This window comes from Tauraco erythrolophus, chromosome 4, assembly GCF_009769465.1.
Source record: "Tauraco erythrolophus isolate bTauEry1 chromosome 4, bTauEry1.pri, whole genome shotgun sequence".
Classification (NCBI taxonomy): domain Eukaryota; kingdom Metazoa; phylum Chordata; class Aves; order Musophagiformes; family Musophagidae; genus Tauraco; species Tauraco erythrolophus.
In genome coordinates this window covers 59,960,086-60,071,292 of record NC_141468.1, presented here as the reverse complement: position 1 = coordinate 60,071,292, position 111,207 = coordinate 59,960,086, and the positions used below count along the sequence as shown (strand labels likewise).

At 46.8% G+C, this 111,207-nt stretch overlaps 9 protein-coding genes across 12 annotated transcripts; 4 read left to right on the top strand and 5 right to left on the bottom strand.

The window, feature by feature from the left end:
• Window positions 1-10,190: 10,190 nt before the first annotated feature.
• On the bottom strand, window positions 10,191-12,811 carry KCNJ4 (potassium inwardly rectifying channel subfamily J member 4). Its single transcript, XM_009989432.2, is given in 3 exon segments — window positions 10,191-11,431; window positions 11,434-11,519; window positions 12,774-12,811. Coding segments are annotated over 3 exon segments (1,365 nt in total).
• A 2,642-nt stretch (window positions 12,812-15,453) lies between these two features.
• Window positions 15,454-16,548, bottom strand: LOC104381666 (endosome-associated-trafficking regulator 1). Its single transcript, XM_009989438.2, has 2 exons — window positions 16,431-16,548; window positions 15,454-16,028 (listed from the first exon to the last, which is right to left on the bottom strand). Exons 1-2 carry the CDS (start codon window positions 16,546-16,548, stop codon window positions 15,454-15,456), a joined length of 693 nt encoding a protein of 230 aa, XP_009987740.2.
• Window positions 16,549-31,262: 14,714 nt separating this feature from the next.
• On the top strand, window positions 31,263-37,771 carry KDELR3 (KDEL endoplasmic reticulum protein retention receptor 3). The gene is made up of 5 exons (XM_086611072.1): window positions 31,263-31,673; window positions 32,635-32,735; window positions 33,338-33,496; window positions 33,825-34,077; window positions 37,731-37,771. The coding sequence occupies exons 1-5, from the start codon at window positions 31,583-31,585 to the stop codon at window positions 37,769-37,771; spliced, it is 645 nt and encodes a 214-aa protein (XP_086467198.1). The 5' UTR covers window positions 31,263-31,582.
• A 2,384-nt stretch (window positions 37,772-40,155) lies between these two features.
• DDX17 (DEAD-box helicase 17) lies at window positions 40,156-59,212 on the bottom strand. 2 transcript variants are annotated; one of them, XM_086611070.1, is made up of 13 exons: window positions 59,168-59,212; window positions 54,441-54,591; window positions 52,295-52,394; window positions 52,031-52,164; window positions 51,242-51,307; window positions 50,810-50,951; window positions 48,542-48,702; window positions 48,281-48,453; window positions 47,853-47,963; window positions 47,334-47,395; window positions 46,870-46,929; window positions 42,421-42,660; window positions 40,156-41,750 (listed from the first exon to the last, which is right to left on the bottom strand). In XM_086611070.1, exons 1-13 carry the CDS (start codon window positions 59,209-59,211, stop codon window positions 41,227-41,229), a joined length of 1,968 nt encoding a protein of 655 aa, XP_086467196.1. In that variant the 5' UTR covers window position 59,212; the 3' UTR covers window positions 40,156-41,226. The 2 variants fall into 2 exon arrangements, with proteins under 2 accessions (XP_086467196.1, XP_086467197.1); XM_086611071.1 differs by having other exon boundaries at window positions 40,156-41,747.
• Window positions 59,213-59,476: 264 nt separating this feature from the next.
• Window positions 59,477-77,209, top strand: LOC147528890 (uncharacterized). Its single transcript, XM_086610742.1, is given in 8 exon segments — window positions 59,477-59,522; window positions 59,525-59,563; window positions 59,566-59,653; window positions 76,693-76,771; window positions 76,774-76,866; window positions 76,868-76,951; window positions 76,953-77,043; window positions 77,088-77,209. Coding segments are annotated over 8 exon segments (627 nt in total). The 5' UTR covers window positions 59,477-59,491.
• Window positions 62,540-73,795, bottom strand: DMC1 (DNA meiotic recombinase 1). Its single transcript, XM_009989832.1, has 13 exons — window positions 73,739-73,795; window positions 73,065-73,109; window positions 70,016-70,162; window positions 69,630-69,712; window positions 69,016-69,068; window positions 68,073-68,114; window positions 66,770-66,842; window positions 66,029-66,120; window positions 65,105-65,178; window positions 64,893-65,007; window positions 63,977-64,037; window positions 63,313-63,429; window positions 62,540-62,609 (listed from the first exon to the last, which is right to left on the bottom strand). The coding sequence occupies exons 1-13, from the start codon at window positions 73,793-73,795 to the stop codon at window positions 62,540-62,542; spliced, it is 1,029 nt and encodes a 342-aa protein (XP_009988134.1).
• Window positions 77,210-95,808: 18,599 nt separating the features above from the next.
• On the top strand, window positions 95,809-97,804 carry CBY1 (chibby 1, beta catenin antagonist). The gene is made up of 4 exons (XM_009985765.2): window positions 95,809-95,888; window positions 96,358-96,463; window positions 96,548-96,663; window positions 97,719-97,804. The coding sequence occupies exons 1-4, from the start codon at window positions 95,811-95,813 to the stop codon at window positions 97,797-97,799; spliced, it is 381 nt and encodes a 126-aa protein (XP_009984067.1). The 5' UTR covers window positions 95,809-95,810; the 3' UTR covers window positions 97,800-97,804.
• A 781-nt stretch (window positions 97,805-98,585) lies between these two features.
• On the top strand, window positions 98,586-100,627 carry TOMM22 (translocase of outer mitochondrial membrane 22). 2 transcript variants are annotated; one of them, XM_086610384.1, is made up of 4 exons: window positions 98,586-98,696; window positions 98,811-98,929; window positions 99,298-99,415; window positions 99,881-100,627. In XM_086610384.1, exons 1-4 carry the CDS (start codon window positions 98,589-98,591, stop codon window positions 99,953-99,955), a joined length of 420 nt encoding a protein of 139 aa, XP_086466510.1. In that variant the 5' UTR covers window positions 98,586-98,588; the 3' UTR covers window positions 99,956-100,627. The 2 variants fall into 2 exon arrangements, with proteins under 2 accessions (XP_086466510.1, XP_086466511.1); XM_086610385.1 differs by having other exon boundaries at window positions 98,586-98,699.
• A 262-nt stretch (window positions 100,628-100,889) lies between these two features.
• Window positions 100,890-109,909, bottom strand: JOSD1 (Josephin domain containing 1). Of its 2 annotated transcripts, XR_015222129.1 has the most exons (5): window positions 109,468-109,909; window positions 105,042-105,170; window positions 104,742-104,936; window positions 103,159-103,334; window positions 100,890-102,302 (listed from the first exon to the last, which is right to left on the bottom strand). XR_015222129.1 is itself a non-coding variant. In XM_009991118.2 (4 exons), exons 1-4 carry the CDS (start codon window positions 109,650-109,652, stop codon window positions 103,235-103,237), a joined length of 609 nt encoding a protein of 202 aa, XP_009989420.1. In that variant the 5' UTR covers window positions 109,653-109,909; the 3' UTR covers window positions 100,890-103,234. The 2 variants fall into 2 exon arrangements, 1 of the variants encoding a protein (XP_009989420.1); XM_009991118.2 differs by having other exon boundaries at window positions 100,890-103,334.
• Between the last annotated feature and the right edge of the window lie 1,298 nt (window positions 109,910-111,207).

The window sequence follows — 111,207 nt, the reverse complement described above, 5'->3', positions numbered from 1 at the left end:
TTCTGCACAGCACCGGGGATGGCTTTTGGCAGCAGTGTGAACTTCTCAAAGCCTCTGGCAAGAGGATGTGCAGCCTGAGGAGAAAAGAAACAACCCTGGGGCTCAGAGACACAGCCCTCTCTTTGTCTCTCTTTGGAACAGTGAGAGCAAAGCAACGGAGAACTGAGAAGCCGCATGTGCTCCTGTAGGAAGATTTGCAGGTCAGACCAAGTGAAGCATAGGACTGGTCAGGTGGGAGGCAATTCAGACTTGTGTTTGGGAGGCAGGTTGGAGGAGACGCTGGATGCAGTAGTACAGATCAGAGGAAGTCCCCCATGACTGGAGAAAGGCAAATACTGCTCTCTTCTTCGAAAAAGGTCAGAAGGTTGATCCTGGGAACTACAGGCTGGTCAGACTCATTTGAGCTCTGGAGCAAATCCTCTTGGAACACACTTCTGGGCACATGAAGGAGAAGAAGGTGACTGGCAACTGTCAGTACTAAGGGTAAATCATGTCTTAAACAGCCTGATTGCCTTCTTCAATAAAATGACTGGATTTGTGTCTGAGGGGAGAGGAGTGGAAGTCGTTTATCTCTAGTTCAACCAGGCATTCAACATCACCCTCTGCAATGTTCCTGTGTCTGAGTAAGGGTGTTGCAGTCTCGATAGGTGGACAAGCAGATGGGTAAAAAACTGTTTGTCTGGTCAGGCTCAGGGGGATAGTGGTTAATAGATCGTGCTCTGCCAAGAGGCTGGTAGCAAGTGGGATGCCTGTCCTGGGACCAGTCCTGTTTAACATGGTTATCGATGACCTGGAGGAGGTGTTGGGAGTGCGCTCCCACCGGGCTTGCAGATGACACCCAGTTGGAGAGGAAAGCAGTCGAAATTCCCCAGGGCAAGGCTGCATCAGAGGGACAGAAGCAGGCTGAAGGCCTGCAGGAACATTGTGAGTTCAGCAAGGGCAAATGTGCAGCCCTGCATCTGGGAAGGAAGATGCCCTGGCCATGATAGGAGCTGGGAACCTGCCAGATGGAGAACTGGGAAAAACTCTGTGGGAAAGAACCTGGGAGTCTTGGTAAAAGACAGCCGAGCTCTTCACAGTGGTGCATGGTGGGAGGATGAGAGACACTGAGCTTAAGTTGAAACAAGAGAGGTCCATCTTGGATACAAGGAAAATCTTTCTGTCCCCAAAGACAGTCAAGCATGGGGAGAAGTTGTCTGGAAAGGCTATATAGTCTCCATCCTTAGAGGTTTACAAGACCAGATAAAGCTCTGAGCAACCTCATTTAACCTCTTTGCTGACTCTGCTTTGAGCAGAAGGCTGGACTAGAGCTGTCCTAAGGTCTCTTTCAACATGAATTATCCTACGATCCTACAATGCGCAGTGCTCCGTTTGTGTATGGCATGTATTTGGCATGTGCCAGGTATGTATGTGCCACACATATGTGTCCGTGGCAAGGGTGAGCTGCAAGCCTGTGACACGAGCCCCGTGTGGAGGGTGCAGCTGAAGGAGGACAAGGTACCACACACACATGATGGGCGATGGGTGAGGAGCACGCCATGGCAGGGGAGCAGCTGGGGCAGTAGCTCTGAACATGTGTGGCAAGGGTGCCAGTTCTGCGTGTACCGGTGAGCTCGCCAAGCGTCACATGCACGCGAGGTGCGCTTGGCAAGACACTGGCGATGCCAGCGTGCAGCGGGAGCGTGCACGTGTGTGCCAAGGGAACGAACGCATCCACAGCCGCGAAATGCATGTGCGGCGTGCAGATACTGCGTGCGTGGTGGGGAGGAGAGTGGCGTCTGTGTGGGCTTGTTATTCACAGTGGCGCAAACCAGTGGTAGCTAAAAAGCCTCCCATGTACAAGCATCTCCCATGTGGGCTCGGGGGGGGTGTGGGGAGGGGAACGTAGCACAGGCGGTTATGAAACCAGCTTGCCCAGTCAGGATAATTCACGTACTTCTGTGGGAGGGACGGGAGAGATAAACAACGCACGCACGGGGAGACGGGAGGGCAGGGAGAATGGCTTAAAATGCAGCTTCCCAGCATGCCCTGGTGGATTAGTTCAGCATCTCAGCCCAGCTCCTCTTTAATTCTTATGCAAGGGGTTTCTCTGGAAGGGACAGCCTGTCCTCGCCAGCTGAACGCCAGGCACAGGGCACTGATTAACAAAAGGCCATCTCACCACCCGTCCCACGCAGCGAAGGGCGAGAGGCAGCTGGGGACTCGTTCCCTGTGAGGACTGAGGTTGTGGATTTTCGTTTTCTGCCTCGCATTGTGCTATTGCTCATCAGGGACCGCAGGACGTGCTCATCTGAGCCTGCCATGGCCTCCTATTCACTTCTGGGTGTGATTTTAAAAGTGCTGGTTTGTATCTCTAAGGCCCCGTGTAGGCTATTTTGGGGGAATCACTGTGGCCTGATGGCTCCTGTTCCTACATCTGGATGTTTGGAGGCCAGAGATATCCGAGTTTGGGATATGCACTGCACTTGGTCTGTCAGAGCTGCGGGCAGTGGAGTCGCAGGCACTAGTGCAAAGGTGATGGGCGTAGTGTCCACACCTAGAGAAGTGCAGCATCCCAGCCACAACTTCACTGCAGCTGCAATGCAGGATGGGCAGAGAGCTATCCTAGGAACCACTCCGAGTTCCTTTATCGCTTGCAATGTCCCCAGCTGTGCAGAGAGGTGACAGGTTAAACCCACAGTGTCAGGTTAAAATCCTCCTCCTCCCACTGGTTGCTCTATGATCCTAGGCAAGTTGCTTTGCCTTGCTGTCAGCCACTTCTGTCCCCCTTTGCTTTCTTTCTGGCTGAGAACGAAAGCTGCCCCCTCTCTTGTGACTGCAGCAGCAAGCACAACAGGACCATGGAAGACCTGAGAGCTCTGGAGGCTTCTCCATGGGAGAAATCATCAAATAATTACAAGGACTCAGAAAATCCTATGTTTTTCACAAATTCCTCTTGCATTTTAACAGCTGACAATGCCTTTTGAGCTCATGAAACCATCTGACCGCTGGAGGAGAGCTGTGTCTCAAACAGAGCAACAAGGAACATGCAGCTTCATCCAGCCAGTGCAACTCCACCAACATACCTTGTAGCTCTTCCGCAGCAACCACTGCCAGCTGCTCTCACCTTGACTTTCCTCCTCCACTGACATCTGATTGCTCTGTCCCATTGGCACCTACCAGCTCACCGAGCACTGGGCATTCCAGGGCTCCCAGTTGGCACCCTGGATGCAGCCACTCACCCCATGTCTGCAACTCTCCGCTCCAGAGCTGTTTTTCATCACAGCTCTTCCCCGCCTCCTCCACAGCCTAGTGGGATGCAGGATAGGTCACAGAAGTTTCTCTATTCAAGGCAGCCTAGTTGCTAGCAAGCACAACACTGTGTCCTGGAGAGCAAAAGGCGCATGATGTAACCCAGTAGCCTGGAGCTAAATGATGGCTCCGCTTCGCTTACCTTTAATCAGCTCCTTCTGTGTCGTACCAAGTGTTCTGCTATAGGTCTGCATCACTTGTCATGTGCTCGCACCCACTCTCCAACTGATTTAGTATTTTACCCTGAGAGCAGCACGTGCAGGCTGCAGGTCGTGCTATATATATCTTCAAAGTCTTCCTCTGGAGTTCCTGCGTCAGCTCGTCCTCCTCTGTTGGACACCCCAGGAGTGGTGCACAGGCCTGTGTCAGGTCCCTGATAGACACACAGAGTCTGTTTCTGGGTGAGCACCTAATCACCTGTCAGGAGCAATTTCAAGCTCCTTATTCTCTTGGTTGCACAGCTTCTGTTACGAGGCTCTGTATCGTTCAGGCCTTCAGCTGACTCTTCCAGTGACTGTAGTGCTGGAACATTCCAACAACTCCATCAATGCACTAGAGCCAGGGACCCAAATATTACCAGGTCCAGGTTTCAAGTCATGCTATTTCAAATCTGGGGCCAGCACCAAAATAATCCTGCTAATTTCAGAGGAAAAAAAAAACCTTTTAAAGCTCAAATATCCAGTGCCTCACAGACTATTTCAGGACAGCGTTTGCGTCCATCCTGAATTTCTTCGCAGGCATCAGGGTGGTGAAATCACATCGCTCCACTTTTCCTCATTCCACGCTGACCTGTCTTTGACAGTGAGTCACTTGAGGTCTGTGTGCCCAGGCTGCCCAGAGGGCAGAGGCATTGCCCTCACTAAATGCTTCCTTCTGGAGGGGATGTGATCAAAGGTAAGGAATATTCTGATGGCCCACTGACTGCTCTGCTGGTGTTGCTCTGCATGGGAACTGGAAGAAGCCTACAAGTTGAGGCTCCTTACAGTTTGCAAGCCAGGCTGTCATTATCTAATGTCCCAAAGGGGTATGAGAAGATTGGTTGTCAGAAGAGCTCTTGGGGCATTGCAAACCCTCTACCTGAGAGCTGTCATGCTGGTGAGGACACATTCAAGTGGGGCATTTCTCCACTTCCATGCAGTTTCGCTGTCCCTCTCCTGCTGGGGAAGCGTGCTGGCTGGGCACCTGTGGCAGGGGACAGGCAGCAGCACCCTGCTACAGCCATAAGTAGTGTGTGTCATGTCAGGAGACCAAATAATAAGAAAAGGGGAGCAAATCTCCTACGTTGAGCACATGCAACCAGGCAGTTTGTGAGGCTCGGCCAAAGGGCAGGCAGGCAGCAAAGCGACAACCGCAAGGACCTGACTCCCAACCCAGATCATCTCTGCCTAACTTCCCAGTGCTGGAGCAGCTTTGCAGGCTTCTCTCCAAGAAGAAATCAAAGTGGTAGTGGATAACCAAACTGCTTCCAGAGTCAGTGGCAGTTCTGTGAAAACCATGGCCTGGTTGGCAGTTGAGCTGACCTCTATTGCAGGTCATGGGTGCAGTGGTGGTGGTGGGTGCCGGTCCTCTCGGAGCGTGCCTTCCCTCAGGATCAAACGTTTCCACTCCCGACCCCCAGCTCTGACCCATGGCACTGCCCGGGGAGCCAGCCCCAGCCCCAGCCCTAGCCCAGCCCTGCGCTGTCCCGCCAGCGCCGGGGCCGGTGGTAGCCCTGGGCCAGCCCGAGTAGCTGGGACCTGCGGGGATACTGGGACCTACGGGGATACTGGGACCTACGGAGATACTGGGACCTGCGGGGATGCCAGGACCTGCGGAGGTGCCGAGACCTGAGGAGGTGCCGGGACGTGCGGGGATGCCAGACTTGCTTTCATCTCTAGATGGTGCTCTGAGTCCGGGCAATGGTCGGGCTCCTCCCGTTTGCGCCGTGCCACGCAGCCTCCCTGTGCTGAGTCGTGCCAGTGGGAACACACTGGGGCTGGGGAGGGCAGGACCCCCACCCTGCTGACCATGGCAGGAGAAGAAACCTGGGTAGCCCCTCTAAGAACTGGCTACCATCTCAGCTCCTCCTGATGTGGCAAACCCTGGTCATGGGATATCGTGCCACGGGTGACAGGCTGCCACCCTTGCCTCCCCATCCCTCTGCTGTCCCCCTTTACCTGCCCCAGCAGGGCTGCTCCGGCTGGCCCTACGCTGGCCCATGCTTTCAAGCATCCCACCAGGCTGCCTTTCCTCCTCTGCCCCTTCTGTGCAGCCAGTGATAGCCCGTCCCAGCTCTGCGGCTTTAGCAGAATGCCGGTGCCTGCAGGGTTTTCCAATAGTGGTGATCCATTAGGGCCCGGCTCTGCTCTTAACCACGGGCAATGGCAAAAGTTCCATTGACTTCGCAGGGGCAAGAGCAAGCCCTTAATGGCCTGGGAAGGTAAGGGTTTTTTTTCTGTTGTGGTTTTTTTTTGGTGACATGTAAAACCATGGCCACTTATTATTGCCTGTGTGAAAGCTGAGAGAGACCTCAGGCCCTCCTGCAAAGGCAAAGATGGGCTGCTAAAGCTTGGAGTGAGCAGAAGAGGCATTTGCCATGCAGAGGTCATGAGCCTGCATCCAGCTGCTGGGGCAGCGGTGTGCCCTGCTCTGCTCCTGGGCAAAACCTGGACAAAACTGAGCTGGGTTGGAAAGGAATGCATTCAGGCAGCAGCAGAGACATTTTCAACACTATGTCCTGATCACAGAAATCCAAACCCATTTTCTCCCCATTTGAGATTATTGTTGTGTTTCTTGAAAATATTTTTAGTTGCAATGTTTATCATCAAAACGTTTTGCTGAGCAAGTTTTGGGTGACTTGAAAGGTGCCAATGAAGTTTTTTTTGGGTGACTTGAAAGGTGCCAATGACAGTTTCTTTTCAAAAGGCTTGTCCAAAAGTGTCACCAAAAATAAAACATGAAACAAGTTTCTCAAATGTCATTTAAAACAACAACAACATTCATCTGAAAGCTGGGAATAGTGACAGCAGCGTAGTTAGTTGTCATGGGGCAGAGGATCTGAACAAATGCCTGGATATTATTCATAGGGAAAAAGCCCTTCCTCTTCCCATTATCTTTCTGGTGTTTGAATAGTTTTCAATAACGAGCCAAGGAAATCGTTCAGAGTAAGACAGGAAAAAGATATAGGTGGTGGGCAGAAAAACAAAGCAGCAGTGTCTTCCTCCTGAAAAGCAAGTTGCCAGCTCCTCGGGATTAAGGGCAGGTTTTGGCGAAGCAGTTCCTCTATCAGATCCTGGAGGAGGGAGAGAGCCTGGGGACGTCGTGCCCTGGTGTGCGATAGAGATGTCTTCTCTGGAGAGCACAGGACAAGAAAGTGTCATCTACCTGAAAGATGATGCTCCACATATCATATGCAAAAGCCAAAATATCAGGTGTGTTTACAGTTGTGAACCACTTAGATTTGCAGATTCCTTGAACATGTCCAGTCTTCTATATAGCAAACAGCCTCCCAAGATGGATTTTCCTGGTGCCATTTCATGGGCTGCGTAAAGGAATCCCCAGCCAAAGCTGGACGGGTGCTTGTTGAGATGGATGTTGCTGTTGCATGGCGTTTGTGGGCATGTTGTTGGGTGTTTATGGAATGAAGTTGTGGCATAGGATGGGTTATGCTAGCACGTGTGGCATATGCATGTGGGTACGTGCAGTGTGTATTTGGGCACAAGTACTTTGTGATTCAAGCATGCAGGTGCAGAAGTACCTGTGCAGAAGGATGTGTGCACCACTGCGTATAAGCAAAGCCTGTGGGCATGTCTGCAGCTTGCAGAGGCAGAAGAGCACTTTTTACTGGGAGGAGTGACCACATTGTGCCACTGGATGGGCTATGTGTGCCCAAGGAGCGTGCCATTTTGGCAACATAAGCACAGCTGCAGGAGGAGCGCCTGATGGACAGAGGTTTACCCATCACCTCAGTTCTCCCGTGCTCTGGCTGTTCCTCTCCTTCCCTCTGCCCCCTCCCCTCCACCCCCTTCTCACCCTTGCATCCTCCTCAGCTCTGTCCCCTCTCTAACTATGTGACAGTGTTGCCAGCTTTCTCCCAGTTTTATTGTGAACAGCAGGGGTTTAGCTGAGTTTTCCTCAACACCTCAGTGTCTTCTCCACTGTGATGCCAAATATGACATGAAAAGGGACAGCAGGTTCAAACATACAGAGGGAGGTGGGATCCCAATGTGGCTGAGTGATGCTTGTTCCCTTAACATCATTGCAACCTTTTCTCATTTTTCTCCCAAGTGTCACATCATCTGAAGCAAGGGGTGGCAATGCTGGCCTGTGTGCCACCTCCATTGCCTCGTCTGTGCATGCCCATGCCCCCAGCGCATCTCAGCTGCCCCATCCTTGCCTGGGCTCCCTGGGCCCGCACTCCTTGGAGATGAGCCTCCCAAGAGCTAACAATCTGTGGGCACTTCATCCCCACCAAGCGCTGCCAGTGCCTTCAAAGGATGCTGTACCTCGGCAGGGGTTCCCCTTCTGGAGGCTGCCACCCCAGTCTGTGTCCTGGATGCCTGTGTCCTCGCACACAGAGTCCTTCTTTCTCGGTCCATTAGTTTGTTTCCACTGCCATGGCCAGTGGCAGGCACGTGGCTCTGAAAGCTGTGTTAAAGCCAGGTCAATACCAGCCCTTGCTTTCCCTCTGGGGAAAATAAATAAATAATCAAAGGAGGGAGGGAGGGACTTCATTAATTAGCAACGGAGAGGAGAGGTGGGACAGGGACCCACGTGGTAAAATAAGGCTGTGTATCAAGTCATACATGGAAAAAGCCAGGAGGCATTAGGATCTGTGAGCTCCTGTCCCCACTCTGTGCCTGATGGAGGAGAGGGAGGCATCAGGAGTGATGCCTTCCCTCTCCCCAGACCTCCTGATGCTCTGCTCTTCAGTTGTCACTGTCTGCTCTTCTCTAATCCTCCCACCAACTGCTTGTCCCTTGCCAAAGGCGTCAGATCACTTCTTGAGTGCTGAGCAGATCCATGTAGGGCAGCTGTCCCCCCACCAGACCTGTGTGCCAGGACGAGAAATGGCCACGTCTGGGTCTAGACTTGTCTTGTTAGCCTATCTCCACTCTTTCTCAAATATACTCCATATGACCTCACTTTCTCTTCTTTTTCCCTTTCTCCTCCTCCGCCTGCCTGCTGTGCCTGCTACTTCCTCTCACTCCTGCTATTTCCTCCCTTCCCCTTCTGCTTCCTCTTGCTTCCTGAACCAATTCCAAATTGATATCGAGATGCTGTTTCTCTGCTTTGTAGATCAGAAGTTGGGTGGGACATCACGTCTTCAGCCACTCCCCCACCATAGCACAACTGTTGGGTGCCCAGAGCAGCCTCCTGTGCTACCTGTTTGACCTTCTGTCCTCATATCATCTACAATTTTGAAGGGGTGATTCTGTTGCTCCTAAACGAAAAGGCTCATCAGGTTTTGGCGTCTTTTGTGAAATGACAGCAGAGTGATGTTGCAGGTCTAGCTCTGGCTGATGTCCTCCCTCGATTCCCCTAGTTCTTACTTGCCTCTAGCAAAATAGAGGTTTGGGAATTTTTTTATAGCCTTACATCTAGAGCAGCATCTTGCATATCTCTGCTTCTTCATCAAGCACATCTATAACCTTTCCCTGGACAAAACTCATTACCTCCAAAGCAAGCAGGATTGTTTAACCCATCCTACTGGTAATTTTAATGCAAATGCTCCCCTCCATACATACATTTTGTATGACGTCCTCCCCGAGCAAATTCTCTGAGCCTCTTACTGTAGTTTTCACCAAGGAGGCCCAGAATAAGGGAACCCTTGCGGTGGAGCTTCCAGGCAACAACGCCACACCAACAGCAAACCACCAGCACTGATAACGCTCATCAGTCTTTATATCAGGCTGCAGCCTTGGGTCTGTCTTTGCTTCCAAATCTCCCCCTGGGATATTAGACTTTATTAAAAATAAATAGTTACAATTTCAATTTTACAGCTGATGGCAGCAGGGAGAAGAACGGAGGAGGTGAAAGGAACAAGTCGAGGGTCTGCTGTCCAGTCAGGTCACTTGTCTGTCACCCCAGCCACACTGTGCCAGGGAGCAGTCTGAGTGCGCAAGCACAGGGCCCTGCCTCCTCTGCCAGCCATCTTGGGAGAGGAGCAGTACGTGTTTTTCAAGAAGACTGGGAGAACTGGGTCTGAGTCTGTGGAGCCGAGCTGCTTCTGGAGGTGACAGATGCCAAAAGTCAAGGAGAGTGCAGAGTAGGCTACGCAGAGCGTCCTTGTCTCCTAGCTTGGCATTTGCAGTGGAAGAATATGGATTTCAGTTCTCGTTCCGGTTTATATACACAGAAAGAGTCATGTGCAACAAGCAATAAACATGCAAGTAAACCCCTCCCTTGAGAATCCTTCCCCGCTCCCTCCAGGAGTCCTAAACTTTCCCATCCATCCTCATCTGGTCAGTGGTTAGATACCGCTCCTCCCCTAGTAATAGTCATGACTCTTGACAGCCATGGGGCTTACCCACATCGAGATGAAACAGAAAGTCTGCTGTTTCCTCAGCAGCAGAAACACTTGCTGCAGGTCCTGGTCTGTCCTTGAGGGCACAGACTCCTGTCACCTCTCCAGAGATGAGAAAACGGGTGTGCTGCTGTCCTGTCTCTGGGCGGGAAAGGGATCCTAGCACAAGCTGCACGCACTGGAAGAGTAGTGTATCCTCACTCCTCTTCCAGGCATTATGACTCCATGGGAAAGGGAATATATCAGAGCAGCTCCAGGGCTTGATGTACTAAAGGTCTGAGAGGCAGTCACGGGAGGCATTTTTTGGTGGACAAGGGACTTATCCAGCTACGTACGGGTGCAGAATGGAGGAGGAGATGGTGGGTGACGGGTGTGGATGGGGAGGCTGGAGGAGTTAGATGGCAGATTCCCTGCGGTATGACATTGTATCTAGGGGCAGAGTTGCCTGGAGCCGCTCCAGGTCCAGGTGGCTTCCAAAATCCATCATCTGGATGACACCTCCCTCTTCTTTAGTACTGCCTCCTAACACCACACCCACTTCGTCATCGTCTTCATCTTCGTCTTGACTGACAAGAGCCAGCTCGTTCTCGTAGCAGAAGGCACTGGGAGGTGGGGGAGAAGGTAGGATAGTCATCTTGCTTTCTTGCAGCTCCCGGGCTGAGCAGCAAGGCGTGCCAGCTACCTCGTAGGTCTTGTGAAAGCGCGAATAATCCACTTTGTAGTGGTTCTTCTCCTCAAACACAACTGGTTCAAAACGGTGACCCCAAAGGATTTCACTAGCGAGGTAAGAGCTTCGTGCCTGTGTGGTCATGGCTGTGGCTTCCACCATCCCCTCCAGGATAACAACAATCTCAAAGTTCTCTGTCTCCAGCTCTTCCTTGCCAATCCCATAGAGCGGGCTCTCCTCATCAATCTCATGAACGATGATAATGGGTGAGACCAAAAATATACGATCGAGGCCCACATCATAGCCCACATTGAGGTCCCGCTGGTCCAGGGGGAGGTATTCCCCTTCCTCTGTCATGTAGGGTTTGATGAGCTGGGCTCGGACATGGGCCTCCACAATGTGGCTCCTCCTCAGGTTACCCACTCGCCACATAAGGCACAGTTTGCCATCTCGCACAGAGATGACCGCATGGTGACTGAAGAGGAGTGTTTGGGCCCGCTTCTTGGGCCTCGCCATCTTGGCCATAATGGTGCCAATCATGAAGGAGTCAATAACGCAGCCCACGATGGACTGGACCACAACTGCCATAATGGCCAGTGGGCACTCCTCAGTCACGCAGCGGAAGCCATACCCAATGGTTGTCTGTGTCTCCACTGAGAAAAGAAAAGCCCCTAGGAAGCTGTTCACATGCATGATGCAAGGCTTGAAGAGAGAGGGACCGCCTCCCACTGCCGGTGCATTGAGGTCGCCGTGGAAGAAAGCGATGCACCAGAAGAGGAAGCCGAAGAAGAGCCAGGAGACCAGGAAGGCGGCGGAGAAGATCATAAGCATGTACCGCCAGCGCGTGTCCACACAGGTGGTGAAGATGTCGGCCATGTAGCGCTGAGACTTGTTGCTCAGGTTGGCAAAGTAGACGTTGCACTGGCCGTTCTTCTTCACAAAGCGGTTGCGGTGCTTCCGCCGGGGGCATGGCCCTTCCCATTCCGGCTGTGTCCGTTCATGCTGCCCAGTGCAGAGACTTTGTGTCCATCCTCTTCGGTCGAGACGATGCTGTACCTGGAAGAGAAGAAACAAGCATTTCCAGCAGAAATATATGAAGAACAACAGCAACCACCAAGACAGCGAGGTGGGAGACACGTGGGTGGCTCACAGGACGACGATACCGCAGTGTTGAATATTGAAACAGCACATTTCTCTGGTTATTGCACCACGGTGCCACCGGTGCCACCCTGAACAAATTGGTGGAGCTCAGCTGCAATATTTGCCGAGTCTTGCTGCCAAGAGGTTGTATCTAGCAAAGTCCTGACAGGGCAGCAAAGCAGGAGAAGCTTGGATTGCTACGCTTCCTTCCAGCCTTCGTGGAGAGGAGGGACCTAAGGCTTTGAAACCTGATGGCAGCTGGGACAGCTGGGAAGCCTGGGAGCAAGCACCTGCGGTCTGGCCAGATTTTGGCCCTGGCGTTATATAAGTTTCTATTTTCTCCTCTGCTCTCCGCACTGATTTCGTGGTGCATCGGTGACAATGTTTATAAGCTTCCTGTGTTCAGGACAATTCTGTTGCCACAGCAACATGTGTGGCTCCCAGCATCTCGCATCCGAAGCCAAAGGTGTAATTTGGAGATCAACAGTCGAAGTGCTGGCAGATTTCCCTGGGAGAAGCTTCACACACACTTTCTCAGAGACGTTTGCCCCTCCGGCTCTCCTCCCTCACAGGTGACACTGCTGCTGACCCTCATGTGCTGCTGGGGCTACAGTTGCAGGTACTCCTTAAGGACATGATGGCGGAAGATGCTCTGACCGTTGAGGAAATCAAATGAGTGCACAGACCCATCAAGACCACTTTGCCCTCATGACCACTGAACCTTGACTTCCTAGGACCTGTTGGGCTGGCAGTGCCTCCTTCCTACCCCATAGTGTTGACATCTCAGCTGGAGCCCTCCAGCAAGGGCTCCTCATCCTCCTCTCATGGGAAGAGGGAGCAGGGGAAGCACATGTGGCTGGAGTTGTGACTCCTGGGGACTCCTGGCGACAGGGGACTTATGCAGCACTGTTTGAATCTGTCATTTCTGGTCCAGCACCATGCAGTGCTTTGCTTCTCATCTGTAGCACTCCTCCTCTAAGCACTGCCCCATGTATGGTGCGTGTTGGATTGGAGAAGGAGAGAGAAGTCATACCTTGGAGCAGTAAAGCCCCTGGGAGATAATTTGGGAAGAATATAACAAAACGCAAGCTGAAGGTAAGGCCAGATGAGTAGGACCAGGCCACCCTGGGCAGCAGCAGTCCTTGAGAAGAGGGGAAGGAAGTTACTCACCGGTTGACTCGGATGCTGCCCATGGCTCTCTGTATCATCAGGTGTCAGGGGGCCGTGGGAGCTGGGAGGGCGCAGGATCTCATGCAGCAGCACTCACATGGGACCGGGTGGCTCTGGGTTTCACCTCCGGTGAGCTGGGGCCCATGCTGCCATTGTGATTGCTCCTGGGCATGTGCCTTACAGAGAAGGATGAAGCAAAACCCAGTCAGAGCCTCCCTTGACAGCACCTGTCCCAGTCCCAGAGCAGGGGACACAGGGCTCCCAGCCTTTTGCTCAGGAGGAGTCTGGAGATGTCCGCAGGGAACCATGCCGCAGCTTGGCTCGCGCAGGTGGGGAGCTGATGGACGCAGCCCAGGGTTGTCTGGCTCTCAGCCCCTGCACTCCCTGGTATCTACTGCCAGGAAAGGTGCAGGGCTGGCTGGTCACCGCTCTCCAGATCAAGGGCACAACAGTTGAGCAGCTTGCAGGGCCCCTGCCCTGAGCCACTATATTAATATCATAGCTTACACTAGGACGAGAGCTCAGCCAGGCTAAATACCCCGCACACAAGGACTAACAAAGCACGGATGTGCACGGCAGCCCCCAGCAGCCCAGTCTGACCGAGTGGGGATTTATTTCCAGGGGATACAGAACATCCACCCTGTTTCAAAGAGGAGAAGAAAAGCAATGGGTAGAGCCAAAAAGGAGAATTGATGGAAAGGAAGGGCTGAGGGGTAGCTGAGGAGAAGCCAGTTAGAGCAAACAGACCTTGCGACGTGCCCTGTGTACAGCATCCAAGGAGCGGCTCAGCAGCAGAGCCCTGGGGAGGATGTCCTGGAGATGTTATGTCCCGACCTGGTCCTCCCTGAACTGAAAAATGTGGAAATTGAAGACTCAAGAGCCGACCTATCCGCCTGCCCAGAGCTGCTGGGAAGTGAAATGCAGTGAGGGGGTAATGACTCACAGATTAGGAAGGGCTTTGTACACCCATGCTAATCCCGCACTGCAACCTTTGGATTACAGCAGCCAGCGCGGAGCACAGGACACAGACATAGCCAGCAAGTTCGCTTCCTCCCAGCCTCACCGGTGAGCAACAAGTGGTTGCCATATCTGGGAAAAGTCCAAGGATTTCTGGGCCAAATTGAAGGTTCAGAGCTGTTCTTGCAAGTGCTCATGCACAGACAGAAGAGAGGAACAGCAAGTGATATTGTCAGGGACAGAAAAACTGGTGAGAACCATTCTTGTCTCATCATCAGTGCTGCAGAACAGGGCTTCATGTGACTAAGGGTGACCACTAGCTTTCTCCAGTTAGGAGCATAGACTAGAAAGTACCAAGTAAGGATGTCCAGGCACCACCTCTGATGTGCAAGGCTGCCATTGTCATGTCTGGGATGAAGATTAACCAGCAGTCTTTCCTCCAGAGACCGAGGTTTCTGAGGTAGTTTAAGCCCTGTGGCAACACAAACATGTTGTTCAGGCCAGGGGTATTATGAGACCAGGAGAAGACAGCAACCTCGTGGTCCACGTCTCACGGTATGGAGGTAGAGGCAGAAGTGCTGCCCCAAAAGTCCCATCCGGAATAAGCACTTTGGCAGTGAACTCTGTCAGCACTCACCCCCTCACCACTCTACAGCACCCAAGCCTTTAAGGAAGGTTGGTTTGGCCAGATATGGGAAATTTTATTGTGCAGCTGGACAAACCTACAACAGAAACTGGGGTCAGTAACTCAAATTCACCAGAAATGTTGAGGGATGACCAGGTGGTGAAGAAACGTCATTTCATGTCCACAGATGGTCTGACTAGGATAAAACTAAGATGTATCTTCAGTGATTACATGGTGAGTTTGGACTGCAGAGTGCCACAAGTCTTTAGGAGGTGACAAGGGTGGGCAATTTAGGTATACCTCTCTATGTCAGCTCCAGCCAGGAGGGGAAGGACATCCTCTCCAACCAGTGTGTTCCTTAGCCAGCCTGGATAAGCCAAGCTCATCCTTAGCCAGCACTGACACTGATACTGAAGGAAAGGCACTGCCACAGCTCACCTATGGAGACTTCACAACTTCCTAAAGGTTTCTGACCACTACCACCACTCCCCCTTTCCCCACAGGTGCACAATTTCTAGAGACTTCGGATTTCTGGCACAGGGGGTGGTCAACTCCAAAAGAAGAGGAAGGAAGACCTAAGGAGCTTCTGCCCACTGGAACCATATCTAGCAGCACCCAGATCTCTGCTCTCACCTTCCCCAGCTCACTGAAAAGGGGCACAGGAAGCAGATGACATGCAAGTACCGCAAGGGCTGTGTTCATCTCTGATTCTGGCTGGAACAGCTAAGGGAAAGGATGGGCATCTCATGCTGCTGTGCTTCCTCCTGGCTCCTGCACACAGGAGGCTCAAGTCAGCCAGAGCTGTGGCACAGTCTCTTGGGCAGAGCTCACCACGGCTGGACCTTGCAGCTCAGAGCCTGGGAAGCGTTTGCTGCTGGCTCCACGGTGCCAAGAACAGAGCAGCAGCAGCTAAAATTACATCACTACCTGCAATTGTACTTAATCGCAAGGAAAGTGTTTCTGTGAAGAATAAAGGCTAACAATTCAAACACACACACACACACGTGATGTGAGAGCAAATGGTTTTAGTATGGGTTGTAGTGGGAGACCAGTGGTCTCAGTCCATATGCTTACCCGTAGGACCCACAGAGAATTAGTTCATAGCTCTTTTTCTGCTTCAACTTCAGAAATTTTGCCGGTAGATTTAAGGATCTCAGCAACAAAATGCAGGGACTCTGCTCCAGAGGCCAGTTGTCTGATGGACCAGTTTGCACCCGTGATTATCTCGTGGAGGTTCTGCAAAGCGAAGTCTATGTTGTGCTTCACAGCTCCCAGTTCCATCGTTTGGCCTGCTCTGAGATTTTCGTTCTCTGCCTTGGAGCTCTCCAGCTCTCTCTGGAGAATAAGGATCTCGTGCTTCAGCTTCTCCACGTTGCTTTCTGCCTCCAGAGCCCGCTGGGTCATTTCCTGGATACTCCACTCCGTCAGCTGGACAAAGGACTGTAGCTCCCAGGCTTCCCTCTGCTCTTTGGCCAGACTGGCCTTCAGCTGCCTCTCCAGGCTCTGCAGCGTGTACATCCGGCTCTCCAAGGAGCTCTGCATGCTCCTGATCAGCCTCTTGAGCATGGTGTTCTCCTCCCTGAGCTCGTCGTAGGTCAGCTGCAGGGATGGCAGCTTCCTGTCCCCAATGGCCTCCTCGTGCAGCATGTGGGGCTCTGTTCCCCTGGTGCCCTCTGGGTACCCCAAATAAGGGTCACTGGCATGAGCCCATGAGGCAAAAGCATCCATCCCCAAGTGCTTGCCCACGCTACACTGGAAAGGGACATAGGAGTCACACGGTGCCATACTGGCAGTTTGGAGAACACGTGACCTTTGATGTACAGGAGGGTGACAAGTCCAGCTGTGGTCCTCATCTTCAGATAAGCTGTCAGACACTTCTGTGTCTTTGTAAAGTGGTCCCTGAAACCCTTGAGCTTCTTCCTCAAGCTCCAGTGCATGCTATGACAAATATTGCATGCTCAGGCACCTCTTGGCATATATTCTATTTTTCACTCTTTTGTCTTTGACCATGTAAGAGTGCGTAGGATTTAGGGAAAACGGGATGGGTTCCTCCAGATCCTTCATCTGACTCTCACCTGAGCTGTCATGGGTCTTGCACTGGGGTGGAGGATGTGCAGACTGGCAGGGGTAGCTGAATTTGTCACCATCGTCATAATCTTCCAAGTCTTGAGATACTGGGCAGACGGTCTCCATTGTCCCAGAAATGCCAAGCAGCCATGACATTTCTCAGGACCCTTTGGGCTGCGGCAAGTGGGAGGATCCAAATCACCTTCCTGGAGCTCAGGTCATGCAGGCAAGTGACACTGACAAGCAGCGTGCCAACTTCTACAGCCTCAGCAATGCTCGTGGGGGAAGATCACCAGGGTGTGTGGGAGGGAGTGGAGGGGAGAATGGGGCATCTCTGTGTCTTTGCTGTGGGTAGAACAGGAATCACTAAGGTCTATGATGTCATCGTGTGACTTCACTGCCTGCTGCGAGATCATGACCAGGGAGAGAGGAACCAATCAACTGCAAAAGTGCTTTTTGAGCAGTAAGATGATGATCTGAGCCTCCCATGGCCGCAGAGCTGACCCCAGCTGAGGGATGCTGCCAGCGGGCATTGAGACACTCATGAAGCTACCTGAGATCTCCGGTGTGCATTAGGGACAAAGACCAGCTGGCCCCAAGAAGGCAGCATGGGGCAGAGGGGACAACTGTGCCCCACGGGCTACCTCAGGTTAGCTGTGGGAGGGTGAGATGAGACCGAGAGATCTCCGGCAGCCAGATTTTTGGTATTTTGGTTGCCAGGGCTTATCCTGGGCAGAGGCAGACATCAACAGCGCTTTGGCCAGAGGCATCGCCCCAAGCTGGCCAGCCGGCCAGCGATGGGCCCCCGCCGTGGTGCTGCCAATCTGATTCATCCCCTGCTGCCAGCTGGCGCAGGGAAGCGTTAGTAATACCGGGCGCCACAAACTCAGAGCGGCACGAGCCAGGAGACGAACAAAAATAAACCCACTTACCACTTCCACCCCAACACACCCCCACAGCGCACGGTGCCGCCATAGGAAAGACAGCGGGCAGGCAAGAAGCCCCGGGCTGAGTCCTGTCATCACATCGCGCCAGCATTCACATTAGCCCCCCGGAGACGCCACGCCAGGAGGTGATGCAGCCACAGTCCTTCCTCATCAGCTGGTGGCCCAGGGCCATCAGCGGAGTGTCTGCCTGCAAAACAGGTGTCAGCAGCTCAGCAAGGCCAGGGGCTGAACCAGGAGCCTGAACCCTATGCAAACAGTTCAAATGGCCATGAAAGGGTCCCGTTGCTCCTTGGAAACCTGAAACACAAATGATATGAAGTTCAACAAGGCCAAGTGCAAGGTCCTGCACGTGGGTCGGGGCAATCCCGAGCACAAGTACAGGTTGGGTGGAGAATGGATTGAGAGCAGCCTTGAGGAAAAGGACTTGGGAGTGCTGGTGGATGAGAAGCTCAACATGAGCCGGCAATGTGCGCTGGCAGCCCAGAAAGCGAGCCGTATCCTGGGCTGCATCCAAAGAAGCGTGGCCAGCAGGTCGAGGGAGGTGATTCTGCCCCTCTACTCTGCTCTCGTGAGACAACACCTGGAATACTGTGTTCAGCTCTGGAGTCCCCAGCATGAGAAGGACATGGAGCTACTGGAGCGAGTCCAGAGGAGGGCCACGAAGATGATCTGAGGGCTGGAACACCTCTGCTATGAAGACAGGCTGAGAGAGTTGGGGCTGTTCAGCCTGGAGAAGAGAAGGCTCTGGGGTGATCTTATTGCAGCCTTCCAGTATTTGAAGGGGGCCTACAGGAAAGCTGGAGAGGGACTTTTTACAAGGGCGTGTAGTGATAGGACAAGGGGAAATGGCTTTAAACTGAAAGAGGGGAGATTTAGATTAGATATAAGGAAGATATTTTTCGCTCAGAGGGTGGTGAGGCAGTGGAACAGGTTGCCCGGAGAAGTTGTGGATGCCCCATCCCTGGAAGTGTTCAAGGCCAGGCTGGATGAGGCTTTGAGCAACCTGGTGTAGTGGAGGGTTTCCCTGCCCATGGCAGGGGGGTTGGAACTAGATGATCTTTGAGGTCCTTTCCAACTCTAACCATTCTATGATTCTATGAAGGGGCGATGCCTCCAGCAAAAGGGGATGCCATTCCTGTCCTGAACAGGCAGCTGCCTATTGTACAGACCAGGGGGAGGGAAGCCTGGCTGAGCACAGGGGTTGCGTGAGAGAACTCCAGAGCATGCCCAAGGATCTTTCTTGGAGCTTGCTCTGCCTCCTGGGAGCCAATGTGCACAGAGGAAGCTGGGGAGTCAGCAGCCACTCCTGGGGAGTGGGATGAAACACCACCAGTGGGTGCAGCGTGGGCCATACTGGGAGATGCTAGGCAGGAGACTTGCGGTCCTGAGAGATGCCTCTCCATCCCTCCTGTCCCCAGCATACATGAACACCCACACATTTCATGGCCTGAGGAGGCCCCCTGGCACTTTAGGAAGCCATTGCAGCATGGGCATCACAGTCCCTGTTTTGCAGTGTTGAAGCTGTCGGCCAGGTGAGTCTCCAGGGACCAACAGCTGCCTCCAGCCCTGCAGCCTGGGCTGCCCTTCCCTCCTTCCCAAACTCCTGCGCCCTAGTTTGAGTGATGTTGGGGACACCAACACTGTGCTGCAGTCATCCCCACCTTCCCGGGTGACACCATGCTCCAGTGGCACAAGCCACTGCACCAGACAAGCAGACACGTGGGGCCAGGCTGCTACCATCACTTTCCAAGGGATCTGCGAGCTAATAGTAACATCAGGGAGTGTGGTGCTAATGTAATGCCTCCATCACTTCATCCCAGTACACGGTATAGCTTGAACATCTCAGGCTTTCTCCAGCCCCTGCCAGAACGGATCATATTTGACAATCTTTCTTTAAATTTGTGGTGGAAGAGTCTCATGAAACAGAACAGAAAAGTCCACGCCGAAGCACTCCCCCACTTCTCTTTTTATAACAACCGTATCTGGTGCTCTGGGACATACACCGTGAGCAACGATGATGGAAAAATCCCAGGGTATTTTTACACCCTTAGTCTTTGCTTTATCTGGAGCCGTCTGGCAAATGCTTCCCTCCTGTCTGTGGTCAATGCCGCAGCCGCTGGTTGTGCCGCACTTCGTGCCTTTATTCCTCTTACCGACTGGGTGGCACCGCCTGGTTTTGAGATCAGCATCCACAGATCCATCCTGCCGCTCGGGTGCAGTGACAACACGGCTGACGTCTTCTCACCTCTTGGGTATTCAGGGTGGAAACATCCGCAGCAGAGAGGGGACCCCTTTGGCTTTTTGCAGAGCCTCGCAGACCCACAGCATTCGGTTTGTCCTCTCCATCCTCTTTGTAACTCCGTCTCGTATCCTCTTCCTCACAAATACTCCCCGGTGTTCATGCCAGGGCTTGTAGGGTTGATCGGAGCTGTGGGACCATCTCGCTGCAAGAGGCAGTGGCCAAGCTCTCGCTCCTCTGTGCCCAGCGGGGCTGGGTGCTAGGAGCTGTACGAACAGGCGCGAAGGCACAAGTCACCGTGCGGGAGAGTTTTTACCATATTAAAAAGGCAAGTGACATATGGAAGGTGAGGGGAGGAAGCTGTAATCAACTCCATACCATTTTTATATACACACTTCTGCCTTTTCGTTCAATAATTATAAATAGATCGAGTGAGTGCCAACAGTCCCCATCTGCCCCGCAAGGCACGAGCCGCTGACCAGCTTCTCTCTCCAAAAGAGGATTTTATTAACGTGCCTCTGCCCAGTTTATATTTTGGGGTGAAGTGAGAGGGGAGCATTTTTTTTTTTCCCTCCCATGAAGCCCTGGAGCCTGGGATGGATAATATGAAAACAAAACAAATGATTTGAAGTTAAACCATCTCAGTGTGTGACTCAGAGCTATTCATAGCTCTCTGAAGCCAGCTGCAGCAACGGAGCCAGAAGGATTCTGCCCGTATTATTATTCCAATTACCATCTGAATTAAAAGTTTGAGCAGTGATCAGCCCACATACTGACGGGAGGGGGAGAGAAGAAAGCAAGAGAGAAGGAGAGAAAGAGAGAGAGGGAGAAAACACAGATAAAAATGGGATCTGCACAAAGGTCCCCGGGATGACAAAGTCGGGAAGAGGCACGGAAAGGTGACAACATCACCTCCTGCTTGCTCCCACACCGCCCCGGCAATCCCTGTTCGGCCGCACCGGCTGGGCAACGGCACTGCAAGAGCGGCAGCCCGCTCCACGGGATCCCAGCTGAGAGCAGGAGATCCCACAGCCGGGCTGGTGGGATTGTCATGGGCACTCACCCACTCTCCTCCAGTTGAAACGGGGCTGGGGGGACAAGAGGCAGGGGCTGGGGGGTAGCCAAGTAGGAGAGTAAGGAGGGGATGCTGCTGGGAATAAGTCCCCACTTTTTCTTGTCAAGTGAGGTAGGTAGCTGTTATTCTCTGTGGCTGGCAATACAGGGAAAATTAAATGCTCAGAAGCCCCCTGGCCTTCCCTGGATGTTGTTCTTGGCCAAAAAGGAGCTGGGCTTTGTGGCAGCCAGGGCACAGACCGCGTCCCACCTGTTCCCGAGGAAGCACTGAGGCTGACGTATGCCCCGGCATACATCCTGCCAAAATCATGGACTAGACCCTGAAGAATTGGTGCAAAACCCACAAGAGCTGAAAAATCAAAGGTGTTGGGATGTTCCCAAGGTCCCCACGTCCTGGGTGGCTGAGGTGGGCTCAGGGCACTTCCTCCAGCTTCCCAGCATGACTGCATCAGCGAAAGGCACATCTCCCTCATCCTCCCATGCCAGGAGCTCCCATCACTGAGCATCCTGCCCTGCGGCAGCCTTGCCAAAAGACTGTCCCCAGAAGCGTCTCTGCGCCCCAGTGTCTTTCCAGCACCGAGCCCCTCCTGAGCCCATGCCAGCCTGGCCAGGAGGGCTGCCCACGCACAGCCTCTCAATGGCTTTTGGCTAGCTGGGGATGAGGATCGTTACTGATGCATGGGAAAAGGGGGGTAAGGGTGGCCAACATCATCTGCCTGACTCCTGCGGTTGCACCCCTAACAGGGCAGAGGCTGTCTGCTGGCGCATCTGCAAAGCGCCCGGCAAGGCAGGTGCCTGAAAATGGGTTATGAACGATGATAACAACAGCGACAGTGACAAAGGGCGAGCAATAACCAGGGCAAAGCCTGCTCTGCACCGAGCCCCCAACCGAGAGAGGCTGCAGCCGCAGCTCCGCACCCGGCTGCTGCGTGAGGTCTTGGTTCCCAGCCTGGCCTGGCTGCTCAGCACTAACCCATCAGTGACAGGAAAAAAAATATTGCCCCTCAAAACCCTTGTCGCTACTCTAACAAGGAGCCCCGCAGAGCCACCAGCCTCCTGAGGTGGTCCTGTCTTCTCCCCTTTCAGCTGTGCCTGCTAAGCTTCTGAAACAGAGCTGGGGCAGCGTCCCAGGTAAGCTGTGAAACTGTGCTCCCATGGGGAGCAGATCGACCATCTCGCTACCAGCCTGCTGACTGCAGCTTGCTCAGACCTGTTTAAACAAACGCACCTGAAAGACATCAAGCCTGACCACTGCCCGACACCCACGGTACGAAGAATCGTCCCCCCCTTCCTTCTCCTGCCCCGGGCTCCCTGAGGCAGCAGGGGCTGCCGGCGCAGACAGGCTCGGGCATGGGGGGAGAGCGGTGCAAAGCAGGATGCAGCAGCCACGTTTGCGCGCTGCTACGCCTGCCTATGATATCCCTCCTCCCCACCGTCGTTACAAGTTGCCGTCGTACCCCTGCTCCTCCGGGCTGCGACACTCGCTCCCACTGGAGCCCTGCCTGCTCACCTGCCCCTCGCCCGCTGTCCCTTGGTGCTGCCCAAAGCTTCTGCCTGGTCGCCTCCGGCCGGACGTGAGGCTCTTTCTAGGTGGTGGAAATGACGGGGACAGAAGAGGAGAGGACTTCTGGGGACGCTGGGTCTAGTCTTGTGGCAGGCACCGCCTCTTCGTAATGCCATCGAGCTTTTCAGAGGGACAAAGCGCCTGCCTGTCCAGCCTCTGGGATCCCTGGTGCCCTTCAGCCCCTGTGCTCACCGTGCTGCTGGTGAGGCCAATCTATACAGCTCTCATGGGGCTACAGGGCTGCTTTACCCTCCTCTATAGCGGAGACACTTCTGATGTCCTCTTTCTATAAGTCTCTTTTTGGCTGGCCCCGCTGCGTGGGTGCCAGCAAATGCCGTGCCCAGCACAGAAAGGGAGCGGGTGAGAGGAGAGGGGAGAGCAAAGATCAAGGGAGGGGAAGGGAGAACAGGCAGCGGGATGAGGCTGGCTGATCGTTGCACCAGTGCTGACACCGCTTGCCGGGAAGGGAGGAAGGGAAGGAGGTGGAGGATGGAGGCAGGAGAGGTTGTCAGGGTCTTTTCTCCGAGCCTTTCGCAGGGGACAGAGTGGGGGACGCTGCCTCCCTCGTTTTACAGAGCACCAGGCTCCCTCTGAAGCGTTTCGGGAGAAATGTTGCCATAGAAATAAAACAGCCGTCCAGATTGCGAGGGGCAGGCCTGCCGCCACGGTGGTGGGGGCTGGCGCGGGCAGGGTGGTGGCAGGAGTCTCTGGTCAGTAGCCTGAGGCCGTGCCGGGCCAGAGAATACCTTGTCCTCTATCCTCTGCTCCCTCATCTCTGGTGAGAGCAGCCATGGTGCTGCCATGCCACAGCGTGGCCAGTGCCGGCCCCAGGTGACATCTCCTCCCTAAATGCACCAGCAGGTCCATGCTGAAACTACTCCTGCAGGCAAGGTGTCTCCCACCAGGCTCTCCAGAGGACGGGTATGGACGTGCATGGATCTCTCAGGCACTTGGGACGGGGTTGTGCTGCAGCTGGCTCCTATCCCGTGTCTGCCCAGGCCACGACACTGCCCTCGCTGCTGGAGAACGAGCCTGAGAGGTCCAGGGATGAGAACTGGCTCAAAAACAGCCCCTGCCTCTCCTGAGCCCCCACTGCTGGGGAATAAGCATCTCTCCTGAGACGGGGCTTCAAGATCAATCATCTCTTGTAAAGCCACCTTGTTTGAGGAGGAAAACCAGTGCCAGTTTCTCCAGGGGCTCCATGTGAGGCCCCTCCAGGAGCAGCGCCGTCGGGGAACGCAAACTTAGCCCAACGCGGTTCCGCAGCACTGTGAGGCAAGCGCAGACGGCTTCACTCGGTCCTCACCATTCACAGAAAAACAAGCGCCAGCAGGAGGCTGGGGAGCCACACGCATGAGTAAGGGATCGATCGCTAAGACACGAGCATCCATCTATTGATCCCCGGCCACGCTGTCGGGTTAAGCCAACACAGTGCAATAAAGAGACAGGACAGTGGGAACTTGCTGAGGGCAGATTGCCATTAACCGCTCTGCTCTGCGTTTGCACTGATGTCAGCGTGCGGCGGGCGCAGGTATCCACCACCATGTCCTCCTCTCCCTTGCTGGCACCCTCTCGCCGGTGATACCATGCCAGGATCACAGCTGCTCCCAGGGGGGGCTGGTGGCCACGCTTGGGGTGGCTGAGCAGCTGGAGGGGCCAGCAAGGACAAGCCCTGCCAGGTAATTCTGTCCTTCCCATGCCACGTCCTCACTTCCTGGCTTTCCTTGCAAACCACGGCAGGGGCCACAGGGGGCAAGGACCGCTGCCAGCCCCCTGCCAGCACCACACATCATGGCACTTGGTCTTGGCACCCGAGGAGGGGGAGAGATGGAAGAGGAGAAAGGTGGAGGAGAAGGAGCCCCAGTTCCCTGCAGATCAGCCCCCTCCAGCTCATCCTTTCTGTGGCCACCCTCACCATCCCTCCTCTTCCCCACCATCCCCTGTCCCCGCTGGGCTCACCTTTCCCTCCCAAGACACACATTCCCCCTGTGCTTATTAGTATTGTCAGTGGCTACAAACAAGGGTGGCCACATGTGGTGGTGACTCAGGCATCAGTGGGCACCACTTCTGATGGTGAACGGAGAGGGGACACGTCCCCGTGTCTTTGGTAAAACGTGCTAGCTGTGCACCCACCCATCCCCATCCGGGCTCCAGGTGACCCCAAGCCCTGGGTCCCTCTCCACACCTCCCACCTCCTCCAGATGCCTCCTCTCAAGAAGGTGAGGAGGGCACAGAGCAAGGGTTGAGGGTAGTCTTGGAGTCATGTCACCTCCGTCATGCATCCCCCACCTGTGCTGCCCTTCACAGCACACCCCCCTAAAGGGAGGATGGGGGAAGGGAGAGGCTCCTGAGCCGCCATCCACTTTGCCCTGGATGGAGCTGGGGCTGGGCGGTGAGAACGGGAAACTCTAGGCTCTTGGCAGAGGGATTTGGTTGTCTCCAGGTGATTTGCCAGGAGAGAGGGCATCTGAGGCTGAAGGTGGCACCAGGGATGTCCGAGGTGACCTGCCTGCACCATGCAAACCTGCCTGCCTGCTCCCACGCTGGCAGGGATGCTGGCCTTGCCAACAGGGAGCAAAGGCAGAGTTTCTCTGGCATTTTGCTCATGGCTTCCTCCTGAGCTCCTTCACCCAAACCCAGTATCCAGAAGACCCTTTGCACTGTGCCTATTGGGGGAATGTTGGACCACCACTGGCAGGATCAGCCATGCTGGGACTAGAAGAGCTGGAAGGCAAGGGAGAGGGGGGCAGGTCTGGAGCCCAAAAAGCTCCACGGGCAGTGGGAGATCCAACACAGCCGCTTCAGCCCCGGCTGCACCCAAGTGCTTGGAGAATGGTCTCTGTCTCCGTTCTTCTCTGGGAATTGGCCAGGAATGTCACCCGCGTGGAGCACGAGGAACGAAAGGTGAGCGAGACTCAGCCCCAGACGAGAAGGTGCTAAGGAAACACAGGGAGCCGAAAAAAAGAAGTTACCTGCAAAGTGACTGAAGTGACGGTGGCGAGGGGCAGGGAGGGAAGTTGAGGAGGTTTATGGGCAGGTACCCACCCCTGCCCCTCGGCCCGCAGCCATCCCGGGAGCCATATGTGCATACGCCGTGCACACAGGCAACTTTATTATTCACTGGCACGCTCACATGAAGCCACGCATCTCTCCCTAAGTTATATTTATAGCTGCTCCTCAGAGCGAGCGCAGATGAAACAATACATTATTTTCCTAAGGAAAAAACCCCTTCCCGATCTCATGCCGGTGAGGGGAGCAGCACACCCCGGCACCGCCTCTTACCCGCGTCCTGCCGAGGGCTGCCGCCTGCTCCAGCCGTGCCGAGCCAACATCAGAGGAAGGGGAAAGCGGCCGGTTTCTCCATCTCACCATTAAATGTCTCAGCCGGACTGGAGGAATCTGGGAGGTCTCTCTGCAGCCTTCTCTCGCCTCTGGCTTGGGTTTTTTACCCCCCTTAATTCTCCGCCGAGACCTGCTCCTCTCCTAACTCTGCCCTGCCCACGCCAGCGTTCTCCTCCTGCCTCTGCCTCAGAATTTTTCGCTCCCGGGAGCATCCATCCCACAGAGCGCTGATGTGCCTTCGGTGACGGGTTCAGGTGTCCCCCTCCTGCCTGGCTCCCTCCTTCTCTGGCATTATTCACCCATGCTCCTCGCTGCTCCCCTGCTCTAGTCCCCAAATCCCCCCTCTCCCTTCCACTCTTCCTCCCTTCCCGCTCCGCTCCCTTTCCCTGGCTGCCTCTCCCCCTCGCTGATTGCTATGCAGTCTGTAGCTGAGAAGTCAGTAACTCTGTGGAAGGATCCAACAGCTTTCCGCTACTTTAGCCCATCCTCGCGTGTGAGCTCAGAGCCGCGGAGGCACTGCTGCGGAGCCACCATGGGGGAGACCAGAACACAACTGTCAGCAGCGGGAAGGGGACGGTGAAGCCGCCGGGTGCCACCGGGGAGGCGAATCCTCCCGCCGGGCTGGTGCAAGGGGCTGAAATATCCACTGTCGGGTTTTTTTTTCCCACCTGGATTTGGGGTGCTGGGCTGACACCCCGCCCTGAGGAAGGACCAGGCTCTCCCAGCTGGTGCAGAGCGTTTGCCGCAGGGCATCCGCAACTCAGCCTCCCAGCCCTGCAGTGCTGGGGCTGTCCTGCTGGGACAGGCGATGGCAGGGATGGGAGCAGGAGGGACCAGCCCTCGTGTCTCCAGGATGGTGCACGGCCACCCTGCCAGGAAACCTGTCCCAGAAACCTCCCCTGGGTCTCCATGGCCAGCAGCATCACAGTGACTTGGAAGAGGTCACTTTGTGGTAGCAAGGCGAGGGGTTGGCAAAGCTGAAGGCTGAAGAGAGCCCTGACCCTGAGGCAATGGCTGTAGGGACGGGCTCCTGGGGACAGCCTCATGCCAGATTGGCAGGGTCCGTGACAATGGTTTCCATCTCGCTGTCTCATCTGCTGTCCTCAGTGTTAAGGCCTGTGCTGGAAAGTAAAAAAGATAAGAAAAACATTTTTTGAGTGTCCTGTGGGTCTCAGTCCTGCGACAATCATGACCCTCCCTCTCAAAATCATCCCAAGATCCCCTGGCACATGGATGCCTCCTCACACAACACGCTGCAGGGACTGCCATCCCTGGCCAGCATCAGCAAGCACTGCTGTGGCCAGCGCATCCTGCCCTCCCCTGGCCGAGCCACCCCAGGGGGAGCAGAGGGTATTGTTAGCAGCCCTCCATGCAGATAAGCAGCTGCAAATGGGGAGCATGGCAGCCTCCTGCACTGGCCATCTCACCCTTGCTCAGCCACCGCTGGTCCCCGACACTCGAACCGGGGTCCTGGGCAGCCATGGTGCCCGGATGGAGCGGGGCCAGCCTGCTCCCTCTGTCTCCTCTGCAGCCATCCCTACAGCGACCTTGTTGAGGATCAGAGAGGAGACTTACTTTCACAAAAGCCCTGTCCCCAGGCCCCGTGGGTCCGCATCCCAAGAACCACCGCCTGTGAGCCACGCGGGTCCCCCGTGGCAAAGCATAGCTGCCCTTTGGCACCAAGATGGGGCCTTTCTCCTTCGCGTGGTAAAGGGATGAAGATGCTGCTGAGACATCTTGCTCCTTCCCCGGGTGGGCGAAGGTGCCAGGCACCCGTGCAGCCCTGCAGCTCCTTCAGCTCCAGGTTGGGTTCCACCATCTCTGCTTTTGCTCCTCATCGCTGGCTCCTCCCAAGACTTCACCATGTTCCCTACCTCTGGGCAGCAAAAGGATGAATAGCTGCACCTCATGAACAGTGAAGCACCCTGGCACAGCCAACAGGCAGCTGGCACAGCTGAGGACATTGAGAAGAACATGGGAATGTTGCATCCAGGATGTCACCAGTCCCTCAGTGTCCTTGTGCCCCGAGGGTGTCATGCCCTGGCCGCCCCAAGCCCATCGGCCCCTGCAGTGAGGTGGCTCACACTCACCACCCCCGCCCGTCTCCACCAGCACCGTCTTTAATAAGAAGCGTGAAATATTTTAGCACCTATGGAAAAGCCACCACAGACGGTGGTGGCAGCCGTTGCCAGGGAGACGCTCCCAAAAATAGCCCCACTCCGCCAACCTTTCCCGATGCTGCTGTGGGGATGAAGGAGGCAGAGGGATAGAGGGATGGAAGGAGGGATGGATGGAGGAATGTTTGGAGGGATGGATGGAGGGATAGTGGAGTGGATGGAAGGATGGAGGACGGAGGGATGGAGGGATGGATGGAAAGCGATGGAGGGGTGGATGCAGGAGAAAGCAGGAACTCTTGGGAAGGTGAGCAAGCACTGCCTGGCCACTCTCCTGCTCAGGGCTGAAGATAAGCACGTCTTCATCTTCACTGTGCCAGCAGCCCCTGCTTGGGCACCTATGGTCCTGCTTTTCTGTGACACCAGCTAAGCCGTCATGAACCCTTGAGCAGTCTCTGCCCTGGGCAGGTCTGACTTTGAATATGTAAACCAGACATCCCAGTTTTGGTTTCCTTAGCACCTGCCAGGCTCCCTCTGCCATCCTCTTTCAGCCATCCCGTCTGCGTCCCCAGTGCCTCACAACTGCCCTGTCTGAGCTGCCCCCGTCACAGGGGCAGAGATGGTGAGTGACCGAGGTAGCCCGTGAAGCTCACCCGCTCTGGGGATGCTGAATCGCTTCCCTCTCTGGGACTGCTCTGGAGTGAATCCTGGGGGCTGCCCACGCTCTTAGAAGGACTGGATGCGGACTGAGACTCAGCCTGTGACAGAAATGGAGGGAGACTCCAAGCAGCAGCCCAGGAGGAAAAGTGAAGAAGCCTTCCTGGTGGCTGGAAACAAATGCTTTAGTGAGAAGGAAACCTCCTTCTCCCATTTTCTTGTGCCATTGCCATTGCTTTGCGTCATTGCCGTCACCTCACACCATTGCCACCACCTCACAGGACAGGCAGAGGAGGGGAAGGGCCCTCAACAGAGCTGCTGCCACCTGACCTAGGGGCTCTGCAGGAGAAGGAGCCTCCCAGAGCAGCAAAGGCAGAGAGAGAAACCTAAAAATAGAATTAAAGGGGAGAAAAAAAAGGAAAAAAAAAAGAAAAAAAATCCCAACCCCAAATTCCCATTTTTAATGCCAAATCCCAGCTCACTCGCCTCCCTGTCACCCTGGCGACATTCCTTGCGGTCACCATGGAAACGGGATGCATGGAGAGAGCATCACCATGCGGGGAGGTGGCAGTGCCCAGCATTATTTCGGGAGGCAGGGAGACACTCGGTGCAAGGCTCTTCATGTTGTGGCAGAGAGGGAGGAGGGAAGGTTTATTTTTACTTGCTCCGACTTCATGTGCCAGTTTTTCCTTCTCCAAGTGCCCGGGTGCCCCTCACCCTCCTGGCAGCTTTCCCACAGCCCTCCCACATGCCGCACAGGGACGTCCCATGGGGAGACCCCAGCCCCACCACTGCATCACAGCTGGATGAGCTCGGCTGGGCTGCTCCCGTGAAGTCCCTCTGATGGTCACCTCACACGGCAGTTCCTGGTGCCACAGCAGGAAATACCAGCGTGGCTTGGAGCTGACCAGCTCTTCTTGGGAAAATGCAAGGTGAAGGAAATAAACTTTTGCCACCCAAAACAGTCTTACCCATATGCAGGAGGCTTCACTCTGAGCGAAACAAGAAGCTACAAAGAGGAGGGGAGAGACAAGAGGATGACAAGGCCTCTCAGATGTTCATAGATTCATAGATTCATAGATTTCTAGGTTGGAAAAGACCTTAGAGATCATCGAGTCCAACCATCCCTAATCCCCATTAAACCATATCCTCAAGTAGCTCATCCACCCTATTCTTAAACACATCCAGGGATGGGGACTCAACCACCTCCCTGGGCAGATGTTGTGTCCCAGGGGCTTGGGAGGGGATCTGTTTCAAAAGCGGCACCTAAATCTGTTTCTTCCCCTAAAACCTCCCATCCCCGCTCCACAACTCAAACTCTCTCTGCCCACCTGTGAAAGGTCCTGGGATTACACGGACCTGCTGGGGCTTGGCATTCACCAGCACCTGCATGGCCTTGCAGAGATCTGCTGAAACCCTGGGCAGCTCCGCTCTGGCAGCTGGAAACCCAGTTTCAGCCAGTCCCTATCCTGTCACTCCTTTGCTAATGCTCTCTTCTCCCACCTCACCGACCTCTGCCTCGGTGCCCTGGCAGGGGCAGGCAGGGCCCTCCCCAGTTTCACAGAGCCAAGTGAGTGTTTTCCAGTCTGGCCTGGGAACACGGCTGGAAAAGCCCAGTGCGGCAGGTGCTGGAGCAGCAGAGAGGGAAAACACAGCAGCCAGACTAATGGGCAGGGAGGAAATGTATGCAAATGTATTCAGAAAGGAATCCGGTGATGCTAATAGACTTGTTAGTCCTCTCAGTAAGCACCAGGAATAATATTTTTACACTTTAATCATTAAGGATTTTACTCCAAGCGAGCACGTAAGGACGTGCCAACAGAGGGAGACATGGAGGAGATGGCCACCGGCGATGGCTGGGGACAGGGAGGGCAGCAGCCAGAGCCGGCCACAGGGCAAGAGCAGGCAGTCATGCAAGCCCTGAGTAACCACATTAGACCCGTGGCCAGATGCAATTTGCTCAGGGATGAGGTGACAAATTAAAACATCCATTTGGTTGTATTAAAGCAGCTCTATATTGGTGATTAGATAAAGAATACCTAATGGCTCCGTCTCGATACGGAGGTTCCTTCGCTGCTGCCATGAGACCTTCCTGCGCTTACTGCGGCTGCAAGGACAAGATTTACCCAGCCAAGCTGGTCATCCAGGGCTGGTTTTGAATATATTAAAACTTTATGACCATCGCTACTAAGTTCCTTTCTGTTAAATCTGTAAAAATGGCAGTATCTGCATGCTGCTTTCACTCAAGGCATGTATTATGTTGTTTGTCATCCATCCACTCGCAGGAATTCAGGATTAATATTTTCAGTGAAGTTCATTTCACACCAGCTCTTGGGATGATCTTTTTTTTTCCCCTCCAAGGTTGGGCTCTCAGATCAGCACTGCTCCAGACAGGACACCCGAAGGTGAGGGCGGCTGGCAGAGGTCCACCAGGGAATGGCTGTGACATACAGCTGCAGCAGCCCAATAATTCAGATCTCTCCTTGCTTCTTCATTTGCTCCAGGAGACAAGGTAGAGTGCCAGGGAGAAGGTGCTGGAGGTGGGACGGTGCCAGGGAGGGCAGAGGGCAGGAGGCTGCCAGCTGGGAGCTGGGCAGAGATTAATGCACCCATGGGCACCGTCCCTGGAAAGCCTGGCCCTCGCCGGAGGGTACGTCCCCAAGGTCAGAAGATGAGAATCCCTTTCCCTCTGCCTTTTCCCCTTTAACGACACTTCCGCGTGTAACTTGAGACAAGTTGAGGAAGAAAAAAGAGGAAAGGAAAAAAAAGAAAAAGGGGAAAACAGCGCAGTTATTCCCGCCTCTGCCTCCTCCTCCCTCCCCTCCCGGACAGCCAAGAGCCACGTCACCGTCACCCAGCGCCGGCTTTGGGGCTGCTCGGCAGGCTCAGCCTGGGGCTCTCCAGGGGACAAACCCCAACTTTCGGCCTGGAGCAGAGAGAGGAAGGCCCTGGGAGGGGAGAGAGAAAAATCCACCTTGAGGAAAAAGTGAGCAAGGGAGACGTCCAGCTTGAGTGCCTTGCAGGGAAAAGGCATTTGCGACCAGCGGAGAGGGGAGCCTGAACTTTTCTCTGCCAGAAGAGAGGGCTCCGCTCTTGAGAAAAAAGAAAAGTTGAGCTGGAGGAGAGTGTCCACTCGGTCAAGGCTCGGGGGTGAAAAACTCCCTGCTCCCGCCCCCCTCAGCCACAGAAAGCCCCTCACTCCAGAGGAGCCCCCCGCAGAACCATGAACGTCTTCCGCATCCTGGGGGACATCTCCCACTTGCTGGCCATCATCATCCTCCTGCTGAAGATCCAGAAGTCCAAGTCCTGTGCTGGTGAGTGTTCCATGTCCCGGGGAAGGAGGGAGACCCTTTTTGAAGGCTTGGCAAGGGATGCAAGAAAAGTGGGTGCCAAAAAGGCTAGCGATAGCCCATGCATGCTTACAGCCCTGCCCGGTGGGCTCTTGGAGGGAAGTCATCCTCCTGCTCCAGGAGTTCTCCCTGCCAGGAGGAGAAGGCTGCACTGGAAGGATGTGATGTGGCAAGGCGCATGGCCTCATGTAGGTGTTGGACTCGGGGTGGTGAAGCACAGGGGAGGGCAGCAAGGCCGGAGGGAGGTGGAAAACGAGCGCAAGACATTGTGGTGGCACCAAAACCGATGACCTCGAGAGAACGCTGATTTAGATCGGAGGTCCTACCAGCCGATGGGCAGGTACCAGAGGCTGCCCCATCCCTGGACCAGGAAATCAGGGCAGCGGCTTCCCGCAGGAGGATTTTGCTCAGAGCTCATGGTTTCCTCCCCAGGAGACTTCGAGGCTGGGATACAGCACCACGGCCGTTGTCACAGGTAGAGAAACAGGTGGGCCTGTCTGCCTCTCTCTGCCAGTGCTGACTAAGCTCCATCAGCGTACTTGTGCTGGTCCATGATCCCAAAGCTCTTCCCTGGTGAGGCAGATGTCACGTCACACAACCCCCCGGCAGGTGAAGGGGGGAAGGGAGGGAAGAGAAAAGCATTTTGTTGGCTGAATTGGCCAAAGCAGTGAACATGCCCACTGAGTGCTGGTACCCACGACCCAAGGCAGGACTCAAGGGTGTCAGCAGGAGCCTGCCCTGTTACTTGGGAGACTCCGGACAGTCCTGGGGTAGGTCTAGAGCTACCACAGCACCTACACACCAGACAAGGCTCACAAAGCAACGTGTGTATATAACTGCTTCCAAAGAAGGGATTAAGGGGAAACCACCATCCTAAGGGTCTTTCCTCTCATCTGCCTTACCTTCCTTTCTTCCTGCCACACAGGAATCTCTGGGAAGAGTCAGATTCTTTTTGCTCTCGTCTTCACAACCCGCTATCTGGACCTGTTCACCGTCTTCATCTCCATCTACAACACCGTGATGAAGGTAAGGAAAGGGCAGTGCGGAAACAGAGGCTCCCCTCAGCTCACTGTGGCTTCTTGGGGAGGTGAGGGTACATAGTCATGAAGTTTTTCAGCCAGAGGGAAGAAGGAGCAATTCCATCTTCCTCACCTTTGCCAACACTACAGGGAGTTATACACAGGAAGGGTGGATAAAGATGCTTCCTTTGGTGTCACTGGCCCTCCGTTGACCAAAAAAGCTCCTCCCCACAGTCAGTGAGCAAGTTGAGCCTATCACATTTAGTACCACCAAACCAGAATAAGCTGCCATGAATCGAACCTGGTTAGCTCTTGCACTGCAGGAGCATTAACAGATGGCTACCACTAAGTCAACCTATTCACATAGAGCCCTAGAGGGCTCAAGCAAGTGTGATCTCATGGTTGGGCAATCTTTTCCCGGCCACTGGAGTATCTCCAGCAGAAGTCAATCCACAAGCCAGCACAGAAAAATCATTCACCACTATCTCACCCTGGCATGGCCTCACCAGTACTGGGTTAGAAGATCTTGACTTTGGCAAAACCATCCTCTCTTCAAGCACAGAAGGTGTAATCACAGTATGGTCTTGCCATCTCCCTTCCCTCCCCCAGGTCATTTTTTTGATATGTGCTTACATCACTGTTTACATGATCTACGTGAAATTCCGGAAAACGTTTGACAGCGAGAATGACTCCTTTCGCCTTGAGTTCCTGCTGGTCCCTGTCGCAGGCCTGTCATTTCTGGAGAACTACAGCTTCACCCCCTTGGAGGTAAGGAAAACCTGAGGCAGGAAAGGGGAGAGGAAACAGCAGCCTGACACCAGACAGCAGAGTTAGCAGCATATTGAATAGTTGAGATTTTTAACAGCAAAAGCAGGCAGGAAAGGCAAGGTTGGCAAGCCTTCAAGACCATGCCATCTATAGAGCAGCTCAGTGCTGTCTCCTCTCAGTCCCAGCACAGCAGGCTCATTTTCCCCAACTCCAGAAGCACTACTCATCCCGCTCGCACATTGGTGCTCTGCCAAATGAAAAGCTTTAGGGCTTAACGCGTATTAACCATCACCAAGACTCTCCAGTGCCTTCATTTTGTATCTCACAGATACTCTGGACCTTCTCCATCTACCTGGAGTCCGTGGCTATCCTTCCTCAGCTCTTCATGATCAGCAAGACAGGAGAAGCAGAGACCATCACGACACACTACCTTTTCTTCCTGGGCCTCTACCGCGCTCTCTACATTGCCAACTGGGTCTGGCGCTACTACACGGAGAATTTCTATGACCAGATCGCTGTAGTTTCTGGGGTGGTACAAACCATCTTCTACTGTGACTTCTTCTATCTCTACGTTACCAAAGGTAGGTAAATAGGAAATAGGTTGGTATAAATCTGAAATGTTCATTCAGCACTCTGGCAACACATGGTGGAGCTGCAGCTTGCCATGCGTTAACCCTTACATGACTTTATTCTCTGCTGTATTTAGGACATACTGTCCACCTAAAATCCAGTTTAAAACCATGTATCTGTTGAATGCAAGTGGGCATCTCTGCTCATAAGGCTCTGGATGCGCATGTGAAACAAAGCAGAACTTAAACCAGAGCTAAGGCTGGTTTAACCCCACCTTGGGAAGTTAACAACTGAAGTCTATTCAATTCTACGTACATTTTGAAAGATTCTGAATCGTGCAAAAAAACTTTGAGGGGGGGAAAAAAATAGCTGTAGTTCAACAATGTACCTCAGAAAGCAACTGCAGACATATGGAGATATTATTTAGCCTACTTTTTCTTTTGATGGAAAGGTGTAACATTCTCAAGAACTGATTCTGTAGGAAGACAGGCATCTGCATGGACAAGAGGCCCCTTTCTGCTTCCTAAAATCAGATGCCCCTTCCACTTCGGCGCCATGCTTTGGTAAACAGCTACGTACCAGAGCTAACAAGTGCATCAAGGGCATAAAATCTGGTGGAACGTGCTATGGTTTGCTGAGGCCGAAGTACACTTTAAAACACTCTTCTGTTGAGGAGGGTGGAATTTGATGAAATCTAGCCGAGCGGACAAATGTTTTCTTCCCTCTTCACATTCCCGAACTTGTCTGCCAAAAGCAGTAGTGATCGCCCGTGTTTGATGTTTCGAGGGACGGATCTTTGGTAGCTTCACGCAATATACCTGCTGACAGAGAGGTGACAGGAGCACTGAGCAGGTGGCCGGCTTTGGCAGACTAAGACTTCCTTCTGTCATTAAAACATTTTTGTAGCCAGAAAAGTACTTAGTAAAACTGCCATCAAGGTGCTCCACGTCAATTCCCTTTTTTTTTTCTAACTAATTCCCATTTTAGCTTTGCTCAATTCATGTGTCCTGTGTCCTTCTGTATTTTGTCAGAAACCCATACCCTTTGTAGTTGTGGATAGTGGAACAAAAGTGGGAAAAAAACAACTGCTGGCTTTCAGTCTCACATCACTAGGGATAGAGCTGCAAAATTTAGATGATACAGGAGGCAGAAGAAAAAAAACATTTGTCCCTGGGACATCACAGCAGGAAGAGAATTGCTTTTCTTTTTTTCTTTTACACAAATGTTCTGGATCATGGGAGAGAAAAGGTGACTGAAGATATGCAAATGCTTTGCAGTCATTTACGAAAACCAGAAATATCATAGCAGGTTGCATCTCTCACACTTGCAAAAAAACCCATCTTTTCAAAACATTTCTAACACTGAAGAGCTCAGACAAAAGGGCAGTGACGCTGGAAAAAAAAGCAAAGGTGTGTTATATAAAGACGTGTATTTAATAAGGCTTCAGAGCCTATACCAAAGTATTGTAAAGGGATTTTTATAGAATGCAACTTCTCTTTGTTTTCAAAACTAGATGAGCTCCTTTCTGTTTAACACAAGGATCTGAAAGGTATTCCGAGGGAGCTCTTAGCTCTCAAAAGCTTGTATTTCACAGAACAGATGAAGTTGGGAGCAACTGGGAGGGATCATCTAATCCCCCTTCCTGCTCACAGCAAGGTCACCTAGAGCAGGTTGTTCAAGGTCTCGTCCAGTCTCTCCAGGATGGAGGTACCACAGCCTCTCTGGGCAACCTGTGCTGGTGTCTGACCACCCTCACTGCAAAATACTTTTTTCTTATGTTTAAGTAGAATTTCCAATCATCCTTTCCCCTGTCAGTGGGCACCACTGAGCAGAGTCTGGCTCTGTCTCCTTTACTTCCCCCATCAGGCATTTAGACACATGGAGAAGATCCCCCTCAGCCTTCTCCAGGCTGAGTAGTCTCAGCTCTCAGCCTGTGCTCTTACATCAGATGCTCCAGTCCCTTAATCGTGCTTGTGGCCTTTCTGGACTTGCTCCAGTACATCCCTTTATTTTGGACTGAGGAGCTCAGAACTGGATCCGTCACTCCCAGTGTGGCGTCACCAGGGCTGAGCAGAGAGGAAGGACCACCTCCCTCAGCCTGCCAGCGATGCAGCTCTGGAGGCTGTTTTCATTCTTTGCCACGTGGGCACAGTGGTGGCTCATGTTCAACTTGATGTTCACCAAGCTGCCTTTCCTGCCAAGCTGCTTTCCACCTGGGCAGCCCCCAGCACATACTGGTGTATGAGATTGTTCCGCTCCAGGAGCAGGAAGTGGCATTTCCTTTTGCTGACCTTCATGAGGGCCCCATCACTCCATTTCTCCAGCGCAGCACAGTCCTTCTGACCCCATCTGGTGTATCAGCCACTCTCCTTTGTTGTGCATCATCAGCAAATCACTGAGGGTGTACTCAGCCCTTTCCTCTGGCACCAAACAAAGAAGTTGAGCAGTACTGGCCCCAGTTCCCACCCCCAGGATAAAGCACGAGCACCAGGTCACCAGCTGGACTTCACACTGCTGATCACCACACGGCCAGGACAGACACTTCTCCATCCACCTTACCTAAGCTTATGGGCCTCTGGTAATTCCAAGAGGCCTCTCATCCCAGCTTCCAGCACAGATGAGGTGGGGCAGGTTCTGAGGAGTCTTGTCACACACCATTTAATCAGGTCAAGTTCTCTATTAAAAGGAGGGGGAGCTAGAAAGCACTGGGGGTAGAACAGCAGACTCCATATTGCATGATGAAGAAAAATGAGGAAACTAAGAGGGTCCACACATGCGAAAGAGTAACCATGGAAGAGGAAACAAGAACTTTTTCCTTTAGCAAAAAGGACAGTAAATAGATTTATAAATATTTATTTGTTGTATAAATTTATAAATTTAAAATTTAAATTTATTTAAATAATTTAAATATAATTTTAAATAATTTAAAACCCCCCAGTACCTAAAAGGGGGCCTACAGGAAAGCCGGAGAGGGACTTTTTACAAGGGTGTGTAGTGATAGGACAAGGGGCAATGGATTTAAACTGAAAGAGGGCAGATTTAGGTTAGATATAAGGAAGAAATTTTTCACTCTGAGAGTGGTGAGGCAGTGGAACAGGTTGCCCAGAGAAGTTGTGGATGCCCCATCCCTGGCAATGTTCAAGACCAGGTTGGACGAGGCTTTGGGCAACCTGGTGTAGTGGAGGGTTTCCCTGCCCATGGCAGGGGGGTTGGAACTAGATGATCTTTAAGGTCCTTCCAACCCTAACCATTCTATGATTCTATGATTTTGGGAGCTTTCCCCCTTAGAAGCAATTTTGTTGTGGTTGTCTCCCATCAAATACACATAAATCCTTCCCTTTTCTCTGGATTCCTTAATTTTACCCTTCTCACTGAATTCTCCTAGATGCTCCTTCCACAATGAACAGGATCCTCCAGAGCTATTAGCATACACTTGTAACCGAGGACAAGCAGTTGCGTTACCTGGCACTATTCCTACTGGCCTACAGTAGCACATGGAGGATGCCCAAGAAGGTCCATTCCATAGCCGTAATTTCAATGCCATTTGCAAACCTGGCAATGTGCTATCTAGTGCTCTACACAGCCAGTTCAGAAATGTGTTTGTTGGAACAATGAAACAGTTTTCCCAAAGTTCCTTCATCATCTTCTCTTTCTCTTTGCACAGTCCTAAAAGGAAAGAAGCTAAGCCTTCCCATGCCTGTTTGAAGAAGTTTCCACAGACAACGCAAAATCCCAAAGATGAAGCTCTTAAGATCACAGCTTTGCTTTCCTGGCCCTTTTTGACTCAGCTGAGTTTCACTCTAGTGCCAGCATAACAGTGAGGCCTGGAAAGCTGGTGTGCTTTTCATCTGTGTGACTTCCCCTCTTTATTGGAAAAAAAAAAAAAAAAAAAATTTTTACTTGAATTTGGTATTAGTAAGTAATGCTGGTCAATACTGAAGTAGTGCAAATTATTCTCTCCCGGCTTTTCCCAGCATCTACCTCCAACAAATGCCTCCACCTTGACCTTGAGGCAGCACAAGGAGTACAAGGGAAACTGTCACTGCCTTTAGTCCTTCAGCCCTTTAACCAGTGCCTGTGGTAAAGCGAACATGGCACTGTGAAGTCTGATGCCATAAAAAAAGGCCACTGACCCATTTCACATGTGGCCACATCTGACAAAGCAGATGCTACAAACTATTACTTAAACTCTGCATGAACTAACATCCTCCTGAAAATTAACTCTAACTGACCCCCTCGTTCTCTTCAAGTCCCGTAACATTCAGGAAAACTAACTCCCTTTGAATGACATGAATGTCCCAATTTCACAGGTATCCAGACATCCTCCCCCATCATTTTCAGTGACAGCAGTTCCTCATATTCTACAAATGGGTATCATTTCAATTAAAATTCAGTGGGTTATTTCCAACTCCTTGAATTTGACTTTTTTTCAAGAACTGGGAAGAACGGGGCAAAGACTGTTTTACACTCCAGAAATAAAGACAAAGTTCACAATTTATTGACAACAGTGTTTTTATTTATACCTACAAAAGAAAACAAGATGGTATCAAAAGGACAATTTACAAACTAAGAATAGTAACATAGCTCTTAGTATCCTGTGTCTGAACATCACAGATCTATGAATCTCTCAATTCAAGTCTTCGTTAATACAACAGGAATGTGTTCAGAGACCAGCAGGTGTGTGAAACAAGATGCTGATCCCACACAAAGCCACTAACCCTTTCATTGTTCAGAGAAGTCCAAACAGTAAATTGTTTCAGGAAGTGGGAGGGGAGGAGACACCCAACTCATTTGACACTCCCACAAACTTTTACAGATTGAAAACAATGCAAACAATACTAGATGCTTATGCTTTATCAACAAGGGCCCTTCAGCTGGTATATGGAACAGAGCAGCGAGCACCAGGTGGGACAGGGGCAGCACATGCCACGGTGCATTTATGCATTCAACAGTCTGGTTAACACTCTGAACTGAAACAAGACCCTGGACTTCAGCTGACCTCAATGGCAATAAAGCACTGAAGACTTGGCATGGACGTTTACATGTGCACAAGTCCCCCCTCAAAAGAAGTGAAAGCTATAGCAGACCGTAAGGCAGCTTTGGCGGTCCAGAGACCCTTTTTAAAGCCAGTCAGTGAGATGTCCTACTCCTACACCCCTCAAACACATTTCTGCATTGAACTCACAAATTTAGGAAAGGAAAAAAAAGAAAAAAAAATAAGGCGCTCTAAATTTGCTTGTGACAGAGGCCAAAGACAAATCAGTGAAGTGCCTGGATAAACAAAATGTTTCTGCCTTTCAATTAACACAAGCAAAGGAACTTCCTGTCCAAGCACTGAAATTAGAAGATGGGACGGGAACCAAAGTTCTGGAAGATCTCTCCCTTTTCCCTCTGTGTCAGCAACCTACCTGTGTACTGCACACAAAAAAATGTGCATTCATGCCCCAAAATTTTACTCTGGAAAGAAATTAAATTTAAAAAGAAATCACTTCTGTATAAGCAAGCTCTTTTCCTGGGCTATAAGAAGTTCCACTCTGCTACAGAAGGAGTGGGCTGCCTTGTTCATCCATATGCAAGAACACCAACAGGAAAAAAAAACACAAACCCAAAACCCTGCACTCTCATAATGCAAAGATTATGCCTCACAAATCAGGAGATGTATCCGTTCTTTCGTCATATTATCAGATCAAGAGCAGCCAACTCCTGTTATCATCTACTGTCTCTGAACCGTCTGGTATTAGAAAGAACAAGTCAACAACATGCTTTACTAAAGGGGAAACCCCCACACACCCACCTTAGCCTGTAAAATAAACAAGTTTTATTTATGTATTTACTAAAATTTCACTCTTCTAACATTTTCTAAAATGCTACCTACCTGCAAGAGCTCAGCTCAAAGGGACCAATGGAGCAGGGAAATGTACTCAAAAGCCAGGAAAAGCAATAGTCAGAGCAAGGTACAAAAGAAATAAAGCTTCAGAATCAAGACGCACTAACCAGCTCACGGCTTACCTCATGAAAAGGAGATTCCAGGTAATCTCCTCTTCCTCCCTTCCTCCCCTTGCCCTCCCCCCCCACTCCCCAGCCCACCCTATTCAAACCTCTTAGATTTAAGCATGGAAAACTCTGTCACATTTTACTCAGCATAGTGGTATTCAGAACATTCCCCATGGCAAGAGGCAGTTTGTGCGTGAAGAAAAAACTATCTAGATATGCTGTTCATCATCTCAGTTCTGTTTAGTTTCTCGGCTCTCAAATAAGACTTCTCTCAATAAACCCAACAATAGGAATTTGAGAGCAGAAACTAATTTAAGGATAACCAGGCTCCACGTGCTTGTGATGCTGCAATTTAACAACTGTAGGGAAAGAACTTACTTGGCTAAGTATTACAACAGCGGTACCAATAGCGACTATCTGGTTTTCCGGTATCAAATCCAAGACAGGTTTGGTCTCTGACACTGGGGTTTTAATCCCAACTTCCCTACTGCAGACTGCTACAGGTATCAGAAGGTTGGGTCCACTGCTTCCAGAGCTGCAGGAAACGCCAACAACGTACCTGGGGCATTACTCTAAACACCGCTCAGCTCAGACAAATGAGCAGAGTTTTCCTATAGAAAGCCACCTACGACAGATTACAAGCAATAATAGTGAGCTATTTAAAAAAAAATAAAATTAAGATTAGGAGAAGTGAGCATTGCTCCCTTGCATTTATCATTTTAAATGAAGTGCTTTTTGGCTCCCCAAAGTTTCCCACCTCTCTTGATACTTCCTGAAATTAAGTTAACATGTTACAGAATAGAAACTTCCTCCCCTCAAAAGCAAGTTTTCACACAAACCTTAGACACCCAAGATGACTGAGCTGGGACCTATCTGCCTTATATCCATTTATTTTAGAGAAAATAAAATTTCCAATTTCCTCAACATGCAAGACAAAAATAATAAATTTTCCAGTCAACTATATATATCTGTTAAAAAAAAAAAAAGAAAAGAAAAGAGGACAGGGTCAGTAATGTGGACCGGGGGCCATTTTAATGGGCTCGAGGGATTTAAATGGTGAATTCTAAGTCTAACCTGCATGAGAGACATCACAATGGGAAATAAGAGAAAGAAAAGGTTCTTTTAAATGCAAGAGGTCTACACTGGTCACCAGCAGGTGAGTGGTCTCATTTGCGTGAGGGGGGAGGGGGTGGGGGAGGGGGTGGATACTGGTAGGTGGCAGTCTGTCCCATATAGCCCATCACGTTAGTGGCAGGGGGCTGCGGAAACTGTTGTGACATGAGCGGCTGTGGCTGCTGGCCCGAGCGCCCCACCATCCCTGCATACTGCTGTTGGGTGGTGCTCTGTGAGGTTCTCCCAGCGGTGGCAGCTGTGGTGCTGGCACCATAGCCACTAGCACTGTACTCTGCAGTGCCATAGCCACTCGTGCCATAGGCAGCTGCTCCATAGCTCCCTTGAGTGTAACCATACTGGCTCTGTGCTGCCCCAAAAGCAGAATTTGGGCTTCCGTAGGCACTGCCATAGGTCTTGTTGGCTCCGTTGGCATAACTGTCACCACGCTCACGGTCTCTGAAGCCACCTGAGTCTCTCCGGCCCTCTTTCACTCCCCGGAGCCTCCTGTCACACTCCTCCTGGTACATCAGGTTAGGGTTGTTTACTGAACTGCTCGTTCGGTAACGAGAACGACCTCCTGGCGATGGATATATTAAGATTTAGTACCGTGAACAAGTCTTAAACAATGAACTCTGGTACAATGATGCCACCCTTTCTCCCCTTCTACCTCCACAATTCTGCCCACAAGGAGTTCTCTTGACTGTCTACAACTTCCCTGCACAGCTGTGCATATGTCTCTTCATTTTGTTCAAGGTGTAAATACTAAGTTCAAAAGGGGTTCTTCTAAATGCATGCGGTCAGAGACAAAGAAAGTGAAGAAATTCAGGACTAACTTGGAAATATAATGAAACTTACTATTCCTTCAGGGAAATGGGAGGAAAAATAGTCTCAGTCCCTGAAGGTAAAGTCCATGTATCCCTTCCTAAGTGCATGCACACACATTCTGTTGCCTGTGCTTAGGTTGGAACTGCAAGGAATTAATTAATTTAAGCAAAATTAGCTCTGTGAGGAAATTATCAGGAAAAAAAAAATTGTACAGCTGAGGTACAACAATGGACTAACTCTTTTGGACAGAAATACTACCTCTACATAACGTGTCAAGATCTCAAGTACAAAACAGCTTTATTGCTAATCTACTGTTTGTTATCTTAGACTTGCACTTACTACTTCCCTACCCTCTTTTAATCTTCCCTCCCTCAAAATAGGGAACCTATTCCCTGTGTAGCCCTTTTCCCATGTGCTTTTACCTCCACCACCACCTCCTCCTCCTCTGTGGTCCACAAGCTGCATCAGCTTTGGGTTGATGGCTTGATTGGCTTCTTCCAACACTTTGATAAGCTCCCTGGCTTGTTTCAGGTTTCCTGGCGTGAAGAAGGTGTAGGCAGTACCTTTGTTGGTACTACGTGCGGTACGGCCAATACGATGCACATAATCTTCAGAGCTGTTCGGATAGTCGTAGTTTATCACAAATTTAACATCTTCCACGTCTTGTGAAGTGCCCAGGTGCGAAGCACAGTGAAGGGGTGGGGTTGAGGAAAGGGGAGAAGAAGAGAGGACGTGCCAACGAAAGGTGGGGAGCACGAATGCAGGTGACAGTAATAAGAAAAAAAAATACAAAGTTAGTAATTGCATGGAATAAATACAAGACAGACTCATCCCAAAAGAGTACAAGACTCCAATTTAAGATTATCAGGAACAAAGACGAGTGCCCTGAAAAACAGTGTTAATTTTAAAGCAGTTTTGCCCTGCACTCAAATTCATCCTCCCCGGAATGCATTTCTCTGTCTTCATGTGTCAAAGACACTGATGTTTGTGAATGAGCTAACTGAATTTCATACTTTAAAAAAAAAAAACAAACAAAACACAATCTGGAAAGTGAAAATGCCACCATCAGACAGAGCAAACTGGGGTGGAGGAAGGGCAGAACTGCCACAGTAAAGCTTTTACTCTGTTGGGAGAAGTCTAACAAATAGTAACGGTAATGAGATCACTTACCTTACACTTGGTAACATGAAATAAAAGGCAATCTTAAAAATATTTACTTTTACAGTCCTAATAAATACAGTGCACTACTTTCCCTAGCCTAAAGCTTAAGACACTCCAATTATATTAGTATTATTCAGCCAACTCATTACAAATTATCCAGACCTAGAATATCTTAACTCAGCTTTGTAGTTACCACCAGAATGCATTGCACTAACATTTCACCATGCCGTTCTGTCCAGTTCTGGCAAGTTTTTGTAATTTGGACAATCCTGAATTCCATTAACAATTCCCTACTTCCAGTGTCAGATGGAAGCAGGAAATGAAACAATCAAAATTGCTTTGTATACAAAATAACATTAATATTTAGGAGATCAGAACTGCATGCCTTTTGGGAAGTCAGACTTTGTAAACTTATGGGACAGAAACAAAGTAAATGTCAGTGTAACACTTCCATGAAAGCACCTCAACACCAAAAGCACCTGTTTGCTACATTATACAATACTTTAAAAATGGTATTAACAGTAAGTGCCCTAACAGCTCATAAAAAAAAAATAAAAATCTGCATTTTAAGAAGGATATTCTGAAAATATCCAAGATAAACACAGATTTTTGTTTTCCTTTCCTTTTGTTTTTTGTTGTTTTAAAGAGAGAAACATTCTCTGTTTGTTACCAGACCGATGCACACTCCCTCCTCCTGTGGGAAACCGCTGCAGCCGATCCCGTCTCTTTGCCTTTTATTTTTGGCGGCCTCCTTTCGAAAACTCCGCCCTCTGACACGGGACCACTGGAGCGCCGGGAGCATGCATCAAGGGTCCATGGCAGCGAGAAGTCCCCACACACGCTCGCTCTGTGAACTGGCTTAGACGCTTCTCTGTAGCCCCATTTGGTTGTGAAGCGCCGGAGAACCTGGCTTCAGGTAAAAGTTTCAGGTCCTCCAACGCTTTTTGTCCCCTATTCGGGGTTCTTAGGGGCAATTGTCAAAAAAATGAAGATACAAAAATTACATCCAAAGGGTCGGACTGCATCTATTGCCCAGACTGCATCAATTTCAAAGGGGTTGTAGGAAAAATAAAAACAAGAGGGTTGTAGTGACAAGAGGGGGACTTTATGTCTGTTTCTTATTACAGCAAAGGCAGGGGCTCCTCAGTCTTTGCTGACTCCAAAGTCCTGAATCACACCAAAAAAAGGGAGTGAGAAGGCAGGTTTCACAGGGGGCCTGCGCGAGTCTCCAGCTAGGGTCCTTGATGCAACAGAGTTTTTTAAAGAAGTAAAGAGAGGAGTACGTATGACAGATGCATCTTCACAGCCAGGGTGTAACTAGTCTGACAAGCTGCAGGCTACGTGATCCTCAGTCAGTCCCGTTTTGCACATCCATCAGCAGCAAAGCGACATGAATTACCAGAGAAGATACAAGGACATGCTTTCCTGGCAGAAAGCACAGGGAATTGTAGCTACCGATGCAGACGGAACTGACTGACTGGGAGGAGCGGGAAGAATGGGAAGGCAGGAAGAGGAAAACGCAAGGGTGTTCTCCAGACTAGGAAGTGGTCCTGGTAGAGCACACAGCTCGCTGAAGAAAAGACCAGAGCAAGTACAAGACTCGGCTTCTCCAGTCTAGCATGCTCCGAAGCGTTTGCACACACTCACAATCTTCCTGCGCTTTTAGAAGATAATGTAGCAGGATCAAGAATTGAAACTGTACATCGTTTTTGACAGCTACCTGGGAAATGTTCCCCTTGTCAGACCATCAGAACACCCTACGGCACAGACAGTCTCCGATTATTAATCAGGAGAGAGAGAAACTAGCAAACATGCTAGTCTAGAGAGCTGTTTAGACCATCAATGTAGATGTGCCCCCACCCCTGCACTGAGAATGATCTGCAGCTGATATCAAAGCTTCTGTTAAAGAAAACAAAACAAAACAAATTCAATGTTTTTAGTTTAATAGACTGAACAAAAACTAAAGTAAAAAAAAAAAAAAAAAATCAGTGCAGAGAGAGGACCTCACTCCAGGGAATTATCACAAAGAAGTCATTACGGGACTCAGAACTTACCTGGAAGAAGCTTTTTTGAAACCAATGTTCCATTAGGAAGAGGGAAAGCCCTGGTGACTCAGCCAAAAGGCGCGCGCCCCTGTTTTATGTTATTTAGGTAGAAGCCTTCACTTTCCAGGATCTTGGAGGAAGTCGTCCAGAAGTTTGCCAGTTAAGTGACTTATTTTAAGAAGCAGCAAACTCAGGGCCCCAAAACAAGCAGAGATGTTGTTCAGTAACAAGAAACAGACTCTGGTACCTTTCCCCCTTAGCTCAGGTGAAGTGGAGGAAGGGAAGTGGGGAGACTGTTTCTGAAGTGTTATCCAATTGAGTAGTTTTGGGGGGAGTGTTTTTTTTGAGGGGGGTGAGGCTGTTTTTAAATGTCTAGGCAAGATGCACAAAGAAGCTACCAGCACATAGCAAGCCTGTTTAAAAATGCTGCTAGAGAAAGCAGCTCTCTTTCATATAAAGTGGTTTCAGGCCTCAGTCCCTTCTCCCAACAGGCCCAAGTTCTAACTGCACAGGTCCAGACATGACCCTAGAGGGCAGAGACTGAAGTCCATATAATCACCTCTCTGAGGAAGTGTTGGACGTTTTTTGAGGGGGGAGGGGAAGGAGGGGTGAAGGTTGTGTGAACAAAGGCTGCCAAGTCTAGTAATGGTCTGCCTGTATTGAAGTGACTGTTATGATGCACAGCACAGCCACCCTTTCAGCATAGAAAAAAGAGAGAGCTCAGAGAACTGAGATTTTTAACAGCTAGAGATTCTTCTGAGCTTATTTGCCATGACTTGCAATAATTTTGTCTAAAATTTACTACTACAAGATATCAACTCCCAAGTAGCTTATCTTCTACCAAACTCAGGGAAGGGACGATATTCAATGTCCATTATTAAACTCAGGGCACTTCAGAAGTCATCCTCCTCTTCTAGAGTGGGCAGACGTGCAAGGACTGTGTTTAGCACACAGTGTTTCACAATTCAGATGCTTATTAAAAAAGGGGGCACAACTGATGCATCCAGACAGATCATTTTCATATCACCAGAACAGAACTGTGCAATTCTGATTCAATTACACATTTGGGTAACATGATGCTAAAGGCCATATATAATCTCGGTGGCCCTGCCTAGAAGGAACACAGAGGAGGGAAGGTTATATGTCAAGACCAAAGATCTGGAGCAGTGCTTTCTCAGATGTGAACACATCTGCGGGGTAAACATGCGTGTACACTGGGGTTGGTATGTTCAAATCTGTGGTGTGGCATACAGGGAGAATATTAGCTATTTGCTGTTGAAATGTTCTCCCACAACTTCCTACTTGAACTTTATCTGACACGCTCTGAACTGAGAGCAATCCATCCCTATCATCCAGCAACAAAAGCTGGATTTGGGGAAGAAGTGAGTGTGGTGGAAGGGTTGGGTTGCATAATTGGACGTCTCTTCTCCCTCTTGGCGATCGATTGGTCATGCCTAGGCCTTGCTGCAGACCAAAGCCTGTTCATTAGGAGCAGGAAGAGACTTTGAATATGAAAGAAAAAAAAAAGATTAATGTTAAAAAACGTATTTCACATGTGGGGGAAAATCACGCTTTGAATTTTTTTTTTTTTAAAAAACAAAACATATTTCAGTCCAAAGAAGAAAAATAGGCAGCAGTAGGCAAGAGTGGTCTATGTGTACAAACCTAGCCCACGAGATGCAACGTCGGTAGCAATGAGGATAGGAGCCTTTCCAGAACGAAACTCTGTAAAACAAAGCATGCTATGAAGTAAGATTTTTTCCAAAAAGATAAAATTACCTGAACTTGATTTACACTAAATGCTCGTTTTCCACAATCTAGGTAAGATGGGTCAACGCCATGGTTTAATCAGTCAATTTCAGAAACCCCAGCAAGTCAGGATATAATACGTTAACTTTTTTCAATATCCAGCTCTCTGAGTCAAAGCAATTTTCCCACTCTGTTTTTGTCAAATAAGAACAAAAAAAGGGCAAATATAAGCACCAAAATTAACAGTAAAAGGGCAAAGGAAGTTCTTTTGAATGTATCTACTGGGTATAGAGACAAAAAAAAAGACGACCAGAGAAACGCACATCTCAGTAAATTGCGTACAGCAGCCCAAGTTACTCTCCCCTCAGTGATGGACTCACCATTAAGCACCCAATCTCTTTCTGGCTGACTCTTGTCTCCATGGATACACATAGCGGGCCAACTGCCAAACAGACATGCACATTAGTATAGACAGAAAGTACATACACTAAAGACAATAGGAAACTTTATTGGCATTTCAGTGAAAAAAAAGACTTGAGAAATATTTTATTCTCTGGCCTGTACCTACCTAGCATGTATACTGGTTTGCTTCTTGCATGTTAAACCCACTACGTACACAACCAACCATCTAAGCCAACTCACATTCGCTAAACTGATACAGTTCCGATAAGCGTATCGGTATTCTGATACACCAAAAGCTGCCCAGCTTACAAATACTCTCTCTTGCACTAACGCTTCGATGGACTGGAACCTTCTGGGAAACTAAGACTGAATTCATCGAAGAAAAGAATAGAGAAGTTGTTCCCAACAACAGCATCACGAACACTTAAACCTTACTGCTTCTGATTACAATTTGTTTCCCACTAGAAACAAGAGGAGGGAGGGGGGAAGCTAATCACCCATCTCTGCGCATCCTTCGAGTGAGATCATCACATCGTCTCTTTGTCTCCACAAAGATGATAGTCTTGTTTTCCTTCTCTGCCATGATTTCTTCCATCAGTTGTATCAGCCTAAAACAGACACGAGAGCTAAGATGTATATCCACGTACATGAGAAAACAGGAGCGCTCTCTCAGCTACACTGAGAACACACACAACACGCATCCACACAAGTCAGTCAGTACCACACAGAATTTAGGTCTGTTGTACAAGGGCATGGTGAGAACATATGCAATGGAATAGTTAATTACAGGACTCATTTTGTAACACTCAAAGGTTAAATAACACTATGAGTAATTTCACTATTTGGAATTCATATTTGGCTTTCAAAGCAATGTAGATTTTTAAGTACTACCGAAAAAAACGAAATGGGAGGAAAATCAGCTTACTTATGGTCTTTCTCGCTTTCCATGCATACATCCACTATCTGCAGGATATTGTGGTTGGCACTCAGCTCCAAGTTTCCCACGTTGATCTGAACATAGTCCTGCAGGAAGTCCTCAGCAAGCTGGCGCACTTCTTTTGGCCAGGTGGCACTCCACATCAGAGTCTGTCTGTCGGGCTAAGAAAAAGGGAAAACAGATTTATTTAAGGTATTGGACTTTGAATGGGAAACTAAAGGAGGCTGTCCTTTTACAAGGTTCACGCACCCTTATCTGGTCAACAATTTTACGAATTTGGGGTTCAAATCCCATGTCCAACATCCTGTCTGCTTCATCCAGCACCAGGTACGTACACCGACGAAGGTTGGTCTTTCCCGCCTCAAGGAAGTCAATCAAGCGACCTGGTGTAGCAATGCAGATCTCCACACCTTCAAAACAGAATGAGGAGAAAGAGTAAGGCTCTTCATTTGAATGTCAATTGGTATTTTTAGTCATAATGAATCACCTTCCAGAGCAAAATTGTTAAAAAAAAAAAAAAAACACCACCCTCATTCGTATCAAAGATTGAGTCATTTCAGTAGAAGCCCTAGTTTCTTTTAATAATTTTTTTCCATTCTGAAATTACTGTTACAGTGCCATTAGAAAAATAAATGCAGTACAGAAGCTAAAAGCTTACTGTCAGAAAACACCAGTGAAGAGCTGTCCAAAAATCAGAGGTAAAATAAGTTTCTATTCAAGCCTGACCCACCTTCATCCCAAATTATGCAGCCTAGAGAGCTCTCTAGAAAATAAGAGCAAACTACAGCTAAACTCCCCATGTTAATCAAACATGAAGTGCCCCTCTTGCTATACAGGTCAAATTACTTCCACTTTTCTTTTTTCTAATATGTAAAGCCAAAGCATGGGCTAATATTAACAGTGACAGACAACCATCCTGCCTGCATTTGTTAGTGTAAAAACAGAATTCAAATACTCAACCTAATATCAAGTATGGCAATTTATACATTCCTTAAAAAAAGGACTGTTTTCCATCGATTCCCAGATCTTACAGATGAGTCCTTCAGTGTCACTAAAATGTCCACAGAAGGTAAGTTTAGGGAAGCAGGGGGCTGAAAAAGAGCAAAACCCCAACAGCTTTCTTGATACTGCACTTACAGATGCAGAGTATTTTGTGGCAACCCAAATCTTTTTGTCTGTGTCAACCTGGACTCCTCAGAGCTGACAAAGCTGGGCATACTTCTGGTTTCTACAAAGCTCATACAAGAATTAATTAAGACTTCTAATGGAGCCACTGCTCTGCCAGGGAGACTGAATAAACTGCAATCTCTGTTGTCAATGATGTACTCCTCTGAAGTAAATTCACTAAATACCTCAAAGATCACAACTGTGAAAATAAAAAAGTTTTCTGACTCTATCTGTTCAATAATCTTTGCTACAGAAAATACTAAGCAATCATCCAAAGACAGTAACATCTTGAAAGGACTGAGAGCACTGAACATGCCCACATCCTCTAACCAAAGGGTTTGCTTCGTCCGCAGAACACGTTTTACAGCAGTCCACAAAGATGTGCAAAAACCCACCAAGCTGATGCTCCAAAGGTCTCTTCATGTAACCTTTGACTCTTCCCTTGAAGATGTTACTCTACAATTGGAATGCACTACCATTTTCTTGAAGAGAGCTATCCCACAGCCTTCTACCATGCGTGCCTTTATCCCATTACTGCAGTTGTCAACAATGACTCTGCAAACTGCAGTGGTAAGCAAAATTTTCTGATTTCTTGAGTAGATCTGTATATATAAGCTTACCTTGTTAATACTTCTTACATCTTTTCACATAATTCTACTATTTTTTTTTAATCTAGTGAAGATGAAAGCCATCAGCACACCCCTGCATTTGAAATTATATGTAACTAGCCCTTGAAACGAAGGTTAGGTCACTTGAGCACTACCGTGTGACAGTGGGTGCTGCAGAACCATGGTTTCTCATCACTTCCAACTCCAGCCCCCTGCTATGTACGGAAACGCAGTTACAGAATGTCATGGCGTACATGAACAGAAATAGAGCTCAGTGCTAAAGAACAACCTAAAAACCCAAATCATACTGTGTAAAGAACCTTCTATACATTCAGAAATTAAGTTTGATTATTTGAACAAGCCTGGGCAGAAAACTTGAAATCTGGCTTAAGAAAAATCATTCCTTATGCTCGCTGCCACTGTGTTTCTTCAAAATAACCTGTTCTCTTTCTGGTAAGTTTCCTTCCCTTTCCCCTTCCTTTTCCTTTTCCCTAAGATCCTGATGATCTTAGCAAGTGGAAAGTTCAAAGAGAAAACAGAAAGGAAATCTAATATCCAAATAAGTCACTACACAACAAAGAAGAGAACTACCTCATGAACTATCATTGTAACTGGAGAAAGAGGTGGTCACTCTTTCATGCACTCCCTTTTCCAAACAGGTTTTAAGAAGATAATTTTCTTTTTGCAGAGATTTTACAATATCACCTCCTCCACAAACTGCAAACAGCCATTTTAAAATTACCTCTTTCTAGATCTCTGATTTGGGGACCTTTGGGTGCTCCTCCATATATGCAGGTACTCTTGAGTCTTGAGCACTTGCCATAATCATCAGCGACCTGCTGCACTTGCTGGGCCAGCTCTCTAGTAGGTGCTAGAACCAGACACTGCAAAAGGAATAGATTCAGGGTAGGCAAGCTGCATACACATCCCTAGCTTAAGGGCTACGCATAGATACCGTAAGCAAAGTTGGACCATCTGCTCTTTATTAGCTAAAACATTTAAACATCTTTAGGCTACGTCAGCAATTGCACAAAATTTCAGCTAACGAGTGGGACGTTCACATTGTGATAGTAAACATTTCTCTACTTACTATTCCCATATTCCAATGAAATAAAGTACACATCTCATTAATGATGCCATGCCATACACACAAAGAGAACTGACAAGCACTTACAATTGGGCCGTCCCCTCTCTCCAAATATGGCTGGTGGTTGATGTGAACAATTGCAGGCAACAAGTACTAAAACAGAAGAATTTTAAGTCAAGATACAGGACTTCAACATTCAATGCCAATGACGTCCTGCCATGACAATGGACCATGGCAAGATCCCATTTAGCTTAACATCCCTTCAAGAAGCCAACATCTGATGTGAGAGACGGCAAGAAACCTTGGCTATATAAAAATCAGGATTCTACAAAAAGAGATACTAGCATTTATCCAACAGAACCAAACATTTTCAGAGCTGCTGACCAACACACCTGCTTTGACGTAAGTACAAAATATAGTTGCTCAGCACTTCTGAAATGAAGGCTCATTTAAATTTGGAGCCTAAGGTAGTAGAATTGAGCATCCTTGGCTCTCATCAATGCTTTTCATAAAATGCCTTCTTAACCACTGCAGATAAAATTAATGTATACCTTGGAAACTCAACCTTTTTTAACTTGCATAGTTAAGAAAACAAATACTTTAAAAAGCACATGCTATTTCCTAAAACACGACATAGGCACAGAGCAAAGAGAAGCCACTAAGCATCCAAGCAGAAAGAGATACAAAATACTTGCCTGTGAATAAGACAGGCTAGTTGAGTCTCACCCCTGATGCAACAAAGCAAGCTTTAAAAAACACATTATCTCACTTTATGCTTGCAGTACTGACAAGCTCAAAACCTACTAGCAAGTAGCCAAGGGTAATTTCTGCAAAGCGACCAGGAGAACTAACTAAATAAAAGGGAAGAATACATACTGCTAGTGTCTTCCCAGAGCCAGTCTGCGCAATGCCCACCATATCACGACCACTGAGGGCTAGTGGAAAGCCTTGGCACTGAATTGGAGTGGGTTCTGTGAAGTTCTGGTCCATCAAGGCATCCATCACATACTCTAAGAATTTAAGAAAAAATTTCTTAAGGATAACTGAGGCTTCAGAAAACCTTTTAGAAAACAGAACAGGGCTAAACAGTTATTGTTTTTGAGTAATCCTCATTTTCTTAAAGAATGGCAAAGTACTTACGTGGAAAGCTACACTGGTGGAAGGCAAACACAGGCTTGGGACAGCCCTCCATTCCTCGAATCGTTATCTCCTTCTTTCTTCTCAATTCTTCTACTTCATACTATTTATGTGGAAATAAAAAAAAACAAAAAAAACAAGACAAATGCTGAATCTCAGCAGGGACTTAAAGTGCGTGTTTCTAACTATAAACTCACTTCACACCTCTGGGTAACTGCTTCATTAGAGAGTCGAATTGAAATGGAGATCTAAAAAGGACTGCTTCCTAAAGATTTTATCTTGAGATTGAGCTACTACATAGCTTCTCCAATATTCAGAGGTATGAGCTCTCTATGCAGTCTAGGACTAATGTTTCTCTCTTCTTTTAACCAGCCCTTTTTAATGAAAAGTGTATTAATATGGTATTTTTAAGAATTTTACTCGTCTTCCAGAAGCCAGAAATGACCCATATTTTCAAAAGTTATTAGAAACAGAGGATCAGATAAGAAACATGATTCATATGACAGTCCTAAGAACTAAACAAAATAAATAGGCCCTAATATACTATGAACAAGCAGAAGGCAGGACAGTTCCCCTCCTTCAATGAACACATTCCAGAGACGGTTAAACACAAAGCTCTTGCTGGACAACTTGCAACTCAGAAACGTTGCTCAGAATCTTTTCAGAACCAGCACTTCTTTTCTACATGAAAGAAGCCCAGACAATGTCATAGTGATACTCTAAGACCTTGCAATTTTTTAAATAATGGAAACTCTTCAAATATTTCTGAAATGTGTATCCACATAAGCATAATTTTAGGATTAGAAGTGTTTTATCTTTGTCTAGGTTATCTTGCCAGTCCAACTGTGCTTTGCAACGTGTCTCCACAATTCATGACCTTATTCTAATGCTCATTAAAAATCAACAGAAAGATACACATCAATACCAAACATGCACTTTATCCAAAGCAATAAATTTACTATTTGTGAGAATCTCTTGAGCTTGAATGAACAGGTAAAAAAAGAAAACAACTTCTGGGGAAAACACAAAAACTCTTTTAGTTGGCTAAGGCAAAGACAGCTACCACAGCTAACGCAAACTGTGATTCAGTAGTTCAAGCTGTTGTCTCTCTTTTAAAAAGCCAATGCCTCCTTCAATTCCTTTATGCCATATAAATACCTCATGAATATTTTGCATAAGAATTTGTAAGTCTATGTAATTAGATAAGAACATTTTGTTTGTTTCATCATATTAAGAATGAAATCTCTTAACTTCTAAATATAAAAAGGCATTAAAGAGGGAAAAAAAGACTTCTAGACTCCAGTTGGGTAGGAAAGGGAGATTACTGTATCTACAGCGTAAACAAAAAGTACGGCATCCAGTTTTGAGCCCTCAGTTTAAGAAGTGCACTGTTTTAACAGGGCACGTCCAGTTATGGGGGAAAGCTAGAGGCTGGAGTACAGGCAGTACAAAGATCGGGAGCACTAGATTTACTTAGCTTGGGAAACAGAGGACTAATGGGGGAATTTAACATTTAACTGCTATTTTCAACTACCTGATGGGTCACTATAGAGAAGATGTTGCAAATAATTATTGGGGGGGGGGGCATCAGAAACATTGAGCCCTGGCACAGCCACCCAGAGAGGATATCCAAACTCAAAAAGATAAGGCACTAAGCAACCTGCTCCAGTTCTGTAGTTAGCCCTGCTCTGAGCAGAGGATTAGACTACAAATCTCCCATGGCCTCTTTCAGCCTGAATTATTATTACAATAAAATGCTCTTTCAAATGTTTCTCATATCTTTCTGCCACTCTTAGTTCACTATTTTCGGTTCTTTCAGGGCCTCCCCAGTACTGCAACTCTCAAGCCCTCTAAGTCTCATCTATACTGATGAATAGCTGCATCAGACAAGTGTTATGATGATGAATTACAAAGGACCAAACGTAAAATACCTTGCATAAGAACAGCTAAGAGCAGAAGCATCACCTTTGCTAACGTTAAATATTGAAGGCAACTAGATGCAGCATCCTGCAGAGTAGACACATACCAAACAAGCTTAACGAAAAGACAGTTCTATGACACACTGTCTCAGACTTCCTAGGACAAGTTTTTCCACTTGTGACATTTTCTGTTGTAGGCAAAATGGAACAGACAGGATCTGAACACTTACCGGAGTAAGCCTGGCCACTTCTGGATGTTCCACGTAAAAATTCTTCTCAAACTTGGGTAGTTCATTTAAATCCCATTTTTTCTTACGTAAACGTTCTCCCGGATTACCAAATTTCTTTGGAGGAAGAGGACCTCCACGACTTGCTCCGAACCTGGGAACATCAATGTTAGTTATAAATAAGAGTATTTAATCACTCCGGAATTTGTAGGTTTCTTACACATTTTCCACTCTTTTTTCCTCCTCCCCCAATTGCTATGAAGGCATACAACTTCTTGCAGTAACATAAACCTGCTTTAAGTCAGTTCTAAACCCAAAACCATCTTGAAGTTTCCTTCCAGTACAGCCATTTGTAAGTCACCACCTTAAAGCCCCTGTCTCTAGGTTTCTACCTCAAGGTTCCCTCCCTCAGGACAATGCTGTGAGCACAGCTATAGCATTTATCTTTTCTTGAAACTACCAGTACACTTAAAACATGGTCAGACTGAAGGGATGAGAAAAATATCTAAACAGAAGTTCCTTGAATCTCTCTCAAGGTTAGTTTTACACAAAAATAGGTACTTCATTGCCTTCCTCTCTATGTATTTTCTCCTTTCTTATCAAGCAGTATGCCTCAAATGAAAAACAAAACAGAGCAAAGAGCAGAAAGTAAACAAGTCCAGTCAAACCTCTAATTCTGAGACCAAAGCAAGTGAAAAAAAAAAAAAAATTTAAACCAGAGTCTAACAAGGGGGAAAAAAAAAAAAAAAAGTACCCCGGAAAAATCATATCCTCTCTCAAATGTTTTTGATGAAGACTCAAGAGAAGCTACTGTTTATTCTGCTAAAAAATTCCAAACTAGCAGAACTACTCAGAAGCTACTGCTCTTTCTCCACAAGTTTTCTTCATTCAGTTAAATTAATACATTTAAGAAGGTTAAGAACTAACTGTAATGACTAATTGATGCATTAGATAAAACACAAGCTTCTGGCAGTAATCTGTAGCAGTAACTGAAATCTGAGTGGCATAAAATGATTATTTACTGTAAATATTATAAATTATGTATTTTAAAATTCCACCAAAAAAAATACAGCTCTTTTATTAGTAGCATACAAACACAGCAGAAGGTCAAATTTTGTCGTAATTCAGATTTTGGTTGATAAATCTACAGCTTTTTGCAAAATACGAATTTAAGAGCCACGCCGGTTTAGAACAAGACTCTTATTTAGATAGTAAATTCAAAGCGTCTGCATCTTACCCAGGCAGTCTGCTAGTCAATAAAAAGCTGTTAACGAAACAAACCAAAAGCAACAAAAATCCCAAAGTAATCTTCTTAGACTAGTAACCGGGGGTCGGGAGTTGCTAAAAAATGAAGATCTTAAATAAATTTCTGAATTATCTTAAGTACAAGACTATCTGTTCAGACATTAACGACATTTTCTCTTTAAATCACTTCCAATGGAAACTACAAATTATACTGATTGAGAGACCAAAAAACCAGAACTCAAACCAACATAATAACAATAAAAAGCAGTTACATTGTTGGAAAAGCTAAGTATGGTAGATATAACTTAACCTGAAACCTGCTAAGTAAGTTTTAAAATGTTTGCTTTGCTGTAACTATTTCATTAAGTCTCTTCCCTCTCCTATAAAAATCCCTTATTTTCCCATCAGTATGTCTATCATATTCCCCAGATGGCCTGCAGAATCAGCAATTTTTGTCATATGTAAAGACTGTGAAACACAACTTCAAAAATTAATTTAAACATTATATTTTCTTTAATGACCAAGTTAAAAGAAATAGTATAGATTTTCATAGTATAGATTTTCAATAGTATAGATTTTTGAAAAGAGAAGACTTCGGGGGGACCTAATAGCTGCCTTCCAATATCTGAAGGGAACTTACAGGAAGGCTGGGGAGGGACTTTTTACAAGAGTGTCCACTGATAGGACAAGGGGAAATGGGTTTAAGTTGAAGGAGAACAGATTTAGATTAGATTTTAGGAAGAAATTCTTCAGTACGAGGGTGGTAAGACTTTGGAATAAATTGCCCAAAGAAGTTGTGGCTGCCCCCGCTCTGGAGTTTTCAAGGCCATGTTGGACGGAGCCTTGAGTAGCCTGGTCTAGTTGAGAGGCGTCTCTGCCCATGACAGGGAGGCTGGATTAGATGATCTCTGAGGTCCCTTCCAGCCTATGCCATTCTATGATTCTATGATTCATTTACAGGGACATTCAGCTTTACTGAAGATGTCTGCTATTGATCATGCTAACTTGATGTCAAAATGACAATTATTTCTGTATCCAAATAGTTCTAACAAACCCCATAATCTCTCTGAAGTCAGTGGGAGGTTCAAAAGGCCAATTAGTTTCCTTATGAAAGGAAACGTATGGAAGAACTGATTGCAAGGTTGGACACTGAAATGGCTGAGTACTACGAGTATTTGCTCCACAGCTATCCAGAGGGAAGAACGGCTGTATTTTACATAAGTCACATAGTTTCAGTTCTCCATTCTTATACGCAATATGGCTGTATGCTGACCTGAAAGAAGCGAGCCCTGCAGCAGTCCTCAAACACTGCCTCTGCTGAAGTTTATCCACTAAACTGGCAGTAACTGCCACTTCACATTCTGATTACATGTAAAATGAGATTCCAAATCCAGTTAAACTGATTTAAAATCTAACATTATTCCACTGATTTGCCAACAGTTCTCTTTTCAAGCATAAATTCAGACCGAGCCGAAACATTCTCTAATACTACTGGTGCCACCAATTCTGGGCCAGAACCAAGTGAACTGGTTAAATTCCCGAGCAAAACAGCACAACTTTCCATTCTAAGAAGTCACCTACAACTGGTTCCTGACAGGAGGAAAACAGAAAGTGCATACTTGATTAGCTTATGAAAGAATCAGTACTGAGATGGTGATAAACTTTCAAATGGCACTTAACCAGCATGCTGGGTGGCCCAAAATTTTGTAGAGGTTATTTATGAAGTATGATGGGTGTTAGTGGTTACAAATATTTTCACACCTCAAACAGATGTATATAACACACTGAATCCTGATGCATTAAAGCTTCCAGGCTTATATGCCAAGAAAACTATTTTCCATGCAAATGTCCAAAAACTTCTCAAAGAAGCATGTAAGCACTCCTTTCACTTATGAAAAAGAAAACAAAAATCATCTATAATCAAAGTCTTTACACAAAATGAGATTACACAAATTTTAAGGCATGCCAAGTGTTGTGACAGGGCTTTGGACAGTGTTAAGTAACTATATAAATCTGCATACTCGAACGCACTCACTGAACTCCAAAAACAGCTGGGGCCTGAACTATCTCAGACTTGTCAAACCATTTACTCCCATGTCCTTGCATTAAACTGAGCTGGAAATCTCATAGTGGAAAAACACTAGAACCGTCCTCCCTGTGAAAAAAAGTCAAAGTATCTTTTAATTTCAGAGCGTGAAACGTGGGTGTAAGATAAAGCAAGGATACAACTATCTCTCTCCACAGATGACAAGAAACTAAATGTTAAAATGCACTGCAATATGTAAACAAAATATTCCTGAATCTCCGAGTGGGGAGGAAAAACAAGAACAAAGGAAAGGAAGGGGGAGGAAAAAAAGAAAAAAAAAAAGATTGAAAAAAAAAGAGGAAAAAAAGAGACTCATTAACTAAGATCTAGCCTGTCATATTAACAGAACCCACACGATATGTTTATTGTTAATCCTTGAGAACAGAGGCCTAACTACTTGTGATCTGAAGGACAGAAAATGCCACTCTCCTAAATTAGTTCTAACTTCTCTTTAAAAAGTCCTGGGATGAACGTCTTATTACTTTCACCCCTTAAAAAAACCCTCAATTCTCAAACTAGTTATATACTATAATGACATTGTATTTATTGCTGCCATCCTCGGAAGGGAAAAAAAAAAATCAAACCCGCAAAAACCCTTTCCCAAGCCAAGCTTTCTTTTAACAGTAGAATCCAGAGTATCAAGCAGCAGGCCTCTGCAGTGCCACACGGACAACTCCTGTTTGACTGCTACGTAAGCCTGGTCACGCTGGTTAAGTGCAGTGTAGGGCCATGTTTACCGCGATCACCCTCCCGAGTATGCACGTCCCCTGCACGGCAGCAGTTTTCAATCTCATTTCCTCTCACGATAAGCCTGGGAGTGCGACTGAGAAAGATCCTTCCCCAACTGCCATCTTTCTAGAAGTCCGGAAGGAGCAATGACAATCAGAAGGGCAGATCGTCCAACCACCTTTGCCAGGGCCACCAAGACCTCCGTGGTTTAGGGGTGAGGGGGGGGGGAAGCAGGGTAAAAAAGAGGAGGGCTGACAGAATATAAATTAAAGATAGAAGAGAAAGGAAAAGGCAGCCCTTAAAAGTGCAAGCGAGGCACACACGGTTACACACGAACGACGGACACGCCAAATAAAAAAACAATCCGAACCCAAACAACCCACCACCCCCCTTGCTGGCAGAATCGTACTAATACAGTCTCCGGCTCCCCCTCACCCCCACACGAGAATTTCGGAGGGAAAAGCTCCCCTCAATAACGCCGGCTTAACGCGCCCTCCTCGTCCTCACTCCTCTCCCCGGCCTTCCTCCCACCAGGCCCCCAACGCGGGGCAGCCGCTCCCTCCACCGCCCCCGTTCCATGTCGACCCGCGCCGCGACACGTCCCCATCCTCCGCCAGGCCCGGCCTGCCCGCCGCCCCCCCCTCCCCCCCCTCTCCCGCCCGCCCCTTACCCGCCGCGGTCTCGGTCGCGGCCCCGGTCCCCGAAGCCTCTCATCGCACCCGGAGGGGTGGGAGAGAGGCAACGGAACGCCGGCCGTGGGGACGGCGAGGGACTGGGGGTACGGGGAGACGGTCCAGCCAGGGGCGGCTGTGTCTCGGAGGAATCGCTTTGCGCCACCTCGCTTCTTTGGTGGGATACAAAAGGAGAAGAGGTGGTCAGTGGGTCAGAGACCCGCTGAACGTCGGCGGAGGGAACGGCGGGGCTCTCGGTCGGCTCCAGGGCCCGTGCAGTGTGGACACACCAGCGTCTTCTTCCTCCGGTCTCCCGGCACAAAATGGCTGCCGCCGCCCCAACCCGCTTCAGTTACGTACGGGCGGCCTGGCGCTGCGCAAACTGCGGCCCTCGAAATGCCTACGCCTATTCCCGGAAGCCAACTACGCCCTAAACTCGCTTGGCGAAACAGTGTTCCGCGCAGCAGGCAGGCTACGAAAGACGCGTAGCGTTCTTTACTTGAGCCCAACCCCCACGTGAGGGGGGAAGGGAGGAGAGTAACGCTCTCCCTATTCCTCAAAGTCTGCTACGCAAGAAGTCAATCGCGTAACCCCTTCTGGACGGTAAGGAAAACCTCGGCCGAGGCGTACGTTACGTCAGTACACGGCGTACGCAAATTGTGTAATTCAGGCTGGCGTAGTGTAAGATGAGTCCGTGCGTTTTGCGTAAAATTCTTCCGCGGATTGTGCAGGCAGGTTTGGCAGAGGGTCGGAGGATTACGTTAATTTTGCAGCGTAGTCAGGTTTGGAGAATACGGCCTTTCGCCTACGCGCCCGCTGGCCCCGTGGAGGGTGGCAGCGGGGCTGAGGAGACAATAACGGGAGCGCGGGGCGGCGGCGGGGGCACGGCTCGGCCCGGTCCGGTGGGAGCGGCTCCTCGGGCCTCCGCAGCGGCGCCGGAGAGGACGTACGGGTCCTGTGGATTTGAGTTTTCCTCCGCTTTTTTCCCTGGCAGATGACTAGGAGGATCTTGGTGCGGCGCCGGGGCAGGAGCGGGAGTGACAGCAGCCATGATGTTTGTGTCCGCCAGAGTGGCAGGAGGCCCGGAGAAAATGGCACAACGGGCCCCAGACACGGGTCGTGCCAGCAGCCCCCGGTCACACACCCCCTCTGCAGCTGCAAGGGGTTCATGTCAGCCTCTCCAGAAAGGGAACTGTAACGCTGTCACCGCTTGGGCCACTAACGTGTTACTGCAAGGGATGAGAGAAATGTTTTGAAGTACTCGAAGGACATGGGGCATGGCACGGACATCGTGTTCATGGCCTGCTGGCATTTGACTTCCCATATCAACCAGGCACTCTTAGCTAAGACATCAAATAAGCCACGAGGCAATTATGTGGCATAGGCCGTTAAGTTCTTTTGTGCTGTTCTTACATTTCCAGCACCTACCGACAAGCAGCCAGTCAGTCCATCCTGGCACAAGAAGCCATGGCTGGTAGGTGATCCATGTACACCAAATAAAGCCTTGGCCTAAACCACAGTCGAGCTATCAGCAGCGCTTTCTGGGCTATCAGATTATAAAAAATGAAGGTAACATTGGAAGAAAAGAGAGTGAGTGCCCTTTTCTTTCAGACCCTTGGAGCAAATAACAGCCAGGAATGAGACACAAATTGGTTACCACTTCAGTTTTCCTTGCTGTATGTATGTATGGCATATGTGAGAAAGCAAAAAGCAATGTTGGTGCTTAAAATAAAATATTGGAAGAAACCTGGGCTTTTCGAAGTGAGTAGGAGGGAGTCAAGTAACACTGTAAGCTCTCACTGACACTTGGTACTTGGCCATTAGATATGAATGCTTCGTGTGGGAAAGACTGGTGGGAAAGACTGGTACGTGGAAGGAACTAGATGTTACATTAAATGACAATAGCTGATCCGTTCCTGGCTCTCGGATCAGCCAGCCTCCCTGCCTTTGTCTCTCTAGACTTCTCTCCACTGTGAAAAATAGTGCTTTACCTCAGGAAAAACATGGAATATAAGATATGTTAAGAAACCACTCAAGGAAAGTGAACTCTGTAGCTGGCTACAGTGTCAGCCTTTTCTTGGATGAAATTCTGGTCATCGCTGCCTTTTTACTTCGTGTTATCTAACATGCTTTGGTTAATCAAAATGAAAAAAATTCTCCTGTCAGTGAGGACAAGCTCTCAAACCAGCCACCAAAGTTAGACCCATTCTAATGAGCAGTTACACAAGTGAGGCCTTCCCTTAAAGCGTCTAATACATAAATCATTGAGTTTATTTTAAAACAAGCAATTCCGTGAGCATGGGAGGTAATGCAAAGTGAACTGGTATTTTGTCCCCTAGTCCCTCATTTCTCTACTCCTAGCTTCTTCGTTTACCTCCCACGACGTGCATCTCTGGCTAGTTTGGAGCCATGCCTGTGCGGCTGGCCCGCGGGCACACTCTCTGCAAGCCAAGTCACGAGTGCCTTTCTCTTGGTATAAGTGCTGGTGTCAGCCCTCTCCCCTATCTATAGCCACTGCTTTTGTTTCTTCTGCTTTTTAATAATAATATTTAATAATAATCTTTAATATTCTTACTTATATTAGGAGACTGACAAGGCAATTATATAAAGTTTGTTTCTTTAGAGAACTAGACAAAAGGTTTTAAAATGTTGGGTTGCATCCCATTTATTTCTCTCATGAAAGATCAGTGAGATTACTGAGAGCAGGGTTTGATTCAAAGCACCCAAACAAGCAGAGTGCTGTTCCAATTTATAATATTTATTTTTAACTTTAATAAGAACCATTTAAAATGTTCTCTCAAAAAGTAGAAAATGCTAAATAAAAATACAAAAATTATCTATTCAAGATAAAAATGCCTAAAACCCTATACTTAAAGTAACTTGTTCCTCTACAGTACATGAGAGTCTATCAAATTATTGGGCTGTTGCTCTTGCACACGGCCTTTTCCATCTATTTATGTCAATTTTATGACTGAGTTTATGCCAATTCTGTTCCATTTTGCACTATTAAATTCTGTCACATAGACACTCTCTTTGAAAGAAACTAAAAAAGAGTGTATTAATCTCATGTGAAAGGACAGCTTTGATTTTCACAAAATATAGGAACAGGATTCTGAATTCTTTCAGTTCACAAGCTTATTTCTTAAATCTTTGTCGGCTGAAAGTTCAATTGGAAAATGAAGACCCTAAATGAACCAAATTCTATTAAGATCAATAAAACTAACCTGTACAGATTTCATTCCAATTCTCCCAAAATATCCCAAATGGTTCCCAAAAGATAAAAATGCAGCCAGGCAGTCGGTGACCCTGCCCAAATCTTCATCCCAACTGCCCAGGTGGTTTTCAGCCGTACATTTACATTGATTTTTTGCCTATTCTTTGGCATCCCCGATCCCTCCAGCAGTTATGGCAAATGTGGCTTCATTTTCAGGCATCTCAGGGCTGGGGGGAATAAAAAGAAACAAGGAACTTGTGGGTTTCCCCATGTTAAATACAGCTGTGAAACAGTCTCCAAAATGTTGTAAGTGTAAGCAACCTGGAATACTTCAACATCTTTATTCCTATGTGCAAGCTGTAGAATGTGATCAATATTATCAAGATCAGAAAATGTGAAATCCATCTCTTGGAAGAAGACAAACACAAGGGAGGGGAATGGAGAAGGTTCAGGAGAAGGAAAGATTCTGTCTGTGCAACCTCTCATTTCATTTTCTTAGTTCCTGACCAGAAACACTGGTCTCTCCATGCAGTTCAACTAGTATGATTTTTAATGATTTGCATCTGCCACAGCTTACCAGGTAAACTGATACTAATTCCATCAGCAAAACTTAATACTTTAACAGCTCTGGCATTTTCCTGCCAAGGGACCACCAGTCTTACCAAACTATTTGATGGTTGTCTTTAAGAGATAAGCATCTAGTAGGACTGCTGATTAAAGATTAATTTAATGTCTGTAATATGCAAGGCAACTTTTAAGTCTGTTCATTAGTTGGTCTTTTCAGATCTTCTCTCAATTTACCATCCAGAAATGCTGTCAGTTTGGAATTATGAATTGTCTGTCAGGTTATTAAGTTTCAGTACCATGAACTTTGTTACCACATGGTTGCTCGTAACACAGCTTCCTTCCTGTGAAGGAAAGGTGAATTACCTGTCGTATATCTTTGCAATACGCAGCTCCCCTCTACCTTTCCTCAAACTAATCCTGGTAGTCGAAGCATGAGCAAGGATGTGGCCCCCAATGGGCTTTTTTGGGTCCGCCTGAAAGCTAAATTAGCAAGAAAATTGTCACAATTCACTGTGCAAATTCCATAGGTTAATACTGCAGTTAACTGCCAGATGAGGCATATTGAACTCAGTAGTGAATAATAAATAGGTAAACTTAACAAAAAAGGACTTTAACACACTTGCCTCAAGATAGGATGTTCAAATGCTCAATGCTGGCATAATTTTCCTCTCATTAAATTCAAGAGGCTCAAGAAATACACACCTTAAACTTCATATATAAGCTGCTCCAAAAGAAAACGGGGTGCTTTTTCAATACTTTTTACGGCTTGTTCTCTTCGTTCAAGTCACAGTGAAAGAAGCCATCATGCCAGGCAGCAGGTAAACATAACTTTGAACTTTCATTTCAAAAACTGAAAGAAACCTATAGGTGTTGTCCATGAATGATTCATCATACCAGAGGGACCAATGACCAATCTGAACCTTCATTTCGGTCCCTCTTGCTCTGTACAATCTCAGTTCTCATCTGTTACATATGTAATACAAAAGAGAAGAAAATTTTAAAAAGAGGGAGAGAAAAGGTATCTTACGTCATAGTTGCTCCTGGATCAGCAGTCATCTGGTTGGTCACAAACACAGCCACGTTATATTCTGCAATAGAAAACAATGGAAAGAAGGTGGACTATATGCAATTAGAATTCCAAAATATTCTAAATATTCTCCCGCCTGTGGTAAAGCAAGGCTGCTGCTGAAGCACTTCAAATTTCAAATGAAAAAGAAGCAAATATTCATTATGTCTGATGGCTGGAGTTAATCAGGAGACAGCCTAAATTTGCTCCTGTGTGACTTCAGCTGTAATACTTATGCCAAAAATGAGCACTTTTCAGAATTCCACTGAACAAGTCTTTCTCAGTTTCGCATCTCTGTTGGCTTCCTGCCCTCAGCCCCCTCTCCCTCCCTGTGTCCGTACTTTTTAAAAAATTTTATTTACTGCATAAAAAAACATTTACTTATTCCTCATCAACATTTCTGAGACATTTCAAAGAGGAGGAACCTTATTCATCCTGTCATCATCCCTCAGAGCACTGCAAAGTACTGGGAACACGGCAATGGGCACAGCATTTTATCTCACTGTGCCTTCATCGGTTTTTCTGTTCTTCATGTTTCTCGTGTATTTAGACTGTCAAAATTTGGGGAAGATGATTTCTCTTCTGGATATTTGTCTGTTTCTACAACCTATTCTCTCATTTAGGACTTCTCTTGACAGTATTTCTAGGAAAACTCTGAATGTTGAATGGTTCTAAAGACTCCTTAACCTGTCATCCTGAAATAACATACTATCAGTTTGATCTTTTTGGTAACTGACAGAGGTGTAAAGTGAGGAAAGATTCCTGGGCCAGTGCTTGATTGATAATACACTTGGACTACTAGGTGGTTGTGCTACCAATAACTACTGTTTCAGTAACTCTGGCCCATGTTTTCCAGATTTGGCAATGTTTCCCTTACCTTCTGATATTTTTTGGAGCCTTGACAGCATTTGAGCAAGTTTCTGTTGTCGTTCAGCCAACTCTCCACGACCACTGAAATCCACACGGAAAAGTGCCATTATGGAGTCAATGATCTGCATTGCAATTATGCTAGATAAGTAAATATAGTGAAAGAAAATAGGAAAACATATTCTGAAAGCAGTAAGCATACAAAAAAAAATAGTCTTGTACCAACAGCTTGAAGATACCAGCTTCCTCATGGAACTTGGCTGCTACATAGTCAAGCAATTCCATCTGATGTTCACCTGGCGGGAAGTATAGTTGCCAAATGAAATTAGGACCAGAAAGAGCTCTGAAACAACAAAAGCCTAAATTTTGAAATTCTGCTTTAAATGTCTGCACTGTTTAAATTCTCACTGCCAGTAGTTTTAGATCCAGTGCCCAATAACAAGCCACCTCTACAATAACCAGCACTTTCTGTGCTTCTTCAGGTTCTGGTTTCCACTTGCCCAACTAACAAAACTTCTTTGTGAAATCTTTGCAACAAAATGATACACAAAGACATCTTTTTTGTTGTGTTAAGAACTGAAAATGTAAACATTTGAATTTAATGTTGAGTTAAATGACACACAGAAACATATTAAGCATTATTCATTTTCATATGGTACTCTCAAAGTAAAAGTCTCATTTAAAAGTTCCTTGAAGTTTTAATGCAGTGTCTTGTGACAGAGTGCGTTGGAGGTGTCCCTATAAAGTTCCATTCACAAGAGCATAGAGAATTTCTCAACAGCATTTACAGAATTAGCTTACATTCAGCCCACTGTGGTTACATTAATTGGTGCTTCTTTAGCTAAGATGCTACGCTGACGCTTGTCATATACACAGCAGAGTTCACTTAATGTTGTGGCAAATTGCAAACCTTTGTAGTTTCTGCAGTGCAGCTGAGCTGGAATACTTCCACAGAGCAAATCTGCTCCGTGTACAGCACCAGAAACAGAAAATGGAAGCAAGCTTGTAACTTCTTTTGTTAGCAACAAAACAAAAACATTCTTTATGATCCTCAGTGGGCAATCTCAGTTAATAAACTGAGAACTATTAAAATGGGAGCCTCAGAGAAAAACGCAGATATCATGCCAGTTGCAGTAATAATCTTACTAGTATATGCACGTGCGTACAGCACATTGTCAAGTACTGCATCGTGGTCAACACTGAAGCGGTCGGCAATGTCACGAAGACGGTCTGGTCGGCTGCCATTAGTCAAAGTTAAGGATGTCTCTTTGTACAAACCAAGCTCTGAAAATAACAAAACTCCATTCCAAAATAGAACTGTGGAAAAACAAAGAAGAATATTTATTTTGATCCTAGAGAAGACTGGCTTTTTCTCTTCACACTGTCCCACATACCCTAAAGATAGTTTAGGACTCATGATGAAAATTGTTTGATGTTTAAGGTTTGAGGTGGGGGAATGTTGACATATGGATATCTGTGCTCTAGGAATTTAGCTGTGAGCAAAACCTATTTATACAGCCTACCACAGAGACAAAGTGTTAAAAATAGTGTTTAGTATTTAAATGAATTTCTCTTGAAATAAATAGAAAAGCTTCTATCACCTGTATCATTATTAGAACGCATATCTCAAAAAAAAACCAAAACAACAAACCCAGTTAAAATAAAATCTGTATCTTAACTCTTAAGTTTTCCAGGTTGGATTACATGAAATGACAGATAAAAAAGTCACTGCCGTGTGGGCCGCTACGCACCATGCTCTTCAGGCTGTCATGTCAGTCAGAAGGTTTTACATGTATGAAGCTTTCTGTAGCCTCCTACTTGCTTATAACAACGTGAACTGTCTTTCCAGTTCATCGTACCTGAAGCTTTTAACAGTCCAAAAGATACAAAGTGTTTTCAGTATCAATGAAGATAATCTTTCCACCTGTGTAGCCATTTGGTCCTGGAAGCTGAGCTGTCACTACAGTGAATCATAGAACATCAAAATGAAAAAGTGGGAAAAATATTTTCTTACTCCCTCGATTATTATTTTTTAATAAAATACAACTACTATCCATATCACAAAGAATGACCAGTTTTAATCAATGTGAAAATCAAGAGTATCTCAGGCCTTACTCCCATCTTGAGAAGAAACTCAAGCCACTTTTATCAACTGGAGATCGGATGAGGTTTAATTAATGGTGTCAAAATTGTGTTTTACTCAGCACCACCACTAAATCTGTGTATTTTATATTGAAAGTAGGTAAGGATGTTATTGATAAGTTCTTATGCACAAAGCATCCTCTTAATCCTTTGCCCAAATTAATGGTATTGATTTAGTAGGGTTTTTTTTCCAGCTGTAACTCATATGATCAAAAATTTTTTGGACATGGATTTTTCCTGATATGTGAATAGTTACTGATTGTGAGTTTAGTCTCTTTGGTGTGAGTAAGCTAAAATACTCAATTCATTCGGTTGTAATCATTCATGCAAAAGGGTACAACTCTGCTGACTGTTAGACTGTACTAAACAGAAGAGGCCTCATTTTTCCAGAAGGTGCCATAATTCCCTTTTATAATATAGGGCACATTTAAGAGAACGTTTGCCTGTCAGTGTCTGGTACATGTATTCCAGCAGCAGTAATGGTTACATTAGTTATTATTTACTACTCTGTACATGTTGAGAGATTTCACTGGGAAATCAGAGTCCTGCTGTATTTGGCACTGCCCGAATACAATGACTGCCAAAATCTTTGTTTACCCAGTCACTGTCAGCCAGTAGTATTCTTTCAGTGCCCTTTCAGAATGCCATATTCAGCAAAACCTCTTGAAACCAGGAAATTAAAAGAGTTATTGAGAAAAAATCTTGCCTTTTCCCTTTTCTGAGCAATACCCCTTTCCACCTGTAACCCATATTTGTGCTCTGCTTTTCCAGATGGTGTGTTTCACAGGTTTCTGTAAGACGGCCTATTATCTTCTCTCTCCTTATGGCAAAACTTACATTAATGTGAGCAGTATTAAAATTAATTCTTTATATAAGTCCGCTACTCAAACACAGCTAGTGGAGGTGGGAGTCACCGAGGTCTGGTTCACTGTATTTCTAGAGATAAAAGATTCTGACTTGTCGCTATGTGTTTAATTCTGATATAGCTGTAAAGAATGTATAGCTTTCTAAGAAGAAATGGCTTTCTGTTTTAAGGTAGTACACCTACCGCAAAGGGTGTGAGATAGCTGGGTTTTGCCTGTCCGAAACTCTGTTAAATAAAGAAAAAAAAACAGGTCAGATTTTTTTTTTCTGAGTTTGCCAGATTCAGGAATTACTGCAGTTAGAAACACTCCTACATACAAAATTCACCTCTGTCTCTACCTTTTTAAATCATTTAACCCCAATTTAAAAATCATATTCTATGTAGTAGAAATGTGTTACATGAAAAGCAAAATCTGAAATGCTTTAATTTGATCATGCTTGCCTGCTAAGGTCATTTATTCTTTTCTGTGTAGAAGTTAAAACCATATGGCATCTGTAGAAAAGTGTTAATTGAGGAAGGCAGGGAAAGAAATGGTTGATTCTACTGACCTGGCTCAGTTTCATTTTCAGTAAAATAATCAAGCAGAAGCTTATGAGTTTATTTATTATATCAAATCACGTCAGTCTCCAGTTTATCTTTTCTAAAGGGAAAAGTACTGTGTTTTCTGAACTCTTAAATGCTGAAGTGTTAACCACTGACTGACCAAATTTACGATAATAGTAGCTTAACTGTAATTTCAAAATCTTATTGAAATGCAATGTATCCTGAGCGTGTATAAATAAAATAGCTTTTGTGGCAGTTTTGTTACTGGAAAGAAACACAGATTACACCAGGAAAATCTTTCCTATATGACGTGTTAGTAATAGCATTAATACGCTATGTTGTACTGAATCAGCATGCCCCTAGTCTAATGATTACTCAGCTCAAACTTAGTCTGCCAGCAAATGAAGAGGAACAATGGGAAAACACTGAGAGAAGTGGATTCTTTCTTCTTACACTCATGCAGGTACTCGTCTTTTATGACTAAAATGTGATAAGTTTGATAGAAGTAATCCATCTTGATTTAAAGTCTAAACTAAGTTGCAATTCTTTGTTCAGTAATACTCATTTAATGCGGCTTTCTCACCTCCAAAGGCCTCAGTGATCGCCATGCTTTCAATCCCACCACCCAGAAGTTTACTGGAGAAAGGGAAAAGATTATGATATAATTAAATCCACAAAATCAAAAGAGGAAAGTAAAAAAGTGATGCCTTAAGTGCAGGGCACTAAATGATCACTGATTCATAAAGAACTAACTCTGTCTCAACCTTCCTTTCTGTGTGCAAGAGAAAGATCTATAGAAATTATTACTGTAAAGAAAGAAAAGATAAAACACATTTGGAAAGATAACATTCCATAAAAATATCTCAAGGGAGGTCTCAAAGACTTACAGTTTTGACCTGAGACCTGCAGGTTGTTTTGACTAGGTGAAAAAATGATGATACGTTCAGGATTTCTGCATGCAAACTCTGTTTACTTACAATGACTGTACAAAGTTCCCTTTCCCCTCAGAAAAGGAGTTGGCTTTGTTGCTCAGTGATGCAGGCATCTTTGAGCCAGCACTAGCTCCAAATGCAAGGTAACCTACATGTCCTAGCTGAATATTTGTTCCTTTATATTTTTTGTGTCTCATTAAAGACAATAAATATGATTATTGAAACAATATGGACTAAAGAAGGATTTAAGTAGAGATAAGCTTACTCAAATTCCTGGCTGCCAGTAGTAATATGAAATACCATCTTCCGTTTTTCACTGTACTCAAAGGCGGTCAGGAAGCCTGGTTCCTAAGGATGACCAAAAAGAGTATGAGAGGTTTATTTTAGCTTTAACCTGAAGGTAAAGTGCAATATCCCGCATAAATATCTTTTCTCCACCCTTGCCTCATTTACACAGGTTGGGTATGAAAAGCACCACAGCATTTATCTGGTTTTTGTAGAGTATAAAGTATTAACCCTTTAGAGTAACGAGCAGAATAGTTTTCAAAATTATCTTGATGATGTGGTGAAAAAATCTGTTAAGAGAAACGTTGCACGGCATTTTTGAGAGGCCAGCACAAATTTAAACTATCAGGAAAGTGACTGGCTTACGATAAGCTTGTTTGCAGCTTCTTTAATCTTGTCCACTTTGGCCTCGGAAAGCCCTTTTACATTGCACAGTGCCCGTCTTGTGGTCATCTGGATTCCTTTGATCGTGCAGATCCCAACTGCCTTCAGTTTTTTAATATCTGCTACATTCTGTGAATAAAGTTCCCTTCTATGAGTACTCACAACAGTTAACAACTAGAAAGCAAAGTATATCTTTTCATTATACATTCATATGCATGTGTATTTTCCAAGAAAGGAACAGATTCACAGTAAACTCTTTGTTATGTAGTTCATGACAGCAGCAATAGAAAATTTTGAGTAACATTGGTGTGAGGGATCATGGTGCGGAAACATCCTGGTGCTTTTGAGAGAAAGGTGTCTTGGGTCCACTTGTACGTACTTGTCCCTGTTCAGTGCAGTCTTTTATCAATCCAGGCTGGTAGTAAGGAAACAGTACGGATTATTTCATATAGCGTGGAGTCCAGCCTAGTAAACCCATAACACTCAGATCTGTCCTTGGTCCCTTAGCACAGATAATTTGTAAACCAGATAATCTGATTGTGGGTAATTGGAAGCTGACTCACAAAGATCGTCAGAAGCTGACTCTCTCTAACTGCTGCACTGTTTCTGCATGTTCACAGTATGACCAATTTAACACACACATATCCTCCAGATCTGACCAACACTTTGGACTGGAATACTAGAGTTTTTCATAAATTGGGTACAGCATGACTTCAGTCAGCGCCCTACTGACACATTTTGCCTCCTCTCACCTTATTTTATGATTCTGACATCACTGGAAACTTCAATGCAAGCAACAGATTATTCACAAGAAAACATACCATGTGAAAGGTTTGGGATAATACTTCAATTTACCATTTCCAGGCAAGTTTTTTCTTTGAAAAGAACTATGAACAGGATGTATCATCTATCTATCTAGAGCGTGTGGGTGCACAGGACATAAGAATGCTGCAGTGAGGCTATGTTAGAAATTAGTCATGTTCACTGGGAAGTTTATTTCTCATCCTGTAATTTTTTTTTATTATTATTACATTAATAGAGATGGATGAGGTAAAATCAGTCATGAATAAAAATGGCTCTTCCACCCAAAAGAATATAACCAGCAATATAAAAATTATTGAGCTGTTTTATTGTGGCTTTCTAATAAGACAACAGGCTACTGCTGCAAAGATCATTTTTCTAGACCAAAATTTTAAATGCATAACCCTGCTTCTGCATTTCTTTAGTGGCTTTGTCTTTCTGGTCACATCCAACTTAAGGCTGTTCTGCATTACAAGTCTCTGTGTGGTAGACCTGGTTACAGAAGTTCTTGTTCTCTCCCGCACAGACACATCTTTCACCAACAGCTTATGTACCAACCCAGCTTGGAGCCTCCTTAGACTAGAGCTGGATACTACAAAGTGTTCAGCAGTACTCATGGCTTAACGTACTGACACGCCTGCGCCCTTGCACCGGCTGCTTGTCCTGATCCTCTACCTTATGTTGCAGCCCTGTCCCAGTTGTGTGCCTCCGAGGTGGAAAAGGGAGCAGACTGAGAATTTGCAACTAAAAAAAACTAACCCGCTATTTTTGCTGTGATGATTTTTGGATGAATTGATCACAAATCCAGTTCACATGGTGACTACCAAAGCAGATGTGTGCCAGAAGAAGAGATAGCATGCTTTAGGGGCAGGCTCACTCAGCAAAGGCTGCGGGGTCACAGCACCTTAATTCCTACCAAACACTTTTGAACATCAAACCACATCCTAGGTTGTGCTAACCTGACTCTCTCTGTGGCCACACTGTCAAATCTAGTAAATATTTCTCTCCCTACTCCTAGGAAAAAAATTCTAAACCCACAAAAAATATTTCTTTAAGCAAATAAATTTAACAGATATGGGTCATCATATGCTCACACAAAGATTTTAACTAGCACAGCTGAGAACAAAAACTTCCCCTGGGGTGTAGGAATAACCACTTGGAAGAAAGGTGGAAAAAAAAAAAGAGCAGGAAACTCCTGTTAAGTCAGAAGAACAGCTTAAGTAATTATTCTTTATTTTCAAGATCTTTCATACCTTAGCATCATTCTCTGTATACCATGCCTCATTTAATATTGACAGGCTAGTTCAATTCCCTTCCAGCTCAGGAGGTCAGCCTCTGTGGTCAACTTGTTAAATTTTTAACACATTGTATTTTTCCTATGTTGCTCCATAGTTAGAGCTCCCAACCTCCTGATCCTTCTTCAGAACTCCCTTTGAAACTGTCAATGAATTGCCAGTAAAAAAAGTTGACAACAATTACGCTGCCGATATGCTGAGCCCAGTAATTATAGTGCTGACTAATGCTGTCTCATTGTGTATGCGTCCTCCCCATCTGTATGTCTGTAGTTATTTACATTAGGGTTAAATCTTGCATTACTTCAGGCAAACCCAACTTTTTATTCTGCTTCTATAACACTGAATGTAATAAGGTTCCAATCCATGAGCCAGTCTCCTGAATAAACATATAATAATAGCAATTCAAATAAATAGGTGATGTTTATGTGATAATAATGATGATGATGACGACGATAACTGCTATAGGAATTCATATTTGATGAAGAAAACTAACCACTTGTTTCTCTAGCTACTAATATTTTCCTCACTCCCACCCTACCCCATTCACCAGCATGTTGAAAATAGTATAGCAACAATTGTTAAAATGTAAATTCACAGGCATCAAAAATGCAGGAGTAATTACAAAGATTGGCAGGAACAGGAAGTAATCTATCACACAGTTTTCAAATAAATTAGCAAGTAGTTGGTTTTTCAAGAGCGCTGGGTGCTAAATACTTTGAATATCTTGCCACTTTATTTAGGAATCTGATGGGAATGAGGTTTTGTGAAAACCTGTCTTATCAACAAGGCAAAATTTGTCTTCACATGACTGATTTAGAATTTATTGCAAGTAGGAATTTCAGTTATTTTTATCAATGTGTATATGCTTTTGGAAATAACCTTACAATAGCTTTACATGGACAATTCTGTGTGGTAAAGTCATTCTCAATACTTACAATTCCATGCTTCTGTAGCAGGTCAATATCCTGAAAAAAGGATTCCTAAAAAAAATAGCAGGAAAAAAAAAAAGTAGATTTTGCTTTTTCTTGTAATTGCTTCTATCTCAGTATGTGTCTGTTTCAAATTTATAAATGTTTAAATGATTTTCGCTAATAATACACAACTTGTTGGACTACCCAAATTAGCAAAGCCATAGTGAGCCAAGAAGGCCTACACATTTCCTATCACCTTCTTCATAAAGTGTATCTTCACAGGCAAGAAATCTTCTGCTGTGCTAATAAAACTTGTGTTATGATCATCATCACCTTGATTTTTTCCGCCACAGCTCCTCAGTCTTTTCAGGCTGATGACCATTCCTTGGATGCATAAAATTAACTGATAGTCCCCTTGCATTTAATATGTAAGCACAAAATATAAAGAAATAATGATAATCCCATTAAAAACTGTGCATAGCTTTTGAAAGGTTGATGAAGCATATTTGAGGAGCAAGGCTGTACAGGGACTAGGAGAAAGAGATTTCCTTGGTATCAGACTGGAACAAAATTTTAAATGCATTGAAATCCCTGATGGTCTCTGGGAACCTCCTGTCTCTTCTTTGTTCGAAGGAATTTTGATAGTGTTATGAAATCAACATTTGCTGCACATATTTTTCAATCAACCATAAATTTACCTCATCATCCTGGTATCCTAGTTCTTCCTGAACTACTTGATCCTCCATGGCCTTCATCGTGAAAAAGCAGGCAATAAAGTATTGATCACGACTGGGAAATGCAAACAAAGATAGTATTGGGGTGGCAATAAATGAGTGTCAAAGGACTTTTAAGAAGCCCTTGAACTACAGAACCTTCTCAGTATGCCATCACATATGGATTTAAACACGGATTCTGCTTCCAAATCTTTATCTGACCTACCAGTCCAAAAGGAGAAAATCTACAGCATTACTCTTAGATGAACTAGTTTGGCTAGGAAAGGTTTAAGAGGTATTAGGACAAGAGATTTTGTTCCTTTGGGAGAATCTTGGGTCAGAGATGAGTTTGGAGGTGGGAATATTTTTATATTTTATTTTTAGTGGAATTTATTCTGGTAAGAAAGTTAAGGAAGGTCTGTATTTTTATAACAAAAGCCAGCATAGTTGCAGGCAGAATGGGTAACGGAAAGGCTATGCAACATCTCAGCTTCCCCATCTTTATGTGACAGAAAGCCCACAAACAGTGCTATTGACAAGGCTACAACTCTATAGTCATATATTTTGAGAGTAGACTATAAAGCTGTATTTATTTTCAAGTTCTTGCTGTAGTTCAAAATACTGAATAAAAGCTGAAGTTGTGCAACTAACGCCTGCGAGTATGCTTGCATGAAGGGAACAAAAGAAGGGTAATAAAAATCTGATGCTTTTATTATGCAAAAACATATGCAGAGAGGTTATTTCATGGTTTTTCATTATTAACTTGCCATATCTGTACACCACTACAACTTCACTGCCCTCTTTATGTGATTTCCTATAAGCAAGGCCTTGAACCTGTATAGGCACTTAGTGATAGCATGGTTAAATAAAAATAAAATATGACCTCCTTAAATTTTATGAATGCAAGAAAAACTAATACAGTGTGGTTCCTTAGAAATATGGTCTTATAATCTGCTGTATCATCTTTGTGGTTTTGTAAATGGATAGGTTGCTTCTGTCTTAATTGTGAGTTTGCCTTCACTGTTCTAGCTATGGCTGATCAAAAGTTTTGTAAACTACCTCATCCCGATGTATATATAGGTTTGCTTGCTCATCCTTGTTAATAAAAACAATGAAAGGTAAGACAGGTTTATTATGAAACTACAACATGGGCTATGTCTAACAGAGAATGGGATAATTTAGACGAAATATCTGAAAATAGCTTTTTTCAGCTTCCAAATGGACACTTAAGGTCTGCCTAATTTTCTTGCAAGAATCTTGTGTATACAGAGGCTGGGAGAAGTGATAAAGAAAACATAATTTTCAGATTATCTTATTCGGTTTTGGAGTGAAAATATGATGGAGTCACTTCTGTTAGTATTTAATGGAAATATTCCTATAAAATCAGTTGTTTCTGATACTGTCAGGATATATTTAATTTCTATTTCAGAACCTTGACAATTATGGAATGAGAAATCATACCTTCACCTCATGCCTAACATCAATCAGAAAAATAATTACAGTAAAACATTAATTAAAAGATGCTTGAAGAGATTTTAAAAACCCCTTAGCTTCATAATACTGAAGTACGAAAAACAAGCGATGCAAAAGGCATTACAACTGCATTACAGTCTCCTTCTCCATTAAAAATATCCTCCTGAAATGCACATAATCCTGCACTTCAAGCACAGATGAACAGGTCATGGGATCGCTCTCCTACTCCCCATCCTTAGGCAATTGGCATCTCACAGCAGAAAAACGAGACAGACCCAGACCTGTGCTTTCCTGCAGGCTACAAGGGAAAACAGGGAAATTATACCACACCCTTCTAAAAGCTTTAGGGATGAACAAAATCCTGTTTAGTGGAGGGCCCTCCTGTTGCTGCTGTGTTGGTGCACCAAAGACCCAGAGGATTTCAGTCGTCACAGCCTGCAATGAAGCAGATAAAAGGGTGAAAGTCTGAGACAACACAGCAAATCCAAGAAGAAACGAGGACCTTTGCGACGAAACAAATATTTTTTGTGCCACTTCAAGTGCCCCAGCCCTCCTGTTACTGCTCTGGGAGCTATTCATTAGGATACGTGAGTAACACCTGCATGCTGCACTCCTTTCAACAGATACAGACTGTCAGCATGACAGGGACCTGGCCCCAGCACATAGCTTTGGGTTCAATGAGCTGGTTTTGAGGCAGAAACATGGCAGCTAATTGGACCAGAGCAGAGTTTGAGTCCCAAGTTAGGGGCAGGAGGTGATCTGACCTGCCCCTGTGGGGTGCCGTGGTGGAATTTTACATCTATTGACTCAGAGGAAAATAAATGATTAATCACATATCAACACACAGATTTATTTAGCTTTTCCTTGCCAGCTGCTTCTTCAGGGGATGTAAATTTCTGTTCCCAAGGGGTGAGGCACCACAGAATTTCCCTTCCCCTGCAGAGCACCAAAATTACAACAATAATTAAAACGTAGCTCATCCCCAGGCACCTCCGGGAGCACGAGGCTGCGAGTAGTTACAGTACCCCAGCGCGAACGGATCCGAACTCCCCAGACGAGCCCAGACTGCAGTGCTGCCTGCCCGCCGCCTCCTGAGGGAACAGCCGCGGCGCCTTTCCCGCCGGAGCGGGGCGCGGGGCGCTGCCCTCCCGCCAAAACGAGGCGGCCGCTCGCTGCCTGCCGCTCGCGCTGCCGCCGGTGGGCTGCCAGGGAGGCGGGCAGGCTCCTGACGGGAACGGGAACTGCCCCTTTCCTTACCGCCCCACCCCCCCACCCCCAACCCCCGGCACGGAAATACAGTTGAATTATTGTCTTCAGTTACGTTATCTTCTAAAATTTATCGACGACTATATTCCCCATCTCTAAGGAATACCCTATTACCCTTATTTTACAGCTGGCAAAGACAGGCTTAATTAAAAACTGGGAGCCGCACTGGTTTGGAGGGCATTCAGTTCAACATGGCTCAGCCATATGCACATGTTCCTAAACAAGGCACACGGCAGTTTTGGATTGGATGGCCAAAACCTGCCAGAGAGCATCCGTTTCCAGAAGCTGGAAGAGAAGTGACTTGCCTGAAGTCACAGGACAAGAAAATGAGGCTGAGTCATACATATGACTTAATCTGCCATTTTAAAAGGATGGAAAAGGTGCTTTTTAGGATACGAACGCTTCTACAAGTCTCCAGTCTTCTTGGAGGCAGTATTCGGAAAGCAATCACCTGTTTTAGCTCACCTCTGGTCGCACAGTTGGTATGGGACTGCTTGTAAAGGAGATGGTGTACTCCTGTGAGCAGGAGTACACTCCGGTGTACTCCTGGTGTACTCCTGGCTGCCCCTTGGGGTCACTGCCCTGCTGGGGGCAGGGGGGATCAAACAGCAGAAGGGAGGGCAGCAGCATCTCAGCCTGTTTCAAGGTGCTTGTGAAACCCTCCCCACCCTCCACCCATGGGAGGTTAAGAGCACACACAGGTGTCATCAGCGCTAGACAGGTCGGGAAACCAGCCAACAAAACCCACAGCCTCTAACCATCATCAGCACAGCGCAGGAGTGCTTGCAGGGTCCTCATTCCAGACATCAAGCCATTTATGTAAGTACCTAAAGTCTAACTCTTGGTGCCCAAGGCTTTGTCTATACAGAGGAACTGGCTGGCACTGCTTTTTAAACTGCATTATTCCGCAAGAGCTATTCCAGAAGAGCACTTAGGCAGACAGTCCTTTAAAGACAAATTCCTTCACAAAGTATGCTTTTATTCCAGAGCAGAATGCACATGCAGAATGTGATCCTTCTTGTGCTTCTTAATGGTTCTGCAGTAGCTCATGCCTCTGTAAACAACCTTCCCTCCATTATCCTTCCAGTTGTAAAATTGTTCTCAGAAGGGTCAATGAATGCACAGAATCTGAAGATTATTTGTCACCTCAAGTGCTACTTTGGGCAGTAAATTACATACTACATCTTCAAAATGTTTTGTGATCATTAACTGCTCATTCAGCTTCCAGCTGGCTTTGTGCAATAACCCCACATACCCCATCATGTTATACACCAGCCAAGAAAGTTGAGGCATCCCAGAATCTGCTCCTTCCCTCTTACATGCTCTGCTGCTGACACCAGTGCACCTCCAGCTGCAGCTCAGGCACTGGTAATAAGACACACCACTGTGATACGCATTTCTTCTCACTTGAGATCTTATACCAGTTCGGACAAGACAAGAGCCAAATCAAACCACTGCCATAAAATACCAAGTATGCAGCTGACTTTCTCATCCTCACAAATAATTTTAATCCATGGTTGCAGTAGGGAAGTCACATGGGATTTTTTTGCTTGTTTGGTTTACATTCTGATGCAGATTTATGTGGATCAAATGGACTAGAGTCAAACATAAAAGCTAATGCCTTCTCTGAACGTTCAAGTTGGCAGTTTGCCTGTTCTTAACCAGGACAGAATAATCTGATAATTGGCCTTCCAGAATATAACCCATGAAGATTCAGCCTGAGATATGAATGTACATTTATGTCTGAATTGTTTTGGAAAAACTGTGCCTTCTGGTTTCCATAGGAATGTATTTCACTTACAGTTGGTCCCAGACTATAACGTGACACACCTGAAACCTTCCTAGAATTGCAGAATGCTTCTGGGCAAAGATGCAGCAATTGCTTCATATTCCTCAGCTCTCCCTTCTCTAGCAGCAATTGTTTGTTTTTTTTTCCTGTAAAGCTGAAAATACATGTTGGAGGGAGAAAAATACATGTTGGAGAGGGGGGGGAGAGAGAGAGAGAGTGAAAGAATATTTAATATTTCAAAGGCAATCCAAGTATTAACAAGGTAAAAAACTTTCTTCTGTCTCCTACAGCAAAGGAATACACATAGTGAGAGTTCAGCACCACTTTGGAAGTTGGCTATTATATCCCCAAACCACCCAAATCCACAAATCATAATTGCATTCATGTCTCACTTTAGCCACTCCCTTAATCACATCAGAATTTATGATCACCACTTCCAAACCAAAATCTATCAAAAACACTACTATGAGGAAACACAAACAGATTCCACCTCAGTCAGCCTCAGAGAAGGCCATGCTACCTTAATGTGCCCCATGGAATTTGTTCTATCTGCTCTATCTGTTCACATCACAGCTCACTCCTCTTTCTCCACACCAGAAAGCTCTTCTGAAAACCAGTTAGCTAATGGGTTATACCTCCAGCAAAAGAAAAGAATAGCAGAACTGAATTCAGGTTATCAGAACAGAGTAAGATGAATCCACATGCTTTTTTTGTACTTAAGGAATTCTTGCTTATCTTTCTGCTGCTTCTAGTCCAAATCCCTCATTTATCCACAGTGTTTCTGGTACACTTCTTTGAACGTTGTGTCCATCTTCTGAATATGCCTGAAAGTCTGTCTGCATATATTGGGTTAGACTCTTAAGTTTTACATAAAGAAAACAACTTTGCTGATGTTTTCCTTCTCTTTGGTCAGAACTAAGATGAACTGCAAAAGCTGTGTGCATACAATGGGTCTCAGGATGGGACTGGCAAAGTATCAGATCAGCCAAGCTTCATCGTTCAGACTGGAATAACAAGAGGGCTACACTGTTAAAACAGAATTACTGGAAGAAATAGAGATGGTACTGTGAGACTGAGTGATGTCTCTGTGCCAGTCTTGACATCCTTCGGCAAAGCCTTGACAAAATACTCAATGCTACACTGTTGGAGAGATCCTGCATTAAAAAGACACAGATTTTGCCACCTCTAATTTCTGATAATTAATGATTAACTTAAGCTTGAGTTAATCATTAAGGATATGTGCAGGATTAGAGATGTCCCTTGTGCATATCAAGACATCCTGTCCAGACCATGGTTCAGCACTGTAGCTCTTGAGGAAACGATGAATCAGAGGGCTGTGCCCATTGATATTAAAGAGGTGCCAGGTCAAGTAAGAACCACAGTAGGATGGATGTGACTGGAGAAGAAAAGATGCCAAAGGTAACTTAGTAATATCAAAACACGACTAGAAAATTCAGGCATGGGTATTTCATTTTCTAAATTAAAGAAATAATCTGTAAGTATGTCAACTATACAAATACAGCAAGCAATAGCAGTCCAAGCACTATGAGTTTCATTTTCTTTGTGATCATTTTAATAAGTTATTGGGAAATAAGTAATTCTTCATACATACTAAAGGATGACATGATAAAAAAAGTGCAGACAGGGATAAACAAGGCCACTTTTAAGCTTTGCAAAACCTAAACCCAGTTAAGAGGCTTTCTGGACACACATATCAGTATATCATAGGCAAAATCTATCAAAAAAACAAAGGAGATAAGAAAAGCGTTCCCTTTTAAGAATGCACAAGGAATTTTTTATTTTAGGTAAGAAAAGCAAACTAGTAATAGAGAACAACAGCACTCTTGAAAGGGACATCAAGAGATTATCTAGCTCAAAGCAGAATCAACTCAACTTGGCAGATGTTTGTTTGCCTGGACAGGCTGTGGATTTTCTTTTATCAGATTTTTTTTGAAAAAGAACCAGATAATTCTAGTGACTGACTATGGCTGCCATTACCCTTGTTTTCCACTATTCACTGTGTAATGCAATTTTGTTCACAAAAATATGCAATATACTTTGAGCCAACTTCTAGTTTCAAAAGGTCAGATAACTGGGACTAATTCTTGCATTCTTGCATTTTCTAACCCAAAAGAGAAAAAAACACCAGCATATCCCGTTCTAAAAAAATTGCTCAAACCTGATGGATTACTACCTGGTGGTGTATACAGCTTGCTCTTACCTGCTCAGGGCTTTTGAGGCTAAAACACTGTAAACATGTAGCCCTGTAATACAGTATTGCCTTTCTCGTTAATTTGCCGTATGCTATGTACTGAACTTGCAAGGCTTGCTTTGTTTGAACTTCTCTCAACCATTCTATACCTTTTACATGGTTAGCTATGACAGCAGTTTCCATAATTGACTGAGTCTATGGCTAATTCATTTGACTTCTGTTTATCTGTATGTGGTACAGCCATCATTTTATAGAAATAGAATGGTTTGGGTTGGAAGGGACCTCAAAGATCATCTAGTTCCAACCCCCCTGCCATGGGCAGGGACACCCTCCACTACACCAGGTTGCTCAAAGCCTCATCCAACCTGGCCTTGAACACTTCCAGGGATGGGGCATCCACAACTTCTCTGGGCAACCTGTTCCAGTGCCTCACCACCCTAAGAGTGAAGAATTTCTTCCTTGTATCTAATCTAAATCTCCCCTCTTTCAGTTTAAAGCCATTTCCCCTTGTCCTATCACTACATGCCCTTGTAAAAAGTCCCTCTCCAGCTTTCCTGGAAGGCTGCAATAAGATCACCCCAGAGCCTTCTCTTCTCCAGGCTGAACAGCCCCAACTCTCTCAGCCTGTCTTCACAGGCAAGGTGCTCCAGCCCTCGGATCATCTTTGTGGCCCTCCTCTGGACTCACTCCAGCAGCTCCATGTCCTTCTTGTGTTGGGGACTCCAGATGAACGCAGTATTCCAGGTGGTGTCTCACAAGAGCAGAGTAGAGGGGCAGAATCACCTCCCTCGACCTGCTGGCCACGCTTCTTTGGATGCAGCCCAGGATACGGTTGGCTTTCTGGGCTGCAAGCAGTAAGCAACAGTTATTCTACGTGGAATGAGAGATTTACGACTAGCACAATGATGCAGTGAAGAGAAACACAGGCCTGGCGCAATAGCAGAGGCCTTGAGAAATGAGGACACAAGACATGGCGCAGAAGAGTACAGGCATGCAAAGATAACAGGCAAGGCACAGGCTTGGCACTGGCGGCCTGGTGGCTATAAACAACTCAGCAGTGATCAGTCAAGGAAATGCTGACCTGGAGGTGGATGAAACTGGTTTTAGGGATAGCAGAGGACAATAAAATAGTAACTAACACATGTAATAGGCACCACAGACCATAAAATCAGTTGTAGCGTCGCACTGCAGACCAGTGAAGAAAGGTGTAAATGTGTGCTAGCAAACATACGAAAATGACACCAAGTGGATCCTAGAGCAAGGAAGGAGAAGCCATCAATGTGACGATCATATTCTCCCAACAAAAGACTCCAGATGCTGACAAGTCTCCCTATCGCCCACACACACATCCCAGAACGAAACTACCAACCTTAAAACCCACAGGAGCAGTGGCAGGGTGATTGAAATGCAAGGAAAAGGGGTAGAAGACAAGAAGTGTATGTGTTACCATTTTATAGAAGTACTTGCTGCATTATTCTTCTTTCTTTAAGTTATATCTGGATCAATAATCACTAGACTCTCAAGATTTCAATTATTCTAACAATAAATTCTTGGCTTTATTTATAGTTAAGTTGGGCTTCCTCTTCCTCCACAAACATGCTTTTGAGTGTAGCAGTGTGTCACTAACTACTGGCTGACATACCCACTTCTTAACTTCACTGACAGCTGACAAATTAGAAGAAACTTGACTGCCTGAGCTAACAAACAGACCAGTAGCAAAATGGACATGGATTAAGTGCATATCTAAAAATCTGTTGTAGCTAAAATTCAGCCCTTTAAAAATCTATCACTGAGCACATTCCTAACCTATGCTAATACATATTAAAAAAAAAAAAATAAAATCTATTTGCAACATTCAAAAAGCAGCTTTTTAAATTTTTAACAAAATAATTCATCCTGTTTGGAAGGCTGCTGCTGTGACATTTTGCAATTTATTGATCTCTGCTCAAAAATCTCTATTACATGAAATGAAATGCAGCTGGGGCAATACATTACTCTGAATCATGAAATGTGTACTTTGGGAGATACATGTCTTTTTAAACTGGGAGAGCTTTCTAAACAGCTTTTGCAAATTCCAAACTAACTGCTCTTGACTAACTCCACAAACATAGATTTTTGTTCTACTTTAGCTTAATCAATTTTATGATAAACAGGAATAACAGACTAATTATTAAATAAGACTGCCCACATATGCAGCTTAGTGGGAGTAGTAATTGTTGCATATTATAAAATATATTGTCCAGAGAGGTTGCGGATGCCCCCTCCCTGGAGGTGTTCAAGGCCAGGTTGGAGAGTGCCTTGAGTAGCCTGGTCTAGTTGAGAGGCGTCCCTGCCCATGACAAGGAGGTTGGATTAGATGATCTCTAAGGTCCCTTCCAACCTATGCCATTCTATGATTCTATGATATATATACATATATCTTTGTTTATTTGAATTGACCTCCAAGGTCAGATAAAAGTAGGACAAAGAAAGCAATACTAAAATTTATTTCCTATGAGCCGGTGACAATGCCACTGACAAGCTTGCATTTGAATTAAAGCTCAGTCACAGACCTGGTTAAAGTCCATGGGTGAATTATCTTCAGTTCACTAAGTAAACCAGAAGAATTGACTCGATACTCCTCTGCCTGCAGATGAAGTGGGAAGCCACCACCCAAGGGAATGAAGTACCCAATATGGTCAGTCAGGCACTAGGGCCAGGCCTGCCTGCTCCCCCTCACTAACGTCTCCTGTGTCAGCTCCCAGAGCTAGCCAGAGCTTTGGGCTGAGCCAGCAAGGTATTTCTCACACTCTCCCTTATCTAAATGGCTTTGCATTTGTCCCATTTGTATTCACTCCGATGCTCATCTGAATAGTAAAAAAGAAAAGATGGGATCAGGCAGCTGAGAGATGGGAAAGAGAGACAGGGAAAGACTGCCTCAGCAAGGCATTGGATCAATGTTGCCATTTGGTGGACTCTCATCACCATTCCTGTAGACAGAGGGACTTCTCTGGGACTGAATGCAAATACAGGAGGTAGAATTTGCCTGGTGGGAGCTGTACACATTGGTGGATGAGACAAGACAAGAGAGAGTAGCAACAGGGATTATCACTTTAGGAGGAAGCTGAGGCAGAAAACTTGAATTACCACAATAATTGATCAGAATGGAACTTAAAACAAGAAAATTGCTCACGGATGGATCTATCATGCTGCAGAACACAGGACTCTGTGTATTCTTGACACCAAGGAAATTCTGGCTCCTAATACAAACAAGCTGGAAGTACTGCAAACATTGTCTTAACTGTCACAGCCAAAAAAGTCAATGTTTCTCCAACTTATTCACACATGAGCATTGAAAATTAATCTGAAAAAGACAGAAAACAAAGCAGCTTTATCCACAGAACATAGAGTGGAGCTTACAGTGTTACAGCTGAAAAAAGCATAATTCATGGAATGTTTTTTTTCCCCCTCTAATATATTCCAGCTCACAGAAGCTCAGTGCTTCTGTTGGCAAGTAGGTTGAATAATGACTTAGAGTACACTGCTCTGTTTTATACTCAGGACAGCATTTTCATTGGCATGCTTCAGAAAAAAAGAACGTATTTAAAGTTCAATTAATAGAAAATTTTTATTTCCAGGTCAGCAAAATTCACTGGTCACATCAAAGTATGGCATTCTACAGGAAAAACATTTTTAAATTCACAATTGGAAGAGGTTCAGTACTGGTATTCAATATACTTCTTACTTAAAAAAAAAAACAAAACACCAACAAACTTTGAAAGGCCTCTACTTGAAAAACTATTCATTTTCGCAGTGTTTCCACATACCTTATGGATTTGGAAAAGTTAAGGCTTTCTAGTTCAGCGTCTCAGTTGGTAGCAGCTTTTCTTTTAAACCAGCCATGCTGCAGAACTGAACATGGTCTTATTTTGGCTATTTTTTTACTCTTGGCTTTGCCTGCTGCTTCTATGAGTGAGTTTGTATGTAAACCACAGAAAAAAAAAAAAAACACAGTCTTGCTCCATTTGTATTCCATATGTTTGCTAGGCTAGTGGCCAGAAGAGATCAGGAGCAGTTTGGTTTTCAAACCCTAAAACTTGGATAGGCATCAACTGCATCATTACACAGTTATTTTTAGCTTAGAATAATAGATCTCTCAGGAGTTGTAATTAGCTTTAAAATACTGTGTTCCCTTGATTTGGCTACACATAGAGCCTTAATTTTCAGTAATGGTCCAGCTAATGATTTTCTTAAATCTTGCACCTTACAACTTCAGAGATTCATTAACCTGATTATTCTTGTTTTATCCTTTGTTCCTCTTTCCTTGAATTATCATGGTTTCTTTACCAGCCTTACTGGAAACATGTCCCTCAAACATTTCCTCAGTCTGTATCTGAAGAAAGCTTTTAATCTCTCCTCCTGGTGCTTTTGTTGTATTGGTGATTAGAAGTGACACATAGGTGTCTCAAACTCAGTGCAGGTGCCCAACTCCCATTTGGTTCAGTATATTCCAATGCTTCCTACTGCAGTCTTTCCTCTCATTTTGCCCATGGTCTATTAAGGCAGCACTTCCTGCTTTAATGGCCAGGCAATCCAAGACAGAGGAATGGGTCGGAGTTTCTGAGACCAAATTTCACACACGATCTCTGTTCTTAGGGTGATGAGTATGAGACAAGTAATCACATGACACTCACATCTTTGATTTCAAAATAGTATTTAGTATTGAACTGCAGCCATGAGATGTTCCTAACTGACCAGCCACTATCACAGTGCTCATGCAGCAAAAGGAAATTGCAGATAAGAAGCTGATGAGAATAACAACCATCTTTCATCCCAGGCATTTCTAAGGAATGACTGAGTGGCCTTGAAGGAACTCTCTCTAAAGTAAAAGTGTCAGCTCAGGAGTCTGAGCTATCTGGGTGAAGGACTTTTCTGGGTGTTGCTTCAGAGGGCATTCAGGTATATTTGATAGGAAAAAAAAAGGCAGGGAAGGAAATTCCAGACACAGCTAGAATAAGTATGCAGTATATAGTTTGTCACCAACACTATACTGAAGGTCCTAAAGAGCAACTGCTAAAGGAAACCTGTTGAGAAGCACACAATGCTACAGCTCAGAGCTGTCATCATGATGAGACTGAAAATATATCCAAAGCACCAAGGTTTGGAAGCTGTACTTGTCAATAGTTCAACACAACAGAAGTTATTTCAACTCTCTTAGAGGAACTGCTTCCAGAGAAAGGAGTACAGTCCTCTCACCCATTCTTCTCAAAAAGATGAAAGGTTTTAACAGGGGAAAGGAAAGGGACCCTATTGGCTTAGGGGCAGAATCTGTGCAGAAAAATTGACAAAAAAGCAACTCTAAGAAGTGCAAAGCAATTCCAATTCCACGTTTCCTCTACACGAGCAACTGCCCTTCAGAATCTTTTCTGTATTGCAGGGCATATGTGGATGCCAACAAGATCGGCTATGTCAGCAGGAGAGAGAGAAAAAAAATCCCTCAATCTATCACATCATCTCCCATCCTTCTTCAAACACTGCATCACCTCTCTAGGATGAGGTGCTAATTTTAGACTTCTAGTTTTAAGCATATGTTGAGACTGCTTCTGAACACTTTCCTTTTTATCCTTTTCAAACTTTGCATCTTGGGTGTGGAGGTCTGAAATATTAAATATTAGCAGTTTGGATTCCCCTCACCTAGCAAATGTCAGTGAATCCAATACCTAAGGAAGTATTTGCACTAATTAGGCACACACAAGGGGATACACGCACAAGCAGCTTTGATGGGTTCCAGCTGTCTAGGACTGACAAACATATACACACACTCCTTGTATGGGGAGCACACATCATAGCATAGCAAAGGCCTTAGTAAAATAAATATTTTACCTTTTCGTCCCCATTCTATACCTGGAAAAGTCACAGGTTTAAATTTTACCTGTTTGAAATTGGAAGACCTTCCTAGAAGCTTGTCCATGTCTCAGTTCCTTCAAGAAAAATGAAAGGCAGAAAAACGTTGAGTAATTTACTACGTTGGTGGGGTTAATGCCTTAACTCTCATATACTTAAGTCCAGCCCATCCACAAGTGAAACATAGCTGTTTCTAGGGCAAAACACAGCAGCCACTAGTGGTAGCAGCACCGCATTGCAGTCATGGGAAAAGGAATAAAAACATCCTCTCCTGATGAAATGGGAGGAAAAATTTCAGGGTCATAGAAGGCAAGTATAGGCTTGCAAAACAGCTATGACACCAGGGTAATGTCCTTAGCTAGTAAAAAGTAACTGATAGAACTATTTCCTAAAATGCGCAGCCAAGTCAGCTGTCTCCAACAGAAGCAAGTTTGGAAGATTTCTTCCCTCAAGATTTATTGGCTCCATAAATTGCTTGAACGAAATTAACAAAGCACAACACACTTGTATGTATCAATGTGCAGATCTGGGTAAAAAACGGCACTAACATCACATGGCTACTGTGTTTATCTAATCCATTTCTATAAGCAAACTCATCTCTCCCAAATACCCACTCCCTGCATAATTACTCAGGGAAATATATTTCCCGCTTGCCACTCCATAGTGACAAGGCAGCACTGGTAAGGGGGCTTTTTCTAACACTCTGTAACGGCAAGACCTTGGCCGTGGTGGGAGAAATTGACAGGCTGGCAGCATAGCAGCATCACTTTGATGATACTTAAATATACCCAAAGACAGGGATTCCAAAGAATAAAAGTGATCTGGAGCCTGACAGGATTGCTCTAATAGTGTATATTAAAATTAAAAATACACCAGACTCGATTTAGCTTGGTCAAGGGAAACAGAAGTTGGTGCTTCCGCTTGTTGACAGACATGTGACAACACAAACTTTTATTGCAAAAATATGCAGAAATCAGCAAGATGCAAGATAAATTGTGTGTTATGCAAAGAGAAGTCCTCTGCAATATGAGTAAATATAAAAGAAAACACTTCATATACCTAACTTCAGATGTTAAGGAGAATAACTTGCTCTCGTGTCAGCTTGTTTTCCAGGGCTCTACATTTTGATGGAACGGGCAGACCTTATGACTGATCACCTATTTCTTTTCCCCTCTCTTCAACATACAATACAGGAAAAATCACAAGTGTATAACAATACACACATTGTTCTTAACTTCAATTTCAGAACAATACAATTCAATTTATTTGCAAAGCATTTGTAGAGAAATAAGTGTCGGACTCGATTAGCACTGACTGAATATTCTCACTGGCTTCTGCACGGGGTTCAGCGTTCCCAGCCTCCAATGCAGCCTCTGTGTACATTTACCACTACTGTTCCTTCCACCCTTCATACCTTTTTCCATGCCACTTTGCCCAAATACCCTTCTTTTTTTTCCTTCTGCCTTACTTTCTTTGCTCTCTGTGCTTAGAACTAACTTTTCCCTTCTTTGTGTGACAAAAAAACATCTTTTCCTTTCTCCTAAACCACTAACAAAAAATATCTCTAAAACCCAATGAATTTCTATTAGACATTTCAAAGTAATTTGCTACTCTGTATGCAAGTACAGTGGTAATATACTCTTGCACTAGTCCACCATCCAGGTCATTCAGGTCCCAAGATTTCAAAACAGGAATTAAATCAGAAGCTCATAATTAAACAGCAAAAGCTTAAGTGCCAGACACCTGCAGTTCCCATTGACTGCAAAATAAATGCTTATTATGGAGCATTTTGGAAAGTGTCACTACTTGTCTAGGTAACTATTAGGAGATTTGCTTTGGAAACGGCAATCCCCATTTTTTACTGACTGGATTATCCATACTTGCAGCCTGTTGAACACTGGCTCACCTGTCTCAATTTCGATTACAAGCTTTCCCGTATTCTACACAAGGCTTGACATACTGACACAAACCCTGACAAGAAGTTATCACTACCAGCTGTTTAATCCTGGAACTGAAGCAGCACATTGCTTCAGCAGTGAATGAAGGAATGAACTGTGAGAACAGTCTGTCTGCTGACCCATGAAAACAATTTAGCTTTCTTTTAGATTGACAAGACTTAAACCTTCAGAGACGCAGGTTTTCATCTGCTTTTATTTCCAAAATGAATCAAATTACATAGATGTGTGAGCTGGGAACTAGCTTCTAAATACAACACTCCTTCCCTCCCAGTAACGTTAAAAATACAAGACTCCTCACAATGTGCTTAAGCGCTTGGTGCCTGTGTGAACGTTAAGTATCATTTTCCCTGTGCCACATTATTTGCTCACGCTTATTACTTTTCTAAAGGAAACGTCTGCTGTATCTTGGCTGGAGAGTTACAATATAGACAACAGGTGTTGCCTGTGGAATGATGTCCTGCAATGAGCGAGAATTCCTAAACAACAAGGGAATTGTAATGCTTGTGGGACATGTGATTGAAATTAGCAATATCAAACTTGGAAAATGAGAAGACTGCTGATGACTTCAAGGAATTCTTTCTGAACAGTTAAGGAAAAACTTTTTCATGCCATCTGACAAACCGATCAAAAAAAACCCCAAACCAACAAACTTGTCAGTAATAGGAACAAGATGAAGAGGTCAGCAATGGATACCTCTAATGAAAGCCTTAGCTTCTGTGACACATTCACTTGCTGGCTGCACATCTTTGTGAACATATTTTTATCTTACATTCTTATGCAGAGTGCTTACCAGTTTTCTTTGGACTGCTTGTCATCTTGAAGGAATCTGAGGAAGGGAGGCAGAATGAAAAACACAGTTCATAAGTTCAGAATCCAAGATTTAGAGCCAAGTTTATGCAGAGAGAGCACCCTTCCCATAAGGTACACTTTGCTTGGGCATTCAATGCAAATTCAAAACTTTTATTTTCAGGGTTCTCTTTTCCCTCATGAACCAATGAAGATCCTGCTCTACTGTTGTTCAGCACACTGACACCATCTAGCTACTTACATGTTGAGCTATCAAGACGACCACCTGCCTGGTCCTATTGGTCTCGTATTTCCATCCTTTGCTACCCCAGGGAAAAATGCAAAATTAAGCCAGGAAAACAAAACCACCAGATCTCCTGTTTACTGCACTACAGTACCTGGCCTTCACAGGTCTCATAGGAATGGATTCTAAGTTTCCTGTGTGTTCCTGAACAGCTTTTACCCCAAGCTAGCTCGGGCCATAGGTGAACAGTCATCTGCATTCCCCAGAAGCCTAAAAAGCTACCTCATCTGCATGTGAGCTTGCAACAGATACCCAGCACTGGGAAGGACTCTTTGGGCCACACAGTCCATTTGCATGCTACTGCAGACATCACATCATCGAAAGCCTATGTTATTTCCAGTTTTTTGCCTTTGATAAAAGGCCATCCACAGACATACCTTTCTCACACAAAGAATCAGTATAGAGTAAGACCTATAGATCAAGGCATCCTGGGGAGAAAAATGACCACACAGTTTGGCTACAAAACTCCTGTTTAGAGTAGCAGGGACTAGGGAGAACTGCTTACATCAGTGTTCTTATGACTCTCCTCTCCCTTTGGTGACAGCAGGTTGTTCATCTTGAATTTTTCTGGTTCCAACCAGGAATGGTTCCAGTTAGTGTAGCTTCTTGGGGTTAGTAGCGTGCCTATGTAGAGAGAAAGAAGGAATGGTGAAAGAACACAGAAGAGAAAAGAATTCTTAGCACTTTTCTCTCCTCTTCATAGTGTGGTCTACACACTAAGCTTCACCATATCTCACGATGCAGTTCACTTGTTCGTATGGACAAAGCACAGCTGATGTTCATCTAAGGCACGAGATAAATAAGCTTACAAGGGGATTTAGGATGCAGGCCCTGTTTGCTCTGCCTATAAACAACATGGCAGCTCAGCCCAAAGGCCTAACATCTTGTCTCCAGCAGCTGCCGGCTATGGAAGGTTACAACAGAGCATAAGAAACCGACCCATACTGAGAGATCCTTTCCCTGGTATAGCCTCCCTGCATCCACTAATCGGGAATCTACAGACTGGAGGTTTAATATTTCATCATTTCCTGGAAAGGACATCTTAAGTGACCCATAGAAACAGATGGCTGTGAAAGTAAGAGACAAAGAGAAGAATGAAAAGATGGACATGGAAGCAAGCAAGGAGTAGCCAGGCAATAGGAACAGAATGAGAGACCTCAACAAAAGCTTTCACTGCTGTGTGGAATGCACGTGTCCTCTGAACCTTCGGTCTCCCTGTCACCAAGGACAGCCTCCTGGCAAACTCTTGTCAGGAAGCAATGGGTTCTACCCAGAGCATATGAGCAGCTGAACTGCCTGCGTATTTGCTTAAACTCTTTAAGGTGAACAGTGCGGCCAGAATGGTGAACAATGATAGGAAAACTTCTTCAGAGGCCTGGGAACTTTGTATACAACATCATGGCTTCATATACAATTTCTCTGCTTCTTAGAGCAGACGATACATTTTACACATTAGTACATATAAGAAAGGCCCAAGTACACAAATGTAAATGTGTAGAACGTATATGTGTGAATTCAGGGAAGGAGGGCAGAAACTGAGTTTGAAAAGGCAAGGGTTAACTCAGTTTGCAGCCTACTGCTTGCAGGAGCCACACTTCATGACAGGAGCGAAACTACTCTCACCGATCATCCATTCTGAAATTGCCTTGCAAAGCTGTGTCTTGGGCTCATCTGCACCAACACATGACCTTGGGAAACCAGAACAGAAGCGGATATACAAGGCTTGACTCAGCAGTGAAAAGAAAAAAACTAGGATTTAAGGAAAGAAAAATGACAACTCTATATATAGTTAAGAGATCACGGACACACTGTTCTTTTGAATAACAAAGTCAACATGTCAGTCAAAGCCATGACTGCAGCTTTGAAGAGCCAGTAATTAAGAAGTGCAGGATTTGGCAAAAAATAAAGAATGAAAACATTTCTCCTTTCCCCTTTCTTAAAAGGTCATGTTAGCAAAAGAGAGCAATCAGACAGGCTGTTAGTGCAGGTATTTAGGACTTTTAGGAGACAATAAAAGCCTGCTGTGAACAGTGAAAGAAAATTAATAACCTGGGAATAAGTAAATAACTAAGAGAGAAGGCAGAGGTGAATTAGGTGAAGGCATATTCGTTGGGTGAAAGAGGGCAGACATGAGTGACTAGAAATCAAACCTGTGCTTTATCCCATTTTGTTATTTTACTTACGTTGTTAAGAGCTTTGCTATCCAGAAGACAAAGGCATGAGCTTTCCTGGCCGTCACTCGGAGATTCAGTGCAGGGACACCACCCATGACACCCCAGTATCCTCAAAAGTTACAATACTACTGATGGTTGGATATTAGGATTCCTGCAATAATTAGTTAATAGATGCCCACGCAACACACTATTTATAGGATAGATATTAGTTTCAGATTACTCCTGTGGGGACGGGTTTCTCCATCTCATTTCACTGTCCTTGTGTTTTCTTCGCCTAGCGATAAGCACTTTTATGAGGGCCTCCTGGTGGTGGAATCTGCAACAGTCAAGCAGAAGGAAAGCATAATTCTTTGCAGAGTGGTGAAATTGCTGTTCTCTCTCTCGAGTTGACTATAATGAAAAGAAGAAAGAAAGAGAGAAAAAGAGGCATCAGCTTTGTCAATAAAATATAGGTGAGATATTTAATATCTAAGATACTAAAAGAAGGGACATCATTAACTGCAGAGCACTGAGGCGGCAGGAATTACCTCACTGCTGAAGAAATTAATTGGGTATGGAATTAATTTCAATATGCAAAAAAAATTTTTTTTTTATAGGTTTTAAACTCAGTCTCATTTAGCCCACCGGTCAATGTAGCAAGTTTCAAGCAGCAATAATTACAATAAATATTACTCTAGACTTATTCTGATGTCAAGAAGAAGTCTACTGAATTCACCAATCAGTGGGGTTTCCCTATAATTATTGATATAACAATCCCGCAGCGTATATGAAAAAAGGCAAGAGAAACACTATGGAGTTAAAAGCAGCTCTGAGATCAGCAGCTGGCAGGACAACAACGCAATATACCAGAGGCAACACTAGAAACAGCAATAGTCGGCTCCTGTCTCAGTATCTACCTGAGGTAAGTGGAGAAGTAACGACAAAAAGCTACTGCCAGAATAGCCTGGAAGGCTGGTGCAGCAAGGAAATTCCACAGCATTTTTTGGGGAAATGGAGTCTGGCAAGAAACGAAATGTAGTAAAACCATGCAAAAGAAGAAAGATTCCTGGAGCAAATCACAATGACAACCAGACACTGAACCTCTTTCTCTCAAACTTCAGGAGCAGCTTTGTGAACTGTCATTCAGAAGCCCTACCAACTGTGAAACTATTCATACACATATTAGCATCCACGCACACACAAGTATGTATGCATCCACCTCGTATGCCAAGGCGGTGGGGATGATGGGCTGCCTGGCTTTTCCCTGAATCTCTGCCTTGGAGAAAGACGCTGTCAGAGAAATCACTGTGAGACCCTGGGTAAATGACACAGTTTCGTTTTTACAATAATTACAATGTATTACTACAATACTCATCCTGCTTAGTGCAAAGAGAACTGAAGTGCACAACTGTGCTGAAACATACAGGTTTCTTCTAGGAAGGTGAACGTTACCAGCCCTTTGTTACTGGCAGGGCGGGCCCTGACCAGAACTTCTAAACATCTGTATATTCCCCTCCTCAATAACAAGCCCTTTAAGAATTTGTAAAGGAAACATGTGCCTTTGTCTTTGAGCATCTCAGGGAGATGCTTCTCTCATCTGGAGCTCTTCAGGTTGAGCATTTTTTTGGAAACTCTAAATTTTTCAGTGCATTTAACAACTGAAAAAAAAAAAAAAAAGAGTGAATGTTAAGAGCTCAGTTCCTCACTATCCTGTATGGTCTTTGACTCTTAAAACCACTTAGGTTAGCTACATTTTTTTTTTCAGTTCAAAATTGTAATTTTACATTCTCTCAGCTTTTCTTCCAAGGTTCTTGCCCTCATTTTACTTCTGGCCCCTCTTCACCTTTCTTATCCAATGTACACGCACATACACATATGGATGTTAAACGTTGATAGGAGTTGCATCTACTTCACAAAGCCCTTGTTCAGAACTTCAGGGTTTTTTTTCTACTTTTAAAGGTGTTGTGGGTTTTTTCTTTCCCCTCCCACTGTAATCCCTTCTCTTATTAAAAAAACCCCACTAAGTTCCAGTGCAAAAACTCTAGTACACAGGGTCAGAAGACCACCGTTTTTATAGCATGCACCCTGGAAGAAGCAGATATTGCTTAACTGGACTACGAGAAGATACTGCAGCACCAGAGATCTTTTTTGTCAATAGTCACCAGGCTGGTACTATGAGATCTTTCCAATTCTCATTCCAAGCAAGCAGTTTTCTGGTACACTTTAGGCAGGGTGCCAATTAAGCACTCTGAGAACAAAACACTGTTCAAGAACTTTTTTTGTTGAGTATTACTACATGTACAAACCAAATTAAAAGGCTGGTGATTCTCTTATTTTCTCCTCTCTTTCCTGGCACTCCTGTTTATCTGCCCTCCCCTTTATTTCCTTTCCTTTATTGTACCCCTTTAACTGAAGCCAGTATCCTAAAGTCTCATTAATCTAAAATTTGGGAAAGCATCAAAAAGTCCTTAACAGAAGCTGTTCTGACAACGAAGCAAGTAATTTCGGATCACTAACAGATTAGTTATATTTTAAAATTTAAGAGTGGTATTTTGCTTCTGCAATATAAAAAATATTGGTGATATGTGCTAAGTACCCCTGCCATTAATTCAAAATATTATCCAAACCAACTACCAAAGCTTCCTCCTGCGGAATACAAGCCAGCAAGTAACACGATAAAAATAAATTTATCCCATCATGTGCTGAGAAAGGAGGACTTTGCAACACGCACAGAAAATGAGGACACTGGGACTGCTTCAGAGGATGGCTTTAATTAAAGAACTGCCTGCTCCTCTCTCTCCAACTTCTAACCTATCTTTCCCTGAACTCGGGGAGTCCAGGACCCCAGACCTTCTCCATGTCCCCGAGCAAGGAGGGATTCTCTGCCTAATGGCGTTTTGTTATTTACCTGCAAAAACAATTTAAAAATGTCTTTCAAGCAATCCAGGCATTTTAGGAATCAGCAGGCAGAACATCGCAAGCTGGATGCAGCCCGACCGCGAAGAGAGCCCCATCTCCACAGCAGCAGCTCCTCCGCGCTCCCGGCTCCTCCACAGCCAGCGGGACCCAGAAGGGCAGCTGGCAGGCCGGAGCAGGCAGCCGAGCCGGGACGGCGAGAGGTCGCCGAGGCTACCGCGGGCCCGTGTAGCCAGGCCCTCCGGCACGGCCTCCCTCGCCCGCTCCCGAGACGGCAGCCCCGGCGCATCCCCCGCGGCCATTCTCCTCACAGCGGCTGCCGGCCAGGCCCCACCGCGAGCCCCGTCCCGCCGCCTCCAGACGCCGCCGCGGCAGCAGGGAGGAGCGTCGGAGCCCCGCCGTCGCCATGGCAACGCAACGGCCGCAAACCGCTCCTGGGGCACGCGGCAGCGGAGGCTGATGAGCCCACCGGCGCCGTGAGGAACAGAGAGCGCCGAGAGCAGGCGCGGCTCGCCGGAAAGGTGCTCTTCCCCCTTCCCCCCGTAATGAGGGCGAACCGCGATGGCACAGCCTGGCCTCACCGTCCCCGCACCGCGGGGCTGGCACCCTCACGCGCCGGGGCGGGGGGAGGGGGGAAGAGGGGAGTGCGTACCTCGTCTGCTCTGCCCTCGCCGAGCCCGCTGGTTTCGCCAGCGAGGCGGCGGAGGGGAAAACAGAAGGAGGCACCATCCCGGGAATAACGCTTCTCCCTTCTCTTCTCTTCGGCGCGTCTGTCGGTGGAGCGGCCCGGCCCGCGCCCCCCACACACCAGTGCCGCGCCGCGTGGCACGGGGATAACTGCCGCGTGCGCCTGCGCGGGGAGGGGGCGCGAGGCGGCGCCGGGCACGGGCACGGGCCGCCTCGCTCTTACGGCGGCGCTGCGCGGGTGGCGGAGTGACGTCAGGGGCGGCCTCGCGCCGTTCGCCCCTCTCCCCGGTCACGTGGCATCAGAGGCGCGAGGAGAGCCGCGCGCCGGCCCGTCACGGCGGCGGCCGGTGGGCCTGGCCCCAGGCAGCCCCCTGACCCCGGCCGTCTGCCCCTTTTTGAAGGGAAGGGGCGCGTAGCGTGAGGAGAACGGGTCTGGTTTTAGGTGGAAACTGGGTAACGTCAGCAGAGCGGCTGGAAAACGGGCCACTGGAGGAAACCCCATGCTCGCCGGCGCAGCCGTCTCGTGACATCGCTGCTTAGGGCCTACGGCCTCAGACCAGCACGTCCCTCCTGTCTGGGGAGCAGCACGAGGCCGTCAGGAGCACCCGTGCACCCTGCCAGCAGCGCACCATGCCTCTCTTCGGGAACACCTTCAGTCCGAAGAAGACTCCCCCCAGGAAATGCTCCTCTCTCTCCAACCTGCACTTGGTGAGTCCCGGCACCTGCGGCTTGCGTGAGGCAACGCTGGCTCGGTGGCCGGGGGTGGGTGGATCCTGCTGTCAGTGCCGTAACCCTTACAAGAGCTCCCAACTGGGCCACTTTCCTACTGCAGTGCGGCACCATTTCTGGTGGCCAGTGACCAGATAACAAACGTAAAAATGGAATAGCTCAGGGTAGGATTCTTACCACCTCACCCACAGCCCAGAACTGCTTCACCTGAAACTTCTCTCTGATGGTGTCTAAGCCCAGGGAGATGAGTGTATAGGCAGGAGAAAGTGCAGGCACAATAGCAAGAGGAGCCAGTCCTCTACTGCAGCAGAACATGACTAAAGTAGGGTTTCAGGCTCCAGGGCTGGTTGGACCAGCAGCTTCCATTGCAATGCCAGTCGCAAAGAAATGGGAGAACAGGCTGGCTTTGGATTTCTGTAAAATGCTGAGTGTCATCTTCTCTCCACAGCTGGATAGATCGACCCGTGAGATTGAGCTGGGCCTGGAGTACGGCATCCCCACCATGAACCTTGCTGGCCAGAGCCTCAAGTTTGAAAATGGCCAGTGGGTGGCAGGTAGAGTGCAGCTCAGCTTGCTTTGATCTGAAGTAGCCATGGTTGGCTGACAATCTGTATTTTGACCTCTTTCTTTCCTCCCAGAATCAGGAAGCTTCACGGGGGATCGCAGGGAAATGCAGCGCTTGCGCAAACGAAACCAGCAGCTAGAGGAAGAAAACAACCTCCTTCGGCTGAAAGTGGATATTCTGCTGGACATGGTGAGTCTTTGCCCAACTGTCACCTGCCCGCAGCAGCGGAAATGCCCAAGCAAAGGGTGCTGGGACCACCAAAGGAGGCTGTTCTCACTGCTCTTTCCGCTTTACCCTGCTACGCAAGACAACTGTAACGGCAGTGTGAGAGTAAAGTCTGGTCTCACTTTACTGAAAGTGAGAGAAGAAGAGGGGAAGGTTCCCCCGCAGCAGAGCTTGACTTTAGCAAGCGCTGTGGCTGGATTAGACAGGAGCCCCTGCAAGTGCCATGTCTCCGCTTTCCCTTTCTGCGTGGAGTACGGCATTTTTCTTCCCAACCTGGCCTCTGCCCTAACTGTGGAAACGGAGTTAGAGCCACCCTTTCTGGTCACAGAAGATTAAAGTTTCCATCTGCTGTGACAAGTGGTGTGACATCTGATCTGTGTGTAAACCTATGGATGAAAGAATTCCCAAGCCCTAAATAAACTGGAATTCAACCTTACCCAGAGATGACAGCTTTCATGCTTAAAATCTGGAGACGTTTTCAGGGAAGGAGAATACGTGCATATTCTCAGTCTGTTGAGTGATTCAGCCTTTACGTCAGTCTGAACAAACACTTAACTCCTTCGTCATGTTCCCTCCTCATGCTCTTCCTGTGTCTCAAAACCTGCAAGCAGCTTTTGTGGCTGGAGCACTCAGCAGAAGGCCCAGCTGCTTTGCAGGTTTTCCAGGAGATCTCAGTGAAGTGTGAAACCTCAGCTTCCCTCTTGCTCAAACGGGAACAAATTCCCTCACGCGGGTGCTGGCCTGTGGCTGTAAATCTCAGTGATACCTGTGGAAAGGTGATGCTGTGAAATCGGCAAAGCTTCCAAGGCACAAATGTCTTTCTGTGTGTGCTGCTACAACATGAGGTGCTTCTCCAGAGGGAGAGCAGTCTCTGATCCCTCTAAGGGGCTTTAATGTCCTGCCACACGTATCCGACGTACGCCATGGACTGCGAGATTGCAGATCCAGTGTTAGCCCTGCAGCTGTAGTGCAGATTGGAGGAGTAGCTCACTCTTGTCGTTGTTCGCTCTGTGTTGCAGCTCTCCGAGACCACAGCCGAGTCCCACCTCATGGAGAAGGAGCTGGAGGAACTGAAGAACCACAGCCGGAGAAGGAAGTGAAGAAGAGGTGGCTGGAGGACTGGGGGGCTCGGAGGCTGGCTCTGAGTCTTGGCTGCCCCTGCGTGTGGGATGCAGGGGCTGGCCCGAGCCTCCTCGCTACATTGGTACTGTGTGTAGGTACTTTGTTCTGCAGGACCGCAAGTAACAGGGAGCCTCCGGTGTTGCGTGGTGCCGTAGGTGCCATGTCACGGCTGGTTGGGCACCCCAACAAGTCACACCGCGACGCTGTTAATTAACACTCGCTTTTTTTCTCACTGCACTTTACCCCGCTATGTTTCCTCACCGCAGCCCAGCAGTAGGTACCCTCTTTCCTAAGGCAGCCCGACGACAGGCAGTGGAGAAGATCCACCTCCGGGTGGGCCCCACGCTGCCTGCTGTGCTTAAAAACACAGGGAGACTCCCCCCACCCGCAAATCCGTTCCCTCGGGAGAACCTGCAAGGCTTTTGTCGGCTTCACTGCTGCCTTTGGCGAGCTGGATGCTGGAGTCGCTCGTTCTCAAGGGTTTTGCATACTTTACATAAAAATTTACGTTTAAAACCAGATCTACGGGTGTTTGTTATGTAAAGAGTGGTGCTGCGAGCGCGCGGGGCCGGGGGAAGCGCACCGGGAACGGCGGGCGGTCAGGGATACCCCGCGGAGGTGGGGGCGGTCCGGCCTCCTCCCGGCCGGCAGGGGACGCTGCCGCCTCCCACACCGGAGGGCGGGAGCACCGCCCCGCTTCCGGCGGCGCTCTGGCCGCCCTTCCGCTTCCGCTGGCTCACCGCCCCCTCCGTCCCTGGCTGGTGGTGATGGCTGCCGCTGCGTCCCTGTCTCCGGAGGAGCTGCTGCCCAAGGGCGGCTCGGGCAAGGCCGAGGAGCTGGAGGACGAGCTGGAGGAGGAGGACGACGACGAGGAGGTAGCGGGGCGGCTGACGGCGGGGCGGGCCGGGGCGGCGGGGCCGGGCGGGCGGGGTGACCCCGGCGGGCGTGCAGGGCCGGGGCGGGCCTGACGCGGTGCGTGCCGCCCGCAGCTGGACGAGACCCTGGCGGAGCGGCTGTGGGGGCTGACGGAGATGTTCCCCGAGAGCGTCCGCTCGGCGGCCGGAGCCACCTTCGACCTGTCGCTGATGGTGGCGGCGAAGATGTACAGGTGAGGGAGCGGCGGGCCGGGCAGGGCGCGAGGCCGGGCTGCGGGCGGGAGTCTCCGAGGAGTCGGTCCCGCCGGGTGCGGGGCGGCCCCGCCGGCTGCCGCTGCGGCTTTGGCCGCTGGCAGCGCGGCGCGGCGCAGTGCGGGGCGGGCGGGGAGCGGCGGGGCCGCGATCTGTTTGTTGGCAGTGTGGGCAAAGCCGAGGGGGGGGGCGGGGGAAAGGTGCACAGTGGGCCACCCCGGGGCTCGGGAGTGGAACTGGGGGAAGGCTTTTGTCGGAGGTGTGGAAAGGAAACATGGGAGAAGCCTAGCGCCTGTAAGAAGCAGCTAAGGAACCGATTCTTATTCCTAACGTGCTTTCTCCTCCCTAGATTCTCCAGGGCAGCTCTGTGGATTGGGACCACCTCCTTTATGATTCTGGTTCTTCCTGTTGTCTTTGAAACTGAAAAACTGCAGATGGAGCAGCAGCAGCAGCTGCAGCAGCGACAGGTGAGGAGGGAACACCCAGCCCTTTCTCCTGGCCCGTCAGAGTTAGCTTGGGGTGCCTGCACCGCCTCCCAGGTACCAGCTGTTGGAGTAGCTCAGGGAAAAGAAACCAAAGAGTGCAAGCTGCTGTATGTTGTGGCCTCGTTCATCCCACCACATGCTCTAGTTGGATGTTGCAATGGGACAATCTTACTGATTCCCAGGAACAGGCTGGCAGCAAACAGCTCAGCTATTGCTGGGCTGAAGCTCGCAGTGGGGAGCGCACGTGGGCCCGTCGTGGCAATGCCCAGATCTGCCCCGTTTGTGTTTGATGTGGCCAAGTGAGGAACTGACACTGCAGAACACTGCTGGTGCCTGTGGTGTCTATTGTGTCCCTGGGGTGTCTCACCTGCAGGAGGGAAGGGCAGGGCAGTGCGGGGCAGCTGCCCCATGTCCTTGCAGCCCCTCACCTGACTGTTTTCCTTCCAGATCCTCCTCGGACCCAACACAGGGCTCTCGGGAGGAATGCCAGGGGCCCTGCCTCCGCTGTCTGGAAAAATCTAATTTGCTGGAGCTGCGCTGGATTAGTATCATGTGGGAAGACCTTCAGATGATGATGTATTGAACTGTTGATTTGTTGGGTCAGGGCATTTTTTGTTTGTTTTTATTTTCGGTTCTCCTTTGGGACATTGACCTGTTCATAATGTGGGGGGGAAGCGCCCCCTCTGGACCTGATGATGGCTCCTGTCTGCATCCTCCACCTTGTAGAAGTTGTGAGTCTTTCCTTTTATTCAATCAGCCCGCCATAACCACTTGCAAAGACTTGAACTGGGGGAGCTCCTCTTCCAGACCTTGCCCCCCACAAAACCACCCTGGGGCACAGGTCAGGCTTTGAAAGGCAGCAACCAAACAAAAAAAAATCCCTTCCTGGCTGACTCGGAGCCAAAGGACACTGGTGACAGGAGGAGTGACTTTCCTAGCAGGTGAAGCAAAAGAAGGAGGGGTGCGAGTAGCCACACCCCACGGAAAACACTCTCTGGGAAGACGCGTGTGCAAAAACACCTTCACTGCAACTTCATGTGTGCGTGTGAGAACCGAGGGAGCAGCAGGCCAGGTTCAAGACGATCACGTCTGCGCTGATCCTCTGCCTCATAAAGTAGAACTTCAGATATCAGCTGCGTATTTTTTTGTATTGATATTAAATAAATGCAACCTGAGCAGTGTGGTTTTACTAGATGTCCTTCAGGGAGGCTCAGTTCTTTCAGAGCTGTCGGTGGCTTTGTGGGTAGGGGCCCTTCTGATTCTCGCAGGGCCTGGCAAAGGGGGGAAGGGACAGACAGGGCTTTGTCACCTTCAGGTGGCTGAGAAAGGTTTGCATGGCTTAAGGGAATTCTCAGGTGATCCTACCTCAGCAAGAGTGACCGGCCTTCAAGGTTCTTAACTCCCAGAAAGGCTGCAGTTTTATAACCAAAGAAAAAAAAAATTTATTTTTCCTTTACATACGTTGTTACAGAACAATTCAGCTGAACATACAGAAGTGATAGGACATTTATATGGAAACATTTTTTTTTCTCCATTTTTAATATTTGGTTAAACAAAATACATCTCTGTAAACAAACCCAAGACAAGGCTCTAACAAAACCAAACAAGCAGGAAAAACAAACGTGGGCTTCAGCACTCCCAAGCAGTGGGTCCGGACCTGCTTGCCCACCACCTTGGGCACAGCAGCCTCACCTCACTTCCCACGGGGGTGTGACCGTACACCTCCCTTTACCTGAGCAGCTGGACCATACTGTTCCCCCACCCCAGGAAAGGTGCTGACATACAAGGAGAGGAAAATAACTCCAAAAATATTTTAAAACATCTTTGCATATTGTGCACTGATCCATTGGCTTGCAGTTTCCATGCAAACAGGGTTTCTCCAAAGTGCGACTTTAATCAGCACAGAAAACGCTGCTGTTGAGATTTATCCCCCCCATCCCCCTTGAAGAAATGGCTTCAAGTCACCAGCAGAACGCCTGCAGGCTGCGCATCCTGCCTGTGAAGTATTTAAAAACTCTGCCAGCTGGTATTATTGGTCATTGGAATGTGTCACAAAATAGGACTTTCTATACAAAGGTTGGGTCTTTAAAACCTAAGAGCCGTTTTCCCTTGACTGTGGGAGGCTGTGCTCAAAATGGTGCTTGCCAGATGTCCAGGGGCCAGTGAACAGCATCGTCCGGTAGTCACGGGTCTCTCTTCTCTGTTAGGAAGGTGCGATTCTGGTGGTCTCTCAGCTTCGAGCAGCTGCTCAGCTTTTGCAGAGCTCTCAAGAGAAAAACAACTGAGAAAAGGTAGTTAAACCCCGCTCCTTTCGCAAGCTCAGACACCAGTAACGAGACTTCCTTGCACAATGGAGCGGGATCCTTCAAGCTCCATCATGTCCCAGAGATTGCTGTTGAACTGAAGACATCCCATGTACAAAGGAGGGAAGCAGACTGCAGCTCAGCCAGGAAGAGCTAAGCACGGTCTGTTCCAAATTCAGCATTTCTTCCTCCTGCTGTGGAAGGCATGACTGAGCTACAGCTCGCCCAGGTGACCAGAAAACAGCTGGTGGAGATTGCTCTTAGCATCTCCATATCTAGTCACTCTTCCCCACGGAAAGGAGGGGAGGAAAAAGTGATTCATCCATTAACGGAATGTTTGCTGCCCAACACTAGAAGAGAGGTTTGTTCAACTACCAGGCCAAGGTCTCTCTCAACACCCAAAGGTTCTAGTGGACCCTCTGCATCTCCCACATTATCAGCTAGTAACTATAAAAAGGGCAAAAACTGACTATTATTAAGGTTTCCCTCCTCGGCTGATTATTTTCTTTGTAACTTTACCTCTTCCTGGGACATTTCGCCTGACATTGCAACTGTGGGCTAGACTCCTGGAAAGAGGAAAATAAAAGGGTATTAATTCCTCTCAAAACCCCTTCGGTTTTATTCCTCTCTCCAAGCAGCCCCTAAAGTACTGGGTGACCATGCAGAAAACCAAACTAGATGTTAAAAAAGACAAAAAGCCCAAAAGCTGGTGGAAAAGCCCAAAGAAACCCAAGCAGACTACAGCCTCTCTCCAGTCCAGAAACTCGACGCTCCTCCATTAGCCTGCGCTTCCTGTTTCCACATCGCTTGAGCCAGCCGCATCCTGCCGAACAACCCCTCACCACATGCCTAAGCCCCTGGAGACACTGGGGAAGAATCCTCTAGCTGCCCGAAGAATTTCTTGAAAGATGACACTGTTTTTATTATTGTTTTCTAATTCCTGGCACAAACCATCCCTAAGAAGCAGAGGGTCACGCTGAGCACCGTACCATTCCTAGTGTTTTGAGAGTGTCCTGAGAGACCCTTAGGAATTGCAAACGTCTTCCCGACGACTTGTTTTGGAGGGAGAGACTTGAGAAGAGGCGGCAGTGTACTTGGCCCCTGCTCCTCCCTGGCAAGCCCCAGAGGGAGCAGCGTCCCACCACGTGCGGCCTTGGACAATACAGGTCAAAGGGAAAGCCAGAGGCTTCCAGGCACCCGAGCCCCACAGCCCGGTTTTAGAGCTCGTGAGCCTTCCAGCTAGCCGAAGGGCACGCAGCTCGTCCACGTTTGCAACTGAAGTGATTGGCTTCCAGTTTCCTCCACTCTGCCCTCGATTCTTCCCCACCCACCACCCCCAATGTCCTACGCCGTTGTCCTATTGCACCAAGGAAGGAAGAGAAGAGCCTAACAAAGGAAGTTCCAGACAAGAAGTCAGGGCACCCATTATCCAGGTTTCAGGACATCAGGAGTTCAGTAAAGGGGAAGAGCTGTAGTGGGAGGACAGAGTCAGTCCGGGTCACACATCAGCTCTCCAGCTCTGATGTGCTTCCACCTCCTCTGGCACCACCAGCAGGAGTTCACAGTTCTTTCCTCTCAGCTGGTGTTTCAAAAATTTCCTATCGTAAAGAGAAAGAGAAGTAAGTGCTACTGAATGTAGAACTTCATTGTCTTCTGCAACAACTAAACGCAACTAACAGTGCAAACACGGCAAGAAATAGGAAGAAATCCCCACACACTGTCTTATTTGCTGACAATAAACTCCCCCCCAAAGTTAAACTTGCCCCACTAGATTCAACACACCTCTACACAGCAAGTTATTGCAGATTCAGATAGACATGATCTTAACCTCAGCAGAGATAAGTCTATATAGATGTCACTTTCCAATTTTCCAAGATGGCAAAAATAGAACTAAAACCAAGTTCAGCTTCTTCAGATCTCCAAGATCAAGAATCCCACTGTATTTTAAAGTAATTCCAACAAACCTGGAATACTTGTGGGGGAAAAAAAAAAAAACCACACCATCATTTAGATGTCCTTATCACAGGTAGAAGCAGCAGCACACCACCTGGTCATCTGACACAGTTCTGCAGCCCCTTTCTGCCCACAAGCTTTTTCTAATACTAAACTTGGATTATCTCCAATAAATATGGCAGGCAAATCAATGTTTTCTCTGATACCTTTTGGCCCAGATTTTCAGAATTCCCTAAATAGGAAGCCCTTATTTGTTGCTGAATAGCAGCACATCCAGGATAAAATCCAGGAGAAGCTCTACATGGCAGTTCCAGAACTGCGTTACCTTATCCCAGAAGTTCACAAAAGGCTGACGTTCGCTTTACCAAGACTTAATGGCACGGTGGGCTCTGCAAGTACTGCTCATGTGCGATCCCTACCTCGGAACACGGCTAGTCAAGACAGTGAAGTTGCCAGTAGGCTTTAGAACAGGATGGAACGGGAGCTGAACAGCAACTAAGAGCAGGTGAGACACTAAGTGAGAGCCAAAGTAACAACACCAACCATCTCGTGTCAAGATTACAGAGGGGAGGAGAGTCAGGCCAGAAGTGCAGCGTACGCTTACATAGGCAAGTGATTCCTAACAAGCAGGTTTCACTGCTGTCAGGGACATGGCTGTACTTTTAGCCTGGAAAGCCTTTTGTTGGGAACATACACATAGATCACTACTGAAGAGGCAAAGGAATGCTGATACTCTCACGTGTGAGGAGAGAGCAAGGCACAGCACATCTCACTGCAGTGTCTCCCACTAATACCAGACTTGGCCTCTGCCTTCACGACTAGTGACAGAGCCAGCCATGTAAGGGACGAAGCCAGGCAGAGATCTCCACTGCTGACAGCGTTCTCCTAGCTTTATGCAAACAGCATATAAATCTAAGCGAAGGCAGAAGAACCTTATTACTCTCAAATCTTTGCCATTGAAGGTCAGCCATAAATCGCTAACTGTTTAAGGACAGATTCCCCACCTCCAACAAGGAAGGATTTGAGGAGGAACAGAATAAAAAAAATCCTACCTGAGCTCACTTTCACCTCCAATCCACTCGGGCACCTTGAGTTTGGAGTCGAGGTTGTAGTAGGTGCCTCCCACCTCCCGGACGCATATCCAGTGCTGTCGCTTGAGGGGAAGCTTCAAGGGGCCCCAGCAAAGGCTGGAGGGCAGATTCATGATGAAGCCCATCACGTTAGACAGGGCAATGACGTTAACATCCCTGAAAGAGTGCAGAAAACAGCAATAAGATTATATGCTGGTAATTTCTCTCTCTCTCGTTTCTACAAACAGCAGCCATCTCCAGAATTACACGGCTTCTCAGTACCTGCGCTTGTCCCACCAAACCGCCTCATAGCCTTTGGTCTGCAGTGCTGCCATGATCACGTTCACATCATAGTTTCCATTTCCCAACATGCTCTTCTTGTGGGGTGTCACCATGGTGTTGGGGGACAGCCTGCAAACAGAACAGGAGACTGCTCTAGCAGGCGGTTGCTGAACCTATATTCCACAGCTGGAAGGGGCTAGTTGCTGTGAACTTGAAGCCCATTTTCAGGGTTTTTGTGTTTAAACACAAACTATTCCATTCCCCCTTACCACTCAACAGAGAGGCCGAGAGGGCTAAATCATGCATGAAGAATAACTTTGATGTACAAAGCCTCCCAGATTCTAGCTTTGCCATGAAAGAGACTGCAAAGCAGGAAACCTTTTTTCCTCCCCTTGAACTGGTACTTCTGAAGGATGCTTCAATTATTTTTTCCTCAATTCATGGCTGGAGTAAATGCCAGTTTACCATTTAGAACAACAGCTATCACGATTTCAAGAGTTCAACAGTCAACATCAGTCTTGAAAATTGGCTGAGATAACAAGAGGCGGGAAACCAGAAAAGGTTGCTCTCCTCCACTCCTCACTGGTAAATGAAAGAAGTATTTGGACGAAAATCTGTGAAGATATTTGGATTTGGAAGCTTTCTGAAGCATTGCCATTGCTATAAGATAAAAAAAAAATCTGGTGCTGTAGGTAACTAAACTGCTAACCTTGTTGCAAACAAATCTCTTCAGCTTTAATCCATGAGTGCCTATACATCACTTGCATCATTATAGCATCTAGAAATCCAGAATCACAGTCCGTCACGTTATATGCAAAAATGTAAGACAGCCTTTGCACAAATGGAGATAATGGATGCAAGGCATAAAACATGGAGACACACAGCAAAAAAAAAGTTAGCAACTTTTATTGCTTTGTGTTTCCCCCTCCCCCCTCCCAAAATTTTGTAAGGATAGGGAAAAAACAAGGAGGTGAATTATTATGAAGGTAACAGACAGGCTTCAACAGCTGGACGAGCAAGCACAGGGGGAACCCAGGAGCACACAACACCAGGAGCACACAACACCAAACCAAAGAAAGTCAAGCCTGGGATCAATTCTGTTGTGATGAGTTGCTCTTTTGACTGGTAAGAACTCCAGTAGCTCTGCTGGCACAAGGTTCAGATGTTTTGTATCATCCAAATATTCACATTTCACCTGCCTCTCCCTCATGTCAACTCCATCCCTCAAAACTCTTGATGTTCCCGCACATTTTTCACTCAGCCTTTAGCACAGTGCATGTTCTGCAGGCATGTTTTGTCCAGCGAAAATCCCTCAGCCCTTCTGCATTCCTCGCGTGACAACACAAAGCATTGGACAAGCAGAAGGAAGCAGTGGATTAAGTAGGGAGTCTCAGATCAAGGCTAGAGAGGCTACAGACAGGTCGCTTTTTGCATCAGCTGTGAGTTCTCTTGCAGTGGAGCAGACTGCAGCAGAACAGCCTAGCAAGTAACTTAACTACAGAAAGGAGAAGAGTCCAAAACAACGTGGTAAGAGGAAGAGCTGTTAATACCGGCCACTGGGCGTTTCTGAGCGAAGCAGTAACGTCTTCACAGAATCATGGTTTCCAGTCTCCAAAGCTCTGCTGTGTTTTAGTAATCAGAGAGATACAACTGTAGCTTGTCACAGTTCTTCCAGCATCTCCACAAAGCAAGATCACTTGCCTACAACTAATTCCTCAAGATCATTGCTTCAACCTATTAACTCTCACGAGCACCAGAGAGCTAGGAAAGCCTTCCAACTAACAGAGCCCTTTGGGTTGCACAAGCACCCTCTTGTGGCATTGTTTTCCAGAGACAGGCTTATCTGAGAGCTGAAAGAACACATTTATCTTTGTTCTTTCCTGTAACTTTCAGAGCCCCAGAAATGAGATGAAGAGACCAGCAGAGGTGACACACTCAAAGAACTGATAACCACGAGCAAACTTTCACCAAGAATCGCCTCAACGTCTCTACTCACACGCACCTAAATTGGGTCCACAATCATCAGCTGAAGCATTCTGATTAGACAAAGAATTAAGTTGCCTCTCCAAAGTTATTTTTTTTTTATTTAGACCCTAAGCTGAGGAAGACTGATGAAGTTGGACAGAAATCCAGATAATAATCCTCCTGAGCTTTCTAACGCAGAAACTTTCATCAACATGTTGTCTTAACACAACGGGCTCCAAGATTCCCGTACGCAGTTGTCTTTCCTAATCAGGTCTCAAATACATAGGCTCCAGTGAAGTGATTTTGCTTGTATCTCCATGCAACATTTGAAACATGCAATCTTCCTTCCTGCAACTAAAGCCAGAGGAACATCAAAAAGTTATTTCTTGTATTAGAGGAAAGAAGAGAGGAAGGACTACAAAATCAGAGGGGAGCTCGGACCAAGTTTTGGCATACACTTGAGATGATAATCATCAGACTACACTGGCCTTATGCAACGGAATGCAGCAGAAGGGAAACTAAAAATTAAGCAATGTGGTTCAATCATTCTTCAAGGGACGTGGTAAAAGCTACAGAAAGCTTAAGACTATTTGATTTCGTTACCTTGTCAACACTGAGTTGTTTTTGTTTTTGTTTTTTTTAAATAAATCACACCTCACAACATTTATGTAGCTTATTAAAAATATTCATCAGTCCTTTACCAGAGTCATAAACACAGAATATGACTAGACACAGGAAAGATATATGGAAAAGTGATGTATAAAGGGCAACTAAATCCACACCTCTTAAAGGCAAGTCAAAGAGCTAGACATGAGTAACAAACCAACAGAGATGCAAAGGTAGTGGCAATTTTTATGTACGGCTTATAGCTCGTCCATTTCTGACAGGAATTTCCACATATATTTCCATACTTCCACGGGGCTGAATCAATCTGCATATCATCTGAATACTAGGATGGAACAATACCAGGTTGCAATCAAAGACAAGTTCTGCCTTCTAGGGCAAGAGGTCTGACAGGATTAACATCCCAGCTCTTTCTGAGAGGTTTCATGCTGCACACTAATTCTCTCTCACCAAACCCAATGAAAGCCAAGTAATTAGATCATCACACTTCTTCTACCACATGAACTGCCTTTGTTTGCTTCAGGCCAATAGCAATCCATCTGTGATTAAGATTCTGACAATTGCTGCTCTGGAACAAAACCATAGCATCTCTACACTGGACAAAGAGTGCCTTGAGCCTGCCGTGGACCAGCTCCACTTCGTCAACAGGAATTTTATTTACAATGCTATTGTAAATAGCATTTCAATCCACTATTTGCTGTTGACCATCACCACATTTCTTTCACCAAAGATAGGCACGTGCTTGATGAGTCAAGCACCAGTTCCATAAATCTACTGATTTTCAGGACAGCAGCAACAGGCACACAGCTCCCTGCTCATCAGCACAGGGTACCACCCCTGCCTTGTCCAACAGCACCTGCATAACTGCTGTTACGAAGCATGATTTCCCACCTGCCACAAACACGCAATGCCATCGACTGCTGGTAACAGGTATTCAAGCACAACTTATGCAATGAGTACAACATCCACAGACTAGTATCAGAGGAGACCCCATTTTCTATTTGATTACTTCGCTTCATCAATGAAAGGTCATCACATTTTGAAAGGCAAGCTCAGAATTTCCACAAAACGCTGCAACAGCTTAAAGTAAACGTTTAGCAAAATATGAGCTATCGTAAAGGCCACATTAATAATTTACATTTATCCCAGTAAACCTCAAAACCACTTTTATTAATTATTTGAAGCTGCTGAGAAACATTTAGCAATGCCGCAGAAATGGGGATCCAGCTACTGAAATTAAATCCAGTTTGACACAGTATACAGTGTCTCACTGCATGGAAAAAAACCCACAACGTTTGAAGAACTTCACTTAATCGCTTGAGTAAGGAGTCACTCATTTTGCTAAGCTCCTAATTTCCAAAAAAAAATTAGAAGTTTTGCAGTACTAAATAAAGAAGTTTTTACGATGACCCATTTGTCATTCCTGCCACCTTCACTCTCCCAAGCCAATGCCAGAATCCGTTATTAACACCAAGATAAGATATCTACATGAAGCAGGGGCAAAAATATGGAAGACGAGTATAAGATGCATTACGGTGGGTGGGGAGAAGACAGCAGTCCAACCACATGACAGCATCTGCAATAAAGGTCTTAGACCCAAAACTGGCAGCCAGAATAGTTTAAGAAACACGTAAAAAGAGAGAGAATTTCTGCATGGAGAGAGGAGAAAAAAAAAGGGGGGGGATAGGAATTTAAAAAAGAAGCTACATTCAGTTCAAAACAGTGGCATACAGTGAAACCCTCCTTTGCACCATTTTTCCTCTCAAATAAGATCTGAGAATTCCTCCGAGCTACAGAGGACAAGGGGAAGCTAATATCAGCACAGAGAGTATCCTACCTCTGAAAAATCTCCTGCAGGGTTTCCCTAGTGAAGGCGTTGCTGTCCTGGAAGACATTGTTGAGGGCATGGAGGGCACACAGCTCCCTACGCTGCTTCTCATGGTAAATATGCAGTGGCGGTAGCTGGGGTGGCTCTGATGATTCCGATTTGGTCTTGTCACCTTTCCATGGCACGCAACTCATTTTCTCGCAGGGTGGATGCAAAGTAGGTGGTGAGAAACAAAGGAGGCTGAAGTTTCTTCCTCCACAGTCACAACAGCAGCCCACTGCCCCTTTCTTTTGTAGGCTAGCGCTGCTTCTAGCTCACAAACCCTCCTCTTGTGCTTCAGTTTATTCAGTAATTGCCTCTGATGGCTGGTTTTAAAAACCACATAAAAATCTGCAACATATTTTTCCTCTCTCCTCCCATATCCCATAAAACATAATACTTCCCTTCCTCCCCCCACAGAAGGAAAAAAAAAAAAAGTCAAAAGATATGAATCCCCTTAGTCTCAAGGTGCCAGCTGGAATTTATCACATCGCTCATTTTCTTCCATCTCCTTTGATCTATAGTGCCACTTAAAAAGGTACCCTGAGCAGGTAACAAAGTGAGGCCCACCCCCAAAGTGGAGAAGATGAAGCCAGCTTCTGGTGCTGCCTATGGGAGCACTGGGTGGTTCAGGACTTATCAGCTGCACTCCTCCATTCCTTTGGGAATGACTGAATCCAGGCGAGAAGATGCCAGCCGCTCAGGAAAGGAAACCGCTTCTTGCTAGGCCACAAAAAAACCCAAGTCCAGGCTCCGATGAAGGCAATTCCTCGCAAGTCACCCTGCGCTCCGACAAAGGGAAGTCTTCATTAGCAATGAGGCGAGGCAGCACAAAGCCCGTGAGAGCGAGGGGAGGGCAAGCGGCAGGCAGGACCAGCCCCACGGCCTGCCTCGCACCTTCCCACCCTGCGCTAGCACAACAACCACCACCCCGGGCGGGGCAGCCGCTTTCCACCGCCAAGGCCCAGCTCCTCACCCACAGCGCTGCCCCAGCAGCCTCCCGGCAGCCCCCTGCCCCGAGGAGAGGCCCCCACCGAGCCCACTTCCCTCCCCTCCAACCCCCGCCTGGCCGCCTCCCTTCCCCTCGGGGCTCGCTGTCGGGCCGCGGCGTCCGCCCTGGTCCTCAGGAGGAACGCGAGGGCAGCTCCCGGACCCCACGGCCGCCTCACCCGCTCCTCGGCCCGCCTCGGCCGCCCCACACCGACAGCCGCCCGCGCATGCGCGCCAGGCCCCGCTCGCGCCGCTCTCACACACCCCTCCGCCCCGTGATCCCCTCCGCCGCTGCGCGCGTGCCCCGCGGCCCGCCCCGCACGCGCCGACGTCGCGCGGGCGCTCCCGCCCCCTGACGTCAAGGGCCGGCGCGGGGCGGCCCGCGGGGCTACCGGCGGGACGGGCCCTCCCTCCCTCCCTGGCTCCCTGGGACTGCAGCCAGCTGCTCGGTTCGCCCCCGAAACGCCTCGGGAGCCAGAAGCGCGGGGCGGACGAGGGCCGCGGCGTGGATTGCGGGCTTCGTGCCCGGAGAGTAGCAGGCAGCCGGCTGGGATTGCTGCCGGGGCGCGGGCAGAGGCTTGGCGGGGGAGTGCCCTGGCGTGCAGCAGGGTTCGTTCCCGGCTCCGCGGCTAATTTGCTGCATAACCTTAGGCGAGTTAATTTCCCTGAGCTCCAATTTCCCTTCTCTTCTTGCCTGCTTAATTAATAAGAGCGTCGGGT

What these genes read in the sequence shown, in the direction of transcription:
- LOC104381666 (XM_009989438.2), bottom strand. Translation starts at nt 16,548, where the DNA reads ATGGAGACCGTCTGCCCAGTATCTCAAGACTTGGAAGATTATGACGAT. An exon ending in CAAGACCCATGACAGCTCAG is followed by an intron (nt 16,029 to 16,430) that starts GTGAGAGTCAGA and finishes TGGGGTACCCAG; the next exon opens with AGGGCACCAGGGGAACAGAG.
- DDX17 (XM_086611070.1), bottom strand. Translation starts at nt 59,211, where the DNA reads ATGAGAGGCTTCGGGGACCGGGGCCGCGACCGAGACCGCGGCGG. An exon ending in CCACCAGTGTAGCTTTCCAC is followed by an intron (nt 52,165 to 52,294) that starts GTAAGTACTTTG and finishes TTAAATTCTTAG; the next exon opens with AGTATGTGATGGATGCCTTG. An exon ending in CGTTGCATCTCGTGGGCTAG is followed by an intron (nt 42,661 to 46,869) that starts GTTTGTACACAT and finishes GCACTTCACAAG; the next exon opens with ACGTGGAAGATGTTAAATTT.
- KDELR3 (XM_086611072.1), top strand. Translation starts at nt 31,583, where the DNA reads ATGAACGTCTTCCGCATCCTGGGGGACATCTCCCACTTGCTGGCCATC. An exon ending in TCTACAACACCGTGATGAAG is followed by an intron (nt 32,736 to 33,337) that starts GTAAGGAAAGGG and finishes TCCCTCCCCCAG; the next exon opens with GTCATTTTTTTGATATGTGC. An exon ending in CTATCTCTACGTTACCAAAG is followed by an intron (nt 34,078 to 37,730) that starts GTAGGTAAATAG and finishes CTCTTTGCACAG; the next exon opens with TCCTAAAAGGAAAGAAGCTA.
- CBY1 (XM_009985765.2), top strand. Translation starts at nt 95,811, where the DNA reads ATGCCTCTCTTCGGGAACACCTTCAGTCCGAAGAAGACTCCCCCCAGG. An exon ending in CTCTCTCCAACCTGCACTTG is followed by an intron (nt 95,889 to 96,357) that starts GTGAGTCCCGGC and finishes TTCTCTCCACAG; the next exon opens with CTGGATAGATCGACCCGTGA. An exon ending in TGGATATTCTGCTGGACATG is followed by an intron (nt 96,664 to 97,718) that starts GTGAGTCTTTGC and finishes TCTGTGTTGCAG; the next exon opens with CTCTCCGAGACCACAGCCGA.
- JOSD1 (XM_009991118.2), bottom strand. Translation starts at nt 109,652, where the DNA reads ATGAGTTGCGTGCCATGGAAAGGTGACAAGACCAAATCGGAATCATCA. An exon ending in CTGCAGGAGATTTTTCAGAG is followed by an intron (nt 105,171 to 109,467) that starts GTAGGATACTCT and finishes TTCTGTTTGCAG; the next exon opens with GCTGTCCCCCAACACCATGG. An exon ending in GGAGGTGAAAGTGAGCTCAG is followed by an intron (nt 103,335 to 104,741) that starts GTAGGATTTTTT and finishes TCTTTACGATAG; the next exon opens with GAAATTTTTGAAACACCAGC.
- DMC1 (XM_009989832.1), bottom strand. Translation starts at nt 73,795, where the DNA reads ATGAAGGCCATGGAGGATCAAGTAGTTCAGGAAGAACTAGGATACCAG. An exon ending in TGCTACAGAAGCATGGAATT is followed by an intron (nt 70,163 to 73,064) that starts GTAAGTATTGAG and finishes CTTTATTCACAG; the next exon opens with AATGTAGCAGATATTAAAAA. An exon ending in GTACGCACGTGCATATACTA is followed by an intron (nt 65,179 to 66,028) that starts GTAAGATTATTA and finishes ACTTCCCGCCAG; the next exon opens with GTGAACATCAGATGGAATTG.
- TOMM22 (XM_086610385.1), top strand. Translation starts at nt 98,589, where the DNA reads ATGGCTGCCGCTGCGTCCCTGTCTCCGGAGGAGCTGCTGCCCAAGGGC. An exon ending in AGGACGACGACGAGGAGGTA is followed by an intron (nt 98,700 to 98,810) that starts GCGGGGCGGCTG and finishes TGCCGCCCGCAG; the next exon opens with CTGGACGAGACCCTGGCGGA. An exon ending in AGCAGCTGCAGCAGCGACAG is followed by an intron (nt 99,416 to 99,880) that starts GTGAGGAGGGAA and finishes TTTTCCTTCCAG; the next exon opens with ATCCTCCTCGGACCCAACAC.